The sequence below is a fragment of the Sesamum indicum genome, linkage group LG4 (assembly GCF_000512975.1).
Source record: "Sesamum indicum cultivar Zhongzhi No. 13 linkage group LG4, S_indicum_v1.0, whole genome shotgun sequence".
In the NCBI taxonomy this organism is placed as follows: Eukaryota; Viridiplantae; Streptophyta; class Magnoliopsida; order Lamiales; family Pedaliaceae; genus Sesamum; species Sesamum indicum.
Window position 1 is genome coordinate 507567 of NC_026148.1, and position 130616 is coordinate 638182.

General features: G+C 34.5%; 19 protein-coding genes across 32 annotated transcripts in view; 8 read left to right on the plus strand and 11 right to left on the minus strand.

Moving 5' to 3' along the window:
• LOC105159692 (protein PHOTOPERIOD-INDEPENDENT EARLY FLOWERING 1) overlaps window positions 1–13864 on the minus strand; it is a 15842-nt gene extending 1978 nt beyond the window's left edge. The window contains exons 1-21 of one of the 6 annotated variants that reach the window (XM_011076856.2): window positions 13329–13864; window positions 12492–12633; window positions 12182–12341; window positions 10673–10765; window positions 10137–10217; window positions 9933–10040; window positions 9692–9772; window positions 9519–9607; window positions 9185–9327; window positions 9041–9102; window positions 8344–8479; window positions 7747–7815; window positions 7625–7662; window positions 7371–7505; window positions 6968–7018; window positions 6576–6644; window positions 6315–6377; window positions 3182–6242; window positions 2645–2709; window positions 2421–2491; window positions 1089–1863 (exon numbers count right to left, since the gene is read on the minus strand). In XM_011076856.2, the coding sequence (XP_011075158.1) occupies window positions 1089–1863; window positions 2421–2491; window positions 2645–2709; window positions 3182–6242; window positions 6315–6377; window positions 6576–6644; window positions 6968–7018; window positions 7371–7505; window positions 7625–7662; window positions 7747–7815; window positions 8344–8479; window positions 9041–9102; window positions 9185–9327; window positions 9519–9607; window positions 9692–9772; window positions 9933–10040; window positions 10137–10217; window positions 10673–10732 (5157 nt within the window). In that variant the 5' untranslated portion in view covers window positions 10733–10765; window positions 12182–12341; window positions 12492–12633; window positions 13329–13864. Of the gene's footprint in view, window positions 1–1088; window positions 1864–2420; window positions 2492–2644; window positions 2710–3181; window positions 6243–6314; window positions 6378–6575; window positions 6645–6967; window positions 7019–7370; window positions 7506–7584; window positions 7663–7746; window positions 7816–8343; window positions 8480–9040; window positions 9103–9184; window positions 9328–9518; window positions 9608–9691; window positions 9773–9932; window positions 10041–10136; window positions 10218–10672; window positions 10766–12181; window positions 12346–12491; window positions 12634–13328 lie in introns of those variants that run through there. The other 5 variants (XM_011076851.2, XM_011076852.2, XM_011076854.2 and 2 more) reach the window with 5 other exon arrangements.
• On the minus strand, window positions 28535–29470 carry LOC105159778. The gene has a single exon (XM_011076964.2). It carries the CDS (start codon window positions 29401–29403, stop codon window positions 28753–28755), a length of 651 nt encoding a protein of 216 aa, XP_011075266.2. The 5' UTR covers window positions 29404–29470; the 3' UTR covers window positions 28535–28752.
• On the plus strand, window positions 41791–44325 carry LOC105159693 (myb family transcription factor PHL5). Of its 2 annotated transcripts, none has more exons than XM_020693185.1 (7): window positions 41791–42744; window positions 42823–42940; window positions 43096–43172; window positions 43272–43311; window positions 43402–43456; window positions 43540–43609; window positions 43724–44325. In XM_020693185.1, the coding sequence occupies exons 1-7, from the start codon at window positions 42163–42165 to the stop codon at window positions 43937–43939; spliced, it is 1158 nt and encodes a 385-aa protein (XP_020548844.1). In that variant the 5' UTR covers window positions 41791–42162; the 3' UTR covers window positions 43940–44325. The 2 variants fall into 2 exon arrangements, with proteins under 2 accessions (XP_020548844.1, XP_011075159.1); XM_011076857.2 differs by having other exon boundaries at window positions 41792–42744; window positions 42823–43018.
• On the plus strand, window positions 45558–48887 carry LOC105159694 (transcription termination factor MTEF18, mitochondrial; the record flags this gene model as incomplete). The annotated part of the gene is made up of 3 exons (XM_020693283.1): window positions 45558–45691; window positions 45791–47703; window positions 48538–48887. Coding segments are annotated over 2 exons (1869 nt in total), but the record flags the coding sequence as incomplete, so codon positions are not given.
• On the plus strand, window positions 51758–53467 carry LOC105159695. 2 transcript variants are annotated; one of them, XM_011076859.2, is made up of 2 exons: window positions 51758–52134; window positions 52683–53467. In XM_011076859.2, exons 1-2 carry the CDS (start codon window positions 52108–52110, stop codon window positions 53139–53141), a joined length of 486 nt encoding a protein of 161 aa, XP_011075161.1. In that variant the 5' UTR covers window positions 51758–52107; the 3' UTR covers window positions 53142–53467. The 2 variants fall into 2 exon arrangements, with proteins under 2 accessions (XP_011075161.1, XP_011075162.1); XM_011076860.2 differs by having other exon boundaries at window positions 51759–52148.
• Window positions 60818–64931, plus strand: LOC105159697 (squamosa promoter-binding-like protein 9). Its single transcript, XM_011076864.2, has 3 exons — window positions 60818–61343; window positions 63850–63989; window positions 64132–64931. Exons 1-3 carry the CDS (start codon window positions 60988–60990, stop codon window positions 64743–64745), a joined length of 1110 nt encoding a protein of 369 aa, XP_011075166.1. The 5' UTR covers window positions 60818–60987; the 3' UTR covers window positions 64746–64931.
• On the minus strand, window positions 65036–67638 carry LOC105159696 (G patch domain-containing protein 11). 3 transcript variants are annotated; one of them, XM_020693537.1, is made up of 4 exons: window positions 67373–67638; window positions 66367–66875; window positions 65618–65683; window positions 65036–65476 (listed from the first exon to the last, which is right to left on the minus strand). In XM_020693537.1, the coding sequence occupies exons 1-4, from the start codon at window positions 67509–67511 to the stop codon at window positions 65417–65419; spliced, it is 774 nt and encodes a 257-aa protein (XP_020549196.1). In that variant the 5' UTR covers window positions 67512–67638; the 3' UTR covers window positions 65036–65416. The 3 variants fall into 3 exon arrangements, with proteins under 3 accessions (XP_020549196.1, XP_011075163.1, XP_011075165.1); XM_011076861.2 differs by having other exon boundaries at window positions 66367–66897; window positions 67368–67626; XM_011076863.2 differs by having other exon boundaries at window positions 66367–66897; window positions 67373–67570.
• On the minus strand, window positions 68066–72196 carry LOC105159698 (pentatricopeptide repeat-containing protein At3g53360, mitochondrial). Of its 2 annotated transcripts, XM_020693144.1 has the most exons (6): window positions 71955–72196; window positions 71648–71743; window positions 71405–71548; window positions 68797–71233; window positions 68544–68613; window positions 68066–68450 (listed from the first exon to the last, which is right to left on the minus strand). In XM_020693144.1, the coding sequence occupies exon 4, from the start codon at window positions 71142–71144 to the stop codon at window positions 68865–68867; it is 2280 nt and encodes a 759-aa protein (XP_020548803.1). In that variant the 5' UTR covers window positions 71145–71233; window positions 71405–71548; window positions 71648–71743; window positions 71955–72196; the 3' UTR covers window positions 68066–68450; window positions 68544–68613; window positions 68797–68864. The 2 variants fall into 2 exon arrangements, with proteins under 2 accessions (XP_020548803.1, XP_011075167.1); XM_011076865.2 differs by lacking the exon at window positions 71405–71548.
• Window positions 72289–77340, plus strand: LOC105159779 (protein STRUBBELIG-RECEPTOR FAMILY 2). The gene is made up of 17 exons (XM_011076965.2): window positions 72289–72414; window positions 73127–73275; window positions 73666–73798; window positions 73890–73961; window positions 74047–74112; window positions 74207–74278; window positions 74371–74442; window positions 74533–74604; window positions 74679–74744; window positions 74824–74889; window positions 74984–75312; window positions 75410–75675; window positions 75763–76028; window positions 76144–76291; window positions 76448–76587; window positions 76668–76824; window positions 76944–77340. Exons 2-17 carry the CDS (start codon window positions 73188–73190, stop codon window positions 77160–77162), a joined length of 2232 nt encoding a protein of 743 aa, XP_011075267.2. The 5' UTR covers window positions 72289–72414; window positions 73127–73187; the 3' UTR covers window positions 77163–77340.
• LOC105159699 (CDK5RAP3-like protein) lies at window positions 77405–81316 on the minus strand. Of its 2 annotated transcripts, none has more exons than XM_011076867.2 (10): window positions 81144–81314; window positions 80903–81037; window positions 80313–80407; window positions 80096–80190; window positions 79857–79992; window positions 79610–79762; window positions 78949–79509; window positions 78543–78751; window positions 78076–78208; window positions 77405–77771 (listed from the first exon to the last, which is right to left on the minus strand). In XM_011076867.2, exons 1-10 carry the CDS (start codon window positions 81202–81204, stop codon window positions 77640–77642), a joined length of 1710 nt encoding a protein of 569 aa, XP_011075169.1. In that variant the 5' UTR covers window positions 81205–81314; the 3' UTR covers window positions 77405–77639. The 2 variants fall into 2 exon arrangements, 1 of the variants encoding a protein (XP_011075169.1); XR_002286990.1 differs by having other exon boundaries at window positions 77630–77771; window positions 78076–78326; window positions 81144–81316.
• On the plus strand, window positions 81914–84744 carry LOC105159700 (outer envelope pore protein 16-3, chloroplastic/mitochondrial-like). 2 transcript variants are annotated; one of them, XM_011076869.2, is made up of 3 exons: window positions 81914–82008; window positions 83128–83490; window positions 84341–84526. In XM_011076869.2, exons 2-3 carry the CDS (start codon window positions 83160–83162, stop codon window positions 84484–84486), a joined length of 477 nt encoding a protein of 158 aa, XP_011075171.1. In that variant the 5' UTR covers window positions 81914–82008; window positions 83128–83159; the 3' UTR covers window positions 84487–84526. The 2 variants fall into 2 exon arrangements, with proteins under 2 accessions (XP_011075171.1, XP_011075170.1); XM_011076868.2 differs by having other exon boundaries at window positions 81969–82008; window positions 83070–83490; window positions 84341–84744.
• LOC105159701 (rhodanese-like domain-containing protein 9, chloroplastic) lies at window positions 85231–86853 on the plus strand. Of its 2 annotated transcripts, none has more exons than XM_011076870.2 (6): window positions 85231–85389; window positions 85480–85721; window positions 85816–85966; window positions 86229–86314; window positions 86390–86494; window positions 86599–86853. In XM_011076870.2, the coding sequence occupies exons 1-6, from the start codon at window positions 85343–85345 to the stop codon at window positions 86667–86669; spliced, it is 702 nt and encodes a 233-aa protein (XP_011075172.1). In that variant the 5' UTR covers window positions 85231–85342; the 3' UTR covers window positions 86670–86853. The 2 variants fall into 2 exon arrangements, with proteins under 2 accessions (XP_011075172.1, XP_011075174.1); XM_011076872.2 differs by having other exon boundaries at window positions 86390–86479.
• On the minus strand, window positions 86958–92092 carry LOC105159702 (TBCC domain-containing protein 1). Its single transcript, XM_011076873.2, has 9 exons — window positions 91483–92092; window positions 90859–90999; window positions 90364–90744; window positions 89509–89613; window positions 89070–89210; window positions 88652–88855; window positions 88309–88401; window positions 88104–88215; window positions 86958–87302 (listed from the first exon to the last, which is right to left on the minus strand). The coding sequence occupies exons 1-9, from the start codon at window positions 91972–91974 to the stop codon at window positions 87259–87261; spliced, it is 1713 nt and encodes a 570-aa protein (XP_011075175.1). The 5' UTR covers window positions 91975–92092; the 3' UTR covers window positions 86958–87258.
• Window positions 98560–104543, plus strand: LOC105159703 (bZIP transcription factor TGA10). Its single transcript, XM_011076874.2, has 11 exons — window positions 98560–99075; window positions 99154–99254; window positions 99704–99795; window positions 100020–100148; window positions 100405–100473; window positions 100659–100718; window positions 100834–100911; window positions 101028–101103; window positions 101254–101525; window positions 103262–103501; window positions 104360–104543. The coding sequence occupies exons 1-11, from the start codon at window positions 98822–98824 to the stop codon at window positions 104507–104509; spliced, it is 1521 nt and encodes a 506-aa protein (XP_011075176.1). The 5' UTR covers window positions 98560–98821; the 3' UTR covers window positions 104510–104543.
• Window positions 107051–109056, minus strand: LOC105159780 (cytochrome P450 93A3-like). The gene is made up of 2 exons (XM_011076966.2): window positions 108075–109056; window positions 107051–107832 (listed from the first exon to the last, which is right to left on the minus strand). Exons 1-2 carry the CDS (start codon window positions 108981–108983, stop codon window positions 107200–107202), a joined length of 1542 nt encoding a protein of 513 aa, XP_011075268.1. The 5' UTR covers window positions 108984–109056; the 3' UTR covers window positions 107051–107199.
• Window positions 109851–111693, minus strand: LOC105159781 (3,9-dihydroxypterocarpan 6A-monooxygenase-like). The gene is made up of 2 exons (XM_011076967.2): window positions 110675–111693; window positions 109851–110591 (listed from the first exon to the last, which is right to left on the minus strand). The coding sequence occupies exons 1-2, from the start codon at window positions 111569–111571 to the stop codon at window positions 109938–109940; spliced, it is 1551 nt and encodes a 516-aa protein (XP_011075269.1). The 5' UTR covers window positions 111572–111693; the 3' UTR covers window positions 109851–109937.
• On the minus strand, window positions 113535–115411 carry LOC105159704 (cytochrome P450 93A2-like). Its single transcript, XM_011076875.2, has 2 exons — window positions 114459–115411; window positions 113535–114386 (listed from the first exon to the last, which is right to left on the minus strand). Exons 1-2 carry the CDS (start codon window positions 115365–115367, stop codon window positions 113751–113753), a joined length of 1545 nt encoding a protein of 514 aa, XP_011075177.1. The 5' UTR covers window positions 115368–115411; the 3' UTR covers window positions 113535–113750.
• Window positions 117498–119373, minus strand: LOC105159705 (cytochrome P450 93A3-like). The gene is made up of 2 exons (XM_011076876.2): window positions 118428–119373; window positions 117498–118340 (listed from the first exon to the last, which is right to left on the minus strand). The coding sequence occupies exons 1-2, from the start codon at window positions 119334–119336 to the stop codon at window positions 117714–117716; spliced, it is 1536 nt and encodes a 511-aa protein (XP_011075178.1). The 5' UTR covers window positions 119337–119373; the 3' UTR covers window positions 117498–117713.
• On the minus strand, window positions 125204–127089 carry LOC105159706 (cytochrome P450 93A3-like). Its single transcript, XM_011076877.2, has 2 exons — window positions 126164–127089; window positions 125204–126076 (listed from the first exon to the last, which is right to left on the minus strand). The coding sequence occupies exons 1-2, from the start codon at window positions 127070–127072 to the stop codon at window positions 125450–125452; spliced, it is 1536 nt and encodes a 511-aa protein (XP_011075179.1). The 5' UTR covers window positions 127073–127089; the 3' UTR covers window positions 125204–125449.

Here is a 130616-nt window from a genome sequence, read left to right on the forward strand (position 1 = left end):
GATTCTGAGAACTGCTCAAGACAGGTTAAGTCTGACACTTATAATGGCACATCAGTATGACAAGGCTATGTAATCTAGAGTATGTTCCCACAGAATGAAATCCAAATATGCAACAATTTATACACAGTCCGCTTCACAGAGCACCTGAAATAATAGTCTTTTGAAATTATTTGCAAAAATACAAACACCGACATAAAAACCATGTGCATATAACACAAAAATCATCCTCGAAGGAAATTATTTTCAGACAATATACCAGATCAAAGAATATCAAATTTCTCTATTGATTAGATCAGAGGAATCCCAATTTGCTGATAAACAAGATCCAAATCTCATTGGCGTTTTCCCATGAGAAAAATAAGGTTTTGCATTCCAGTTCTTCGCCCCTTCCTCTTAATTTCGCAGTCCACTTAAACTCCAGCTCTTATGTCTAAAAGACACATATCAGCAGTTGAGTTAAGGCAATCAAAAATCAACAGAGAAACCCTTGGGGAAAAGTCAGCACCATACTCTCTCTGTAAAATAAAGGCATTCTGCATGTTTGGAGAGCTGTAATTGTTTTTGCTTAAAACGCAAAACTAAATCTCTTTGGTCAAAAAACAAAGTCCCCTGGACCAGTAATGTGAATTTAGCACCACACTTTGCGTAACTTGCAGGAAAGTAGCTCCATCCTCTTTTGCAAAATGAATAAAGGAAATTGCAAGCACATGGCAAATTCTGAAACAGGACAGGCTGCATAATTTTAAATAAAGGAATGTACCTTGAAAGAAAAAGCAACTCGTGAAGTTTGTTCTTCTAATGGAAAAGCAAAATAAATAAATATGAGGCACAAAGAACTCCAAAGAATCAGCCACTTTGTGATCTAATACTACCAGAGTGTTAACTAGTGTTTGCTTAAACAAAAGCTTGAAACAAGCCCACCATGCTAAGTGCCTCAATCAGATTTGATTCAAGAGGTTCAGTAATCCAAATCAGTTCAGCCTAACCCAGAAGGGCACCACACTGTAATTCTTTTCTTTTTTTATTTTTTTTTTTTTTTGGACTCAGCAACTACAAAGAAAAAATAATCATTCCAAGCAAAAAAATACCTCAGTTACTCTAAGCAGAGACTTCCCAAAACCAATACCAACAGCCTTATCATTATTTGTAGCATCACTGGCAGAGAAAACATATCTTTGGATGAGTTCCCGAAATCTCTCAGAGCAATGAATAGGGTGACGAAATCTGCCCCGGTAAGATCCACCAGCAGTCATTCCATACAAGATTTCACTTGCCAAGTTCCAATTTGGGCCATACTCATGAACAACAGAACATAATACTGCATCTTCTTTTGGTGACCAAAGATCAGGAGATGGGAAAAAGTCCTTGGACCAAACATTTGCTTTCTTTTTTAGCTTTTCTGGTTTTATTGTGAAAACTCGTTTCAGAGGCATGATGGGAATAGAAAGTTTTCCTCGTGCCCTGCTCCTGTTTGTTTGCTTACATTCAAGATCAAGAACTCCATTATCACATATTTTCAAGTCCTTAAGTTCATTTTGGTGCTTGCTGGAATATTTGGGATACAGAAGCATGTCTCCTAGTTCAGAAGCCTTCAACTTCCTGGACTTCTTTCTGCTCTTCTGCTCTTCATCATCTGAAGCAGGTTTACGTTTCTTTTCCTGAGTTGAGCAAGGGGATAAAGGTTCTGGGGATGTGATCATTTCATCATCGATTAAGTCATCATCTATGGACATTGGTTCTATTGATGACTCTTCTTTCACAGAGATGGATTTAGAAACCAAAGCTCCTTTCTTCAAAGATTTGAACTTGGCCTTTTTGGTTTTCTTCTTCGACTTGGGTTTGGCAGCCACAGAAATATTGTTCCTGCTTAGAGAAAACAAACTGCGCTCAAATGAAAATGCAGCATGAGATGACTAGTGCAATAGCACATACCAGTTGCCATCATAAAAGCTCATTTTCATGCTAGCAAAACTATGCTATTTCAGTTGATAAAAATTAGGTTCAGGAGGGGAAAAGAATGTTGTCAGATCATCGTTTGATCCTCCAGAAGGCTGTCCACATTATGATCAAATAAAAAATCTATCGTGATTGTAAAGTCTTCTCAAAGTAACAACCAACCATTCTATCACTTAAACAGAATTAGTAGCCGAAGTGACAAGTATCAGTATTTTGGAGGGAGGTACTCATATATCACACAGTCGGATTTTATATAGCATGATTTAGCCAACCAGATAATCCAATATAAATGTAGCATTACCTAACAAACTAATACAACTGCACAAACCATGATACAGTTAAGAGTCGCTGAAAACCCACTCAGACCAGCCACAGATCACTCTTTTCAATTCCAAAAAAAAAATCAGATTATTTCAATGAAGAAGATAACTTTATTGGAGACGTGGATTTTATGACATTCTCACCTCGGAGAATCAGAATTTCCATTTTCCAAAGCTTCCTTTTCCTGGGCTTCACGTTCCAGGTCTTCCATCAACTACAAAAAGATAACATAAATTCAGCCAAAAATACTGATGTGCACATTTTGGGGGTGAAGAAAGCGAATACAACCAGATATACAATCCAACAATATGGTTGAATACTTGTTCCTTTCCAATCTAAAATAAACTTGACAATCATCACTTCATACCTGATGCTGAGCTAGTGCTTCAACTTGCTGTTTGTATACTTCAGTTGCAAAATCAGCATCCCAGCCTGTAATGTTAACAAAATAAAGAAATTATGAACTTTTTCTTATTTCCATGCCCGATCTTTTCAGAAATTTGACAAAACATTATAGTCCCACTTTATGACGCAGTTCAGACACCCCAAGAATAGAAAGAGAAAAAGGAGAAGGAGAAGAAGAAGAAGAAAGAAAGAAAGAAATGGAGAGAGTAAAGAACAAATAGAAATTTATTCAAAGAACACAAAACAGCTCATCTACAGTCCAGGAAACAGAGTCAAAATCCAGACTAGATTGGAAGGAGCTTATATAAAAGGCACAAAAACAAGATAATAAAGAGTGTAATACCCGAAGGAAATAAGTTTAGCTCATATTTTCATGCAAATGACAGTGTGTAACTGACCAGAAGTGTTCACTAGTATCAGCACATTCAGCTTAAAAGCCGTGACATTTGCAAGAGAAAATTAGAGAGGCCAAAGGAGTGAAGATGGAGGAAGTACATACTCTCATACACCAAAGGTACTTCATCATCATCAATTTCTGCTTCCATATCATCCTTTAACTTCTCAATGCGTTCCAGTTCCCATTCAGTTTCCTCAATCTCAGTATGGGATTCAATTGCAGCTTTGTCAATAATTGGATCCCATAACTCAAGAAAACGTATTGCATATCGATCAATTGGACGTAGTTGATTCTCAAAAGACAAGATTGCTTGTCCTGCTGCAGCTGCAGCAGCAGCCATTTGTTTGACATCAGCTAGCATGTCAACATCATCTTCTTTATAAGGGAAAGCAAGGGCCCCTTCCTCAACTGGATGACTTCCTCTCACCACATTGCCTTCATCTGATTTTGCATTCAGGGCAGTATGCTCAGCAGGACAATCGGGCTTCAGCTCCTCTTCATTGACAAACTCATCATCCTCCAACTTCCCAACACCTTCCTCTGTGAATTCTTGATTATCCACAGCCTCTTCTTCCTCAACTTTCTTCAACGCCATGTAGTCTGCCTCATCTTCAGCATTTTTTAAAGCAGCCTCCAAATCCACACTAGACAAGGCAGTGTCACCAGTATTGTTAGAAGTTTTCTCTGTCTGCACATCTTTTTGGGGAACTGTGCCCGAAAACAGTTCCATTGGATCCAGTTTCTTAAAGAATTCAGTGTTGTAACTTCCGCTCTGAATGACCAAATCATCAAGAGCACGCTTCTGATTAGCCTTTTTCAAAATATTTTCTTCAATGGTGCTCTCACTGATCAACCTATAGATGTGAACTTCACGTGTCTGGCCTATCCTGTGACACCTATCTTGCGCCTGTTGATCCATGGCTGGATTCCAGTCACTATCATAAAAGATTACAGTATCCGCCCCAACTAGGTTGATGCCAACACCTCCACTGCGTGTCGACAAAATAAAAAGAAAAATTTTTGGGTTTGTATTAAACCGCTGCATAAGTGTTTGCCTCTCCTCAGGCTGAGTAGAACCATCTAGCCGCATGTAAGTGTAACCATACAAATTGATGAATGCTTCCAAAATATCAAGCATCTTTGTCATTTGGGTGAATATCAGTGCTCTGTGACCCTCTGATTTCAGCCGCCTCAGCAAAACTGCTAGCTCTTGCAGCTTACCACAGTCAAACTGAATAAGTCTCCTATCTGGAAAGTACACTTGCCTTCGGACAATAGCAGGCCGGAATGGAGTAAGTAGAGGGAAAAAAGCTTGAGACCATCTGTCTTTACATGTGTCTTGAACAAATACAGGTGATCTGCCCTTACTACACCAGCACACTGGAGGAGGGACACGTGCAGCAGGTATTGCAAACATGAAACTTTCAACCTGATCAACCATCTTTCTGAATCTTTCAACAGGTGACAGAACTATGTCAGCAAGCTTGGATGAGTACAGATAACACAAAGGATTCTGTTTCTGACAATGAATATCGTGGACAGGATGTTTGACACAGACAAGCTCACGTAGACCAGTGGCATACATGGGTTTTCTCTTGCACCTCAAAGAATTCCACCATGCAACAGCTGCTGCTCGCTCCTTAGCTTCTCTTAATCTATCCTCCAATAGTGCCTTTTGGATATCTTCAAAGATATTCGTTGAATGCATCTTTTTCTTATGTTTGATCCCAAGCCAATTCTCCTCCAAATTAGCCAGGGTTACACGCTGCACAATTGAGCTTGAAGGGGTAGCAATAGCTTGAATTTCTTCACTCTCCCAAGATGTCATGGAGAAATCTAGATGTGTGAACACAAACCCCAAGCCACAAAGGTCAACAGTTGAAAATGGTCCAGATGCAAGCATTGAACATACAGAAGAACTCAATTGCATGTCAATACCGCTCATATCAAACGAACTAACAATTGGACGACCTTCAAATAAATCAGGATGATTGCAGACTTTACGAAGTTGCATAATAACACTAATCATTCCAAAAAAATTAGCACTAGCTAGAGTAGCTTGCGTCTCAGAGCTAGCAATGAAGTCCTCATATAAGTTACGCTGCCTCCTAGATAGCCTACAATAGATAACATGTTCATGTTTCATTGGAAGCTGCTTCTCAACATCCCTTTTCAGTCGACGAAGTATGAAAGGACGGAGAACATTATGCAGCCGATCAACTACTTCTTTGTTTACTTTCTCTTGTCCCTCAACCATCCCAGATATAGGATTACTGAACCAATCCTTAAATTCTTGGTGAGATTGAAATATATGCGGCATCAAGAAATGCATTAAAGACCAGAGTTCCATAAGGTCATTCTGCAGTGGTGTACCAGTTAGAAGAATACGCCTTTTGGAGTTAAAATTAAGTAGTGTTTGCCATCTTTGTGACTTCCAGTTCTTTATCAGGTGGGCTTCATCCAGAATCAGGTACTTCCACTTCTTCCGCTTGAAAACTTTCGAGTCCTGGATGACAAGCCTATAAGTCGTTATGCAAACATGAAATGAATTAGGTTTCAACCATCCTTGCCTCTTAATTCTCCGCTCTTTTGCACTTCCAAAGTAGGTCAATATTTTGAAAGCAGGACACCATTTAAGAAACTCAGTCTCCCAATTGAGCATGACACTAGTTGGAACAACAATAAGATGTGGACCCCATATTCCCTTTTCACAAGCTAGATGAGCAAGCAGAGAAATTGTCATGATTGTCTTTCCCAACCCCATTTCATCAGCAAGGATTCCATTAAGTCTCTTCTCATACATGGTCACAAGCCAATCCAAGCCAATATGTTGATACTCACGCAGAGGATACTTGAGAAGAAAAGGAAACTTCGTTCGAACTTTCGTTGTTGAGAATGTGTTACCAGTAGGTTGCGCTGACCTGGCTGCAGCCGCTGCATCAGCAATTATATCATCATTCTGGGTATCTTCTCCAGATTTTCCCGAACATTCAGCTTCATCTTCTTCTGGATAGGGGCGTATATCCATCTGGAATCCATTAGATTCACCATCAGGCCGCTTAAGTTCAGAGTTTCCCTGTTCTGAAGAACCCAAGAAGGCCTCAGAACCAGAAGCAGACAAGGACTCGGAGCCATCTTCCACTCCTTCATCATCATCACAGTTCTGATTGGTAGCAGGAGCATCAGTATCTAATTTGCAGTCGATAAAAACAAAAGGAAGTACTCTTTAACATACCTCTTTATACCTTGCAATCAGTTCCTCTATGGGAACTTCACTTTCCTTCTGCAGAAGTGCAATCTGGAAAAGCTTATGATTATCATCTAAATCAAAATCAATATCATGTTGCACATGCATGTGCAAATTTACTTGCTTAAACCAAAGGAGGAAATTGAAATTAAAGCTAGTAACCAGTGTTTAAAAATGAAATTGAAATTAAAGATAGTATCGAGCATTCAAAAACTCAGGAGAACAATAGTTACTAACACGTGATCTTACCTCATCCACGGTATTGTTTGACTCTGCATTAGCTAATTCTTCCTCCTCTAAAAGGGTTGTCTCATCATCCTGGACACCAACCACAGGTGTCAATAAAGCCATATCCATTTTCAAAGATACAATCAACAAGTTGGATCAATGAATCCATGATGCATCCTACTCTTTTAAGCAATAGGACCAAGTACTCATTGGGAAGTGAATGCAAATATTGTACTTGCAGCTATTGGAGGGAGAGGTAACAAATTACTAAATCCGTTTCCACTTTATCTGAAGGTGAAGAATAGAGTTATTGAAATCAAAAGTTGTTTACAGGAGTGCAATGCCACAGAAAAGAAATTCCGCATACCTTCATTAAAGAAAAGAAAGTGCTTGACCATACAAAAAGAACTCACCATGTCATATTCCTTTTCTTCTCCAGCTGAAAGTACAAAATCATCATCTTCCTGTAAAAAGCGAAGCAATATCTCATGAATATGCATCATAATCCAAGTATCACTAATTCATATAATAGAGAGAACAGCGAAAAAAGGTTAAAAACTTAAAAGTAATCTTAATATGACAATTTTGACCAGAAAAACAACTCTAAAGTTTTAGGATTAAGTAAAACTGTTGATCAAGATAAATAGAATTTAACTGGATAGCAAACGAGCATAAAAGGACAACACCTACCATCAGAAACCAAAAGGTCAAACCATTTGCTGTGAACTTGATAAGTAGGTCGATGTATGAACAACATTAATAAAAGAGATACAAAAATGTGGCTTCTTATTTTTGTATTTCAGACAGATTTCTTACTTGATCATCATTTGACTCATGCAACATCGGTGTCTTCTCTGATTCTAGAAGTCTGTTCAGAGAATCTCTCCGTTTGTATTTTTCAACCACAGGACCATGGTTTTCTGACACAGATAAAATGCCATTACTTTCAGCCTGCATAAACCAAACAGAGAATATTAAGTTGAGTATTAGACATTCTTTACAACCGGCGACAGTGTACATAAACACATACAACTTACACAACGACGACCAGGTTTTGCAGGCAAACTCACTTGTATCTCAGTGGCATATCCAACATCATCTTCTTTCCCTGAATACAGTTGAACAAAAAAGTCAGAAGGAATTAACGAGTAAGGAATATATATATTGCAAACTGCTATGCTAATACAATTACCATTATATTCGTTCAGCTTAGTTGCTTCCGAGATGTTATCATCCTTGTTTGGACTATTTTCTCCCTCAACTGAGAAACAATAACATTAGTTAATAGTATTCTGATAAATAACCACTGTACGTAGACAAGAAATCAATAATATTACAGAACTAAACTTCAGCCGACTTGCCAAATTACTGCTACTCTTTTTGGTTTAACTTTACTACTGATGCAAAGACTACATACTTTGTGCATGGACAATGACTTATTGGAGTGTCCTGACAGGAAATAGATAACAGCTACATTGACAACTATGTTTGCATTGCAATGTTTGAAATGTTCATGGCATCCTCTTCACCAGCAAATGTAAAGATGCTGCTCTAACAGTTAGCTTCTGCTAGCACTAGTAGGCCTCTCAAGTAATTAATGATACTCATGCAGTAGTTCAATTAATCTCAAAAAAGTACTATGCACTTAGATGTGCATCAAGAGGGTGCTACCGTTTCAAAGCCAAAAGAGTTCAATTCAATTGGCATTGTAGAAGGATTTAGGATAACTTCACCGAATGACAATTTGTGTGAAATATTGATATAAAATGGGGTGTAACCAATGAGGTACCTTCCTGTGCAGCATAGCGTTTGAGTATCTCCTCAAGAGGTAAATCAATTTCACTTTGTAATGCTGCCAGTTCTTCTTCCCTCTCTTCTTTAGTGATGAGGGCCTCATCTTCCTCAATAGTACGCTCATCATCTTCCTAAAGTCAACGGAGGGAGATGCTGTATAAGTACAGATAAATTTCTAAAGAAGCATACAATTTCCTCAGTATCATAACTTTGTTGTAAGAAAACAGAATATAGCATGCTATTGGGGATGAACTCAGACACAAACTCTACGCTCAATGAGCATACAACATAAATAGCACATTTTACAAGCAACACAGTAGCTTAGCGGTGGCACAAATTCAGGTTACCATTATTGACCCTGCAAGAAAAATCCTTGACAGGTGGAGACACACAATTATCAGTGAAAACTGGCCCAACTTTATCTAAGTCTGAAAGCCTAGGCATCTTGCCAGTAACAGTTTCCATGACAAGAAGGGATTGGAAGGGAGAAGTGCTACTACCCAGTCAAAAGTACAATTAGCCAACAGAGCGGCTATAGAAATCAATTGGTAGTTTAATTCTGGAAAAATAAGTGCATGTAGAGACTGCCACAATTTTTCATGGACCTATACCTTCCACAGTACTACAGAATCTAGTACTGGAAGCATGCGCATATTAAGAAAGCTAATTACAGCTAGGAACTTAAAACTTACCGATTCATCTCCAGGCTGCAAATCATAGTCTTCATCTTGCACACAGACCTTTGACTGGGACCCTAGCATTATCAGTTTAATTAAGAACCAGTCAAATGTACAAGAATAGCACAATAAACCAAATATGCAAAATTAACCACTTACCAGTATCTGATTCGGATGCCTTTTTATCGCTTTCGTCACCTCCTTTCTGATGAATAATGGGCTGCTCTTGGATAGTGCACAAGTTTGATGATTTGCAAAGAGTGGGTGAATTCACAAGGTTCTCGGCCAGCATTGACGAGTACCTGAAAGAAGAGATTTGGCGGTATCAATGTTTCACATATATATGGAGGCGAATACAAACTTCTTTCCAAAAGAGAAACAAAAAATAACATGAATCTGCTCGTTTCAGCTTATGCAGTTAGCAGAACCTCATCCAGTTTCATTATAACTTCACCCGGCAGATAGCCAAGCTGTTATCACGAGAATATGCTACCTTTCAGTTTGCCCAAGAAGGAACTCAAGCTGCTTATCAAGTGCTTTCTTCTTCTTCTCATCAAGTTCTAACTGATGCTTGTACAAAACCTGCATCAACCATGATCATGGGTACCTTAGTCACAAGAAGTGGTGATGATAGTAACATTATAAAGCCATTTCAAAATGACTTGCCAGCTTCTCTATTTTTGTCCAGAATTTCTTCACATCCTTGGAAATATTGAGTGCCAGTTTTCTTAATTTCTGCTCCTCTTCCTGATCAAATTTGTAAATAAGCATAAACAAACTAGCAGAATGTTCCAATAAAAATATATTAATAACATAGGCCCAAAATGAAAAACTGATCTGATGGTTTTTTTAAAGCACTCAGTAACTATGCATATATAGAATAAATAAGGAAAAAAAAATACTGCACCTTTACTCTCTTCTCCCCTCTTGTGGCCTGATCCAGCATGCCCTTGCTGGCTCTTATTGCAACTTTCTTTGCCTGAGCCAGTTTCCATTTCCTCTCTGACTCAAAGTCCTAAAGTACATAAAACCATTTAACAGTGCAAAGCTCAGAAAGTTCAAAACCATGAAATAAATGAAGCATGGTGTTGAAAGAAATATGCTTTCTTACCTTTGACAACCAAACCATCTCTTCCAAAACATGGTCCCAATGTGTTTTAGGACGCCGAGGTTCTTTCGGAGCTTCGAGTGCCTATAATTCAAAGAACAAATGGCAGCAAAAGTAATGAAATAACATTGCAGAAAATCATAATCACATTCTAAACTCAAATTGTGGTATGAGGACATTCAGTTGCTATACACTTCAACTTTTCCTCTCAACCAACTGCTAGTTGATCCAAGAAAGTGAATTCATATCTCCTTGCATCTATCAGAGAATCCCAACTAATAGTGCTCAGATGCGTGAAAATTGGCACCAGATACGAGTTTAAAACAATCATGTTTATAGCTGTATTTGATGTTAGAGTCTTTGTAGGTCTCGTTAGGAAGAAAAATCCTATACATGGGTAATATAGGGTTTCCAATCAATTGAACTTCTGCAATTCACATCTCTCTTCATTTGAAAGCTATTATCCAGAAATGCTTGGACTCTGAAACTACAGAAAGTTAACAATAATTCAGAAGAACACATGACACAAACATCCTGACCTTCTGTCTTCTAGCCCGCGATTCATGGTCAAGTTTAGACCTTGGACCCTTGGAGGCCATGACTGTTCCAAGATGCCTATCTCATAGTTAAAGCTACAAAAAAAACAAAAAAAAGGCAACAAGAAGTTGCAAATGTGAATAAGCCAACTGCATATTGACATCCAAAAACAGTCAGCCATAGTCCAAATCAATCCGAACTGATCTTGAATAAGACAGTTGCAACAGATAAAATATAAAAGGAAACCAAAAAAAATTGTCATAGGTTTAGCGTGTACAATGATAAGTCTAAATAGGAAATGCAGAAGGAAAACTTAAAACAAATTACAGGTAAAATTTACTCAAATCCCTATCTTGTCTAACATGCAAAGATTCAACAACGTCAATGATCAGTTTGCCTTTGAGGCAATCAATGATTGAGTGCATAGCTTAGCAAACTGGTGATCAAGCACAAGAGCAACAATCTATAATAAATCTACATGGGCAAGAAGCAAAGCTCAAAGAACAAATTAGGACGTTAAGAACAACAAGGAAGGGAATAATAAATCATAAAGGATTATATAGGTAGATCAAGCAACTCACAGAGTTACTAGTAACTACTAGGATTCCACAAAAGGAGGTATAAGGTCATCGTTCAACCACAAACATGAATTATGCGGCCTCACTCCATACAAATAAATAGAAGCTAAGTTTTCAACCCTTCCTAGACCAATATGCAGAAGTGTGAACGATTTGCTAAAACAATCCATCATTAAGAAACAAAAGTACTATTAGCATCTCTAATGGTCAAACTTTAGAAACTCCCATGGATAAACACACATATATAGATAACAGGGCACCCTAGGCACGAGAAGAACAAAGAGAATTTCGCAGCATTTTTTCCTGTATAGTGGCCATAATTTGATCGAAGAATGAACAGAATTTGAATATGAGAATGCAACTGCAGTCCAAACTAACATGATCACACACGTTAACAGTAACTTTGAGCTATAAGTAGCATTCAAACAAAAATGTAAATTATGAAAGCGAAGCAAACTCTAACATCATCCTAAAGCCTTCATTCCATTGACCCAGCACAAAAGCCTCTATTTTCAGCTTTGAACAGAAACTGTTCCATTTCTTGTATGAGGTCAATCACTGAAAGACCGTCAATCACCTCAAGAAGGATCTAATGGTAGCATTCACATAAATTCAATGAACCACTGTGCCATTCTCAAACCATTCCGTTAATTATTTATATCAACCCTATATGAGATAAATTCCACTTGCAGAAGACCGAAGTACCTAACTCACTAGTTCAGTCAGCCACAAGCAGGAATATAAATTTGAAAATTGCCCTTCACTGTTTTCTGAATTGTCATACTCAAAACTCTTATGTAGATCTAATACTTCTACAAGAAAATGCAATCAAGCCTAACAAATATAAGTACTTATGCATTCCATAGCCACAATGTCAACAGTAGCTTCTAACATGTAAGTTTAGTCCTTTTAGCAATCTCAATGAGCACTCACCATCCAAAGGCTATATGCACAGCCAATTATCAGATAACAAGTCCCCGGATAAAGAACAACTTTCACAAATATGTTGTGCTAAGCTCCATGGAATACTCTCTGAGCCGCAATTCTTTTTTTACAACCAATAATGGCTTTTGTTCTCTCAGGAAGAGCATTACTACCTTGCAAGAAACATAAAGCAACTAATCAACTGCTCCATACAATTCAGTTTCCACTTCATTCACACCAAAGTTATCTGAAATTAGTTGCAAGGCACACATTATTTGAATCAGATATTCCTCCAGACTAAATGATTGCTTATCTATACCTCTCTCTTCTGCCCTGCAATAATCCCTTCTTGTCTAATATCTGTCCTTCATTGTTTAGTTGTAAAAGTGCAGCCAGGTACAGAGACTCGACTTAAGCTTTCTCCCATTTGATCCCCATACAACTGTTGGTTTCCATTTAGCCTGGCATTTCTCCACCAGAGGAAAATGTACAAATCCCAGAATTAGTGTATGATGAGTACTCTAATCTTGTCATGACTCATGCAAGCCTATACGTTACAATTATTCCTCTAGTGCATGCCTTTGGCATCCAATCCTTGAACAAAAATGAAGATAAGTGCATCACATAATTTCTTGGCAGAAACTCAGTATTTTCACAACCTTTTGTAACAGGAATGAACTAAATGAACAATGTACAAGTAAACATTGGACTTATCATCAAAATGAGGTCCATAAATTACAGAATTCCACCCCATTGGAAAATGAAATAACCAATCACAACTCACAAGGCACTTCAATTTAATAGCAAGAACCGTCAAATATCTTTATGTTCTCATTCCAGCTTAATAGAACTCAAAACAACCCATAAGCCAAAAAAAAACAAAGTTACAACATGCATGCAGACATTTTCTTCACAAAATATAAACTTCTTAACTGTAAATCAAGAAACATTACACTCAATAAACTTGCAAATACACCAAAATAATTAAAAAAAAAGGTAAAAAGCGCAATAACTATGACCAAACTCTATGAGCTCACATGTGTCATCGAAACTGGAGCAGACTTTCCACCTCTAATCAAAAAGCAAAACCAAAAAATACACCTATATCCACAGATACAAGTCCACAACCAAAAAAAGAAAGAAAACAGAAACTCACCAACATAAACCTCCTTTACACTCAAGGCAACAAAAAAGTACCACAACAGACGACTCCGGCGTCTACTGCAGAAACAAAAAACAACTCCGGCGTACAGACAGGGTGAAAGATCCAGACAGCGAAGAAACAGAGAGAAAAAGACTCGCCGGGGGTGTTTTAGGGTTTTCTTCGACAAAACGTGAAAGTGTTCGGGTTTAAGCACCGGTGGGTTCCGACGAGCCTCAGATCCGGAAAAAATACGTATACGACGCTGTATATATCGATTTCTCTGTGTGTAAATATATATATCCGGTGAAAATTATTATATTAAAATAGAAGAAAATGGATTTTGAGGGGTTTTTTTAAATTAAAATTGAGAATTTTTTAGGAAAAAATAAAAGAAAAAAATAAGGAAAACGAGGCAATGACTTGAAGGGGGTGTATGGAGACTTCAGTATTACTGCGGTGATGATATGGAGGGTGGAGGGCGGTAGGTTTAATAGTGCGTGGGTGATGGATGGTGTGGATGGCTCAGATTAGTTTGTTCCGTGGGCGTGATTGAGGGGGAATGGTTGCGTGTTGGCTTCGGGCAAGGGCGTGAGCGTATGCAACAATATTTCCAATGACCATATAATAAAAAATAAATAAAAAGACGGGCAGAAAAATGTATTATTTACTATATATATGTATCCTTTTTAAAAATTAAATCGTAATGTGATCTTGCTTTATTAATAATATTCATGATTAAAACTCTTTATTTTTGAAAAAAAAAATAAAAATGAATTCAAAACACATGTAAATATGAATATATGTGTGTTTTTATAATAATTTTTGTTCATTATTTAATTGTTACAATTAATTTATACATTTGATTGAAACTTATTGGTATACTGACTTAGATTTTTTATGTTTTGTGTACTGGATAATATACTCTACCACTTATATGAAAAAGTTACAGAATAGTTGTCAGGTAATTTATTAGACTGAAGTACTTAAATTTGTTTTATAAGATCCTATTAGTACATATGTTCTATAAAAAAATATATAATTAATCTTATAAGATGCTAATTTTTATTTGAAAAAAAAATTATTGAAATATTCAGATAACCTAAGATTATTAGACGTATAATATTTTATTTTTAATCAATTAAAAAGGAGGAATATGGTAAATTATAACGAACTTTTATGAGATTTATCATAATTATAATTACTCCTTCATTGTTCAAAAATTATAAATGCTCCCCCCTCTCTCTAAAAAATAACAATAGTTAAATAAATAATCCCTTGTAATAGCCTATACTAGGGAGTATTCGTTAAATGTTCATTAATTTCATGGGATATTTATAAATTTTTAAATAATAATAAGGCATTTATAATTATGACAATTTCAGGAGTCATGTGGTATTTTACCTAAAAAAAAAAAACTAATTCGAGTTACTTACTCTTTTTAAAAGGATTTACTTAACGTCATTTTCTTTAATGGATAAATTGCATAAACTCCCCCTGTATTTTATAAATTTAGTTAAAAAAAACCCTATTTATTAAAAATATAAGCCAAAAACTCTATGTGTTTTAGAAAATGATGCACACTCTTCCCTTCTGTTATTTACCTTCGACAACGTTAAATTTTTACATGGTTTGCCCATTATACTGTTTTTTTATCAGCCACTGATCTTCAAAAATTACAAGTGGACAGTCTAGATTTTAAATCATCTTTAAAATATATGTTATATATATACATATATCATATATATAATATATATGTATATACTATACATAAAACTAATAGTCGGTGTTGGCGCCAATAAGGGTGGGCGTCAGGTCAGGTTCGTCGAGTTCGGGTTTTTCAGGTCGGGTACCTAACATGTTGGATAGTGATAAAAAGAACCCGAACTCTACTAAATCGGATACTCGACTAATGGGGCACCCGTCGGGTTCGAATAGTACCTACCAATATTGCAATTTACTGTGTGAAAGAGGTGGATAGAAGTAAACATCCATGAAAGTTCAATACCCAAATGAAAGTCATTTACTAAAGTAAATCCATGTAACTAAATGTAATTTATGGATACAAATACTGAATGCTTTACATAAATACCCAAAAAATGGAGTTCAATCACATCCATAAATTATCAGAGGGGTCCTGTAAATCATTTCAATAAGAATAATAAAGCGAATGGCCTCCTAAATTCTAATGCCTATATGCTGAAAGCAACTAGCTCATATCACATTTTCATCCTCAACCTGTCAAGCATTAAACATACAAAGTGGAAGAACCATTAGAGAAAATCAAACAAATTAAAAATGTAACATTATACAATGAGGTTCTAGTATTTTGTTAAAAATTTACAAGTAGCACTTAGCACCATTAAATATCAATAATTATTGAATCAACCCCATCTTAATCAACTCTACAATAAAATGGAAAATAGTTAGACAAGTAAGAATATATAAGTAGAGTACATGGAATTGAACAATAACCAAAATACGAGAAAAAAATAAATAAGTACATTTATCAACTACTTCAATTTCACTCAAATCCTCCTTAATACTAATTGGTTTGAAGTCTTTTCGAAGCCAATCTTGAGTACAACTATTTTAGGAGACGAAGAGCTCCTAAAAGCGTCAAGAATACGACCACCAGTACTAAATGCGGATTCTGAAGAACAGTTGAAAGCGAAACTGCCAATACGTTTCGAGCCATTTTGGAAAGAATGAGAAACATTTGAGTGTTTACTTTCCACCAATTTAGTATGTCAAATTTATTTCTATGCATTTCAACATCCTAACCAAAATATATATCCAATTTTGATTTCATGCAATCCCCTTTCCCACCCGATTTGTACATATTGAACTCTTATCCTATAGTAAACATACGAGTCACCTCGTAATCAGTATATTGTGTAGATGTCCCTACTGAAGAGGAAGATGATGAAGAAAAATACGACTAAATGATGATCCCGGGCTTCCTAGCATTCCTTGAAGAGTATGACCATATTTCAACTTATAATATTAAACAACTTACAAAGTCCATCTCTCACTTGTTCTTTCATCATAGCATTTTTTTTCGGTACCACCATACAATTTATCAAAGGTAAATTCAATGAACTCCAATTTATGAAGTGGATCAAGGATCACGTATAATATAAAATCATATTCATCTTTTCAATTGATCCCTAATATTTGTCATATTTTTCTTTCATCTTTCTTGCCATCTCATTTAATACAACATCATTACTACTTAACTAATGTTTGAGAAAGCAAGTCAACTTCACATATTTCACGAAATACAATATTAGATGTGACATACAAGACACCAAAATTGCGCAAAGTGAGACTATAAAAATGCCTTAAAAATTTCACCAATACTTTTGTCCTCTCCCAATCATAATCAGTCGGTATCCCATCAAATGGTTGTCTCGAAAGATCAGTCTTATAGGCAAGACCTACATCTTCATAAGAATCAAATGCAATTTTAAGGCTTATAGTCGTCTCCAACATCAAGTAGGTGGAGTTCCATCTAGTATGTACATCAAAAGATAATAATTTTTTCGTTTTCAATTTTTCAAATTCAACACACTATAGAAATTTCTTGTACCTAGCTGGAGAATTCCTAATATACCTGATGGCACCTCTAATACGAGAGAGTTTCATGCTCACCCTTTAAACCATCCTGCACAACAATGTTAACTATATGTGCCATACACGTCATGTATACATATCTCCCACCTAAAATATTTTGACCCCAATTTTCAATTTTTTTTCAAGTAAATGATAGCCCCATCATTGGAAGACGCATTATCAACAGTGATAGTAAAAACCATGTCAATACCCTAATCAAACAAGCATTTTTTCATACTTTTACCTATTTCTTCACTTTTATGTCCGATAATTAGACAAAAATTTAACATAATTTTTGTGCAAGTTGCAATCATCATCAATAAAGTGAGCAGTGAGACACATATAATTGACTTTTTGATAGATGTCCATGTATCTGTAATGATGCAAACCCATTGAGCATGATCTTTAATAAACGACTTCAATCTTGCTCTTTCACTCACATGTATATTGAAAACATTTTTTGTTATTGTATTCTTGATGAAATAACAAACATCGGGCATGCAATAGACAAGAAATGCCTAAATCCAGGAGGTTCAATTAACTTAAATGGAAGTTCATCCACAACCAACATGTGACACAAAGCTTCTCTAGTTTTGTCTTGCTCAAATCTCCAATTAATAAGAGGGGAATCTCTATCACCCATGCGAGTTGGTTGAGAAGAAATCGATTTTGATTTCTGGATTCCTTGGAGTTTTTTTATGCAAGATTCATAATAATTCTTCACAGGTCTAGTTTTATGTGCTTCTGGATCAGCTTTGATCTCTCTACTACAATGTTTGTACTTAACCTTTTGGATATTATCATTTTCACAATGAAATTTAATGGAATGATCCCATCACGTTGATCTAGAAGTCACTATCATCTTTTTTCTTTTTTTAGAATTACCTAAAATATCTTCCTCCTCATACCCCAACTCCTTATCAATATTATCTTTAAAATAATGCTCAACATTCTCAAGACGATCACCACTAACCTGATTTTCCAATCCATCCATATTTATGGTTTGGGCATCCGGTGACAAGTTAGACTGAGATTCAAAGTGACTTCCAATTCCATCGTATTTTGACATTTGAAACTAAAATGAAAGATAAATATATTATAATTAGAGAACAAGAAAAACCCACAATATTAAAGCATAATTAAATGGATGTAGTTATTTAAACAAAATTATAAAAGTCCATATCATTGACAATTATTTTATGTGTATTTGCATATCTCAAATTTAATAATGGTAATTACAAATTTGATTATTAAATATAATCACCAGATTCCCAATTAGCATTATTAAATCAAATCTAATTAGAGATTAAAAAAACCCACAATATTAAGGTACCTTATATCCAAGTGCATAAAATCACATAAACCCACAATATTGAGTTTACAATTAGTGCATTCTTTTAAATAGCAATGAAGTGATTTAATTCAAGAAAAAGAACGACCAACACTTCTCGAATCTCTAGTTAGGTTGCCCAAAAAAGTATTTCTCATTATTTTTTAAAGTTGATATGAGAGAGAAGAAATCAAGAATAATTACACATAGTTGAACAACAAAAGGGTCTAATTTTCTTCCCTTTTTCTGTTTCACCAAATTGTTTGCTCTTATCAGCCCATTAAAAATCTGGTCATTTTCTTCAAAAATATGTGCTATCAGCAGATTAGTCTTAAGTATCATTCAAAAACACACACATATATATAGAGAGAGAGAGTTTAGATAGAGAAATAGAAAAAGAGCGACAAAGAGAGACGACTTTACGAGTCTTCAAGAAAATGACAGCAGCGTAGTCTCAAGAGAATCCGACCGCCAGAGATGATGGAGAATGAAGATGATGGTAAAAGAAAATATTCTCTCATACGGTAAAAATGAGGGAAAGTAAAAGATGAAAAAGCTAGGCGGGAGAGTTGAGGCCTTGAGGGAGACGAAGGAATCAAGCGTGACTGAAGCAGAAAGAATCCGTTTATTTGTTTTTTTATTTTAATCGGGTACCTGATCGGGTGTGCGGGTAGAATAAAAAACCTGACACTCGATCCAATATATTTTAATCGGATTCGGATAAACCCGATTCTAATTATTTACCAAAATAACGTGATCCGTATAATTTGAATTTGATCGGATTGGATCGAAACCCGAAAATCTGGTCCGAATGCCCACCCCTAGGCACCGACATCTCCGCATCTGGGGAGACAGCCGCGTTGCACTGCGTGACACCAGCCACCCCAATGGGCAATGGTGGTCGCCCATTTTTGCCTGGGCGATGGTGGTCGCTCAAGCAAGAAATGGGCAAACTCAATGTCGCCCTTGACCTGGACGACAAAGCTCACTAATTTCTGCCTGGGCAACTATCGTCACCCAGATTCATGGGCGACGACCATCTTCCAGGCGCTGATGACTCCAATAGTGGTCGTCGGTGGCAAGAGGAAGGAAAGAAAAAAAAAGGGTTACGCATTTAAAAAATATTGAAAATCAAGCAAAATAATTAATTTTTTAAATTTAAAAATAATAAAAAAAATGTATTAAATTTTTATTTTAAATATCCACAATGATAATTTTAATGTAAATATTAGTTATAGTAGGTAATATGATTTAAAATTTGTTATATATATTTTGGTATTTTTATATTTAATTAATATATTATATAATTAAAATAATCTATTAACACATATGTAAATTAAATAATAATTTAATTTAGTTAATCATATTTAATTATTCTAATTTATTTTTATTTATATGAATATTTTAATTTGAAAAGTAAATTTCTAATTTAATTTTTCCATTTTTAAAATTTTATATAATTTTTTTGTACTTTGATATTGGATAAGTATTTTTCATAAATAAATATAATTTATGAAATATACATTAAACTACATAATAATAATAATTTATTATTTATTAAAATATATTTGTATTAAAAATTATTTTCTCTTGTATGTCAATTAAAAAGGGTAAAATGGACATTGCAAATTTAAAAGAAGTAAAAAAATGAAGCATACTCGCATATAAGCGCATTTGAAGCACTCTCGGTTAATATTTTTTTGCTGTATTTTAGATAACATGGGTTTTTTTTTTTATAAAATTAATAGGGGGATTTTGTGCTATTTCACTAAAATACAGGGGTATTATTCAATTTACCCTTTTCTAATCTTATGCTTTTACTATATACATACATATATATATATATATTATCTTGTAAACTAACTTTCTTAAAAAAATAAAAATAAACACTTTGCAATATTTTATAAATTTATAAAAAATAGTATATGTATATATATATATATATATTGTGTTTGGACAATTTTATATTTCAAATAATTTGAAATCATTCCATTTTCAATTTGAGTAATTTCTAGTAATATTATGCTATATTTCTAGTAATATTACTTTTTGAAGGAGTGATTCCAAGGAGCATTCTCATTATGGTACAACAAATGTTCATGTCAATCAAAATCATGCAATTGGTCCGATAACTATTTAGCTAAAATGATAAATTCAATACCCTTCAACCTTAACCTTTAACAGATATTAGGTTCAAAATGAACAATCATGTCCATTTCTTACACAATTTTTATTTGTATTGAGCTACTCATTCGTATTTTGGTTCACCAAAGGTTGTACCCAACTATTCCAATTTAATATATTTCACAAATGTTATATTATTATATATGCTGTTAAATTTTACTATTAAGAAAATAATAAAATATATGTTATGAAATAAATAGTCATATACATAAACCATGAGATATTCATGAAGTTATATAAGTTACACAAAGATAGTTTATTCTTGTTTCATTCAATATTAAATTTCAATACACACAAAACATTTTATAAACTTTAGATAATGTAACTTTTGCACAACAAGTTATATGGGTATCCACCCTACGAATATCACAAGATGAGGCAGGGGGAATGTGCTGGTCTTGCAATGACAAAGCTGCTTGAGCTAAACAGTGAGCCGCTCTATTTGCAGAGCGCTTGACATGAGAGTAAAAATACGAATATCAGAAATAATAGATCTGAATAGATGATGAACCCTTTTTGATAGCGCACATTTTCTGGATCACTTGTAGACAACTACATTCGACAACACAACTACGCCAGCCCATTTGGTTTGCAAATTGGACAGCCGTTCGAACTGCAATTGTCTCGTCGTGCTCAGGATCTGTGACGCCAAGTACAGTAGCAGTGCGCCAATCAAATATCCATCCTACATGATCCCTCGCCATAACTTCAATGCCTACACCCCCTAGATTCTTGAAGTGGTGTTTGTTTAGAATACATACAAAGCAAACAAAAGCACGAAAAAATATTTTATACTTTAAAATAGGGTTAAATATAATTTACCCCCCATGTTAATGAAAAAGTGTAAAAATGGGTAAATTGCACTTTGTTTTTTCACAGATTTGCACTTTGTTTTTTTCACATATTTTTTTGGCACTTTTTCATTAACATGAGGTAAATTGTATTTAATTCCTTTAAAATATAGTGTAAATTATAAATTATATTAATTAGACCCTATCTAAAAATATAAAATTATAATTTTCCTTCTTTTTTTTTGGAATTACACTTACTCCCCTTCCGAAAATTTGTTGTTTACACCTGACTTCATTTTATTAGAATTTGAACGAATAATATTGATGTTAGCGAATAAAAAAATTGTCTAAATTTTCAATTTTATCCTTTATTAAATATTTTCATGTAATAATTTGTACTTATGAAGAAAAAGATGTAATGATGTCAACTTTACTTTATATATAAATATATATTACACTTATATCTACTTAAGTATAAAAATATATTAAAGATTGACAAAATTGAAAAAAATTATGTATTATTTGTTTACTTACGCCAACATTTTCAGCCTAAATCCTAATATAAAGGAATCAGGAATAAAGTGATAATTTTTGGAGGGGGTGTAAGTGTAATTTCAAATAATTTTTAAGAGAAATGTAATATTACATTTTTAAATGGGATATAGGTGTATTAAACCCTTATAAATAAGAATAAAATATATAAATAAATACATCATATTAAAAAATAAATAAATAAAAAACAAGAACTTAAGGGTATCATCGACATGACAATTTTTTTTGATATAGTGGCGTCACATACCATCGTCTGTGAATGAAAATTGTATATCTCTTTTTATATTAATATAGATAATAGTGTTTTATTTTTTTATTTTTCAATTTTGAGTTTCACATATATTTTTGTAATCCTTTATTTTATTAAATTTATTATTTGATTTGAAATTAACTTATTATTGTAATCAATTTTAATTTTAAATATATTGAATTATATAATGAACTGTATCACGAGAGAAAAAGAAAACGAAGTTAACTATATTTCATAATCATGGGCCTGAGTTTCATCGCACAACGGGCCATCTTTTCATCTTTTGTCAGATCTTGTACAACAGTGGTCTGATTTTCCAAACCCATTGTCCCGCTGGGCCTAACTCCTAAAACTCAGTTTTCAAATCATTGATTGAAACAGAAACCTAATTTACCAACAAAGTCTGGTTTAGTGCAAAAACTTTTTGAATTGCCGCCAACATTTTTGGAGCTAAGTAGGAAAAGTTCAACAAATTTGAATTTCGAAGAAATTTAATACTGTGCTCTTTGATTAGCTCTCCGCAGGCCCGTTCTTCGGCGGAATTCCGCTCCTATCGTCGTTCGCTGTATATCTCTCATCCATACTATGAGCCAAATCAATTTTACGGATGGGCGGAAGCCATTGATGGGAGCTTAAATCTCATTGAACCAATCTGAACTTCCCCTTTCAATCAGGGATTTCAACTTCGCAGAATTCGAAGAATTATCTCTAAATCTCAGCACTTCTTTTGATTTTGGGCCTTCACTCAATTTCTCCTACCATCCAAATGATTAGCGGAACCCTTTCAGCATCAGTTTCAAGACTAGGATTGGGCATTCACTCCGTAGCCGATCAAGAGCCCCTTAATCATTAGCGGAACATCGGCAGTCAGTCCTTGACGACGTTGTTACTCTTTGCAGATGGCACTTCGAAAATCTCTCCGCCCATCGCATTCTTCTCTCGTCGGATCGTCAGCAGGTATATTTCCAACTTTCATTTAAAGAACATATAAAATTGGTCATTTTGATTTCAGTTTTGGTTTGAACTCGTAAGGCTGAATTACTGTTTTTCTAGATTATTCATCTGCTTATTGATAAGCGAACAAATCAAGCTAATATAAACATTTTAGGGATTGAGAAGCCTTTTTCTTTTTAAGTTGAAATGTTAATATGCATAAATGGAACAAATAGGATTACAGTGTAGGCGGATCATCCTCTCAAAGAAAGCATTTGGACCAACCAATTAGAAATCGCAGCCCATTTTGCAAGATTGTGGGCCAAGTTTTTGGACTAAAGTTCATTTTCAAGCAACGTGATTGCCACAAGGATGGCTGAAACTGGGTGCATACCAATTTATCCCTATAATATTGATATAATATTCTCCATAAAAAAAAAATATAATAATTTATTCTTTTATATTTTTGAAAATGAAGCATTTTAACTTCTTATATAGTGAGTTAAATTGACTCATTTTAAAAAATATAGGAAGATAAATTGCTGTATTTTAAAAAATATAGGGAGGTAAATTGCTATTTGTTTTTTTATAAAGAGATAATTTGCTCATTTATGATATCACAAGGGAGTTATTTGCATTTTTCTCGGCTGAAACTGAAAGAAACGACAACATCTAGGTAAATAAAGATCGATCATGAATAGAATTGCTTGCAAAATGGATTAACAAATCTCTAAACAGTTCAAATGCAGTAATGTGATTAATCCACTTTCGTGGGGAAAGCCACATGCAGCAACTAAAGTACTTTTCGTCGTTTCTCAGTGACTCGGATCTATTAATATACAAAGCTTCACAAGTTGCTACTGAATTCCATGTTCAAATCTACTCAATCTTTTAGAATAAAAATTCTTAACTAAGAAATTGCTGCTTTAATTGAGCATTCCTTGCAAAAAATTCAATTTGAAAGAACCCTCATCGCCAATCTAGTCAGAAAATATTCATACATTTATTTATAGGGAAATGCAAGCAATTCCCTTGTGATATCACAAATAAGCAAATTACCCCTTTATGAAAAAACAAATAGCGATTTACCTCCCTATATTTTTTAAAATATAATAATTTACCTCTTTATATTTTTTGACCTTCTTGTATAAGGAGGTAAATTACTTTATTTTTAAAAAGTATAGGGGGTAAAATTACTATATTTTTTTCATTGGGGATAATATGCTCATTTTCAGTATCACATGGGTAAATTGCTATTCACCCTTTATTTATATATCTTCAAATGGGAATTTCATCACTTGCTTCTGAGTTTACAAAAAAGAGCATAATTGGAGAAAGTTTAGGTCTAATTTCTAAAGTTAGAAGGAGAATGTATAAGTACGCTATTTCAAGGAGGTTTGTGTGTAATTAAACCCTTATGCAAGAGATATCGCCAAATTGTTCTTGGAACTGTGCATTATGTTCAGCGAAGCATTAATTAAGTAACAAATTTTAGAGCAGTCAAATATTTCACACTTATGCTCTTGACTTAAGTTCAATTTATGAGACCAAAGAAAAAGGTCACTGGGAGTAGTTTGCTCTTCTATGCAATAGTTAAGGATCAGAAAAAATAAATAGATTTTTGGATTGGATCAACATGCTCATATTCCAATCTCAACTTGTGCATATAAAAATTAATCTCAGCTTTGGTTAGAATTTCGAAGACTCAGGGAGCTGTAATAGTCAAATCCCATCACATGACCCTGTGGTTTCTGAATTCCAACCTATTTCAACGATGGAATGAATTAAATTAATATGTATCTATTTTTCCATAGTTAAGAAGCTCTCTGATCAACTAATTGTCCTTTTATGGTTCATTGTTGTCATGTGCCAAGAATAGTGTATTACTGTAGCTCGCCTAATAATAAAGATCTTGAAACATATAAGTAAAAGGACCTATTAATCTTGAATATTTTTTGCTTCTATGCAGGACCTTATAAGCTAGTAGTGGAAAGGATGTGCAAAGGAAAAAAAAAGTGTCCAAATTTTATTTTACAAAAATACTGGTGGATTGATGTTGCCTACATTCTTACAATTATTTTTCTGTCGCATATGTTGTTAAAAATATATTTTCCAATATACTTGTCTAAAATCTATTAAGTAGAAAATATACACATGGCTACATATGATTAGTCTTTGAAATGAATAAAAAAAGGCTGTTTTTTTTATCTCATGAAAATCAAGTATTGGACTCAACGCACACACACATGCACATATATATATCTGTATGTATATACACGTATATATACTTTTGCATATTATGTATCATGCCCAAGCACGTGTAGCAGACAAAAATGGATGCATCAATACTGCCCATATAACTGCCCCAACTCTTTCAGTCATTTCTAAATCTGCACCAGCTTCTAAATCTCACTACACCATCTCTTGAACCATCTCACTCAATATTGTTGAAAGTATATACGGATGAAGATCAAGCACAAAACCCTACCTCCAGTATTCTTGATGACTTTGCTTGTATTTTCCCTTCTTTTCTCTTCTTCATGCTATCTCCGGCCTGGTGACGATGAAATAATTTCTATTGACAAATTATGGCCAAGAAAACTGTTGTTGTCCTTATCATCATCAGCTGCTGCACTGGTGCACCAGAACTCACAGAAGTTGATGAGCAAGGGAGCCAAGAACCAGCCCAAGAAAGCTGTGGAGCAAAGCCTGAGGAGGCGGCCACCCAGTGTTCCCAATCCTACTCACAACTGATCAGAATGATTCATTTCCTACAGAGTAAAGAATCTATTTACTCCTGGGATGTTGGATTTTTTGTTTCTTGAAATATATTTTAATTTGTTTTTCTCCCTTTTGTGATATGTATGATATGGTTCGTTAATTATACTTCATTTTCCTGTGTTTATGTTTTTGTTTGAATTTTTATGTAGTTTGTATGATTGATGGGAGTGCCGATGAGGTGAATTAATTAATTACCAAAATAGTGTAGTATATGTAATTGATTAAGCAGGCATGCAGAATTTTAATATATTTTGGTTGATATTGCACCTTTATTTATTTATGGCTAGATGCAGATTAAAAAAGCACATATGTATATATAGAATTGATTAATTTCATTTTTATAAGCATTTTGTCCAAGTGATGTTTTCTACTAACTTTCAGGGAGTATTAATTTGGCTCTTTTCCAGTTTTGATTTAATTGCTTTAGTTTAAAGTGACAATAAATTGCTGAACCTCTCACAATCATTTAAGCTTTTACCTATTCTTTAGTACATAACGACGCAAGCTAGCTTGGGTTAGTTCTTAATTAATCTAATCACATAGTTATTTTTTAAGTAGATGTAGTATGAGAAACACAAGATTTACTCAAGAACAGGGCACAGTAAAAATAAGTGAGGAAATTAAGGAAAAACTAGACATATAATTGCTACTTACATTTGCCAAGAGACCTCCACTACTGAGATCTACTTGCAATTTAATTATTGAGTTTGGTGCAATGGATGGCTTTCACCCCTTTGTCTTATTCCAAAGAGTAGCTATTGATTATTGGATTTATGGATCTCATAGCTAACTGCTACATGTGAGGGAAAAGGAGAAAAGCTAGCTAGCATATGATTTGTTCATGGACAATGGAAATCATAAAGATATTTTATTAAGTATCTTGGTTGGATTGTATTCCTTATCTTCTAGGTATACAAGACAGCCTTTATGGGCAAAAGGGTTGAGCATATATCTTCAAAACTATGGGATAGCTGCAAAAAGAAATTTGGAAATTTGTCGCAGAATCGGATGCTTTTTTTTTCTTAAATAGACAACTATTTATTTTCCCATTCAATTAATCACGTTGCTCATTTTGTGTGCTCTTCATAAAATTTATCACTTTCTTATGCTCATACTGCATGCCACTAGACATTATTAGTAATAAAAATATTTAACTTAAAATTAGAGAGCTGGGGAATCATAATTAAACATTTTTTGGACCTCAGATGACACCAAATGATCAAAATGCATAGACTTGATGTCTCTTGGCATGAGCCCAATTTAAAGGGTGATATGTTATTGAATGGCTAAGCAGAGTGGTACTACCAGCCCGGCCTTAGGCCCAATTCTGTTATCAACATGAATTGTCTTGTACGTGTGTTTGAACTTGCAAATGTAGATGTCAATTGTTTTCCTAGGTAAACATCTCACTTTTTTTGATAAATATATTTATTTTCTCAACATACTATCATTTACTATTTTTAAAAGAAAAAAAATGTAAAAACACATTTTTTTAAATAAAAATTCCAACTTTTATTGGACCTTTAGATATAGAGTGGAGGGAGGGAGTATTGAACAAGTAAGAAAAATTCTAATTTAAATTGGGTTTGACCATATCTGAATCAATTATATGACAAATGCAATACAATTGCAATGTAAAATTGGTATATAGTTCAGAAAAAATAAACTAATTATTATGATCAAACTGAATTGGAAGAAAAAATTTTCCAACAAGTAATTATTACATCTTATCTTGAAGAGTTATATATATATATTATATATATATTTTTTTCCTAGACCCCTCGTGCATGCATCAATTTACTTGGCATTCAACAATGTAGTAGACACAGCATTTAACTCAGAGAGACAAATTTCCAATCCACACGCACAGTAGAAGCCGGGTTGGGGGGGGGGGGGGACCGGCAGACTGAGTCCCCACTGCATGAACTGTAAGATCACCAAATCTTCCAATGAAGTGTGTCTGAGAATACACAAGTGACTGAGTCCACCCATACTATACCTACCTACCTATACACATACAACAACTCTTATTTAAATCCATCAATTTTACTAATTCTTAAACTAAGATATATACATATTTGAAAAGTTATAATTATATGAATTAGTTGACTAAAGTAATGAGTAATTAAGGATAAGAATTATTCACACATCGTAACTCCATTGTTTGTCAATTTAGAGCTTCTAAGAGGTTGATTTTTGAAAATGTAATTTCTTTTATAAAGGTTGGGGTTTTAACAAAATCATCGAGGGACGGATTGAAGGGTAATCTTGTAATTTGACACACACTTTAATCAACAATTAGAAGGGGTTAATTACTGAAATTGATAACCCTATAAATTGTGGATATATCTTTATCATGGAAAAGGTAGCTCCCAACTCTTATGATAAGGGCGTATAGAAGTTAGCAACATGGGCTACAGAACTGCACCTTCTTTATCAAAGTTGAGTCATTGGAATGGAATAAAGAAACTCTGTCCAATGTCTCAGTTTTTGGTACAAAAGATATGTACCAAACTAACCGCTTTTTCTTGTATATAATAAATTTCAAATACTATATATAAATACGTACATGATCATTAAATGGTCTAAAATTATTAATATTTTCGCATTCGATTCATATATGCATGCAAATAATCTGTATTTTTATAACACCTAAATTATATTATCTATGTTGTCCAACAAAGAATTAAATTGGAAGAAATCTATCTATCTATCTAATCTATATATATTTAGAGCTAGCTATAGGGCCTCAAAATCCGGATTCTTCATTACCAACACCAAGATGAACTGCAAGTTAACATGTGTACTTTTAAACATTATCATTAAAAGCAGAATTTGCACAAATCCCATCATCTCTCTCTACCCCAAAACCCCCCAATAAATTAAGAAGAAACCTAAACAAAAATATTCAAAAAAAGAGCCCTACTCCAGTCAATATATATGACACACCCAAAAAAAAAAAAAAGAAAAATAATAAAAGTGGAGCACCCTGAATCTCAAGTGTCATACACTTCTAGCCATCATTTCTTGAAACATTCTATAAGACTCCTGCTTCTCCAACCTGAACTTCTCATGGCAATTTGCAATGAACAAATCAGCAAGCCTGTCGATCTCATTGCTCCAATCTTCATCACCACCCTTTTCCTCAAGCCACTGCAGGTACCTGGAGAGCTCATGAGTTGTAGAACAGTACTCCTTCATTCCATCGCAGACGACGTCCAAGGATGTTGGATTAATGACAGAGGAATTGTAGTAAAGATGGGATGAGGAGCTGGAATGATGGGATGATGAGCACCAGTTGTAGTGGAGCCTGAAGGAGCCGAAGAAGAGCTTCTTCTTATCAATATGGTGCTGCTTGTTTCTTGTGAGTAACGGGAATGGGAATTGGAGCAAGTGAATGATGAGGGTGTGTATATGTTTGAGGAGGTGGATTAGAACTGATTTTGCTCTGGTGAGGGCGCGGGCAATGCGGTACATGTGTGAGAACATGAAGGTTTGGAGTAGGGTTTTGAGTTTGATGTTGGAGGTGGAGGTGGAGGTGGAGGTGGAGGTGGAGGTGGAGGTGGTGGTGGTGGTTAAAGAAGATGAAGAGGATTTGAAGGAGAAGAGATGAATGGCTGAGTTGAGAGGTTTGAGGGATGAGGGGCCAGCCATGTTCTTCTTCTTCTTCTTGTGGGGGTGGGGTAGAATGTGTTTTAATTTGTTGGGATGGGGTTTTTTATAGAGGATCTTGCTTTCCAAATTGTTACTACTTAGTAGGTGATTTAAATAAAAGTGCCAACAACTTTGCAAATTCTTCAACCTTTGCTCCCCCCCCCCTCTCTCTCTCTCTTTAATTATAAAAAAAAGGGCCTTAAATATATTTTTGGTCCCATAAATAAAATTATTTGGTATTTTCATTCTCTAACTTTTTAAAATAGTATTTTGGTCCTACTATCTTTTTAAATTTTGCGATTTCAATTAATTTCTTTTGCAAGAGTTCATCTCCACCGACGAAAATGCTAGACTATGTGGAAAAAGAAAAAAAGATTGAAATCGCAAAAATTTAAGTTATGTAGACTATCATAGAAAGTTAAAGAACAAAAGTGCTAGCAAAAATGAACGAATAGAAACAATAATTCCAATTTTGAAAGATCGCATGAGTTGCACATGCATTTTTATCTTGAGAAGGGTAAACTCAAATTAAAAAAAAACTAAAGTTCAAAAAAAAAATTAAAAATATAGAACCAAAATACTGTCAAAGAACGAAACTGCCAAATGAATTAGGAGACCCAAAAATGCATGTAAACCTAAAAAAGAGACTAGTAATTAATTTTGAAATCAAACCGTGATAATGTATATATATAATTTAGTATTACTCCATAGTGAAAGTTGTTTCTACTAAAGTTAATTTGCTCCATCCATATAAAACAACTTTACTTGAAGGGAATATAACTGTAGCATTTTCTTTTTCCTATTTGGAAGAATAATTTAACTATTTCAATTTCCAAACTTTACAAAATATATGCTGAAAAATGAAACCATGATTTGGTTCAAATTGCGTTACAAATTAAACTAGCTACTTGAATCAAATTTCAATAGAAAACATTTATTACAATACGATCACAATTCTTAAAATTTATAGCGTTTATATTTGACTCGGGACTTATATGAGTAATTTTAGATGGACAAATATCCCCTACATTTGTACGATGAACTAAGAATTAAATGACATTCATCGACTGCAAAATTAAGCGAAATTTATTGCTCCAACATTCAAGTGTGATTGATGGTGAAGAATATTAGTTTGTATATGATTGAATATTGGTGAGTAATAGACCACGAGTGACGAGTGAAACAGATCAAGTGATCCTTAAATCTCCCATATATTAGGGAAAATTCTATTCAAATTGAATACGATCAGACCTAAGCCAATTATATAAAAGGTAAAATATATATACAGTTCAAGAAAATGAGAAATCAAATAATAATTATATTATACTTGCTGCATGATTGATTTAATTCTACCAGACTTAATTTGTAATATAGGAGCGGTATAATGTAACTTTCAACTTTGTGGGAATTGTGAGTAATTGAGACGAAAGGCGAAAACACAAAGGTTGGTAAAGGCCAAAAAAGAAAGGAGAAAAAAAAAAAAGGTGGTCCATGCCAGATTTTTTATTTTTAAATGTAATAAAAAATAATGGTAAGAAAATGAATAACAATAATAATAATAATAAAAATAAAAATAAAAATTAGTCCCCCAACTCCACGTCTTGCGGCTGGGGTTTAGGGAAGAAGGGCAATGTGTGGGAAACTCGATGAGATAAACAAGCCCGATTCTTCGCTGCTATTTCTTACAAAACCAATGTACAATTTTGTTTTGTTTTTCTATTACATTTAATATAATTTAGTTGCAGTGTCTTTGAGTGTGTGTGTGGATTGTTTTAAGGGTAAATTACATTTTCGATCTCATAAGTGGATCTATTTCTAATTTTAGTTCTACACTCAAGCTAATTCGTACATTTAGTCCCATATGTGGATTTTTTTTCGATTTTAGGACCAAAGGAGAGATTCCGTTAAAAAATTGAGGCTGGCGTTAAGTTTTTAACGGAATCCCCCCTTTGGTCCTAATAGAAAAAAAAAATCCACATATGGGACTAAATGTGCGAATTGACTTGAGTGTGGGACTAAAATTGGAAACAGATCCACTCACTGTTGTAACCAGACAACAGTTAAAGATTATGACCGGGAAAAATCCTTCCTCTTGACCCAACACAGCTTCAATCCAAATTCGAGTATATGTTGATTATTTATGGATCTGATTAAATTTTACATAAGCTATATTGAACCTTTAATGTTTATGGATCTGATTCAAACAGATTTAATGATAAATTAAAGAGATGATGGACAATCAATAACAAAGTTTCAGAGACATCAGTCCAACTTATAATTAAATGAGTGATGCCGATGCCCCTATAATCATATTATTCATTTATTATACGCTTTCTGCATATTCACATATTCATTTAATATACCTTACCTAACTTGTAATTTTTCTATCTCCATGTTTTCCGCAATTAATTGACTGTGCTCCCACATCATATATACATACCCCCCCCCCTTGTAATTTTCTACCTTATTTTCTTTTCTTTCTAAAATTAATATTTATGTAATCTTATTTTTTCTTAACATAAGTTTCATTTGATACGACAGTTCAAATATTATGTTTTGACTGTAATTTCTCTCTTTTTTTTTTATATATGATTTAGGTTGAGATCCTCAACATTTACATAAAGCTGATTCGGAGCGTGATCTGAACGAGCATCTCAAACTGGACTGGTGATAGTTGGCCTGCACAGAGAAATCGTTAAGTTATTTGAGGTGACCCTCAACTAAAACCCTCCGAAACTTAAGTCAATTAGAGTTTGAGGTTGTAAGGATCTCACAACGTGATTTATTAGTAATAAATGCATATATGTCAAATGGACACTCCAAGTATTTATATGCCTCTCTCTATATGTTAGAATTTGTACGGGCCACGTGACAGTAGGACATTCGTCGAATGAGTGCTAGATCAATGACTATCCAAGTAAATCATCGGGTCAGACGGGTCGGGTGAGATCTGAACTGATAAAAAAACATACAATTCTTGAATGCATTAAGATATTATCTCATTTCTTTGAGGGGATTTAAATCATTTCCCTATTTTAGTGTAATTTTCCCCTATCAGTATTGTATTTTTATCTAGATTTCATTTCCTTCTTAGTCAAATGCATATGAATATATAACTGTTAACGATGCTGTAATTAAATGTGATTTTGATTTAGTGGATCTTTTGTTTTAAATGATAAGCAAATTTCTCTAAAGAAAAAAAATGTAAGGAGTTGTGATTATGTTTAAAAAGGAGGGCTCTAATACCAATAAGAAATGTAGCTCTTTCTTGGCTTAAGTTTGATGTAGAAGCAAAGATGAGTAAGATTTGTTGGAAACTTCGATTAAAAGATTATTAAGTGTGCAGGATTATTAATAATAAAGTAATTAAGGAGGTGGGGTTTTTGTTTAATTAATACAAATAGATTAAACGCCGTAGAACACAATCCAAGCTGACACACCTTTGGATTCATCCTTCCAACAACTATCAACCAGATTCTCCCTCCTGATCCAATATATATATATATATATGTAGCCCCTTCAATTTATTGCACTTAATTTCACAAACTCTCTAATTAATTAATTATTTTTTTATGGTAGTTAAAGTTAATTAACTTGGATTTAGGTATTCTTTAGTTGTTTTAATAGTAGTTATTTATTTATTTTGATAGGATTTTTAGTTAATAATAAATTATTATATGTATTTATAATTGATATTGATAGAGAAAATACAATGAAATGACCCTAAAAGATATATTTGCCCATAAAAAGTGAGAAAAATCATAAACACTCTAAGGTTCTGCGTTTTTTTTAGTGGGTCGGATCACACCCAACCCAGATAGTCAATCGTTAAACACAACACGTGGCTCCGCACAATTTTAGCAATTCGCCTTCTATAGATACCACTTAATACACTTAACGAGGTATCTATTTATTGTTATTAGATTGCACTCTGCGACTCCTATAATCTTGACCTCAATACTAACTACTTAAGTAACAGAAAGTTTTAGTTGAGGGACACCCCAACAACCAAACGTTAAGTGTGTGGACCAACCATTAATACTGATCTAACTCGAGATTCTCATCCGAACCCATACTCCAGATTCTCACCAGGCCATAGTCAAGTCATTGTCAGAGTAGCTCTAGGTTGCCAAGGACCTCAACCCGAATCAGATATATTGAATAAAATTCATCATGTATTCGCCAATTGTTTGACATACTTTATAAGTTGACGAAATTAAGACCTCATGACTATAGTCATAGGTTCAAATGCTACCAACAAGTGAGTTATTATTTTACTTTAATAGTAATTGTTAATTAAATATAAATATTTAAAATTAATAATTAATATACTAATTAAATATAATTATGAGAGGATATTATAATTCGATACATTTATTCGAAAAAGAAATGTGTCATGCATGTACCCTCGATTTCTTTTCTCATTGAATATAATTAATACAAGAATGCACTTAATTAGTTAACTGATATTCAACCAAAGAAAAAATTATCATAATATCGAGAATTAAGAGTCGAATTAAATTAAATTTAATCAATTAAATATAAGTGTGTGAAAGGAATAATGATCTATAGAAAAAAACAAGGGGGATCTTAATTTAAATAAAAAATTAAAAATATTAGTATAATAAAACTGAAAAAATTCAAATGAAAGTTAGTAGAGGAAGAGAATCTAGACGAGAAAATAAAGGGAGGAAAGGTGAAGTAGTAAACAGTAAATGGAAGTCTTTATTTGTGTACTAAAAGTTGAACTCAATCTCAATGGAAGATTTGGAATATATATACACACACACACACATCAACTTTCCCTTTTGATCTATATATTATATATTCCCTGCAATCCTTTTTGATCTTCATTTGGGTGTACAGAAATTGCATAAACTAGTGAAATTTAATATGAAATTTATTAATTCCTATGTACAGAAAATTATAACAAATGAGATTAAATTAAAACATTCATAATTAATATATGGGACTGAAAATACAATTTTCCCTCAAAATCTCCAATTATAAACAGATCATTTGAATTTGTTTGGATAATTTTACGTTTTATAGTATATTGATAGATTTTGAATTCTTTTAATATAGGTGATATTGACATTAAATTCCTGTATTATGTATGTTTATATGTATATATAGATACATGCATACATACATAAATTCCCCTTTTGATGCGTTTAATGGTACCATAGAGGGAAATCAAGACAATGATTGGAAACCTAAATGACTTGATATCGTCAATGATTGGCACATGGAATGGGTAATCTCAAGCATATCTTGCTTGAGATAATGATGATTGAAAATTTGAAATGATGATGTATGTGCATGCATGCATCTTCACCTTATGGGTAACATTGTAATGCACTTTTCAGGTATATATGTAGCTGTATTAAGTGTTCATGCAAGAAAGATATAGAGAATAAAATGGTGATGTAACATCAACTTCATGCCCAAACTAATTTATAGCATGTTATGGTGTGTTTTGTGATACACTTTGAGCATCAAGAGTTGGTCATTTTCTTAACATCTTTATGTAGCAACTAATTTTACGAAACTATCTTTATAAAAGTGAAAATGTATCTTTTTATATGCATTAGTATTAGAAGATATATAAGAACGTTTTGGTTTAAAAAAAATTTATTTGACCTGTAATAAATATGTAATAAATTAATGCGAATTTTCATTTGATTTTGTTGCTGATGTCCACAAATGCCATGAATTTTATTAAAAAATGGATCTATTTATTGGATGACAAAAATAAAGGGTACTAAATATAATTTTTAAATTTAAAATCTTACATGTAATCACACTAAATTTCAAGAAGCCAACATGTAATTATTCCTTATTATTATTAAACTTAATTGTATTTATTGTACTGTATATTAGGGGGGTGACAACACAAGGACTTTAAATATAGAGGTAGCAAAAAGTACTCCCAAATTATTATTATTATTTTTTTTGTGGAAATTATAGGACCCTGGCGATAGATTTTTTAAAAGTGGTCGGAATTTGCTTACATGTATAAAAGTTAAGAATTTTATTTTAGGACATTTATTGATTGAATTTTTTTTTTTTAAAAAATCAACTATTAACTAACCGTTTAAGTGGAAAAAACCTACCATATAAGCAATGATGTAGAGAAAAATATTTTTTATTGATTGGATATTTTTTTATTTCTCAACTGCCGCATAACTGATCATATGGAGAAAATATCAAATTGCAAAAATAAAATTTTATTCATATTATATGCTAACTGTCGTGGCACGACGTCCTAAATATATATGAATAATTTTACGCATTTTAAAATATATCGATGGTGTCAATGGTGCCCCTGCCCCTACCCCCACCACCATGCCCTGCCTCCTAGTGTCGATGGTGCCGTCACCCCCTCGTTGAGACCAGCGATACCAACGCCCTCCTCTGTGAGGGGACCACCACGATGGTATCAAGGGCGGAACAGGGGAAGGGATTGGGTAGGTGGTGGCCGGGGGTGTTAGGGAGGGGGGTTGGTTTTTAATTTTTTATTTTAATTTATAATAATTTTATTTGTATAATTATACACATAATATAAACTTTCAAATTAATTTTATATATTTTATTTTTTTCCATGTAAGGGCATACTTGGCCATAATAAATAAAAAAAATGCTAAGTCACCAAAAAATTTGAAAAAATGCTCTACTTTTAAAATTTTGATGACCGAAATCCTACAATTACAAAAAAAATTAATTTCATGGTAATTTTTGCTATCCATATATTTAAAATCCTTGTTTTGCTAATCCCTAATATAGGCTCGTAAATGTAATTGAGTCTTATTATTATTATTATCTCTAAGTAATTAAAAGATCAATTTACGTTGTTTCTAAAACACAATAAGGCCCGATTGCCCAAAGCCCATAGTTCAAGCCTATTATATCGTTGAAGCCCATGAAAAGGAACCCATGAGGCCTGGAGTTGAATGGTCAAAGTCTAGGCCCAAGTAAATTAAAGCCCAAATCTCCAGTACAAATACTAACGATGAATAATGACCTTATGAGATTTGACATAATTACGAATATTCCTTTATTGTTTTTGAAAAATCATAAATATATTTGATGAAATTATATAATTCTTGGATGGAGATATGAAATTGTCAATTTTTCCCGTACTGTATTTTTTTAAAATTAAAAGCTTATAAAAGATCGAACTTGATGGATGAAAAAATTTTAAAAATTATAAAAAAATTATCCACTTAGTCCATAAAAAAATTATTTACTTTTAAAAATAAATAAAATTATAATTTTTAATCCAAAGGGCATTTTGGTTAATTCACCATAAAAATGAATGAAAATCTAACGGATTGGGTTAATTATTAGACGGCGTTAAAAAAAGGAGATATTGATAATTTTTCAAATAAAAAAGGAATATTTTTAATTATGCTAAATCTCAAAAGAGATCGTTGTAAGGTACCTTTCTTTATTTTAATATTATAAAATTAGGTACTCATACGGAGAGTATCTTTATTTATTTATATTTAAATATAATAATGGTATGGGATCAGGTGGTCCAAACTCCAAAGTCCTCAAAAACAAAGAATAACTTTTGAAGGTGTTAATTACTTGCAAATTGAGTACATAAGCATAATTAAATTAAGGAATAGTTACATTTACACACCTGACCAATAAAATAAAAACTATCCGTATTTTGCCGCACAATTATAGAAACCAATCTTGACAGCTAAAAAACAGAATAGTTGGTGTAATGATGTTTATGTTGTATATGTAATTTTTTTAAAAAATATGAATAATTAATGTAAATAATGTTAATATTTATGATGGTATATATATAATTATTTAAAAAAATAAAAATAATTTATATAAACAAACTATAAATTAGAAGTGTAAATAGGATTATGTCTTAAATTAAAATGAAGGTGTTCGTACTTGATTCCCTGTACTAGTATATATCACTCTCTTCACTGTGCCTAATTATTCTAGTCTGGGCCCAGATTCTTTACTAGTGGGTTGAGACATAATACTTTCATAACTCACTATATATACAAATTCAAACCATATATTAAATAAATATAATAATAAATTTATTTTATGTTATTATATATATTATATTCTTATTCGATGATATATGACACGACGAGAGAACACCTTCTTTTTTTTTTTATTTGTTTGTTTATAGATCATTGATTCGGGTCGAAATATGCGATCTCGTGATTCGATCTCCACTCGAAGCGCCAATTCGTCCAAGACCAGATTTTGGGTTCCCTGAGAATGAAAACACGAACTGTGAGCTCGTCGGGCACGTCCCCGACAATGACCCTCCGACGCTCAAGTTAGGTTGGTCGAATGAAATAGGTTCGATCTAGGAGTTCGGTCTCAATTAATACGTATCAGTTACCTCATTTATGGCGTGTCGGGGTCTATTTATAATACACAGTTGTACGGTAAGTACTGGGCCACGTGGCCTTATCTCGTCGGTGCGCGTTCTGATCGAACGGTGGTGCTTATCCGGGTTTTCGGTCGGTGTACGCGATCCGGGTCGGGTCCCATGCGACCCGCCTGTTACAATATACGCGGATCCTGACCGCGGAATAACGGTAATGCCCTTAATGAGGGGTATTTCGGTCCTTTTTGCAGATGTGATATTTGAGTACTCATCAATCATATTTAGTCTTGATCACATGAGAATGATGTAGTATTGATCATCGATGAATCAATTTTACGTATGTTGGTTAAAATTTGATAAGTTGTATCTCTAAGATTATCATTTTTAAGGGTACTTCTATTATTTGTTTTATACCGTAGCTCTAACTTTGCATACGCACATTCAATTGTTATATATAAAGTGTTCTATAAAAAATATATATATATATATATAATTTATTGTACGTATGACGGCAATGCAAATGAAGATATTACATTTAAAATTGTACATATATATTAAAAAAAAAGGGTATGAATTATTAAATCAATTTTAGCAAGAATATTTCTTAAAACGCGTTCCAACAACCGAGAAATATATACAAAGTTAATGTTCCTAATTGCTGAAGATCCTTTGAGTGGAATTATTCTTCCATGAAGCCTGGAAATGGCACTGAAACCCTAGAAAAAGAATATTTATTTTCCAACTCTTTTAGACATCATAATCAAGATTCATCCACATATAGTGGGCACAATTTCGAGGTTCTATTGTTAGGGAGACATTCTAATTCGAATTAAATTTGATTGGAGCTGAATTAATATATGATATTAAGTGCAATACATTTGTCGTGTGATAATTGATGTATTATTTAAAAAAGTGATAAATTACATGATAAGTATATCACACTTACTCTATGATTGATGTTATTTGGCTAAATCTAATTTGAATACAAATTTTCCATTAATAATGAATGAATGATCCATCGACAACGTGGCATGCATTATTTAGCTTCCGGGTCTAGTTTTACTTGCATAATTTTATTCTTTTTCTCCAAAATGCACAAGAATCTACCTCAACATATATATATATATACATATATATATATAATGCCAACATATATATATATGTATATATATATGATGAGATTTCAAAATGAGGCATCTAATTCTGTTGTGTGAATTCCCCCTTACAGACAAATCAACAAAGAAATGGAACTTTTGAATCTTATATATATATATATATATATATATATATGTAGTGCATCATTCCAACCTTATTCATCTCACATCTTTATTTCTCCTCTCCTTTTTAATTTCCACTATATCTTTTATTATAATTCTTTTGAATGTTTTTTTAATTATATCAGTCTCGACCACATAATAAGATTGCAATATATATAAATAAATGTTAGAAAAACAAGAATGCATAGACCATATGTTAAACTTTCAACACTCAATCACTCTAATTTTTTTGTCCCAAAACTCTAAAGCAATGGCACTTACTTCAATAAGCACAACAAATTTATTGATCGAAGCGATATTCACAGGATTTTTTTGTCGTAATTTTGCTTTTTTATATAGACATATGCCTCATATGACCATTTGATTTTACCCTTTTATTATATTGTATAAAATTACGAGCTCTATCTGAATCCAAATAAAAAAGTATATAATTATTATTTTTCTAAAAAAAAACATTATGAAATTAATTACCTAGGTTGTATCCATCCATGCATCGATGGTCGGCTAATTATTATTAATTAGTAGTAAAAAATAAATAAAAAGAAGCGTGTGAAGAATCCATCACGATTCTTTTTCCATTTTGGGATATAAGCACTTTTTCTGTTTGTTTCATTCATCTGAGGCTGAGGGCTGTATAAAATATTTGTCCTTTGAGAAATCTAAGAGCCAAACTGTATATCTAAATCAATTGGCAATTCACAATACGTCTTTTCTTATTCATGAATCACCATTTCTTTGCCCAGTCTCATAAAACTTCATCATATTATATATATTCTTGGCATTAGTTAATTTATAATTAATTAATTAAGGATATTTTTGTCTTTTTCTTTTTTCCACATTTGATGTTTCCATACCATCCCATTACACGTAGGTATGTACCAACTGGGAACTGTACATTTTTAAAAGGAGTTTCGATCGATGTGATTTTGAATCTTTATTATAATATGAGCTTGAATATTTCATGTACAAGCATGATTAATTAATTTGTCTATGTTTATTGATTTAATTTTATTATAAAGACAGAATCGAGCCGTAGCGTTTTGAAACTAATTAATTAATCATTCTTTTAATTTCTTTTCATTTCATATTTGCCTTCTGATTATGTCATTTTTTCTTTTTTCTGTTTTCAACTTGTTGATGATCATCTCCATTTATAATATATTAATGAGAAATTATTATGAAAAAATAGCAAATTCTTGACTGGTTATCAAAATATATTATTACCCTTTTAATGAATTTTAAGTGCATCAGACATGAAATCCAAACATCCATTCTTGCAAAGTGGATTATGACAACTGAAGTAGTTTGTGAAATTTGTGTAGAAAGAAATATTTCAAAGGGCCATGACAGGGTTGTTTTCGAGGGCCCTTGAGTTGTTCTTGGATACCTTTGCCTGTCATCCCTAATTGATTAAGACATGTTATGTTAATCCAGCTTCTGTTTCTGATACAGCTGCTAAAACCTGTCTCTCTGTCTTTATGCGTAAACAACGAAGATTTCAAGTCTCTGATATCTCCAAATACGAACATCAACATGCCGCCTTGCCGTATTCTTGATAAATTATAACTAGTAGAATACAAGGTCTTGAAACCTTTTTGACCAGCCAAAGAGGCCGAAAGCACTTACATGATTCCTTTGTCGCCATCGGATGCTTTGGTTCGTACAAAGTGTTAGAGCTTTTAGGTCTTAGTTCTCTCATCCTACTGCAACATGATTGGTCGATGTATGTGTGCTCATGCAACGAACTTAAGTTATCTTATTACCAAGAATATTATCTATTGCTAAGTTTGCTCACATGTTGCAAAATGATAGGCATCGGACATTTCTATACAAAAGTTGTTATTAGTCTTAGGTAATTTTAACCTATCCGCGTGCAACGTATAAACTGTAGGGCTGTCTCTGTTTGTTCGTTTTCATTTCCGTTGGATGTTACAAAGAATCAGCTTGGATTCAGTTCTTGTCATTTCTTACCGGATTTTACAGATAATTATGAGGATGTCAAAAGATAGAAAAAGTTGAAGGGATTGTTTTAATTTATAGCAGCAGCTGATAGCTTTCAGTGTTTGGCAGCATAGTAATTATTACATCGAATGACAACGACGAGGGATTAAGGTTGAAGTATAAGCCTGATTAGAGATTTCTGACCACACAGGAAAGACAAGAACATGGCAAGTGAGAGTGAAAGAATGTAATAGACCTGGAGAAGTTAACTGTCTAAGGCATTGAAAAATGAATGCTTTTAGTGTTTGAAAAAAGAAATTAATTTCTTGCGAATAAACGTGACCCTTTAAAGCTTTTCGTTCTTTTTATCAGAATCTTTGCTTTGAGATCTCTAAGGCAGCAGCACAATTTCGCAACTGACGTTTCCGTTATCTCTCTTTGCTAAACCCACAAATCAGTTATTGATGTAAGAATACGTTTCGAGATTTCTGTAATGGAATTTTTTCTAGTATTGTTAGAAGCAACTGGTTGAAGGATGTTAGTATTTTAGAGGTGAAGAGCTTTTGATGTGTCTCTTTATGTTGAATATATGCTTTGTATTCCACGTGAAATAATTAGTTAGAGATGCCAAGAAACAATATTCTCAATTATCTGATATATTTTTTTCTTTTTAAACAAAAAGATTGAGAATATATAATACGAAAGAGGGACAGGGGAATCATGGGGGTTCACACAGGAGTTTTTTATATATTTATTGCTGGTTTGGACAAAGTTGTATTGTTTACTGGTACAACATTTGTTTTCTTGTACTTTCTTTGGTTTTGGTTTTGGTTTTGTCAACAAGAGCTCATTGTTCAATCCTATCCGGTTAAGGAATAATGTAAAGTTCTTGCATTGAAATGTTGACATATTCATACTTATATCTGAAGACTTGCAGCATATAGAAAGAAAAGAATTTCATGACAGATACTTTGAATTTCACCTTTCCACTGTTCATCCATCCGATCTTCTCCTCTCTGTCCTGATCGACACGTGTTCGTTACAATTTTTCAAGAAAACCAACCAATAACTAGCAAAGATTTGAACATCGGATTCATTCGTTAAGTTAAATAGAGCAGAACTTGTTTTCTGCTCAATTTTTTTGTCAGTTGTTCAACATATTGCAAAATGAAGGGAATGCATCAGAATTTTGGATTTGCCGGTGATTTCACTTCAGAGTTTTCTGACTATTTACCCCAAAGTTATGGTATTCAGCAGCAGTCTGCACCAATGGGATTCCATAGTCAACCAGTAGCCGCAGGAAATGCCTTGCAGCAGCCGAATTCTTGGCCTGGTCATTCATCCAGCAGTATTATCAGCAGGATTGGATCACCGGCTTCTGCATTTTATGCAACTGAACTCTATATGGGCTTGTCTCAGTGTGATTTCCAAGAAAATAGCTCCACCTGTTGCTCCCAACAATTCAAGAATTCATATCAAAGAATACCGTCTTTCCAGCAACCTGGAAGTGGCTTCTGTGGAGACTCACTGCCAAGAACTCAACCGGATTTCCAGACCAAGAACGGCCTCTCACCAGCTGTGAGAACCCAAACGCCAAATAGCCAATATATCAGGCCTGAAAAAAGTCCATTCAGCAATCTTTCCGAGAGTGAGCAGCTACTGTACCTGAAAAACAAGCTTTTAGGTGATCTTGATGATTCAAATTCGAGAAGCCCTTCCATTCCGTTTGACGCACATCCTGATGTTGAAGTAAGTATATCAAAAGTCCATCTCACTTTCTTCTTTATTTGTTCAATCCATTAATAACAATTTTCTGCATTCACACAGGTCTCACAGAATATATATGCAGCCGATTTTGGACAAACAAAGGCGTCTGGGAGACAACCTGTATGCCTGTCGACTACGCCAGGCAATAACTCTGCATCCCCTGCAGCAGTTCCATCAAGTAAGACCCGAATTAGGTGGACTCAGGATCTCCACGATCGGTTTGTTGAGTGTGTGAACCGACTCGGTGGGCCTGACAGTAAGTGATTTTCGGATACTTATCGTTCAACTATTCAGTTCAATAATGTTTAGATTAATTCTCCATTCATAACATAGAGTCAACACCAAAGGCAATACTCAAGTTGATGGACACTGAGGGACTTACCATCTTTCATGTCAAAAGCCATTTGCAGGTAAACAACAAATTCCCTTCATTTCTTCAGTTCTCACTGTTCATTATTTCAGAATTCTGAATTCAGCCTTCTCATTCTGTTATTTTGTTTTCTTTGTAGAAATATCGAAATGCAAAGTACATACCGGAATCTGTGGAAGGTATACTTTTGAGCACATAGAAATGCTCTCGCTCTCAAAACTTTTAGCCTTCTGTGGAGATGCATCTGATTTATTACCCTCCTTTTTCAGGAAAATCTGACAAGAAGAATAGTACAAACAATGCAGCACAGATTGACATCAAAACGTAAAATTGCTTGGATTCATGAATTTGATTCCATCCCACTTACCTTTATGTTTTTCATAACGTTTTCAAACATCATTTTGCAGCGGTCTACAACTCAAGGAGGCACTGCAACTTCAATTAGACGTTCAAATGCGTCTTCATGAGCAATTAGAGGTAGCTCAAATGGTTTTCTAGCACGCATATCTCAACTTGAAATGCTTGGAAGTTCCTGATTTGATCAACTAGTTAACTAGAAACTGAGAGTTTTAATCATTTTCTCTGCTCTAGATTCAAAAGAAATTACAAATAAGGATTGAGGAACAAGGGAAACAGCTACAAATGATGTTTGATCAGCAACAAAAGACAACACAAATTCTCGTGGAATCAAGAAATACAGACAACAAATGTACTCCCAATAACTTATCCACTACACTTGAAGATCCTGAGGTTCTCATCTTAGATGGTTCTGATGATGATATGGTCTTCCCCTCCAAGATAAGCTAGGCCATACCAGACAAGAACTCTCGATTTTCTCCAAACACTGTTACCACTTATGCCATCCATCAAGTTTTAAGGTAAAAAAGGCAGAGTCCTGCAACACAAATCAGCACGAGTCAAGAACCTTATGCAATCAAGAAAGGCTTCACCAAAGCAGCTTATTGTGTCTGAGGGAATCACACACGACGTAGTCATATAGTATACATGCTTGTACCCCCCATCATGTTTCTTGTGATCATACAGACAGTATACATGAGTGCATAATTTGACAGACAACAGTTTTTTTTTTTTGTGATTGGACTCGAGTATACATCTCGTGTACTTGGGTTGTCTTTTGCCATTGGTGTCTCCATTTCCGTGATTCATCAGTTGTTTTCAACAAGATTTGAATATTTCTCGAGTGTCAGTCTTGAACAAGAATTTTATGGTTGTTTAGTTTCATGCATGACATCTTGATTACCTTGTTCAGTATAGAGATTTGGACAGAGTAACTGGGGAATGCAGCAGTAAACACATGTTATTGAAAAAATTCTAATCCTTAAAAATGTGAATGAATGTCCTAACTCTCAAGGACAACAACCATATCTGCCACCGATGAGGTGCTAGTTTAATCGATAAAGTTCAGGCCCGATAACTTTAAGGTCATGGGTTCAAAGCCCGCAAACATGAGTTGTTGATTAAATATAGATATATAATGATTAGTATATGATTATTTTAGTTGTTGATTGTTATTAGACTCAAATATTTGATATTAGTGATTATAATAAACTTATTTAATGAATAATAAATCAGATTTCATTTAAAAAAAACAAAGACAAAAACAAAAAACACCAAGATTATTGTCTAGTAGTTAGATATGTAGCTGATTAACTGGACTGTGGCCCATTATGGTAGGCCCAGATTTTGTAACTTGGACTTGCTCTTCAGCCCAAACTTTGATGAATATTGTTGCTAGGGTTTAAACAAAGTAGATCCAGTCCAACGTATTATTGTTTGAATTTATTTAAATAATTATCAAATTTAAAAATTAATATTTTCGAATTCCATTTTGTTAATACTAAATCCAATTCAAACAAATTCTAGTCTAATCGAATATGAGTAGAACTCCTGCAGTTTAAAATTTTGTTTGATGTGCATTTTGTTATTTTTTTTAAATAATTGAATTGAGTCCAGTCCAATTTTAGAATTTATTAAATAAAATTTTAAATTTTAAATTTAATTTCTTAAGTTAATGAGCCAAATTTAAACAAATTTTTAATAGTGTATCTGAAATTTAATTAATTTTTCAGGGCCCAGTTGCCCCTCCCAATTGCCTGTCATTTTATGATTAATCGCTTAAATAAATTATTTTATTTCAATTCCTACTTTATAATTAACAGTTATCTATAAATTATAATAATTTATATAAAACAATATATATATATATATTATAAAACTCAAACTTATAAATTCATGATTTTAAATTTAATTTTAGACACTGAACTAAAACATCATGGTCCCAATGTAATTGTTCGTCGTACTAACGTATCTTTGGGGGTTTTCTTTGATTTTGGTCAGTGTAATTTTCATTTTAAAGCATCTACTGCCACTTTGCCTTTTTCTTTTCTTTTTGTGGGTTTTGTAAAACCCTCAGGCGAATGTAAGGAAGGCGCAGAAGCAAAGGGTACAGGTAAAACCCCAAAGAGAAAGAGGCGCAGTTGCAAAGAGACGAAGTCTGAAGCTCTCACAACGAAAGGCCTCCAAGAAATTCAAAACGAGGTTAGCAACTCAGTTCTCAGGGTTCACATAGACAAGATTCTGTTTACCTGTAATCTTTGCTTTAATCCAAGTATTGAGAAAAGGATATCCCATGAGCAGTTTGCAGAAACTTAGAACATCCCATGTTCTCAAATGGGTTTCTTTATTGTGCACTGAGAATTGCTGTAGCCCATCAAAATCCAGTCTTTATGTGAGCGGATCATATCAGCTTTTGCGACATCTTAGATTTTGTACAACAGGAAGTGATGTTGGTTTGAGGAACAATCTTGGTGAACTAGCAAAGAAATCACGTGTTGTAAGAAGTGAAGCTCAGGCTGCTTTATCCGAGTACTTCCATTCCACTAGGGGTTTTCAGATCACGGATGCTGAGAATATGAGTAAAAATGCCCCCGAGTTCTTTGATAGCTTGGTGAAGAGAGTGGATGTTCGTGATGCCAAAGTTGGGCGCTCCTTGGCTCGGTTCTTGAGGTACCATCCTGTCAATGAGTTTGAGCCGTTCTTTGAGAGCATAGGTTTGAAGCCTTCTGAATACTTGTCCTTTCTTCCACGAGATTTGATGTTTCTAAATGATGATCAATTGTTGTTGGAGAACTATAATGTTTTGTGTAATTATGGCATTGCGAGGAATAGGATAGGAAAGATATATAAAGAAGAAAGAGAAGTTTTCCAGTATGAATGTGGAGTTTTGCAATCAAAGCTTCGATCTTTTCAGCATTTGGGGTTAAAACAGTCTACTGTTGCCAAGATTATTGCTTCAAGTCCCCGTCTTTTGAGGGGAGATGTTGATCAGGAATTTGTTGAGGTTCTAGCAAAATTAAAGAAAGTAGGGATTGAATATGAGTGGCTTGAGGAGCATATGTCTGAAGAGGATTCTTACAATTGGAAAAATATGCTTGAGCTCATTTTCTTATTAAGTGAGATGGACTTGAGTGACGAGCAATTCGGAGAACTGTTTAGACAGCATCCTGATCTATTGCTTGAGTGCTCTGGACGTATTACCTCTTGCTTATTTGGGTTGTTGCTGAAATTTGGATCCACAATGGGTGATGTTAGAACTGCGATTCTTCAGTTTCCCCAAATATCCGTCTCGAAATTTACCAATAACTTATGTAATTGCTACAAATTCCTCATCGAAATTAACATGGATGTCCAAGAAATTGGTAGGATTGTTCGTCTGTACCCAACAGTGTTAGGTTCATGTGAACTCAAAAAAGTTGACAGCTTAATGAGCACATTGAACTGCGGAAAGAACAGGCTCTGTCAAATGGTCAAGGATGACCCCTGCATATTAAAGAAATGGGTTCTTGGAGTAAGAGTCGACCGGCTAGAAGAGCCAAAAAGGGTTCTCAGAGTAAGGATGATGAAAACAAAGTTTTTGTTAAGCCTGGGCTTTGTAGAGAAGTCAAAGGAAATGGAAAAGGCTATTAAAGTGGTTCGAGGCAAAGGAGTGGAACTTGAAGAGAGGTTCGAGTCTCTACTGAATTTTGGTTTTAGTCGGGAGCAAGTCATACAGATGGTCAAAGTATCACCCCAAATTCTCAATCAGTCCAAGGATGTTATTGAGACAAAGATTGGGTTTTTTATAAAAGAGTTAGGCTTGCCGGTCTCTGATTTGCTCACTCATCCAAAACTTGTTTCTTATAATATTAAGAGGGTGAAACTTAGACTTTCAATGTACAAATGGCTTAAAGATAAAGGAATAGTTCATCCTAAGTTGGCCTTAAGCACTCTCTTGGCAAGCTCCGAAAAAAGATTTGTGGGGACTTATGTAAATGCTCATCCTGGAGGGCCTGAATATTGGAAGAGACTGAAGAAAGAAATATATTCTGACTGAAAAACAGTTTCTTTTTGCTGGCCTCGACATTCTTGTTAACAGATTGATATTGAAAGGCATACTTCACCTAAGCTTCATTTTAGAAGTCTCCTGCGCAAGATGTGCTTTGTGTGAGCTCCTTTTTTCATATAAGTTCATCCACCATAACCTGGATAAGGCAAACTAAACATAAGAACAGGTAACTGCATTTTGATTACTGGTATATATTTTGCAAGTCTGGTATTGGTAAGACTGTACTGTGTTGATGTGGGCTATAGCAAAATAGTTAGAGTCTGTCCATTTCTGCAATTTATTTGCTCACACATTGGTTTCTACTCTTGTTGTCCACTTGTTCCGTTACTGTTGGACAATGGGACTGAACGTTTCCTACTGGCCATTTCCGTCTCTTAGAAGTTGTTATTCACTTATAACTTATAACTGCATGTCTAATTCGTTACTACACTCTTCAACTGTTTATCTCATATTCCCTCCATACCAATAAGAATTGGCCCCATCGACTTGGGAAGATACTTTAAAGTTTAGCGTCATTATTACCCTAAAAAATAGTGGTCGAAAGTTAGTGGTGTCACATTACTACTTAATTGAACCGTGTGAACTTTTGGAGAAAGAACTTCCATTTTAGTAAATGGAACTGAATCTTGCTATGTAGTTCAGGAAAAAAACCACGTGATCAAGCCACAAGAAGTGCTGCCTGTATTATCAAATGTGTGTGACATATTTGATGAAAAGTTTATCATGTTTTAATTATTCATTGAGCACGTAACTGGGAAGCATCACATAGGTTTCTCCGGTGCCACCTAAAGCTTATAAGTACATTTAGTTTGCTAAAAACAACAGGCAAAACCTCAGTCCTAATTAATACATATGTTCTATTTGATTGCAAAAAGTCATCTCCAACAACCATGCATCCTGGATTGTTCTTGTAAGCAAAATTCAACTGGTTTGCATTTCTAACAACTATATGCAAACAGTTTGTGTTATGACATTCTCTTTTGTTAACATCTTGTTGCAGGGAGACGCGACCAAACGTAAGGTTGCAGAGCAGATGAAGCTCGTATTTTGTCGAGCAGAAGAGCTCATAGGGTTAGGAAAACATATCAGTAGAATGAATTATGCGAAATTCTTGGATGGACCCGAGGAAACATCGATAATTCTTATCTTGATTTCCATATGACAGTTTTGTAAACTAGTTAGGCAGATAATAGTGATCTGAATAGCAAAGGCAGCCATCCACATCATCCAAGCAGAAATGCACATTGTGGATACAAATCTTACTTGGTGATTGCTAAACTTAACAGATGCATTTATTTCATCTCTTGCTGATGTCTGCAAGTTATGTGGTTCCAAGTAATGAGTTATGAACTTTTGTGGTGGTAGTAGTTTGTTATTGCATTAAAATCTCTGCGATGATGAATGGTGTGTTTTATTATAGGGAAAATAGAAGGCTCTGCCTTAATGTTTGTCATAATTATAAATATATTTTCATTCTAAAATTACAAATATATTAACAAATATCTTCTTGTGACAGCTCACTGTAGGAAAATATTTATTAGGGTATTTATAATTTTTCAAATAACGAGAGGTATTTATAATTAAGGAAACTTCATGGAAGCCCCTTGTAATTTATTTTTTATTATATATAAAAAACATTTGTCTTTGTTCAATCCGGATGTTTCAAGATACTATTCTCATTTTATATTTTATTCGATACACACACCATGCGTATAGAATTTATATTGCATGCATATCTTTTTAATATGCATAATTCGTAATATAGAATTAAGGGATAATTATATTTATATTTTTTTAATCTATGGTTTATTTATACAAATAATTTTTGCATTTCGAAAAATTCATACACCTTTGGAAATATCGATATTATTACACAAATTATTAGTCTTTTTATTGTTATGAGTAATTTTTATAATTATTCAAAAGATAATAATGATTTGTCTAAATAGATCATAAGATAGGTGTGTAATTGTAATTATTCCTAAAATTAAATGAAAGATTTAAGGAAAAAACATAATTTGCAGTAAAGAATCCAAATAGCTATTTTCAAGAATCAAGATTAGGAGAAGATAAATTGGGCCGGACTATCTGTTCTAGGCAGTACAGAATATCAGCCCACGAGCCCAAATTAGAAGGAACCACGACAAAAAGGGCCGTCAGCCCAACCAACGCTGCGGCAAGCGCCTCTGACAGTCATGAGTACTCATGGCACCCAGCTGGTCGGCGTGTAGTCCCCAGGCCAGCCCAACAAAGATCTGAGGTCATTTTTGTCATTCCACACACGACAAATTTTGATCCTCCCCTCTTTTGCCCTTTGGGTTTCTGTAATATATATATATATATATATATATATATTCAAGCACCAAGCAAAGAATATTAGTGTCAGGTGCGACCCTCCCTCCCTCACTCATTGTGACCCCTCATTACTCATTTCATAAATCACGGACATTTTTATTGCAATTCACAAAATCTACTATAAATTAATTACATAATTCCATACATTATATATTTTAGGATAAATTACAACGATCTTTTTTTAGATTTAGCATAATTATAAATATACTTTGTTGTTTGAAAAACTATCAATACCTTCTTAATTTTACAACCGTCTAACAATTAGTTTAATTTGTTCATTTTTTATAGCAAACTGACCAAAATGCCCTTATGGATTAAAAATTATAATTTTATTTATTTTTTTATGGACTGAGTGGATGACTTTTTATAATTTTTAAAAAAATTTCATCCATCCCGTTCGATTTTTTTTATAAATTTTTAATTTTCTTCAAAAATAAAAAAATACAATAAGGACAAAGTTGATAATTTCATACCTCCATACAAAGATTATATAATTTCATCAAATATTATGAGGTATTTGTAATTTTTTAAACAATAAGGAGTGTTCATAATGATGTCAAACTTCAGGAGAAGTCGTTGTAATTTACCCTATATTTAATCATGTAATTATTGTATGACTTAAAAAGAAATAACCATCACAAGACAAGTATTATTCTTACGATATGATTGGTTTCACATATTACATTTAATTTGAAAATGTTTCTTCAAAAAGTTACTTTTTTTATACTAAAAAAATATACCCTGTAATCCTCTTTGCATGCTGTTTAATTTATTTATTTTACGAAATTGATTATAAAAAAAATACAAAATTTTTATTCTAAGAAACTAGCTTAATAAGTATTTGAATTTAGGACGCGATAAATTTAAATAATGTGAAATAAAATAATCAATGTTTTAAAGAAAATTAACCAAAAACAAATTTTCAAAAGGTAAAAATATTTGATTGGAAGATAATATTAGATATAAATGCATGTATAGGAAATCATGAGATTCACCAACAATTGGACAAATTAAAGCTTCACCAAGTGATGAAATGATAGTGTAGCTTTAAATAAGGTAGGTGTCTTTTAATTTTTTTAATTTTTTTTATGGTAGTTGTCATTTGACTTAATAATAATAAGACCATTGTTATTATTGAATTTTGACAACTAATAAAGAAAAGATATTATTGTTACTTATGGTGGCTCAGAAGAAATTCTTGAAAAAACAGACAAAAACCAAAAATAACAAAGGACCCATTCTATAATTTTATGATTAGTTATTAGATTTTTTGGCCCACACTTTTGATGGTATTTAGAAATTTTTATATATTGGACAATGATTCCACAATTTTCATGTTTAATATCTTTGTTGCAATGATCAATCATCTATTCTCATTAATTTAATATTACCTATTTTTGTTTATTTTATATATATAGTTTTAAAGATCTTTCGAGTATCGGTATATTTAATTGTACGGACATTTTTGTATATTATAAAATGTATAAATATTTTTTTATTTAATCCTAACATTACTTTTGAATTTATTACATGTAGACCTTAATATTAATATTAGTTCCAAAAGAGAGAAAAAAAAAACAAAGAATAATATGAAAAAATATTTTATCTTTCTTGATAAAAGAAGTGAGAGAGTCTTACCTAAGTTGTGGTACTGAACTGGCATGCAGAAGATTATCTCACCATATTTTATTAATTTTTAATTGGCAGATTTTTTTGACCTTTTCTTTTAAATTTTATTTTCTACAATAAATAATAAAATTTTCTTCCTTCATTTATACTTTACCCTAATTTCCCAAACACCCCTTAAAAAATAAATAAAATGAATATCCTTTTCACCACTTCTAACTTTTAACTGCACATTTTTTTCCCCTTCATTTGTCTCTCCTCTTCTAGTCTTTGCCTCCCTCAGCTCATTGGTTTAGTTTCATTTCAACCTTGGATGGGAAAAAGACTCAATCTTTTCAAATCCCTGTTCAGTTGCTGAAACTTTTTCTCATTCCCTCTTGTTTCTTGATCTGGGCTTCCGTTCTTTCCTGACTCAGATCAATTTTGTTCTAAGTTTCTCACTCATAGCTCTATCAAGACTTCATCTTTTTTACTCCCACTATTGTTGAAGCTATTCATGCAAGCAGAAAAACCACATCTGATTAGTGGGGTGTTATCAGTTTCTTGATTGGTACGATAATATTCATAAAGATGGTTGCTTTGATTAAGGATGCGAGTGGGAGCTGTTCCTTCTGAGGTCAGCTTCATTCGGTATGGTGTTCTTGGCACTTTTTTGTATTATGTTAAGCATCATATAAATAGTTTGATCATAGTTTGTTGTGGGCTTCCGATAATCATATGTGTTCAATTTATTTGGATTTGTTTGTTTGATTTCTCAGTTAGTTTTTCAGAAAATAAATCAATTCTGAGGTGTTGTTTGTGTTGTTCGTGAACTGGTTCTTGATTTTCTTTCGCTAACTAAGTGTTGTGTGTGGATGAGCTTGCTAGATTTAATATATTATTTCTGAGCTTTATTGATTGAGTAATTTTTATTAGTTCTGGGTTTAATTTAGTCATTGGTTCTATCAAATTCATTAGTGGATGAGGATAGATAAGCTTTAGATTTATCTACTTTTGTAGATATGCAGGCTTAGATGGCTTACTCATCTGTGTTTAAATCTACTTGTTTGGACCTTTTTTCTACCTTTTCAAGTTTTGCTTGTTGAAGTTTTGAAATCTATCATGTTAGCTTGATACAGATATTCTTCTTTTCAATTTTTGTAACAGTTGTGTTTGTCATTGCAGATTTATTGTTGTTTGTTCAATTTGCTGAGTTGCGAAATGGGCAGAGGGAGAGGAAAAGGCAAGAAACAACCTGCACTTGCTGCTCGTGATGATACTGGAAGTGGTGAGGATGAGAAGTTGCCGGTGAGGAGGAGAGGGAGACCGCAAAAACCGTTGAAAGATGACATTGAGGAGGAGGATGAAGTTGTGAATATAATAGAAGAAGATGACGCCATAGAGGAAACAAAAGGCTCGGTATTGAGTAAAAGTACCAAGAACCAAGCTGCCACAGAGAATGGTAGGAAGAGGAAGAGACCATCACAAGTAAAGGAAAGTGTCGATTCATTAAAAGAGGAAAACGGCGTGGGAACCAAAACTAGTGCTACTGACCTGATCAAGTCAGTCGGGTATAGACAAAATGGCAGCAGAAGGAAAAATAAGCCTAGGCGGGCTGCTGAAGTTGGCGTTGAGTGCAAATGAAGACTGTATTGCTGCTCATTGAGGGTTGAAGCTTTGATGACTTGTATCGGCTTTTAAGTATTTATTTCTTTTTCTTCTTTTGGTTTCCGACTTCATCATGTTTTTGGTAATGCTAGTTGAGAAAAAAAATTCTTAAATTCATGGTTTCTGATTAGTGCAGAAGATTGCAGCAATTTTCTTGGGTGTTTGCTGTAGATAGCAGATCTAGATTCTTTATACAGGTACTTGGTGTCAAGTAACCAGGAATTTTGCTCAGCTCCCTCAAACACTATCCTATATTGACATTATACGTTTTCTGTTGTAATCATATGTATTGCTCCTATGCCTTTCTTTTCCTTCTGCTCCGGGCAAGATTATTTTTATCATGAATGCATTAAACTGTATAGCACGAATAAGTAATTCCTCAGGACATAACATGATGAAGGTGATAGAGTTCTCCTATGTTGACTACAGAAGCTGGAGAGGAGGTAGATGCATGAACTAGTCTGCGGTATATAACATCCCTGAGATCCAGGTAAAAATACGAGGATCGATTGTTAATTTTAACTATGTATGTCCTTTCCATTTTGAGAATCTTGGATATTCTTGGCCTTTCTATTTATCAGTGAAGGACTATCATGAATTTTATATATGCATTGGATGTGTTCTTGATACGAAGTTCTGTTTGGTAATATCCGGAGATATCATGCACTTGCATGTAAGTGATCAAAGATGTGTTATAGAGTGGACCAAGATTTATCGACTTGCATCTTGTCATAATGTCTTCTTTTCGGTTCATGCAACAATTTTCCTGAAGTTGCATAAATTTTTATTTCTGTGCCTTCTATGGCCAAATGATGACATTTTTGGACAATTTGCATTTCTTCTGTTTCGTCATGAAAGGAAGGAAAAGAAGAAGGTTGTCATATAACAACCTACCACAGCATTTGCCGACGGATACTCTTTTCTTTTCTAGTGGGATCGAGTTCAAACTATTTTACACTTTCTCTTGACTGCACTCTGATGCTTCTGTTTCTCAGCTCATGTTCCAGGAAAGTCTTGAATGTGATATTATTATTGAGCCCATATGTGCTGATATTCGGTCGATTTCTGTCTTGAATCCGTTTATCATAAGCCATTTTTATGCTCATTCGCGTCAAATTCTACTCGTTTCGCTCTTCCTTTCTGGTTAATGTCCAAAACTTGATTTTGTATGGCATCAAACTTCCAGATTGGATTTTCTATTGTAATTTCTGTTGCATCTTTTGTTTTGTTTCACATGTATACATCACGTATATAAAATCTTTCTTTGGACAAGATCAATGATGTGATGTTTATATTATATATAAAATGAAATAGAAGATCAACATGGATTGAAACAGGAAATCCAATCCGTCCAACTTCATACACAGCTCTTGTTTGATGTACACTATTGTGCTGCTTTTTCAGGTGGGAAAGGAAAAGAGAAAGGAAGACATTTGAATGAAGTTGGGCTTTCAACAAGTAAGGCCCAATCATTTACTGAAAATGGGCTTCGGACAAACATTAATTTTAAGGATTTGGCCCATATACAAAATGCTAGTTTGCCCCAAGCCCAATTGAATTTCAATACCAATATATTCATTTGATTACTACAACTTGGGTCTTATGCATCATAGTAGCAAAAATAAGTCACTTGTCCCCATTGCTTTCGGATGTGTAGCAGGAACCAGGAAGTCCCGTGTTCGAAATTTTCTTAGACCAATAAACTGTGAGTTGGAATTAGTCTCGAGCTAAATGAACTTGGTGGGTCATAGGTTGTGAAAGTAAGTTCTCCAAATGTTTTTTCAAAAAAAAAAATCATAAAATTTAATGGAAACAAAATAATATTTGGTGTAGAGGTATTAAATTGAAATACATGTTACAACAAATGGATAATAGAATTGGAAAAATTGAAATATGAATGAGATATAAGGTTGGTGGGTGTTACCCACACTCGTTATGGTAAGTAGTGATGTTTCTACTAAAAGAAAGATTCCACAGTATCTTTTTGTATTCAATTTTGTTCTTTTTAAATCAAATTTAATATATATATATAATTATTTCATTATTTAAAGAGGGTGAGGTGAGGCCTCCAACTTTGGCATTAAATGAGGTGTGTCAGTCTCATTTTGCAGGGCCACCCACATAACATTGAATGAGGCATGGGACCAAAATCAAACTCATGATATTGCCCTGCGCCCTCCCCTCCCAACCCCAAATCAAATATCCCCCAAAATTCCTGCATATATATTCACATATCGAAAATCATATCTCGATTAAGAAAAATTTACACAAAAAAAAAAGATTTATATTTTACATTAAAATGATAAATTTAATATAATTTATCCCTTATAATATTATAAATGAATAAATTATTATTATATTTTATTCTTATTATTTGAAAACGTAAAACATTATTTATTACATGCACACATGAACCAAGTCTGGCAAATTGGAAACCATTATTGTTTTTTAGTTTGTGAATTAGAAGTAAATGTTCCAACGTTGATGGAGTGGGTACAATCATATATAGCATTATAGATGGTTGCATTGATTTGATCTGTTGCAGATGAATGAATGGTTTGGTAAGAAATTATTGCAGAAGTTGCAGTTCCTCTACAGTACAATTTGTGATCCATCTTTGTCCAACACCTTTAATTATTTTGTGAAAGCACTATTACATCAATTTCCCTCATTTGTAAAAACAAAGGATAATTATACCAAACTTCAAGAATGTAAGATGTAATTTTTTAAATCATAGAAAATCTACGTGTAATTACACAAAAACTCTGAAGAAGAGAGTATAATTATTTTTAAAAACAAATATTCTAAACGCTCTCTCCGGAAATAAGAAATAAGATCTTAAAGAAGGATTGTACTCAAAATTTGTACGACATCATAGGCCTTTAAAATTACTGCATCATAACATTGGTAGGAATTAAGACTACACGTTTGGTCGTATAAGTTTATTATATTCGACAACCAAACAAGTAATTAAAATACGGCTGCATGCATCCCTTTACAACGACAACACCCCCAAATGCTTGCTACCCTGCGACACACCACTTAAATACTTTCACGACATATTACTTTCTTATATAATTATTAATTTCAATGCAACAACAGTTGGAAACGAAAAAAAGGTTAAACTTACCCTTTGCTATATAAAAAATGAGCAAAAACACCTTTATAAAATAAATAAATAAATTATTCTCTGTATTTTCTCAACAATGCTTTAAATAAAAGTAATTTGCTTTATTTTTTTAAATACAAAAGATAATTAGCTATTTTTATTTTTGAAAAAAAGGCAAAATCCAACAATGAGATATTGCAAAATTTCATCAATATCAGGAGCATTAATATTTTTTAAGTAACGAGAGAGTGTATAATTAAATTAAATCTCAAAAAGAACTGATTATAATTACTGAATTAGATAATGTTACACAATTAAGACATGAATTAGTCTTAATACGAATGGAAGAGGTATTAAACGTACGGGGTAGTCCCCATAATAAATTATGGGTACCAAGTTTCGACATAGCCTAGCTTATGTGTCATTGTTTGATACCCTCTTAGATTAATTGTCTAATTTAAATGATATGTTTTTTTTCTTTTTCAAAATTAGTCATCTTTTTTTGTCTTTCCAAAATTGGCACACAATAAATAAGCAATGAAGTCAACAGTACATTATGAAGTCCTTTATTTACTCTATATCGTAGATGGTGATAGTCGTCTACGCTCTAATATACATTAACCCAATCTATACATAGAGTGAGGTTAATATCATTAATTTTTCTCCTTTTAAATACAAATTATTACATAGAAATTTTAAACGAGGGTAAAATTAGAAAATTATGTAATTTTTTTGCAAACGTCAATATTTTTTGTCCAAATTCTAACGAAAATGGATCATGCATGCGTAAATAGTAAATTTTGAAGGAGGTGTAAGTATAATTTTAAAATTTATTTGAGAGAAAATGTAATTTTATATTTTTATTAAAGTATAAATATAACTATTCCTAAGTCAAATGCAAAAGTTGCAAACGAAAAAACAATACTTTTTTCTAATATATATTTAATAATAAATTGATAAGTGGTTAGATGTTTACAAACATTTGATAAGCAGTCAAAATGAATGAGCCCGCTGCTTTCTCATCATTCAATGACTTATACCCAAAATGTTGAAAGCCAAAGATTATTTACCACTGTTATTATCCAACAGTTTACTCGATCTAGCATCCTAATCCTTATCCTAAAATAACTCAATTTTTTTACCAAGATGGGTAAAAAGTTGTCTCCAAACAAGCAGTTGTACCTTGAGACTTGACCATATCAAGACAAGGGAGATTGATAATGATTGGTTCATGACCGGATAAAGTACAACTCCGTTTAACCTGCCTTTCACTTTGCCATGTTTAGAAGAGGAATTATCTATTCAAATCAAGTACTGTGTATCAGTAAATATCTCTTACGGCGATTAAAAAATATATTGTTTGTATAATTATATATATATATATATATATGAAAAATTACAATCACCTTTCTTAAAATTTGATATAATTATAAATAATTCAAAGTTGTTTAAGTAATTATAAATGCCCCTAATTTTGACGTTCGTCTAACAACTAACTCATTCTGTCAGCCTCTATTAGGTTTCCATCTAATTTTTTTGGTGAACTGATCAAAATAAACTTTTATATTATGAATTATAATTGTATATAAAATTTTACAATATTTTTATGGACTAATATTTCCTATAAACTATTTATTTTACCTACACTCAATCTTTTTTGACATTTTTTCAATTTTTTTTTTTAATTTTTGAAAAAATTTCAACAAGGACAAAGTGGTAATATCCACAGGCTACCTAATTATATTCCATTTGATGGGGGTATTTCTAATTTTTCAAACAATAATAAGATATTTATAATTATGACAAACATTAAGCGAGGTAGCTGCAGTTTATTCTTCATATATATTGCTTGAAAAGGAACTGGATCATTATGTCGAGGAACAAGAAAAATTGGGGGTGATTTTCATATTTTGTAGTATTTGTGGGCTAAATTAGAAAGCGAGAATTAAAGAAGGATATTTTTTGTGAGAGCATTTGCATTCTTTGTTTATTTTACATACGCCCATGAAGATTTAAAAATTAAAATGAAAATAACAAAAAGCATCCGAACAATGAAAAATAGATGGTTACGTATTGTTATGGTGATTCAATTTTGAGTTGAGTGAAGTGGAGTGAGAAAGACAAGTGTTAGAAAGCTGCAAAGGAGGTACTAAAAGTGAGTCACACAACACAACACACCCTTTGTGTTTTTTAGGAGAAGGGGGAACCAACAACACATTACACACTCTTCCCTCTCTCTCTCTCTCTCCATTATTTTTGGACATATATACCTCACTTGAAACCACTGCTTCAGAAAATACACAAACATTTTGCCCCTTTCTCATCACATCTTCTACTACTTTTTATATGCTTTACATTTTACACTCAATCCTTCTCCTCTAATAATTCAAATCATGCCTAAATTGCAGTTACTTTTTATAAATATATTTATTATTTAAAAAATTACAACTACTCTGACTCTCTTTAAATGAAAATTAATTTTATAACTCATAAATGGGGAAGTGGACATTATTACTTTACTTTTGTTGAATTTTTTTAAAAAGATTTGAAAAAATGTATAGAAATTTAAGGGTATAGGAAAAATAAATAATCTATAAAGAATATTAGGTCATAAGAATATTTTAAAAATATTATAAAACTATAATTCATAATTTAAAAGAGCATGTTGATCAGTTCACCACAAAAGTTAGATAGAAATTTAATAGAGGCTAACAGAATGAGCTCGTTGTTAGATGGACGTTAAAAATTAGAGAAGTATTTGCAATTTCTCAAACAATAAAAATGTATTTGTAATTGTACTAAATCTCATGGGAGGTGGCTATAAATATTGTCATACATGATGTAATGTTATAGAGACTCTAACCGATACACATAACTTAGGTTATAGGTACAATATTTCATGAGGGGTTTGTGAGGCCCACATTTGCTTTCCTATTACACAAATCATAGGCTAGAATTGTAAATATAATATTTGGAAAAGAAATAAGGGAGAGTATTGTAATTTATCCAAAATTTGATTTGTAAGAAATGAGTGAAGTTGCAAAAATATATTTGTGCTAAATTTGAGAAAGAAATCATATTTTAGTTAATGTGTTTTGGGTATTAATATTATATTTGAGTTACAGAAAAAATATGCATATATGTAAGATAAAGGAGATGCGATTTTATATTTAATTTATAAAAACTAGAACTTAAAGGAAAAACTGGTAAAATTACAATTTTTTTATATTTTTTTTTGGCTTAATACATTTATTTTCTTAAATTATAATATTTTAGAATTTAAATCCAAAAAAATTACTTTTTGCCTAAAATGTCTTTAACTTTTATTTTTAAAACATCACTTCCAACCCAATCTATTAAATATTAATTTTAATTATTGAAGAAATTTGTTTATATACTAAACTAATTTAGTATTAATTTATTGTTATCATTTAAATTATTATAATAGTATATTTTATTTAATCATAGGACTATGTTGTGCTATAAATAAATGGATATATATAAAAAAATAATTTAGATTAAAAGGGTAATTTTGTCACTATAAAAAAATGTCCTAAATAGAGATAAATTTATTTGACTTTTTATGTAAAAATTCAAGTATCAATTGCGGCATTTGTAAAAACTTATGTATCAATTTAATATTTATGGACAAACTCGGTTATCAATTATATCATTTGCAAAAACTCATGTATCAATTTAACAATAACACTAAAACTTGGGTACTAAAATAATTTATACTCTATTTAAAAGGATAAAATACGTTTATCATTCCTAAAATATTCATCCTACATTAATTATCTTCCAAAGTATTAAAATTTTTAATAATCCCCTTGACCTTTAATTTTTAAATTTGAAAAATCCATCTTACCCTTACAAAAATTACTTTCTGTATTTAACCATATTTAATATAAAAATATTATTTTAGATAATAGAGTCATATTATGGTATTTTTTTTAAAATGAGCACTTTTATGTTGAGATGGATTTTTTTTTTATATGATGCAACTATCTATATCATTTAATATATTAAAATTTAAAAATTAATTGAATACATCAATAATTTAAATTAATAAATATATTCCAATGAGATAAAGAAATAATAAACTACTAGTGATATATACATATATTTGTATGGTTTTGAGCTTATAATATTTTAATTATGAAACCTCAATCTTACCAATTAAGAAAGACTTGATTGACGGACAGAAAAAAATCTATATGTTTTTTTAAAGTAAGATTCGTTCAAATACTAAATCATCTATTACGTTAAAATTCAAATATTAATTTAATATATTAATATTTTTAAATAATAAAAAAAATAAAATATTACTACAAAAAATAAAGTACAACTCATATTTGTGAGAGTCGAACACACAGTATTTAAATTGTGCTGCCTTTATATGTTGGAAATTGACATGGAAGGATGAAGATAAGAGCTTTTGATATTGACACTCCAAATTTGATTATAACACACCAATAAAAGTGCAAGTATTTGAGCTTTTCAAGTATCAGTACACAGTGAAGAGAATACCAAAAAGAACCCGTCTTTGATTCTCTCTATTGAGATATGACCCCATATTTCTTGTATAATATATATAACCCTCTTTTCTTTCTCTTCCTGTGTCTCTGGCTCTCTGCCTAGAATCATAATAATGCATGTGGCTTCCATCTGATTCACAAAAAAACAGCAATGAATGGGTTCTAGATATCAAGCATGGAAAAGGGTTCATCCTCTTCTTCTTCCTCTGCTGCTGGTGGTGGCCCGGACTCACTCAATGGCTTGAAGTTTGGCAAGAAAATCTACTTTGAGGGTGTGGGTTCCGTGTTGCAGCCCAAAGCTGGCGGCGCTCCGTCGCCCTCGGCGGCGCCTCCACCTTCTCCGGCGAAGAAAGGGAGGACTGGGTTGGTGCAGAGTGGCCAGCCGCCTAGGTGTCAGGTGGAGGGTTGTAAGGTAGATCTGAGTGATGCTAAGGCTTACTATTCTAGGCACAAAGTTTGTGGTATGCATTCCAAGTCTCCGAGGGTAATTGTTGCTGGCCTTGAGCAAAGGTTTTGCCAGCAGTGCAGCAGGTCAGTTTTTTCTTTCTGGGTTCTTTTTTCTTTTTCACTAATTTTAAAAAAAAACCAATCTTTGGTTTTTCATCTTGATATAGTATTAGTATGTGGCATGCTCTTCAGCTGCAAAAATGGGAAAAACCGTATGTAACATTGAATGTTTCTGGCCTTACTTTTTGTTTGTTCATTGTAATTTGTGTTTTCTTTTTGTTGGTTTTTCTGACGCTGAGGCTTTGTATTTATTGTGTAAATAACTTGCTTTGTGATTGAGTGTTGCGGTTCCGTGGTGCTTCCTTTTCATTTATTTGTCTGGAGGCTCTTGTTAATGAGTTCTTGTTCTTGAGTTTTATGTTTTTGGACATCGATTTTTTGAACTTTTGTGAATTTTTACTTTAATTTGTCTAGTTTTAGGTAAGAAGAGATGATAAGTTTATCTTGGTCGAGAAGATGAATTTTTGGTTATGTTGCCTTTCGGGGTCTTAGTGGCCTAAGCACAGTCTGTAAGACTGTAGACTGTCTCCTTCTTCTTGCCCCATGTCTGATTGATGGTGGTCTTTTGAACATAATTGGATGAAATTCAATAAAGAATTTGGACATACATTGACATGAACTGTTAAAGAAGTTAGTTTACGCAACTGGGGCTTGTTGTTACCAAAACTTACTGTAATCATTAACTTCTGTAGTGCTCCACTTTTAACAGTCTTGTGCAAAGTTGGCATTCAGGGTTCTGTCTATATGTTTTGTGTTCATCGATTTTAAGATGAATGAGTATCCGTAAGGACATAATTTTGGAACTTGGTTCTCTGTTGTGTAGATCTTTGACGTGTCCAGTTTTTCCAGAGTGTTTTAAGATATGCTTATCATATCGTAAACTGATAGAGAAACTTGGTTTTCTGTTGTGGTTGAGCTTTGATGTGTGCTTCTTTTTCCAGTGTGTTTTAAGATGTGCATGTCATAAACCAACAGAGACATTGAAAATTAATATAGTAGGAGATAAGACAATGAGTCACACTAGGCTCGTTTCAGATAGTTAGGCACATCTAGTGGAGACAGTATTGCGATAGGTAAAAAGTTGGCAGAATATTAATTACCTACAAGAAGAATAGAACTGTGCAAGATCACATGCAATGCCAATACTGGAAATGGATTCAACAAGTTCATAGTAAAATTGTTATAGCGGCCCTTCTTTGAGAGAAAAAAGATCTGTTCAACCATGCAAACCCAGTGTGAGATAAAGCATATCTCAACTGTGTTATGAGCCCTTAGAGCTCTGCATATTATTTGAAACTTTACCATTATGTTGGACTCATCAGAATTTCTTAATAGTCTACTGTTATCGGAAGTTCTGATTTCTGGTTCACCATCAGATATATATGATACTTTTGCAGTTGTAACTTTTTCATGGTTCATGTATAACGTCTGTGTGAGAGTTAGATTTAGTCAACTGGATATCAGTACATATTAAATGTCTTAATGGCTCCGTCACCAAGTACTCTGTTAGGTTTTGAAACTTTTTGCAAAATGACTTTCTCGTTGTGCTGGAAATTATCAATTTGCATTTATTTCAATCCTAGTGTTATTTCTTCTTTAATAATGTGAAACATTGTGTGAAAACATAGTATAATTTTGTGTTGCATCTTCGAGATTACTGAAAAGGTAATTGAGATTACAGTTGTAAATATATCCTATGGTTGAACTGGAGTAGCTTTTCCTTTTGATGGGTGAAGTAGATTTGTGAACTATGAGAAAATACATATTCCTGTCAGCTTTTGCTTAAAATTGGCAAGTAGTGTTCTTGAAATTTAAGGGCAGTTCCACTAGCTTAAGATCATTTATCCTACCATGACCCTTCTCCTTCCCTATGCTGTAATGGCAACTAGTTTCCTAAACCCCATGGAAGAGAAAGACGTGCAAAGAAGAACCATTAGTCCATGCTGAACTTTCAGCAAATCATTCCAGCTGAAAGATCACATTAGGGATTAATATTTGGGAAAATCTTGATGTTGTTGCATGGAGCAATCACAGTGCTTAGTCCTGATTGGGTCAAACAATGTCTACAACTTCCAAAAATGGTAGAAATAAATTATTTGTCAAAGGAACAGCATTATACTCATTTGGATTGGAAAATGATACTTAATAACCTTAATTCCTGTGGGTACATGGGTTTTTGGATGCAGATAGACGAGCGAATGCAACAGAGGTAAAGTTTGAGTATATATAGTTAAAACTAGTGTGACTTGATTATGTTTTGAACACACACTTATTTTCCATGAATATTTCTCTGTGACATAGGGTATGAATGAAGAAGGTATTAGTTCTTCACTGATGGGGCTCCCACAGGGGTCAGCTCTGAGTTTCTGTCGATTTCTAAACTAGGTGACAGTGGTTCCAAGTTATGGATAGAAGTTGCTAGAGAAGTGGCAAATTCTGATACATCTTCAATATTGAATTCTTCTTCGTATATTGCCAAGGCATTAATATCTCAGTTGTATGGCCTTTCTTATTGTTAGCCTTCCTCCAGGTTTCATCAATTGCCTGAATTTGACCAAGGAAAGCGAAGCTGCCGCAGACGCCTTGCTGGCCACAACGAGCGTCGCAGGAAGCCACCACCAGGATCTTTATTGTCTCCTCGCTACGGAAGTCTTTCTTCATCCATGTTTGGTTAGACTTTATTGACTTGAAATCTTTTCATAGATTACTCTTTTCGCATTGTCAATATTTGCAGGAATGTTTAAACCTCAAATTTGGATTCATGTCCTTCTCTGCTGAAACTGAGGTCAGAATTTGATATTTGTCATTGCAGATAACCATAGCAAAACTGGAGGCTTTGTGATGGATTTCGGCGCTTACCCAACTCTCTCTGGAAAAGATTCATGGCCAAATACAGCATCAGAACGAGGAATGGGAAATGTAGCTGCCATCACAGGTAAGTACCAATTTCCGTGGCAGAGCAACTCACAAAATCATCTGTCTGATCTTCTGCAAGGTACAACAAGTGGCCCGAGTTATTCTGGTCCTGGAGTATCTTCAGAAGAATGTTACAGCGGAGTCTCAGACTCCAGCAGTGCTCTCTCTCTTCTGTCAAATCAGCCTTGGGGCTCAAGAACCCGATCGTTGAGTCTTGGGGCCAACAATTTTCTTGGTTCCAGTGGCTCAACGGTGGTTCAGCCATCTGTCAACCCTGGTGCAGCCATTGATCAGTTCACCTGCCCCTCTTGGGATTTTAAGGGCAACCAAGCTAATAACGCTTTGCATGAGATGCCTCCTGATCTGGGTTTAGGACAGACTTCTCATCCTGCCAACAGTCAGTATACTGGAGAACTTGGTTTGGCTCAACCAAGTGAGGGGCAATTCCATGAGCTCGATCATTCAAGGGGCTACGACTCTCCTGTCCAGCATATGCACTGGTCACTTTGAATAATTCCTATCTGAATTCTCGGGTTTCACCCAACATTTGCCATTTGTGTAATGTTTGTCTTTTGGGTCTCTTTCGACAGACAGACTTGCGTTTCTTTGCTTCCAACTGCTGTTTGTCTTGAAACTGTTTGTCCTAAGAAGTACATGCTATGATGAGCATGCAATTGCGGTTTGTGTTGAAATCACGTCAGAATAGACTCTTTTGCTCAGGTGACAGATTCAATTGATATAAGAAGTTGGTATTCATTGGATACCCAACAAAATTAATCTTTAACTGAAGGCTAAAAGAATGCCAAACACTGTAAAGTCGATGGTATACAACACGCATTTTTTAGTAGTCAGTGCTCCTTAACCAGACATAATCAGACGACATGACTTTAAATCGTAAGAGTATTTTCATAGGATGGATCTCCGATTGAAATATGAAATAAAATCAAAAGAAGCCATGCACTCTTAGTAGCAGCGGGTTTCTTCGAAACATTATCCTCTCTAGCTTCTACTTCAAAGCCATCATGGAGCACCAGCCACGATGCCAGAATAATCCAGCAACATTGAATGGAAGTTATCCAATCCACTCCAGAAGCTGGGAATTTGATAAAGACCAAGTTTAAACATCTTGGACGCTAAAGACCAAGTTTAAACACCTCGGATGCCATCCATGGGTGTAAAATCTAGTGGTCATCTTCATTTATCCCTGGGCAGTTGGACACTAGTGCCTCCATTGTCTCGTACTGAAAAAGTACAAGGTGAACAAATAAGATGCAACTCTAAAAGATCAGCATTTTGATATCAAACTCAAACATTTGTTTTTCCAATTAAAAACACAGATCACAAGCATGACTACGGTAAATACTCTTAAATGCATGTCTTACCTGACATCCACAGAAGAGGCAGTAATAGAACTCATTTCTTAGCTTCAGCAATATATTGAGCAAGTCCTGCATCAGAGGAAAGATGTGATGATAAGTTCAAAGCTACAAGCAAGTATATCACAAGATTAACTACCCAACTTAGGCCACAACTGCCAGGAAGTACTACTAGGTCCCATTAAGATGATAGATTCTATTAGACATCGAGATCTCAAGAGGCAATGATATCTCATTCACAGTGTTAACCAATATTTGAATATAATATGGGCGACAAAGGTGATAACTTTTGGGTGATTCCTTGGAAGCGCTTCTATGTTTCAGTTTGATGTCTAATTCTTCATTTCAATTGCCTAATAGATTCTTAGAAGATACAAGAGTGATCATTCCAAATCAAAGTTACAAATAGATCATTTCAACTATATCACCCTCTGTTCTCATTCTGTCTTTTTCATTCTGCAACTTCAGAGCATTTCTGACAAATTTAATGATGGAATTCAAGACTTATCAAGAAATAATGCCATCATGCTTCATAGTTATTTATATATTGTCATAGTTTAACCACAGTACATCCAGTTGAATGCACAACCATACGGAACCTACTAGGTTCAAAGCATCATAAATGAAGTTTGAAACTCTAATAACAATTTGATAGATAACATCAAAATCGTAACTGATTAATCCTTGCACAGCCATCAACATTCAGAATTACAATAAGTATTTAATGCGACGCACAGAAGATCCAACAAATGTACCTCTTCCGTAATTTCTTCTTCTTCCTCTTCCTTTTTCTCATCCTCCTCTTCCTTCTTCTCCACGTCAACAATGTCCCTCTTTTCCAACTGTGCTAATGAAGCCTCTGCCTTCCGAAAATTCACTACAATCCTCCTTTCTCTCCACCGCTCCTTCTGGCGACTCCCAAACTCTTCCCTCAATTCCTCCTCTTTTCTCTTCATACTCTCTTCATTTTCTTTCTCTCTCCTCATCTTCTCTACCTTGGGATCCTCTTTACCTATTCCCCCCCTGCCCCTCCTTATCTCCAGCACCACTGGCTCAGCCCTTCCAGAGCCTTCCTTGCCCAATGCAGAGCCAGGAGCATAACCCATTTGTTTTAACAATTTGAACCCAATATTAGATTCCGGAATTGCTGAACCTAAGTTTTCCAATGTTTGCATATCCTCTTCTATTTGCCTCCGCTGCCGCTTGAGCTTTCTCTGCTCCTGCCAATTTTGTGTTTTGGATTTCTTGCTTGAAGAATTCGACACTACAAGTTTACCACCAGAACCCTGATAAGAGATTCATCTAAACATTTACTTGAATACACAGATTAAAAAAACATCACAAACAAATATATTGCATAGAAAATGCTAAAATTAACTACATTCAAATATATCCTCCAAATTAAAGAAACTGGTCAAAATTTTTACTCCATATTCCTATGCACCACTCCAATTTCGAACTTCACAGTAACTGTAGTGAGTGTAATCTCAATTAAATCATCCAGATGGAAACGGAACAAGGAAAAAGAAAAAGACATCTTTAAGGCACGCACGAACAACAAGAATACAGCCTCCAGAGTTTCCCACGGTGGAGTAAAACATTATCAAAACAAGATTGACTAGTTAAACGGGTTCCCGGTTTTGGAAATTTCTGGAACTAGGGATTAGTGAAACAAACCACAGCACAGAGGTGCAAAAAATGCACAAAAATAATGGGATTTTATCATATCGAATGAATGCCTACACAGAAAACTGACCTTACTTGAGGAAGATTGAGAAACTTCCGGCGGTAGAAACTGAGAAAGGTCTCCCATGTAATCATCTTCTTCTTCTGCTCCCGCCATTAAATTTCTCAGCTCCAAAGACTTCCTATTTCCATCACCATTCACCGGGATGCTCATATTCACATTTATATGCTGTTCTTAACTGCAAAGAAGCAGTCACGTGTATCTCACGTCCCGAATTAGGATATGTGCTATGAATAATAAAAGGGAAAAGGGGTGTATATATAAATCTAATTCCCAAGATCTCATTTTTTTTGCCCTAAGTTTAATTATAAACCCAAATAACGCATATATATGTATATCAAAGATTTTTATATGTCTAAAATTTCCATATTTAAGAAATTTTTTGCTTTGATATTAGCTCTGAAATCGTTTCGTTTGTTTATACAAACTTTTAATTTGTGTATTTCGACAATTCAAGAATTTAAAGTATAAATTTATATGATGCCCCATCGTCTAAAAATAAAAGCTCCCATTTAACTATTATTATTATTATTATTTTCTAAGTTCTACACTGTACTATTTAAAAATAATAGATAAGAGTTGATGATATCAAAATTATGTAAATTTTTAAGAATTAAGTTTTAGTTTAAGAAATGAAAACTATTTCATAAAGTCCCTAAAAGAAAGCAAGACCTTTTCTGATAATAGAAATTTTTTTTCGAGTGTACAAGTAGAGTTGGCATTGAGCACACACGGTATGTATTGCAGAGAGTGGAATACATGAATAATAAGTATAATTCCATTCGCCAAATGATACATCAGTTAAGACTAATGAGTAATACATCATTCAGTTGCTGATAGGTACAGCAAAATCCCAGTTCAACATCTCTAACGTTTTTAAACTTTTGAACGATCAATTACAGCGCCTCGTCTGTGATGAAGGCATCCGTCCTTACAAAACTCTTGTGTAACACGTTGTGGCTGTCCGGGTGAAAAATCTTTGAGCAATGCTGGGCCTGATCACCTAATCTATCCTCTATGTTGCTTCGCAATTCTAATAACAATGTCCATAACAGATTCGTAAATCATCAGATGATTCAATTATAAAGGACCCTGTAATGAGAGAGAAAGAGTTGTATCATGTTTTTTTCAAGAACTTGTCAGCCATGAACTTCAGATGAATCTGTTATGCTGGAAAGACCTTACCTCCGTGAGAGTCTGACCCTGAAGTGTTAATGCTTGCACTTGCAATCTCGTACGTCAGTTGGATAAAGGCCTGCATTTTGGTCAAGCATTAGAAGACATGTTAATTGAAGTTGCAAAGCATGTTGGATTAACAATCATGTGTTTTGGAATCTCAGTTTTTTTGCCTGTATGAGTTGCTACTGCCACTTAATTTATATGAAATGCAAACTGAAAACTTTTAAGGAAAAGAAGAATGAAAATATATAAACGGTACCCTAAAGCTGATTGGTTTGTATTAGTGCTGCATCTCCCAGGGGCCAATGTATTGGTTCACTAGCAACTCTATTCCAGGGATGAAATACAATCAGCATCAAGAATCTGCAACCACAACTCTTCCAGCATTGAGACAATTCTGTCCCTTTCTGGATGCAGGCCATCTTCTGCTGAGAAAACATGGACCCTATCCTTCACTTCGATCCAGCTTTGACCAGGGACTTTCTTTACACCTTTTTCTCTCATCAAAGTTCTCATTGTGGCTGCATCTTTCCAGCCACCGGCAGAAGCATACATGCCGCAGAGTAGCACATGAGCAGCAGAATTAGAAGGATCCATCTTCAATATATTCTCAGCAACACGTTTCCCAACTTCAATGTTGCAACGGTTTTTGCAGGCAGCTAGTAGAGTTTTCCACATCACAATATCAGGTTCAACTACCATCTGACTGATAAAAGCTTCTGCATCATGGATGCGACCAGCTCGAGCAAGCAAGTCAACAACACATGAAAAGTGCTCTCTTGTAGGTACTACACCATGCTCCTGTTCCATAGAGTTGAACAACTGCATCCCTTCTTCTACCAGTCCAACATGACTACAAGCAGTCAAAACCCCGACCAATGTCACTTGATTTGGCTTTATGCCTTGGTTCTTCATTCTACTGAAGAGATTCAGAGCTTCTTCTCCATAGCCAAACTGTGCGCACCCCACAATTAAACTAGTCCAGGAGACGACATCTGGGTTTTGCATGCAGTCGAAGAGTTTTCGAGCTCTTTCAAGGGATCCACACTTCACATACATATCAATCAATCCATTCATGACTATGATGTCAAAGTCGAGCCCATTCTTCACAGCAAAGCAATAAACTTGATGCCCCATCTCTAAAGAGGCAAATTTTCCACAAGCCCCCAGTACATTAGCTAAAGTAATATGATCAGGCCTCCCCTGAAATAGCAGCATTGTTCTAAATAACAAGAAAACTTCTGCAACCTGGTGCTGGTGCATGCACATAGTGATTATAGCATTCCATGAGACTAGATCTGCATTGCCTTGAATGTCATTGAACATTTTATATGCATCCATAAAATCTGAGCAATTAGCATACATTGTAAGTAACGTATTACACACTGGAATGTCCATATCTAGTCCGATCTTTATAATATAGGAATGCAACTGTTTCCCTTGAGACAGGCCAAATGGATCCGCGAATCCACAAAGCAAGGAACGCACAGTGATATCATCTGGTGCCAACCCCAAATGCCTCATCTGAGAAAAAATTAGCATGGCTTCGTTTGCATCACCACCATATGCAAAGCCCGCTATCACAGCATTCCAGGATGCTATATCAGGACTTTCTATCAGGTCAAAGGCTGTTTTAGCTGAGCACAAGAAACCACATTTTGCATACATATCAGTCAGGGAGCAACCTGCAAAAGCATCTCCTTTGAAACCATATTTTATACTAATCCCATGTATCTGCCTCCCATATTCTGGTTGCCCAAGACAGCCACATGCACTGAAAACACTGCCAAAAATAAACTCATTTGGATAGTAGGTACCCTGAAAGAGCATTTCCTTAAAACAGCATAGAGCTTCCAATTCGTAACCAAGTTTTGAAAATCCAGCAATCATTGAGCTCCATGAAATTAAATCCTTTGACTTGATGCGGGAGAAAACACTGCATGCCTCATTAATACGACCAAACTTGGTGTACATTGCAATAAGAGCATTTTGAGCTATTAGGTGAGAACCAAATTCAGATTTTATTACCTGGGCATGCAACTGATCCCCCAAATCTACCTCAGTCAAACCTGAACACGCTTTAATCACACTTCCAAATGTAAAGTGATCTGGCATAAAACCTGACTGCTGCATTTGGATATACAATTTTATGGCTTCAATGTCTGGACCGTTCTGTGAGTATCCAGCAATTAACGCAGTCCAGCTCACCACATTTCTCTCCCACATATTATCAAAGACTTTCCTAGCATCCTTTGTGAATCCACATTTTCCATACATATTGACAATATGATTCTCCAGGATCATATTGGGCAGCAAGTTGGACTCCAAAATGTGGTTATGAATTTTTCTTGCATACTCTATGGATCTCAATGATGAGCATGCAGAGATCAAAAGAGCATAGGTGCTTGGATCTACCAAGCAATTTGCGTTCTTTTCTAAAACATCAAAGGTCTGAAGCGCATCTTTGAAAAGCTTTTGCTTGCACAAGGAGCTTATGTAAATGTTAAATGACTGTTCAATCTTGGAACTAGGGTGTACAACATTTTGAACACCATGATTGACATGGCTATGGTAATGGTTTAGAGCAAACTGCAACCTTTTAATCATTTTCTTGTGGGCAAAAGGACAGAGATTTTAACCTGTCCATACCTCTCATGCTAAAATTCACAAGATTGTCTGCAACTTCCAACCATGTCCTACATTGTATTAAGAATGTAAATTAATGATACACAAAGGTTAATGAATCAAGCAAAAATGAGAAATGCAAATGATAATTGTTCGTAAATAGTTTCAGACACAATTGACAAAATATCCAATAGTTTAAACAAAATAAAAAGTCTAGGTAGCAATAATGGAGATAACCTTACCATATTATACAACTTATTTAAATAAAACTTTATTGCATAAAGTTTCATCTTGAAGTTCATCGCCAACAGTTACACCAATGTGAAAACCAAAGCTGACAAGGAGAAAAAAGGAAAGGCCATTTGGAGACTTCCCATAAATGTTGGCTGATGGCATTTGTTTCACAATATATCAGAATCCCATACACTAGGTAAATACCATGCTTAAAGTTTTTAATCACCAATCATAACACTGGAGGCACTTACATTGTTTCGATCAGTTTCTCAATCATTTCATCCAAGCGAATTGTCTAACTCTTCACAGGCTTTTGTGTAGTCAATACTGACACTTATCATTTGCCTCTGCTCCAAGAAAATATTACAGAATCAGAATTAATTAAAAAAAAGTCATAGATTGTTACTTCTTACTTCTTTCATTTCTACTTTTTACTATTTCTCCCACCCTTCAAAAGCTCAAATTATCACCTAACTGGGTTTCAGATACTTCACAACAGAGAACCAAAACAAGAATGGAACTTTCAAAGACATGAGGAACCGCTGATTAGCATTTTACCTTTTCATAGCCGTTCTTTTCGATCTCTCAACGCCATTACGAGTTTGGTTTCCTAAGAGAAAAACTCTGCTGGTCAATTCGTCGAGCAGGAAGCATGCAAATGGTATTAGAGCTCAAGCTTTTCCTCCGACTACAAGAGGGAGTCAGTTTAGACTCTCACTGAGTCCAGAAGGACACAACAGATGCTTGATTTTATTGATGTAAATGTTGATGATGCTTTAATTTTATCAAGTTTTGTAACTGTTGATGGTTTAATTTGAAAAAAAAACAAATGGTTTATTATAACACTTATATTGATCATTATTTTGGGTTTTATTTTGGGCCTGCATCGTTAAGCCCACATAGAGTAAGCCCGTGGAATGCACGCGCCTGTAACTACATAACCGTTCTATTCTATAGCTCATTCAACTCAGCTGCTTCTTCTTCTTCAACTCAATCAACTCCTCAAACTCTCTCTAAGGTACGTAAAACCCTGAATTCTCTCCTGTTACCCAGCATACTGTAATTATAGGTATGTATATACATGCACATTTACACATGCATGCGTAATTGTGTGTGTGTGTGTGTGTGCACATGCAAGAAATATCTTGCGCCTTTGGAATTTCAGGTTCTTGAATGAGATTTTATTTGGTTTCAGGTTATTCAAAGATAGCCCATTACTTTATACTGCTCTAAACTCGAGTATAATCGGTTTGTGTATGCATACGTGTATGAATATGCATGCATTTGTATATTGTGCTTCATCTACGCGTGTGCCTGTGTGTGTTTTTGCACACGAAATGTTCAGTTTCTTTTGAGTTTCATGCTCCTGTTGAATTGTTTTTCTTTAATTTTCATCTCATCGTTGGGGCATCTGGAAATAGCCATCATTTTTACATTACTCTGTTTCACTTGTATGATATGTACCTCTGTGTGTATGGATATTTTATACATGCATCGTATGTATACGTATAGAGGGAAAGAAAGGAACTCTGATAATTTGTGATGATTTCTGCACGTAATTGTATTTGACTTGTGATTGAAGTTTGGCGCAGAATAGTGATGGCGAAATACTTTTCTTGATTTTCACATCTTCCATTATGCGAAGCTTCAGCCAGTGTTTTAAGTTTCACACTTTGGAACTAAATTTTGGGTGGTTTAATTCTGATGCTAATCATTTTCTGTGCTTTTAGGGGACTTTGAAATTTTGAAGGCATATGTTTGTGCTCTGTTGCTTGAGGAATCGAAGGGAATATGGCTATGCGGTGGTTCTGTCTAATTGCAATTGCCCACTGGGCAATTATGGGACTTCAGTCTTGGGCAAGCACTGATGAATGGGATGGTAATTAGCCTTTATTTCTTATTCAGTTATTGGTGATTTGTGTACAATTTGGAATTACTGTGGACTGTGAATGACTGTTCATTTCAATTGCTTGAACTTCCAGTATGAAATGGAGGTTTGTTGATGAAATTGAGAATGAAATCTGTCAGTGACTGTAATTGGCACCTTTTTTCTTAAAGATTCTTGTGATATCCATTGTGTGAATGGGCAGTTCGATTCCAGAACTTTGGCATGAAAACTCCTATCAATTCACCTTATGTGGCTGCATTACTGAGTAACAGATGAATAATTGTACATTTTGTGTCCCTTTCATTCCTTAACACCACAAACTCTGCAACCTAATTTGTTTAGTTTCAAAAGGAACTAATCTCCAAGTCACCTTATGTGCAGTTGAAGCTCTTCAAAATCTTTACATATCCCTAAACAGGCCACTGCAGCTAGAACATTGGAAACTAGTGGGAGGAGATCCTTGTGAAGAAGCCTGGATAGGAGTTGAATGCTTCCAATCATCCATAATCAACCTGTAATTCTGCGTTACTCAAATGATAACAGTAAATTTGTCACCTGAACTGACCAGGATTCAGAATAACTACTTGTATCTGTTCTTTCTTCAGTAAACTTCATGGGCTAGGACTCACTGGAAGTCTTGGGTTTGAGCTCTCCATTCTAAGAAATCTGAAGCATCTGTGAGAAATTTCAGTGAATTTTGTGTTCTGGATTCAGTTCTTTAACTTTCACCAACTTTTAATTGTGAAAGCTTCATTGTACTAGGGACCTTAGCTCAAATAACATTGAAGGCACAATCCCATATAGTTTACCTCCTAACATCACACATCTGTAAGATATTCCACTTAGCTTGCTGTCTTAAGTACAAATGCCAACTACCTGTTTTCACAAATATAATTCTTCCCATTTTCTTCAATGAATTCAGAAACTTGGCTGAGAATAAATTTAGCCAAAGCATTCCATACTCCTTAGAGAACATGAAGCACCTCCGGCATCTGTAAGTAGCTGTCTACTTCAATGCATATCAATATGTTTCTTGAATTACAACTTATCTGTTTCAATCACTGAGTCACATTATACTCCTTGCAGGAATCTGAGCCACAACTTGTTATCTGCACCCTTGGGTGATGTATTTAATGGCCTCGAAAGTCTAAGAGAAATGTACATAGTTTTCTCATTTTACTTGCGTTGAACTTGTAGGGAGTAAATCATTTCGTCATATTGCTGAGAAATAATGTTTTGTTTCACCAGGGATTTGTCCTTCAATAGCTTCACTGGAGATCTGCCCCCCTCATTCAGAAGTTTGACAAACCTCAATGGCCTGTGAGTTTCATCTTCTGATTCCTTGTTACATGGACTGACACAAAGGCAAGTACCTGAACAAGAGTTTATTGCAGGTTCTTGCAGAACAATCAATTTACTGGATCAGTAATTTTCTTGGCCAATCTTTCGCTTTCCGACTTGTATGTCTACTCCAATAAAAGTTTTGAATTTGTTCCATTCTACTTTTGTTGTTTATGAACTCACATCGCCAACCTCCAGGAATATTGAAGACAATCACTTCAGTGGTGTCATTCCAGAAAAGTTTCAAACTATACCCAACTTGAGGTAAACTATCAAGTTTAGTGTTGGCATTCCCTAATAATTTTGAACATGCACATACTAATTTCTATACTTGTTTGCCACAATCATCTATTTTCAGGATTGCCGGTAATAAGTTTGACAAGGAGACAAACTATCCACCCTGGAATTTTCCTTCTGAAACTATGCCGAGAGAGCAGAATATCAGCAGTCCACCAGCATCAAATTTAAGTGCCATCGAGAGCCATCCTTCTCGAGTAATAGGAGTTCTCAAGAAGAAGAATCCGCATGAAGCAGGAATAGTCCTTGTGATTGCTGGAGTCACTCTGATTGCAGCATTAGCAGTTCTTGCCATTGTGGTTTACAGGCACCGGTCACGTGGGAAAACACGTGGAAGCTTAGGGAGCAGTGAAGAGTCAATGAGATCTACAACTATAGGCATAGTCCAAGGTTGAGAACTATTTAATTGTTATTTTGTGAGAAAGTTGTTGCATGAATTAAAGATAATCTTACATTTCCTTTAATCATCTTTGGTTCCTTGGTGTAGATTATGCATCAACGAACACACAGAGCAGCCCACCTTTATCCGCATTTAGCAATTCCCGGTTGATTACTCCCTCTCCCCTGCCTCCCATTCGGACTAAAACTATGAAAGTATCTCAGAGAAGTTCCTCTAGGAGTAAAATGTCGGTTGGCACAAAGGTATACACAATTGCAGAGCTTCAAATAGCAACAAACAGCTTTAGTGAAGAAAACCTTATTGGTGAGGGATCTCTTGGTTCCGTTTATAAAGCAGAGTTTCCAGATGGCAAGGTAGTGAAACTTAACTATATGATTCAAGTTGAAACTTTTGAGCCTAAAGTAATATAATTTCTTGACTGTGGTTTCTATTTTGAATAGATTTTGGCTGTGAAGAACATTAAGACAGTACCTCTATCCATCATTGAAGAACAACAGTTCTTGGATGTGATTAGGAATGCATCCTGTCTGAGGCACCCTAACATCGTGACGCTTGTTGGATACTGTATGGAGCATGGTCAGCATCTCGTGGTGTTTGAATTTATCAGGAAATTTTCTCTCAATGAAGCTTTACATTCTGTTGTCTGCAAGCCACTATCTTGGAGCCAACGCCTTAAAATTGCTCTTGGCATTGGACGAGCTTTGACGTAAGCATGATTATGTGTTTCCAGCCAATCCATCACTCAATCTGGTAATGTTTAAACACTGTTTCCAAGAAATTCATGCCCTCAACTTATCTGTCCTATTTTGTGAATTTCTCAGTTACATACACTCGTCCTCTGTGCCACCAATTGCCCATAGCAACTTAAAGGCTGCCAATATCTTACTTGATGAAGAGCTTATGCCCCGCGTTTCTGACTGTGGCCTGGCTGTGTTGAGACCCCTTGCCAGCAATACAGTGAAGCTCAAGGTACTGTTATACGTTAGCATCTCAAATACTGTAGATATGTTGAGTTCTTGAGTTATAAATTGGAAATTTCAGCTATCAGAACAATCAACCTTTGATTACTGATCTTGAGTTATGCTCATTTAAACTGAGATGGGAATTGCTCATATACATGAACAGGCTTCTGAAATGGCAATTGCAGATAGTGGCTACATTGCACCAGAACATGTTCAGCCTGGCACTGGTAACACAAAGGCTGATGTTTATGCTTTCGGGGTGTTGCTTTTAGAACTTTTGACAGGAAGGAAGCCTTTTGACAAGTACAAAGTTCATTACAAACACTTCTGAACTTTCAATGCAACAGTATTCGAATAATGTCTTATTTTTCTCAATTATGCAGTTCAAGACCAAAAACAGAGCAATCTCTAGTGAGGTGGGCTTCATCCAGGCTCCATGACAGCACATCTTTAAGACAGATGGTCGATCCAGTCATTACAAGAATGATCTCTTCTAAGTCTCTTTCACGTTTGGCTGACATAGTGTCCCTGTGTATTCAGGTACTGAGGAGATCTCAGCATCATTACATATATACAACACATGAACTATATAGTTTAACTCAGGGATTGGAAAGAAAAGCACACTTTTATGCATCTTTCTGTGTTTTGAAATGCATCAGCCCGAGCAGGAATTCAGGCCCCCAATGTCTGAAATCGTGGAGTCACTGATGTATCTTCTGCAGAGGCCAAATGCCAGAGAAGGCACTGAAGCAGATGAGCGTCTGCTGCAGAGGCCGAATGCCAGAGAACGCACTGAAGCGGCTGATTTAGATCGATCCTTCAGGTCAACCAACACCAGGTTCTTTGGCTCCCCAACAATAAGCTACTATTCTGTTTAATTTTGCAGAGGCTAGATTTTCAGCAGTAAGTGTTCCACTGCTCAATAATTCATCACTGATCTCACAGTTGTATCTTTGAGATTTTGAGTGCACAGGAGATCACAATGAATATAATGAGTAATGTTTTTGGCAATTTATAACATCTTTTTGGCTGTCGACTGGACTTTGATCTCCTGAACATTGATGTCAAAACATATCAGAGCAATGACAACAGGAAATTTAAACATATTCTATTCCCCTTCTAATATCAAAGTGGTTCAAATATATAAACAATGTTGGCTAATGATGTTCGGGCAAGAATGAAATTATGCAACCTAAACCGTATAGTCTCGTCATTGTCGACCTACAACAAACAACTCATAGCAGAAAATTTGCGCCTTTTGTTGGCTAACAATGTTTGGCAAGAACAAAATTTGTGCACCTAAACCATTTTGTTTGACATTGCCTACTACAATGAACAACTACTAGCAGGATAAGTTATACATTTAAGCCACTATTCAACAATGCATTAATCTCTCCAATAACATTGACAGGTCTCCCATCAAATTGCTTTGAAAGAGTACTCTCACAAAGTTTCTTCAACTCTCTGGTTTTCACAAGAGCAGCTTCCTGCAAGATGAAAAAATAAACATTACATATGGAACCAAATACCCATATTAAAAACCTGGATGGGGATGGCGGGGATGTGTTTGTTTTCGAGTATTTCAGTTAATCAAAATTTCACTTAATCACTAGAGTTGAGATCAAAGTTCTTTAAATGTAAGAAAAAGCCAAACAAGCTAATGTTCTCGTGCGTATTCTACATTGAACTTTAACATTAGAGAGTAGACTCTTCCTGCCTCCACCCGAGCCATGATAAACTGAATTACATGTAAGTACTTGCATTTCAGAAGGTTTTGCAAGATGAACTCACTTGTTTCGGCCACGAGGAAGACAACGAATTTTGCAGCTCTAGGCGTTTAGTATAAAGGTCTTTCAATCCTTCATTTAGCTTAATCTCATGGTGCTTCTTTTCGTCCAATGTACTTACCAAGCGATCCAAAAATCTGAAAGAGACATTTAACAGGACCAATGACCTCGACATAGGATGTCAATAGCAGCAAAGTACAAGACTTGCTAGTTGTAAGAGCAAAGAAAGCAGGTGGCAAGATATGAGAAGCCAACCTAATTGGAAATATGATTTCAGTTGAGGTCAATATGATTTCAGCAAAATAAATTTGGTTGAAGGGAACTCTGAAATAAGCTATGGCGTCTATCCAGACACCGATATAGGAACTTACAGGAACAGAAAGATGGCATGCAGTTTAAAAACAATCATAGAACTTCAGAAACAGCAAAAAGAGAAAGCAAAACAGTAGTTCAGTGCAAGATTGATAATACCTTCTGGAGTTGAGTATCATGATCAGGTCCCTTGTTTTCCTATTTGTTAATAATGAGATGGCTAATGAGATATCAGACAGCATTGCCTGAATTGAGTCAGAAGCGTATTGCTGGAGCACAAAGGGAGCTACTGCTTGGACTTGATGTTGTAAAGATAAGGTTTCTCCATTTGTCAATTCAAGCAACCGCTGGTTCAGAAATGCTTTAACCTGATTGCAGTATTTTAGGTCAAAGAGAAGCATAAGATAAATAGAAAATCAGAAGACTAATGAAAAACAAAAACGTGGAAGCTAGGTTAAATTTTTTCTCCTGTCAGCAAACAACTTAAAGATAAGATGGAAAATTTCAACAGGAAACAAGAATTTTATAATACTACTATAGTTTGATGTCTTAAGACAATGCAGACCTCAAATAAGTCATCAAGAATCTTGTTCCTGTACTCTGTCTCCATAAGTTGACTCCTGTCTTGGTTACTTCCTGTTACTTCATCTCTAGTATAATGATAGGTCGAACCAAATTCTGTGCCAGTGCCCAGTAAACTGGCATCCTCAGCACCACCAACCTGTGGATTTTCAACACTTATATCCCAAGAGATCCCTGACATGGAGACATCTGGAGCTATAGGGCCTTCAATATTTTCTGAGATCTGATGAGTCTCAGCACCATCCTTATGAGGCGAATTTGGTAAAACATCACTAGCATTAACTATTTCATATGGACCCAATCCATTACCATTATCTTCTGTTTCCACAGTACCAATATCCCAATCAATCTGAGAGCTCTCTAAAGTAATATCCCAGTCAATGCCATCAGCTGCAATGTTGGCTGCCCCAGCATCAAGTGCGTGTTCATCTGGGCACACTTGAGCACCAACAGCATCATAAATTTCAGGACTTGCAGAAACATTAAGAGAAGGGGGCTTTTCGCGAACAAAAATCAAGTTTGGCAACACAGGATCTGGAGTTTTCTGCAAATAAAAAATTGGTATGTAAAGGGATTTAAAGAACAGGGATAATGCATCAAGATGCTTCCAGAACCCAATGTGATCAATTTGAAAATTGCCTTACATTCTTCTCTGTGTGAGCATCTTCAACGAATGTTGAATAGAACTCAATGGCCCTCGAAACAGAATCACTACTCAATGCTTCTAAAACACGGCCAAAAGTGCTTGGAAGAGATGTTATAGCTGTTTCTAACAACTCTGACCTGACATTAATACCCTGCAGAGTCCAGACAATTGTGGTATAATCACTTGCAGAAAGAGCAAGCTACAAGGGAAAGGAAAAAGAAAACAGTGTACACCAAAGGTCAAACCTGCAATCCTAGCTCCTGACAAGCCTCTGCATATTTTGCTGCTGAAAGAGCTGCATTTCTTTTTATATCAGCTTCCTTCCGTTCTAATTCCGCAAGCTGCTGTTGACTCTTTTGCACTTGCTTCTTTAGATATGGGCTTTAAATGAGAGAAAACAGATCAGTAAGAAGAAACAGATATAGTTAAGTGCGTGTCACACTAATGCTATGTTTCCACAAGAAATAACTATAAACTTTCTTACATTTCATAGTTCACATTTTGGACCATTAACTGAGCAGCTTCACCGAGAAATATATGATCTTTCTCATAAGCACGCACTATAGCCTCCCAATCACCCTGTCAAAATTGGGACTAATGTTACAACCTGTTGAAGAAGATGTTGTGATGGCGAGAGAGAGAGAGAGAGAAGAGAGAAATCATGCTCGGAGATTCAAACAGGCTGTCTCTAGATATCTTACAGCAGCACCTGAGAGCCGGCCAAAAATATTACGGCTTTCTGGGGTTGATCTTAAAAGAATTTCATATACTTGTTTAGCTTCCAAGTAGCCAATCCCTGAAAAATTGACAGTAGCAACAAGAAAGGTCACCTACAAAAGTGTTCCTCATAGTATAACCACATCAAAATTTTAAAACCTACTACAATTCGTATGAGCCCCACATCTGCACACGCACAGTTTTACCCTTAAGCTTACAAACTGTAATTCGTATCCAATACTTCAAAATATTTTTTGAGTAGATTTCAAATAAAAAATCACATGCAAAAGTGTTATTGCCTGAAAGAAAGTTCCACGGCGATGTATAAATTTTCAACTCTGTATTTCTCAGTAAATTCTGGAAAAAGTTAAGCCCGTCTTCATTTTTCATAACACAATTTACTTTTTCTGAAAAGCAACAAATAGTCAAATAGCAGTCTGACAAAGATTAATTATCAAAACTTAACAAAGAACTAAGTGAAGTTAATCAATTAGTAAAACAAAAAAAAAAAGTTAATCAATTAGTTCGGACGAAAGTATATAGAGATGCAATAAAAGCTAAATGCATACAAAACCTTCGAGGTCGAGGGTTTGGAAGAAAGGATCGATGTCTTTCGGCAGTGAAGCAAACGACGTCGCAATCTTCGACCTCACAGCCGTCATTCGCTTCCTCCAGTCCCCAGGAATTCTCTTTCGATCCACCAGCCATTCTTCAATTCAATCATACCATCAATTATCGAAATTTAAACAAATCACGGGAAAACAAAAAAAAGAAAAGCTTGAAGTGAAATTGTTGAATATAACTAATGATTCTACCTCCGAGGCGAGAGAATGCGATGTCAATAGGGAGGTTCCGAATTTCATCTTGACTTTGCATCTTTGTTTTTAGGTAAATTTTGTTCACCAAAATAGGCTAAATGTATCGGCTTTTTTAGTCTTTACTTCTGGAGACTGCAGTTGCTTCAGGTTTCAGTATATACGCTCAGCATACGAATATATGCCAAGCATACGAATACCATTTGGGACCTTTAAATTTGTATATATACAATTTGGGCTTTTATTCAGTATAAATATAGCCCAGGTAAGAACAAATAGGGCTTTTACTCTGTATAAAGGCCCAGATAAGGGAATTACTTGGGCTTAACCTAGTGTATATGCCCGAATAAGCATATACTTGGGCTTCACACAAAATGGGCTTACACTGGAGATAAAGCCCACCATGAGCACAAGAATTGGGCTTTTACTCTGTAAACAAACCCAGCTCATACACAATGGGGTTTTACTCTGTATATAGGGCCGGCATACTCGTGTAATTGGACTTCACTGAAATTGGGCTACACTGGGGATGAAGCCCATCATGAGCATACGAATTGGGCTTTTACTGGGTAAACAAGCCGAGCTCAAACATATTGGGCTTTTACTCTGTGTATAAGGCCAGCCTACACTTTTGTTCTGCAAATATCCCAGTATACTCATACAAATTGGGCTTTTAGAAAAAAAGCCCAATAGAAGAGGTGATGGTTAAAATATATAAAATCATAAGCCCAGATCTATTTGCTACTGAAGCCCAATAAGGCCCACGCAATTGTTCTCAGTTCTCTCATCAATTCCATTTTGATCTGTTTAGCTCAGCTACTCTCTCTTTCTAAATCCTGCAGAAGGCAGATCACTTCCAGTTCAGGTGAGCTCCTTCTCTCTATCTCTATTTTTCACACACGCACACGCAGTGATGGAATGAAATAGTCATACAGGCGTATGCACGTATAGATTTGTATTTGTCTTGCTTGTTTCTTTTAAGAAAAGCTGTATGAGAATTTGATCCTAGGGCTAGAAGTTTTGGGAGATTGGAATTAATCGGTCAAGACTTGAAATTCTTGGTGTTCCTCAGTTTGAGCCACTGCCATTACTGTGTAATGGTTGTTAATATATTTTTTATTGGTTTTGCACATTTGACTTTTTGAACCCTTTGATCCTATTTTAGAAATTATGAGGTGGTGGAGTTGTTCATAATTATAAGTACAGAGGAAAGTTTTTTAATTTTTTTATCGTGGGGAAGTGTTCTGGTTTTAGTTAACTTTTGTGCAGGTGGCTCCACAGTGGCTGAATCTCCTGAGTGAAATTTGCTTGAGATGTTTGTTCTTTAAATCTTTTTTTGTTTTTTGCGGAAAATTCAGTCTTCCGTTGTTGCAATGCTAGATGCTAAGGATTCGTTTGTAAAATGTCATCAAGGCAGAAATTCTCTGATTTCTGGTGCCTGTTGTCCTCTATAAGACTATAACTCTTCTCTTTGGCCCAGCAAAACTGATGGAGAGTATCAAATAGTTAAATTTACTGCTATCTCCTTTTAATTTTTTACAAGATTTTGTTTCTCTTGCTCTTTAAAGCCACACAAAGTTTGGTGAGTTTCTTTGTGTCTCATTCTTCTAAACCCTAGGTTCAATCGCCGAGAACCTGCATCTGAAGTATCTCAAATTTTTCATTTTCATCTACATGGTGGTGCTGTGTGGATATTTTGGGGTGTTTGTCTTATTTTCTCTGTGATTTTTCATTCTCATGAAATGCTCATTTTTTCAAGTTTCCATTTCCTACATCTGTCTTTATCACTTTTGCTGCTGTCCCGTCTTGCTGCACTGTCTAATAAATGGTTTTCCCGTTCATTTTTTTTGGCTGATAGATGCAGAATATTTTGTAACATTCTCACCGTTCTCTTCTCTTTGTTGTAATGATTTTCTTGTGAAACAGCATAATATGTCATAAGGAATGAATAATATTTTCTTCTGGACATCCTTTTGTCCTGCAGCCTTTCATTGTATTAATTCAAAGAAAGCCAAAATGGATCATGAGGAGCTTAGGAAAATGGAAGATGAAGAGACTCCTGTAATGAAAACAATAAAAGGGGCAACCACAGGACTAGCTGCTGGCACCATTTGGGGTACAATTGTTGCTACTTGGCATGATGTACCTCGTGTTGAGAGGAGAGTTGCACTTCCAGGTTTGGTCCGGACACTGAAGATGATGGGTAATTATGGAGCGACATTTGCTGCAATAGGTGGAGTCTACATTGGGGTAGAGCAGTTAGTGCAGAACTACAGGATGAAAAGAGACTTTGTTAATGGAGCTGTTGGAGGATTTGTTGCTGGAGCTTCTATTTTGGGATACAAAGGTGAACCTTTCTCCTTCTTGTTTAAACTTTATTGCTATTATATATCAATTAGCAGGTTGAGCATGCCTTGGCATGCCATCTGAGTGTGAATTAGGTACTTTATTGTCTTGTATATGTGTGTGGACTCTGGTTGTCTATGCAAGTGGTGTTTGATGCTTTATATCTCTGTTTGTTCATCTAGTAATGATCTGAAGGAGGAAAGTTTGAATAATTTAATGTCCAGACTAAATTTCCTCTTGTTCTTATTATGTTGTTCAAGTTTGTTGGTCACTTCTTATTGTTAGCATCCCATACTTGGAGTTGATGTTTAAATGATATGCTTCTCACTATAAACACTCAGTGTGTTTGATCGCTGAGGACTCTTGAAGACCATAGCAAATTATTTCTTGCGTTGGCATATCCCATGAGGCATCTGTTTCTTTGACTATTTTCCGGAGCCCAAAATTATGAGAGAGATGCATGCTCCTGACATATTTTAAGCCAACTGTGGTGTATTGACTAACAGTCCATAGCCTCTACATTTAATACCTCTGGTTCCAGATCTGATGGCAATTGTAATGCACGTGTGTCTATGTTCACCTTTCATGTTGTTTGTGTTGTATTTTATATCCATAGGTTTCTCAAGCAATTGTTAAGTTAACAAGTAAAAGTGTCTAAATGTTGTTGATAAATTCCAGGCATTGAAGATCTGAACTGTAAAAGCACATCCTAAAATATTGATGACTACCCATGTTCTCTCATTTGCTTAAATTTCAAAGGCCTGTGCTTTATGTTGATTGTTGGTATTATTCTGTCCTGTGCTGACTCAAAACTGATCTAAATTGTCGCTGGTATTCTCATCCGTGTGTAGGGAGGAGCATTTCGACAGCCATCTCTGCAGGAGCTGCACTTGCATTCACATCTTCCGTCATTGATATCGGAGGTCAAACAACAAGAGTGGACACTGGCAAGGAATATTACCCTTACACCACCAAGAAAAGGCCCAATGTTAATTAGTTCAAAGTATAAGATCTGTTTTGCTTTATGCACTTTCAGGAAGTGTAATGTACTTCTGGGCTCTGTTTCAGGTTGCTCACTTTTTCTTACCAGTACAGATGCTTAATGGATTGCTCAATAAAAATTATGGAGTTCCTTTAGGTTTCCTGAGAAGAAAATCTCTTTTCCCAAGCACATAATACGGTCATAACCAATGACATGTAAAATTGACGGATACTTGTTTTCAGGATTTATTGCTGTCAGATCCCAATTTCTTCATTGCTGAAAGCAGAATTATTACAAATTGTTGATCTACCTGCTTATTATTGAATGATGATTTGAGCACAAAATTTCATTATTAGTTCCTTTGAATTCTGCTTATTTTGTGTTTAAGAACATTATCAAACGACTCCCTGAAGATTAGGTACTGTTACATGGTTATAACTCAAGCATTCCCTTGATTATATATAACTTGTGTTACCACGCTATTCTACAGTCCTGTGCTTTACCGGAAGTGCCATGTCTGAATCTTGAATTGTTGTTTTAAAAGAAAATAACATTATAAAGCATATTACACAATATAATCACTTCAAACAAGGATAATGATTTTCGCAATAATTTGCGCACTAGTTTAACAATCCCATCTCCAAGATAATCGTCAGGTCCTTTCTGGAAGAAAACAGAAGCAGCCTGCCAGCAAAACTAGTAATCAAAGGAAAGCCTAAGTAAAGATATCCAATCCCTATTATATTCTCCACGCCACGTGGCAGAAACCGATTCACAGTCTTAAATTTCACTGGACCCTCCTCGAGCAACTAGCCAAGAACCAAATCATAATCTGCTAAGAGAGAGAGAGAGAGAGAGAGAGAGAGTAGACATGGCAGGGATTGCTTGCTGTTGCCCTTCAGCACTCTCATCTCGAAGGTATTATCAAATGCTGATCGTATTCCGTTCTTAAGTTTAGCAAATTGTACTCTTTCATACAATCAAGGAACTCATGCTCTGTGTTTTCAGTACATCTTGGCTGGTAGTGGGAACTTATCAAGGAAGAACCCTGACAGGGAAACGGTTCCAGAAAAGAAGTTTGGTAATAAAAGCAGAGGTAAATTTTGTGAACTACGAAGAGGCAAAGAAGCTGATTGCAGTTGAGGGATATGCAGTTGTTGATGTTCGTGATAGGACTCAGTTTGAAAGAGCCCATATAAAGGGCTGCTATCATGTCCCGTTGTTTATTGAAAACACAGACAACGATTTGGGTACTTTTTTGCTGCGTTGTGTAGCACAAGCTTTGAACAATAATATGTTTGACTATGCATTATAAGTTTAAATGCTTGTATATCTGCTGAACAGGGACAATAATAAAGAGGACTGTGCACAACAATTTTTCTGGATTATTCTTTGGCTTGCCTTTCACTAAACCTAACCCGGAGTTTGTGCAATCTATTAAGAGCCAGTTTTCATCTGGAAGCAAGCTGTTACTTGTTTGTCAGGAGGGACTCAGGTAAACTTCTATTTTGTTGTTCTAGTTTCAAATTTCAAGAATGTGTTCTTCAAAAGTGTGAATTTAAACCTAACGACAAAATCGGGTTTGAACCCAGTAGCTTATATCAAACAAATTCTTTTCCTTTACATTGTGACATGTTCATTCAACTATCAACAAGTCAGGCATTTCTTGTCGGTTTCTCTTGCTTTTATTTAACTGAGTCTTCCTACATTGTTCGATCTTTACAAGTGATTGGATTCTTTTTTATGATCAATTGAAGGTCTGCTGCTGCTTCCAACAAGTTAGAGGAAGCTGGTTATCAAAATATAGCCTGCATAACATCAGGGCTCCAATCCGTAACATCTGGTGAATATTTGTACCTTCAAATCCATTGGTATGGAAGTTCAAATACTTAAGGCATAAACAATATTCTGAATGCAGGCACATTCGACACTGTTGGTTCAACCGAGCTGCAAAATGCAGGCAAAGCTGGTTTGGTTACGATACAAGGCAAAATTTCAGCCGTACTCGGTACTGTTCTTATCTGTAAGTTCTAAAACCCACAAATGCAACTCTCTTAAATGGTTTCCAGAGAGTGAGAGAGAGAGAGAGAGTATCTGCGTTGATTGATTGCTCGATTTTTTCTCCAGGTGCGTATCTGTTCATTACTTTCTTCCCAGATCAAGCAGAAAAGCTGCTAGAGCTAGTTCCTTCAGGCTAGCACTCTACATCCTATGCAATTTGTTCGTCGCTAGTTCATGTAAATTGAGAGAAAAAGTTGAGATATTTTGCTGCCTTGGAGCATACATTTCAACACCAGGAAGGAGCAGAATAGGAGATGTGTAAATGACTGCAATTTTGAACCATCTTCCAGAAGAATTTCAAGTGTGCATTTGATGATTATCTGTCGCTGAATAGAAGATTAAAATTGAAAGAAAAGCCTGCCTGTAATAACAGTTCATTCTCTCCAAAAGATGACTTTAATGAAACTTAATTTAAAATATTATGATTCTTGGAAACACCGGGCTAGAATCTCCAACAGCATCATTTTGGAAATACAGTATAGCTCATTAACAAACTGGAAGTACAACATGTTAGCATTTTTGTTCGATTCATAATCTACATGCTCAGTTCAGATCTTTGAACCAAATTTTACGTAGCTAACTCGGCAGGCATCAGAGTCCCAGAAGCCTTCAACATCAATAAAAATTGCACAAGAGGTACTTCAACTGGTCGATTCCTAAATTCAGGGGTAAATCTGGAGAGATAGCTCTATTCTCTATTGTTCTGCTCCAGTATGGCCTGAGCACTTATTCACCCTGTAAGCAGTAAAGCTGCCGGATGTTCCCTGATGCTGTTGATTCATACAAACAAGGGAGTGAAAATGCATCACATTTACTAGCTGATGTACAGAAACAAAATAATGGGCATTTCTCCATTTTAGGAATAAAACAATTTCCTAAGAGGATGCATTGACAAATTTAGGCACAAATAAAAGTTCTTCTACACCATTGACCTGGACTGCAAACAACATGCATAAAGCAACATTCAAAATTTCTTCTGGAAATGAATTTGAGGTAGTTCGACAAAACAACTTAAATCATTTCATAAACAGATGATGGGTGCAGTTAACAATTGTCCATAGGTTTAAGGAATGCCAACTGCTGCTCATTGTGACATATCCAGGAAATGATAGGAGCACAAATTACATCCAAAACAATGAGATCTTTTGGTACTCGTACATTAGTCCAAATTGCCATAACAGTTGATAGGAAAGTAAAAATAGAACAACTCGTAAAACACCATGGTAAATTGACAACTAAATAGCTTTATGTATCTGGGTCTGAGATCAAGAAAGCCGGATATATAAAATGTTAACAAAGAGAAGGAAATTCGACAAAAAAGCTGAACTGACAACATAACTTTTCATCTTATACAAAGGGAAAGTAAGAGGCTAACAATTCATTACCAACAGAAAAGAGAAGCAGATTCCAAGCTTTATAACAAGTATTAAACATCATTATTGCAAACATTGCATGCATAAAGGAAAAATGTTATTGTTCATAACATACAAATTTCAGTGTGTGCTGTGCACATAGCGTATATTGTGTATCAGTACATGTAAAACACCCAATTCTAAAGTGGCAAGTATTACCATATAACCAGTCTTTAAAACACGCATGAAGAGCAGTAGACAACTCTCGTTTCCGGCTCTCTTCAAGTTGAGTTTCCCTCAAGATATGCTTGACTTCCACCAAATTTTTGTGCTAAGAAATGAAAAACAAAAGAATCAACCCATTATTTTGATCATGAGTAAAAGAAAAAAAGTGAAGCCCAAAACAGAAATTATTTTAACATACATTTTTCTGTTGTGACGCTAGGTAAGCATCAGGTAGAGGAAAGGGGTTATCTTTTGTAGAACCAGCTTGATCACTTCCCAACCAGTTTGGAATCTGATGATTAAAATGTCTATTAGTATACGCTAGAAATCTACAATGCTTCAAATGAGCCAAGATAAATACACGTGAAATAACAATATGGTCCATCATGAACAAATAATCAGACTTCATACTCATAAGATACCACGTTCTAGTGCCCAGTTGTGTACCAAAGAAATTATAGCAAAATCAGTATTATTTAAGCAATGCACAATCCACTTATGATATCTCGTCACCAAAACAGTCCACCAAATAGAGCACTTACCACAAAATGGGTATACTGATCGGGATCTAGGCGTGTGGCAGATTCAGTTTGAACATCTGAGACACCAGCAGGATGGGATAATGAATCATGTGGATCAACCAAACCAAGTGCCACAGGTTCATCCCACCTGTTGATGTTAGGGTCAACTCCAACTTGATTCATGTGCTCCTCCAGTTGAGAGTAAAATGTATTAAATGGGGCCACCTGTTGAATAACAAATTCAACAGTGAAAAAGGAATTTCTGAGTCCCAGTGATCATTGCAATATGTTGGGAAACACCACTACAACTTTTTTGAAGGTTGAGAAGATGTAGATAGCTTTTGCAAAATTATGCATTTGAAAGTGTAATAATTTATCAAAAACTTAATTAACTCCTTAAAGCACAAGTGACGCAAGCTTGACACATAGATTTACTGACCTGCAATTTATGGTTATCACCAACCATCAAAGGTTGCTGGTTAACCCCCAAGAAGAATAGACATTCTCGGCAATTCACGATGCAGATGCGTCTGGATGCAGTGATCAGATGAACACGTTCGCAATGTTCAACTCTAACAGCCTGTATAAGACAATTATTTAAGCATATATGAGTTCTGCTTTAGCAACAAGAACATCTGAACTGCACCATACTGAAGACATCTGTGGACTGATTGAAAACTTTTAATTACATTACAAATGAATAGATACATCCTTCATAGTACATGTCTATCTTGTATAGAAAACACAACAAATGTAGCAGCCAGTGTGGTCATCAGCAGCGGCATGCATAATCAGTTATATGATTATATCAAGATATAAACTATACCATCCAAATATTAGAAATGGAATCACATTGCCGAGTGTAACCACATCACTACCTTGCCAACAGCTCCAAGCACAATAGTTGCATCAGAGCACCCATAGACTGTTGCATATCTCAGTGGTGCCAAAATGTAAATTACCGATTCGTGGCAATTTACAACCTGAACAAACAAATTAAACACGCAAAAGATAAGCTCTTGTGCCAATTTTACTCTGACGTAGTATGTGGAGAACTTGTGATATTGCAATTAACTTGTGGAAAAAAGCACCAAAAAGTATACTACACTAGTGAAAGTAACTACCTAGGGTAGACAGTTGAATTGCAATGTCAACAAGAAATCATGACTCAGACTATTTCAATAATCTTCCTCCTTAGGACCTTATCCATCTTCCATAGTGAGATTGTGCAGGAGAGAAGGGATAGACATACAGAAAAATATGTTATTGACACCCAATTGACCTACAATCATGGTTATAGTTACATGGTTGCCTACGGCTGTGGGTTAAAATGCAGCAAGTCTGTCAATTGTGAAACATTATTTCAGACAAACTCAATACCCTCTCTTCAATGGGATGGGCATACAAAGAAATAAATTGTCAATTCTCCACTTAACTTCTACAAAGGTTGCTATTCACTTCCATTTCAAGGTATAACCAAAGAAGAAATCATGCTTACAGGCAGCTCAGCTAATTAGGTCTGGCCTACGGTCACACCATAAGATTTGTGCCATTTACTATTTTATAGTGTTTACAGTTCAATTAATTTTAACTAGTTATTGATGTGCCCCTAAGGAGAACTCAAGTGAAAACCTTGTTCATGCAAATAAATTTGGGGAAATATCTGCTAAAGTTCCCAGACTGACCAAAGCACGAAATGGACAAATAGGTCAAAAACACAGAAAGTTTCTCACCTTTACAGATGTCCCCTTAAGATCAGATGCTTGCTTTATATATGATGATTTAGAGATCCCCTCAATGAAACTTGGACCTCTAGTACTGCTTGATGGCTTCACGGAGCTTGTTCCAACATCAGCCATTGTAACATCCTGATCAGAAGAACTACTAGGCCCATTTTCTTTTGGAGAAACTCTATCAGCAAGATGTTCTAAGGTAGAGGATATGTGTTGGAGAAGCCAATCAAGAACATGTGATGCAGGAACTGGAACAGCAGGCATGTCAGGATCTGAATTTGCGAAAAATGGAGTATTCTGGCTCAATGGAATTCTCTCAGATCCTCTTTCCCCAAAATAAATCAGAAATCCAAGATGTTCAAATTTATCCATGGATAAAACCTGGAAAAGTGATATTTAGCTTCATCAAGAAGATCAATCATGGACTCACACCTCCTATGTAATTAAAGAAACCAATTCCACAGGAATGCAGATAAGCTAACAAAATTTACATACCAGGGATTCATCACCTTCTGCTTCTGCAGAGTCCGCCAAGAGGGAAAGAATATTTCCGAGGTGTTTCTGCAAATAGGATAGCTGATGTGCCTCTTCATCAGCTTGTGATGGCATGGACCTACGACTATTGCTGCGCACCAACTGCAATAGGTAGAACAATGCTTATTTGTTTTAACTGCCTATTGACAACACTGTAGGACAGATAAATTTACTTCTACCACATCTAATATGTGAAAATTAATGTGCTTAATACTACATCCTAGAAATTAGCAGTAAAATCTAATTCATGTACAAACTTTTCTGGTAATTAGAATAATAAGTCATCAGTACTGAATTACAATCAAGAATCTTCTTACAGTCAATCATATGAATATATGCAGACACATAACTCATACGGATAGGGCAAGAGATAACTACAAAGGATGGTATTCAATGGCTTAAAATAAACTCAATTTCCTGCACATCCCATTCCAAATGGTTGCGAATTCTCACCTACAGCGCATAGCATACAGATAAACACTTGGAAGAGAAAATAAATTAAGCAAAACTCCTCAATTCGCCAAGCATGTTTAATCAAAACCCAAAAAAGCTCCAAAACCTGCAAATATCAGCAAAATTCATCACCTGTAATGGCGAGAGGGCGGATAGAAACCCATCAAAAGCCGACGTCGACGGCCAAACATCAGCGACAGCAGCAGAATCCTTATGCCCTTTAGGCAGCAATCTCTTATAACTCTGTATATACAGGAACACAAGCAAATCGAACACATTAGCTCCAATTTCTTCGATCTCTTTCGAAGTCCTAGCCTTCACTAAAGGATCAGAATCGTCATGCAAAACGGAGGATAGGGTTTCGATTAGGATACGCGAATGTTCAATGGGGATTTGAAGGACTCGGGATAGAGTTTCGGAGCTGACTCGATAATTGGAACTGGAGGAGAGTAGAGTAGATTTGAGAAGGGATAGGGTCTGTGTGCCGTCAGTGAAGATGAGTTTGGGGATGGGGAGAAGGCCGTGCTCGAAGGGTTCGCGGCGGGGGTGGAGATGGTAGGCAGCGGTGGGGGTGGATGGAGGTGGTGGCTCCGGTTGTTGCTCGGCGGTCGGGGAATCCGTCATTGCGACGGCGCGTGGATCTGGCGGTCGGAAAAGGTATTTTTCGAGAGAGAGAGAGAGTGTGTGTGTGTCTGTGGGAGTGGGAGGAGAATTGAATTAAGTGTAAAGAAAGTGGCGTTGTTGTTAAGATGGAAAATCCACCACCGTAATAGTAAATGTGGGTTAGGGTCGACCCGATATACTCACTTATTTAGAAACGGGTCGACCCGATGGAGCACAGGTGCACGTGATTTTTGAACTATAATTATCACTAGTATTAATAAGAGAATGATTGCCTCCCAATAATTATGATATTGATTGCTAAATTTTTCCCTTTAAATATCGACATAATAATTATATCGTTTTTCCATAAAATTTAATATAAAAAAATATCTGAAATTCATTTAGATGTAATAATAAATTCAAAATTTATTTATTATTTAATAATTTGAATATTTAGTTTGAATTGGGGTGAAGGAGCATTGACCACACAAATATAACTCTTGAAAGTGTAATGACAATTTAGAAGAAGAGGGTGAAAACTTCTTGTAATAATTTCAACATATTCTATATATAGAAACCAGAAAAAGACTCCACTCCGCTGCCCATCCCATTTTCTATTCAAATCAATCCAAGTTTAGAGGCAAAATTTAGCTTCCAAACCTTATCAATAATTGCATTTCTCTGTTTTTGTACAAATCCTTTCCGCTTTTATTACCTTCATTGCTTTTCAAAATTAGTTGCTCTCATCCTTTTCTATGACACCAAATTTTTGTAAATTTTCTCACCCTTTTTTAACATATTGTAAAATATTTATGTATAAATGTAGGGTTTCAAAATTGATGTACGGGGACTGCAAATCCTTTTTCCCCAGTTCAAATCTGGGTGTCGCCTGATCAATAAAAAATTAGAAATCTCTTCTTCTCTTCTGTTATGCTGATATAAAAATAGCTAAAATACATACAAAATTACAAATTTAAGGTGAATAAAACCATTTTGGATTAATACATACAAATAATTAAGAAATTAAACAGATACATACATATATATATATGGTAGATTAATTAATATTGTTGTTAATTAAAATTCGGGCTCTGTATTCGTGGGTTCTTTAATTTCTTATTATGTTGAGCAAAAACAGAAAAAGACTCCCTAATTATTTTCTTACATAAGTTTGTGTTAATGGTTGACAAAATGGCAATTGTAGATTGTCAACATTAATAAAAAGATAAATAAATTAAATATTGGTGGCTGCTTTTATAATTAATTAATAGGATTATGAAAACTAATAGAGGGCACATATCCTTTTAGACTAAGAGGGTGGATTCGATTCGATAAATACATAGCTGATCCCAGTCATTACTAAATTAATCTAAATTTGGAGAATCTTAGTCAACTTCATATAATTTCTAAATTGGAAAATATTCATTGGATGTATTTTTTTTTCAATATTATGTAAATTTCAGGATTACTGTGAGGAATTTATTCGAATAATTTTGAGGGGGGAAAATGCAATTTTAGTCGTATAACTTATGGGGTAGTATTTTTTATCATTCACGAATTAATTTTCGCTATTTAGTCCTGTAATTTTAAAATTTTGATGATTTTCATCTTCTTGGCAGAAAATTACATGTGACTTGCACTTGACCCAATTAAATTATAATTTTAGTCTTGTAACATAATGGGTGTTGGCATTTTTAGTCCTATAACTTAAGGAAGTTGACATTTTTGGTCTTATATAAATTTATTTGTAGGACTAAAATTACAACAATTTTTGGCTAGATTGATCGAAAAAAGACTAAAATTATCAAAATTTTAAAGTTACAGGATTAAATTACAAAAATCAATTCATACAGGACTAAAAAAGCCATCCCTAAATTATAGGACTAAAATTATAATTTTTCATAATTTTGACAATAATCCTATATATGTTTCAGAATACAGATGATTAGTTGATTTTGAAATATAAAGGCAATATTCTCTTTTAAAAGCGGTAATTACATTATTGTATTAAAATTTCAAAAATAATAAAATAATTTTTGATAAGTTTACATTAAGTGAGATAAGTATCTATATATTTGATGGAACTCTTGAATTCATAATTTCAAACTGGTTCATTATTTTGAACAACACCTGATGTGATTTACGATACAATCAATATTCCGTTGCTCCATGTATTGTCCTAAAAGACGTTTCGTTAGGAAGATGAGGCCTTGAGACTTATAAGTTATTCCAGTTTCTCATTTGCAACCAATGGGGATGTTTGCTTACACCATCAGTCCCCCGTACGAGGATTTGAGACAAACACATGACCTCATCCCCATAGGCAAAACCAATTAAATGATGTGGCTTGGGATTTGATTGGTGTCCCATTACGCAAGATATTGTCCGCTCCGACCTCGTATGAGACTCACGGTTTTGTTCTAAAAAGCACCTCACTAGAAAGAGGAAGCCTTGAGTTTATAAGCTACTCAAACTTTTCGTCTCCAATCAATTAATGTAGATCATTTGTTTCTCCACCTCTCACCAATCCAAAAAAAAAAAAAAAAGGAAAAGAAAAGAAAGAAAGAAAAAAAATTAGAAGGCGTGCCTAGTTTATATTGTTTAAAACTAAAATTGTTGAATATACCTATATATTAATCCTCTAATACAAATGATTGATTGGGTGGACTATTGCATTAGAAATAAAAAGAAATCCATTGACTTTGGAATATTTGAAGTTTTTTTTTAAAAAGATTAACGAGATTCGGTGACCTAATTAAATAGAAATTATGTTCCAACTGAAAGCTACGTACATTGTACTGGAGGAGTATAATACATAGTATTTTAATGCAAAATACCATTAGCATAAGATAGTCAAAACACACACACACACACACATATATATATATATAGCTACATAATAACATTAATTTTTAGTGTCTATATATTTTCTAATATATATGCGTACTATATACTTATATTTTATATTTTCATGATACCTATTTATATTATAATTATACTAAAATAAATAAAGACAATAATATTGGAAAAAATGATGATGTAATAAAATATTATATATCATTTTTAATTACTCTAATTACTTTTTAGATTAAATATATTGTACGTATCTAATTTTTGGATAAAATACATTTTGATATTTGAATTATGCCCGTTTTCACATTTTGCCATCAATATAGTGTGAACAAGAAAATAATTATATATATGGTAAAGTGTGAATTTTGTAAAATTGAAATGATAAGTTGACAAAAAAAATTAAATTAAATAAAAAAAAACGAGTATAATTCATATGAAAAAATATAATTTCTTCTATTTTTTTTTCTTGACTTAAACATTTGAATATTCAGATTGGGGTAGTCCAAACACACCTGATAGAGGTTCTTCTTTAGATTGCACTTATAAAACTGCATTTAAAGTGTAAATAATTACCCTTGACGTCAAATTGTCCCTTAAATTGGAGACATATATTGTCAATTCAAAGACATTAATTACGGAAAAAAATCAAAAAATAAAAATTTCCCTATTGCATTGAATATTTATAAAAAAAAAAAAAAGAAAATTGTGAGATATACATAATAATTTTTTTATATATTTTAGTACTTTCGACCAGAATTATCGACAAATTAGCACATATATATATATACGAAGAGTAGGTAAAAACTATTAGCTGCTTTGACTTAACATAAGAAGACCTAAAACATCAAAATTACATAAAATAATAAGCAAGTACAATTGAATTAGATGCGTGTCCATTTACCTAATCCAAATTATTCCAACTTCATTTTAATGTTTATTCCAAAAAAAAAAAAAAAAAAGTCTACCCAATTAAATTAAAAACAAAGAGTGATGTATGTGGAAGGAGGGAGGTTGAAGTGGGGCAAGCAAGGTATAAATTAAATTGGATTGAGATGTTTTTTGCTCTTTTCTTTTTTCTTTTGTACCCTATCCACCTTAATATATATACATACATATATATTTTTGGTTATGACTTAAACTTGTTGATAATGACCCTTCAATTGATTAGCCACATTTAATTTCTGCTGTATATGTTTATATAAAGATCCACTTGGGTTCAATTAGTTTAACAGTTTTGTGATTAGTTGTAAATTAATTAGCTGTGTTTGCTGATGATTTAAGCATACTCGATATGTGTGGGTAAGATTATAAGAGGTGGTATTTTTTTGTCCTACACAAATTGAGTCCTATAATTTTAAAAATTTGACAATTTTCATCCTTTTAATATTGCATGTGACTTGCACATGATCCAATTAAAATTACAATTTTAGTCCTGCAACTTAGGGAGCGTTGGCATTTTTAGTCCTATAACTTGGGAGAGTTAGCAATTTTTATCTTGCATAAATTTATTTATAGGACCAAAAATACTACTCCTCGTAAATTACAAGACTAAAATTACAATTTTAATCGTGGAAATTAAAATTTTGTTGTAACATTGAGAAACAGTAGTGTGCATGCATGTGAAGTAGTGTGAAAGTTTTGAAGTATACGGCTCTAAATTTAAGTCTTCCATTTTTCTCCACAAACTGATCGGATAGGAAAGATTAATGCATCAATCACAATACAGACCTCTTCACATTTCACCACTTTTGCACAATATATATATATATATTATTACTTGAATGTGCAATAATAATAAAATATTATTTATTATTTTTTTATTGTAGAAAAAATAATAATATAAAAATAACTATGATAAGAAATAAATAATTTTGAAAGAGAATATTTAGAGCAAGAGAAACAGAAAAACTATTAAAAAGTATGTTTTACTACTCGTAGACAGTGAGGAAAAAGTGGAAGGAGATAGGTGGAAAAAAAAAGAATAAAGAAAATAGCATACCAGAAATAAGGGAGACACTAAAGAGTTGCTCTTCCTTAATATATATACATATATACATAGTATAGATATATATATATATATAGTTTTAATAATATACATATACAGTAGAAAAAATATAATTTTTCGCTACGATTAATTACTATAGCTAAAAGAAAAAAATGTGACAAATACAAATCAACTATGACTTTGCAACGACCATTGATTGTTGTTTCTGCAAGAAAAAATGTCTTAAAATGCTAATTGGTTTACATGAATAAATAAGCTAGACTCGACGTGTGCTAACGTATTAATTTTTGCTATATATATATATATATTTCATTCAATATTTAAAATTAATTGGCACCGGGAATATTGGTCCAAGCAGAAATTGCATTTATATAATTAATATATACTCTTTTCAAGAAGAATATTTGGAAAAATTTATGAGTCATACTTTGATCATAACTACTATAAAAAAAATTATTTTCTACACTATAAACTACCACCATTTAAAAAAAATAATAAATTAATACTCTGATAAAATAAAAACAATGAAAACAATTAGTTTCCAGCACGGTATTCTTAACATTCGTCATAATTTTATATATGATCAAAATATATATATATATATATATGTATATATATTTTTTGTTATACTTTCTAGCTGTAGTTAATATTTTGGCATTTGCTTACATAAGTATTAAAGACTAATAATCATTACGTAGCTACAATTAATTAGTATTCGGTATTTCTTTTTTATTAACTTTTAGTTTTAGTAGTTAACGATAACAAAAGAGCTATATGTCTACCTATCAAAGTATGGAATGAGATTTCATTAATAAGTTCGAGATCATGGATGCGAATTTCATTATATATGTGGGTATATAATTTGTCTCACTTTAAATAAGTTATTGAGTTATCCTAATCTGTTACTTTTCTTAGTCATATTGATATATTGATGGAATCAATATAATTTATTAATATTTTTAGACATATTTATGTATTGATTGAATCGATTTATTGTTAAAAAAATAAAAAAGAAAAAGCATATACATGTACTAAAAAAACCTCAAGGAAAGCAACAATTGATGGATCCATATATCGTAAAGAAGTGGTGTAATTTTGGCATTTCCATTGATATATGTGCATGAAAGTGTGGAAAGTGGGAAGGAGGGCATATTAGTCAATTGAGGAAGGAGAAGCCATGGATAAGAGGGTCGGACAAGGAACCCAAAACCGCGGTGTTTCTTACCTTTAGACCCTCCATCCTTAAATTTTCTTTGTTTTTTCTCCAAAAACTCTCACTTTCTTCAATGGTTTGCAGTCCACCGAGTGGATTAGCTGTTTTAGAGAGAGAAACAAACGTGTGTTTTAGAGAAAGAAAATCAAACAAAAGTGACGGACTTCTTGGATTTCATAACACCCCTAATTTGCCTGAATTTGTCTGCAATCTTGAATTCTAAATCAAATTAAGTTTGATCAAACTGATATAAGTTATACGATAAGTATAATATATTTATTATATAATTAGTGTACAGTTAAAAAAAAAATAATTTACAATATTTACACTGTAATTTATTTGATTCAGTTTAATATGGTTTGAATAAGAATTTTTTCTACTATCCAGCCACCAAAAAAAAAAACTAAAAGCAGGAAAAAAAAAGGGTTTTTTATTTATTAATTTATGTTTTCTTTTTCTTTACAGAAAGTCGTCTTGTTTTGCAGAGAAAGATGGGAACCTTAATATAGTCTTTGTCTTTTGCCTCTTTTGCATTCAATTCTCTCATTTCAATCCCTACCCCCCCATTTACACCATAACCGACTGAAACCCTTCTCTCTCTCTAAAACTTTCTCTCTCTCTCTCTCTCTCTATATATATATATATATATATACCAATTATTTCCATCTTCATGTTTGTATGTATGTGTAATTAATCGTTTATGGCGATCTGGGAATTTTGTATAAAGTGAGGAGGAGGAGAAAATATATATGCAGATGAGAAGGCAGTTCTCGGGGAAATTAAGATACTAGTAGTATATGGGTTTTGCAAGTGATGATCAGAACAGCTGGGAGCAAGAAAGAAAGCTCTTCACTCTTGCAACTCATCCTGATCTCATGGCGTCCACCAACAAGCCCACCACTAATAATATTGATGATGATCATAACCTGCATCATCACTCCCAAACTCAAATCCATCATCAGCAGAGTAATCAGATATCATTTGGGATGATGCAATCGTCGTCGTCTTCATCAGCAGCACCCATTCCTGGGCCTGCTGGAACCTTCACCATGTAACAATTTAATTTCTCCTATTTTTAGAAAATTATTTTCCACAAATTTCTTGAATATTGGTATTTATATGTATGCAGAAGCAAAGATGGAGGTGCATACGACTTGGGAGAACTGGATCAAGCTCTTTTTCTGTATCTTGATAGCCAAGATCATCAGTCAGCTCAAGATCAGCAGAGACGTAAAATCTTGATCATTTTCCCACACTGTCCAAATTAATGGTTTTTTTTTTTTTTTTTGTTGTCTGAAAGTCATGAGAATCTGCTGGGAAATTCTTGTGTCTGGGGTCATGAGGATAGTATGTTGGAGGGACAGATCAAAATCTCTGATTCATGTACTTGCTTTTGACCAGATTCTCTCACACCAAATGAGAAAAACACACACACACAGACACACAGAAAGAGAAATAGAAAATTAATTAACCCCAAAGAAACAGCAGCCTTCTATCTTTTCGATTCTAATGGTTAATTAATTTCTCCTAGTCCACGACATGAATCTCTGCAAAATTTGATGATTTTTATTGTACCATGTACATAAAACATAGTACCTGCAAGAGAGAGAGAATATTGTCTGAGTTTTCTTCTCCTTATGCTCCTTCTTCTTAATTCATCATTTGGTCATTGTGTGCAGAAAATAATAGTGGGATGATGAGGCCACACACTCTCAACATTTTTCCTTCACAGCCCATGCATGTACACCCATCTCCAACAACAACATCAAAGGTACACTTCGATTCCAAAACCGTTGATGAATTATTATTAATTTCTCAATTAAATCTTGATGATCTCAAATATATATATATCATCATCATCATCATCAACTTGTCGTCTGATTTCTCTCTTTCTTTTTCCTTAATTTTTATTTAATATTTTATCATAATTAAGTATATATTTGATCGACGACGATAGCCAGCTAATGGGGTTGTTAAAATTTTTGTGTTTGGTAGCCGAGTAGTACTGCTGGATTAGTCTCCCCAGCTACCAGTGCCTCCAAGAGATCATCTGAGCCGTCCATGGAGTTATCTAACCCTAGAAATGATGTTGCTTCTGCTCCCCAACCCGCCAAAGCAGTTAAGGTTAGGACATAATTAAAATACTCTCTATACTTTTCATTTGTTATTACAGACTTCTAATTATAATACACACACACACACACACATCTGTGTTTGTGTGTGTGTTTGAGCAATTAACACACAGAAAGATTCTTTCAAACTGAGATTTTGTACTTGGGTTTTTTTTTAAAAAAAATAATATATATATATATTAATTATTATTTTTTATAACATTTATATATATGTTTCACCGTTGTTGTTGCTTTCGTTGGTATGGCAGCGTGAAGGGAACCGCAAGGGGCCTACCTCCAGTTCAGAGCAAGAAGGCCCAAAAACACCAGACCCCAAGGTTTCATTTTTATTTATTTTTTTACCTTATTTAATTAAGGAATTAATTAAGATATAATTAATTATAATCCCCCTCATCATCACCTTCATATCTATGATCTTCTCCACACACACATGCGGGTGTGTGTGTGTGTGTTTACCCTCTATCTGTGTGCGTTAATTACTTGTACATATATATACATACAGACTCTGAGGAGGCTTGCTCAGAATAGAGAGGCAGCTAGGAAGAGCAGGCTGAGGAAGAAGGCAAGTCCAAGAACAATTAATTATTAATGAATTAATTAAGCAAGATTAGTAATTATTAAGATTTAATTTTCATTGGTTTATTTGAATTCATATATAATCTTTTAATTAATTACAGGCTTATGTTCAGCAATTGGAGTCAAGTAGGGTAAGGCTTACTCAGTTGGAGCAAGAAATACAAAGAGCCAGATCTCAAGTGAGAATTAATTAATCTTAATTTTTCTTGGAAATTTTAATTAAATATAATTAATAATGTATACATTAAAATGTAGTAATTAATTAATTATTTAATTAATCATTTTTTTGTGTTAGGGATTTTATGTAGGAGGAAATGCTGTTTTAGGAGGAGACCAAGGGATGTCTGTTGCCATGGGCAACATGAACTCAGGTAATTAAATTAAATAATCATAATTCAAAGTCAACTTCTAATTCTAATAATCAATAATTATTTTTAATTATTTACTTACAGATACAAATTAATTAATATTCCTCCAACTTTTCAATTAATATTTATTAGCTTAATCATTTTAATTTCCAGACACGGCGGTGTTTGATATGGAGTACGCCCGGTGGCTGGAGGAGCACCACCGCCTGATGGTGGAGCTCCGCAATGCAGTCCACGAACACCTGCCGGAAAATGAGCTCCGGATATTTGTGGACAACTGCTTGGCACACTACGATCAGATGATCAACCTGAAGAGCATGATTGCGAAATCTGATGTGTTCCACCTGATTTCCGGCACGTGGAAGACTCCGGCTGAGCGTTGCTTCATGTGGATGGGAGGTTTCCGACCATCTGAGCTCATCAAGGTCTCTCTCTCTCTCTCTATATATATATATATATATACATAATTCATCTCCAATTAATCCATAAAAATAATCTAATTAAACCCTAATTAATTAATACAAGAAAAGCTAATTAGAAGAACATTACTACTAATTAATACTAATTGTCAATCAAATTATTAATGCACGTAGTTTCAGAAGTTCTTTTATCTTCTATTTAAAAGTGCCCTTAATATATATATATATATCCTCCTAAAGAGTTGAAGGTCAACTTCATGCAAAACCCTAGTCAGATTCTTTTTTTTTTTTTTTCTTCAAGAAGTAGGTAAATGTATATTTTTATTAAATAACGTTACCTTAATTAATTAGGATATCAATATTTCCTAATGATATTTATCCTAATTAAATTGATTTATATGTGTGTATAAGTTCTTGAAAATTAATGAAATTATTTAATTAATATTAAAATATAAATAATTGTGTGGAATATATAAGAGAGAGCAGAACTATACTTTTAGTCACATAAGATAGAGATTCAATACATTTAGTCTTCTATTTTATAGAATTTTTAAAATGGTCTCCAAAATTGAAAAAACTCGACACATTTAATTCGTTGCTTTATAACATTTTCAAAATAATTCCAAAAATTGAGAAAACTCGTGTTGAACTTTCTCAATTTTGTGATAATTTTAAAATTTCCATAAAGCATATAGGACTGAATGTGTCGAACTCTTTTTAATTTTAGAATTATTTTAAAATTTACATAAAGCAGAAAGCTAAAAGTGTCGAATTGGGAACTAAAATTGTTGGGAGAGGAAAAAAAATTTCATGTAGAATGTGTGTGGTTTAGTGCAATGACGAAATGGTATGGTGTTGGTTTTCTTGTTATAGGATGTTGTTAGGTTTTATTCGGATCTGGAAATAAAGGCTATGTCTGTTACTACTGAATTTGGATATATAAACCTGCACGCCTTATTTCCCTATTATTATTCACCATGCTTTTTATTTCTATTTTTTCCTCATTTTAGGTACCTACAAATTTTGCTTTTGGATTCTAACCCCAAAAAGAAAAAAGAAACAAACCCTTTTCCAATGATATTTGTTTTCTACTCCCATCTTCCCCTATGCTCATCCTCTCCTTAATTTACTTAATTTTTAATTTATTCTCAAAATTTAGTATTTATATACAACTCATGAAATATATTGATTGAAAAACTCAAAAAAATTAACTATTATTTAATTCATTTTTTATCTTAATGGGAGCGTAATTCATTAAATTTGGCATATCGTGACAGAAATTAATTTTTTAGACGGAAATGTTTATATGTATATATAGATGTGTGTGTATATACGTTTTAATTTTTGATTGAATTGAAAATTATAAGGCTTAAATGCATCTTTTATTTCAAAACTTAAGTTAGTTGACGTTTTCATCCTTTAATTTTTAAGGATAGTATTTTAATCTTACATCTTTTTAATTTTCGTGATTTCAGTCTTTTTCCAACTAGAGTTCACTCTTTTCACGGGTAGATGTGAACTCCGATGCAAAAAGATACTGAAATCTTAAAAGATGTAGAACGAAAATATTGTCTTAGAAAGTTAAAGAATGAAAATACCAAATAACCTAAGATACGAAACAAAAAATGCATTTGATTCTATATATATATATGTGGATGATTTAATTAGTAATGAATATTGTTGATGTTAATAAATAAAGTAGGTAGTATGGAATTGCATGAAATAATAGATAACATGCGCAGATAATATTGAGCCAGATAGAGGCATTGACAGAGCAACAACTGGTGGGGATTTGTGGGGTGCAGCAGTCAACACAGGAAGCAGAAGAAGCGCTCTCACAAGGGCTTGAGGCTCTCAACACTTCACTCTCAGAAACCATAACCTCAGACTCACTCACCATCCCACCCAACATGAACACCTACATGGGCCAAATGGCTCTAGCCATTAACAAGCTCTCTACCCTCGAAGGCTTCGTTCGACAGGTACCACCTTTTTCCATTAATATATCGATGTTGCATGCGTGTGGAGAGAGGGGTTTACCAAAACCAAATATTACAGTGATGGAGGGGGTGGGACCCGACAAGGATATCCCCATCATCAACATATGACCCCCATCATCAACATATGACCCCCATCATGTGCATGATGTCATCTTCATAACCGTTTGACTTCTACCACCTATAACAAATTATACCCACAATAATACATATATATATATATTTACGCCCATCATTTCTGAGTTTAACTAATTACAATACATTGATTAATAATAAGGTAATAAGTATGTTTGAATCGAAGCATTCTCTACATAATTTACAATATGTCATTTGGTGGGTGAATTTAATTGTTTGTTCAATTGGTGCGTGCGTGCATGATGATGATTTGCATACCAGACGCGTGTTAAAAGATGAATATAATTGTAATATAAATTGTCAAAATTAAGTCAGAATGTCGAGTATTTTCTTAGATTTAACGTATACTAGACGAGTATTGATTTTTCTCTTTTTTTTTTTTTTCTGCCTCTCTCTCTATATATATGTATATGAGTCTAATTAAATTATCAACACATGCATGCTTATATTTCATATTTGTGTATTTTTAATTCACAACATATTATATTATTTATAATTAGAACAATAAAAAGTACACGTAAAATATTATTGTTCTAGCACAGCACAAATCATGTACAAATATTGTGCAGTATATATATATATATATATATATAATTGATTAATCAAAACCCTCCTTTCAATTAAGTCATCATATATACATGCATATATTCTTGAATTATATATATAATAATTATTAAATATGAAGAAAATTGATTGACTTATGTACAGGCTGACAACCTGAGGCAGCAAACCCTCCACCGGCTGCACCAAATCCTGACGACCCGTCAAGCTGCACGGTGCTTCCTGGCCATCGCGGAGTACTTCCCCCGCCTGCGAGCCCTCAGCTCCCTCTGGCTGGCTCGGCCCCGCCAAGAATAATTAGGGAAGGAAAAAAGACAAGTAAAGTAAAACCCTAGCCATGCAGCTTAATTAACTCAATCTAGATATTTTCATCAATTTCATTACCCATCTTCTAAGAAAATTATATTTGGTAGTTTTATTTTCTTTTCTATGCCCTTTTTTTCCCCACTTATATATGTTAATTAAAGAGATGTATAGGAAGACTTAATGGGTCTGAAAATTAAGGTTTTAGAAGTAGAAGTTATTTATTAAATTAAAACTTTTCGTCCCCTTCCTTCCTTTCTTATTCTTTTTTCATTTTTGGAATAGTTATTGACATATTTATGTTTGTGCTAAATGTCATAAGGGAAATGATTTTGCAGCCATTTAGATGTGACTCATAAATTTAGGTAAAAAGAAAATAATTAAACATATGATATATATATCTATATATATATATTCATGCAGGACAAAAAATATCAACTCTCCCAAGTTATAAGATAAAAATGCTAACGCCTCCTAAATTACAGGATTAAAATTACAATTTAATTGGGTCATGTAAAAGTTACATGCAATTTTTTCGACCAATTAATGAAAATTGTCAAAATATTAAAATTATAGAATTAAATTATGAAAATCAATTCGTGTAAGACCAAAAATGTCACTCCTGTAAATCACAGGGCTAATATTGTCTTTTTCCCATGAGTTGTTGATGAACATTCATATTTATATATGTAGAAATAAAAAAATGTATGAGGAAAAAGTTTGAGGTGTGGTTGGTATAGTAGGTATACTAAATTCAACGAATATCGATATATCGGTCTCATTTTATTTGTTGTTTTCTTGTTTTGTAACTACCCTCTCTTAAATTCAACCATAAAATCGATGGAGGACGATAAACATTAAATTTCTACTTAACTAATTACTTGCAAAGTATTTGGAATAATTAATGTACATGTCTTGTGCACGCCAATGAATATATAAGTACTTAATTATATCCATATAAAGAAAGAATCAAAGATGTGCTTACTATATATGATAATTATGTGAAAAAATTATAATTTAAGTCCCACAACTTACATTATTTGTGATCTTGGTTCCTTTGTTTGACCCTTCACCACAACTATTACAGTCAAGCATAGGTTAAGTTAACGGAGCACGTGCTTTGCACATGCTCCTTCCGTCCAGAATCTAACGAAAAATGTGAGTGATATGTAAATTGTAATTTATTTTATATTTATGGGACTAAATATGGTGAGGGATAAAATAATGGGACCAAAATCACAAACGATGTAAATTGTGGGACGTTAATTGCAATTTCCCACAATGATGTTAATTCCTGGTTTTTGACTTTGATAACAATTCACATTTTTATTCTTGAGAAAAATCACGATATTGACATTATAAATTTTCATTTCAAGATGGTGTGTGTTAATATATATATATATATAATTAATAGTGAATTATGAAATCCTCGTGAATTAGAATTTTAAATATTAATTAAATTTAAACAATGATATTTTATTAGGAGATATATAATGTCCTCACAAATTACTTAACGCATCCCATATAATTAATTAACATTGACTTCTTTTTTCCCAATCGATTTTTTTCTGATATTCTTATTGGATTTGTGGTTAAGTATTTTTCAAATAATTAATTGCACAACTTTTGCACGTTTCATTAATGTATGTGCGTAAGGAGAAAGAAAACATTTAAACTTAATTATAATTGCTTTATTTCTTTAAATTCTTATTTTGGAGTCATTTATATATCATACACATTTCTCATATTTGAAGTATATATTTTAATTTATTTTAAACATCTTATATTATTTTAATTTATACACATAATTAAGTAGCCGATATATGTGAATTAAGTGCATTAATTAATATAAAATGTTGTCATATCAATTTACAATAAATTAAAAGTCTATATTAGTAAATTAACATGCACGATATATATATATACACAGACGAAAGGGAAAGGAGGATACTATATATATATATGTGTGACCTCTCAAAACTTCCAGTGAAGAACATGCCTGCAGCAATTCAGCAAAGAGTAGTGCTGCAATAGTTAACATCAGATGGACCAGAATGAAATTCATCATCATCATCATCATCATCATCATTAATTAGCATCAGCAGAATAATCAGATATTTATATATTATTAATAAATTATATATTAATGCACCAGTTCTGCACGACTATATATACATATATATAATCTTTCATATATATATATATATTTGGGACTTTCATCGGAGTTAGAATGATATTATAGTTCAATAATTTTTAAATTTTGGTGGTCTTAGTCATTTTCCAATCAATTGGCCAAAAATTATATTTGATTTGCACATAGTCCAATTAATCACATGTGATGTTCTAGCAAAATTGACCGAAGTTGTTCTTGAATTGTCAGTTCTTTCAAAATACAAGACCAAGTTACGAAATTTAATTTCAACAGGACTAAAATTGTTACACTCTATATATTGTTACCAGACTAAAATTGCATTTTGTTGTAATTGGAATATTATACATAGTTTGAACATAACATTACCTTAAAAAGAGGGCGGATATTGTCAGGAAATTATCAGGAGTTTAATGCTGGAAGTGTTGTTTTATGATACTGTAATAGCCAGAATGCAATGATTTTACAACATTAATTTCTTCAAGTCTTGACAAGATTTCATATGAATTGTAACAAGTGAAACCTATTCTTTCTCTTACATTAATGGAAATGGATTGAGCTTCTGCCTGACCACTGGGAAACAAACGAGGGGATGAGCTCTAGGCAGTGTTATGCCAGGCCCTTCCTCCATATCCACACTGCCCTCGACCTTCCACTCAAAGCACTGAATCATGGCAGCTAAGGTTGTCTGAACAACAAGTAATGCCAGTGAAGTTCCAGGGCAGCCTCTTCTTCCACTCCCAAATGGCAGGAAATGATAATGCTGCCCCCTAACATCCAACTGCCCTTTTGCATTCCCATCCTCACCAAGAAACCTTTCTGGCCTAAACTCGAGCCCGTTTTCCCAGTGGTTAGGATCCCTCCCGACAGCCCAAACGTTGACAAACAGTCGAGTCTTGGCCGGAATATGGTACCCGGAGATGGTGCAGTCTTTACTTGACTCCCTCACAATTAGTGGCCCCGTGGGGTGAAGCCTTAATGTTTCTTTCACAATGGCCTGAAGGTATGGAAGGTTGGGGATGTCCGATTCTTCGACAAGTCTGTTGTTTCCCACGACAGAGTCAATTTCTTGAGCTGCTTTTGCCAAGATGTTTGGACGATTAATCAGCTCTGCTAATGCCCACTCTATTGTGATTGCTGATGTATCGGTTCCAGCCGCGAATAAGTCCTGCAATACAAACAACGTTTCGTCTTGTTTAGTCACTGAATTCCCCTCAAGTTATACATCATTCCAAAATCTTTGAAAGGAAAATGGACTAGTAGTTGTTTTCTAAATCAAAATTAGAAGCCTGCAGCACCGTATTCAGTTGTTATTTTGAATTCGTATAAGCTTTAATACAAATTTCTTCATAGATATATCATGAAACTGTTGAGGTAATAAAAGGAAAATAGACAAAAATGGCAGGTTACCAGGATAAAAGCCTTGATATTCTCTCTTGTTAATTTCATCTCTGAGCTTTCATCTTCAGCTATGTCAAGTAAAATGTCAAGCAGATCCTTTGAAACTTCTCCCTCCTCACTTCTCTGCTTCAATTTCATTCTTTCATTTTGATGTTCATCTATGATCTTTTCCATCATTTCATCGAACCTGTCTCGTACCTCTTTCAACCGTTTTCCAAATCCCTGTAAATCCAAGTTCTTGCAGAACCAAATGTAGTCTGACAGATTAAACTTCCCTGTAAGCTCAGCAGTTTCCTGAACCAGTTTCCTAACTCCCCCAGCTTCAGTTTCATCTTCGGAACACCTTCGACTCATCACCATCCTTGATATCACGTTGTTCGTCATTCTAATAAGCTCACTTCCAATTTCAACCGATTTGCCACCATTTGCCTTTACTGATAAAAACTCAATGAGGTGTTTTATTTCATGGCGCCTAACCGGCTGCAGCAGGTCCAGAGTCTGTCCTCCAAGAAGCTGAGACATGCACAGTTTCTTCATGAATTTCCAGTAAGGCCCGTAGGGAGCAAATGAGAAGTCTTGAGAGCCATAAGTTAGGTAGTCGGTGGCTGCTGTTTGGGGTCGGTCTGAGAAGGAATTTTCATGTGTTTTGAGCAACTCTCTGCAGATCTCAGGCGATGAAGCAACTATGCAAGGAACCGAACCAAGGTATATGTGGATCAAGGGTCCATATCGCGATGAGAGCTTGGCTAGAGCTTGGTGAGGTATTGGGGCGAGAAGATGGAGATGGCCGATAATTGGCAAAGCTAGAGGGCTTGGAGGAAGGTGTGGAGAAGATCGGTTTCTGAAAAGTGCTCGGATTAGAATGGTGGAAACAAGCCAAATGAGGAAGAACATGAAATATTCTTGGACTTCAGCCATGGCTCAAACTCTTAATGATGAGGAAGCGAATGTAAGATTCCTATATAATCAAGACATCAAGAGTCTTTGAAGATTAATATGTATATATATTAGGAGTCTTGACTTGGTAAACTCTTTCATTGCTTTATAATAAACTAACTGATTTCTAGAATAGCTTCTGCTTTCAACTATTACAATTTATTCGTCGTTTTTCTTCAAATACGCAGCGAAAAATTAACATGGAGATCATTTAAAATTCTGAAAGTGCAAGGGTTCGGTTGCTAGAGTTCAATATGCAGAATGTGACCTCAAGCAAAAGAACCAGCCAACGATAGACATGATTGGTCGAATAGAAGTAATAATTTATATGCAGGCAATGTCAAATAAGTGAAAATGCCAAGACGCGTTTATTTTAAGATTCTTGCTTGCTCTGGGTGCTGGAATTTGAGCAGATTTTCTCCTATGTCCTACATTAAGCGAAGGCCGGCAATGTCTGAAAGCTGCTTTGACGGAAATCATTTGAAGAATTCTTTTGTCATGACATGTTTGTGAACTTTGTTTAACTCACCACTTGAACCTGTTGCTTTCGTCTTTTTTCCTTTTCGCCCTAGTTCTTCTTTGATTTATCCATTTGGTTTTAGACCTCAAGGCTCGGTCTGTGCACAAACGACTTGAAACGAAAGCCAATTGTTAATTTACGTTAACTCTGCCTGCATGATGTTTTTCTGACATCGTTTTCCTAGTTGAAAATTTCCAATGTTAAGCGAGAGAGATACCGTTTTCGCTGTTATTCGGTTTCTGTTTAATCTACTGTCCATATAAAGTCATAACTCTATGCTGCAAAGTATGAAGTACCAGTCCTGAGGATGACTATTTTTGTGTTCTTTAATACAGATTTTTTAACATCCAATCCTTCTCCTTATGAGTAAATGGAGAAACAAACAAACATAGCAAAGAAACCTCATTGCACAACACTCAACCGATGACACTGAGGACTTCTGAAGGATTAACGCGCAATACAGGATAACAAACCAAAGGGTGAGCCATTGCTGCTGAGAATCCTGCCCCTTCTTCCATATTAACCTTTTCAACTCCTTGAAGTTTCCAGTCAAAGCACTGGACTAATGCTGCTAGTGTCAAATGCAGCACCGTCGTGGCCAGTGCAGCCCCAGGGCAGCCCCTCCTTCCTCCTCCAAAAGGCACATAGCTAAAGTTCTGGCCTTTCATATCCTCTGGGTCGTCGTGTGCAATTGCATCGATAGTATTGACCAGAAACCTCTCCGGCATGAACTCTGCTGCGTTTTCCCATGCGTCTGGATCACGGTTGATGGCATACAAGTTTACCACAATCCTGGAGTTTTTAGCGATAGGGTAACCATTGATCTTGCAGGCTTCTCTACATTTTCTGAATACTAAAGGTAACGAAGGATGTAGTCTTAGCGTTTCTTTGACCACAGCTTGCAAGTATGGAAGATTTAGAATGTCGGGTTCATCGACTAGTCTGCTTAACCCGACCACTGTATCGATCTCGTTCTGCAGCTTCTTCAAGGCTGTTGGATGGTTGAGAAGCTCCGCCATTGCCCACTGGATAGCCACACTTGTTGTGTCAGTTCCTCCCAAGAAAAGATCCTGTCAAGTAAATGTTTTTACCCTGGATTACTTCAGCAACGAAACAGTAACTAAGAGAATGATAACAATCACATTGAACTTACAAGAAAAAGGCCCTTGATGCCCATTTTTGTGAGCTTCACTTCAGCAGTTGGATCTTCGGAAATTCGCAAGAGAATGTCCATCATATCTTTCCTTTCTCTTTGATTCTCCTCCTCATGTTTCAATATGATTCCATCCATTAATGCATCAAATCTCAACAGCAGGGCCTTCACTTTTCTTCCAGCCCCAAACAGATCATATTTCTTGAACAAACTGAATGCTTCCCCTAAACTAAGCAAGCCTGAAAGTAGAGTAATCCCCTTGGCAACTTCCCTTATCTGCGCCCCATCGCTGGCATCCCCCGAGCACCTCGTACTCATAGTCATCCTGGAAATCAAATTGTTCGTCATTGCCATTAGCTCAACACCTACATCACAAGCCTCCCCATCTTCAGATTTCTTTGAAAAAACCTGCAACAATCTCATCCTCTCTTCTTTCCTAACATCACTAAATCTACTAATCTGTTGAGCTGAGAGAATTTCCATCATACATATCTTTTTCAAGAAAATCCAGTACTTGCTGTAGTTCAGAGTGGAAAACAAGGTATCCTTGTATATCTGGGAATCAGCCGACCCGAACTCTGGCCTGGCTGCAAACTTGATATCATGAGTTTTGAAAACTTGTTTTGCTGTGGTACCATTAGACACGACATATTGAGTCACCCCACCAGCACGAATCAACATGAACGGACCATAACGAGAAGCTAAGTTCTTGAAAGATATGTGTAACGTAGAGCTAAGCAAGTGTAAATGGCCGATGACCGGCAATGCTGGTGGGCTTGGAGGAAGTTGGCTGTTTTGGCTAGATTTTCGGCTTTTCTGTACAGAAACTGCAACAAGAAAGGCAAGGCAGAAGAAAAAGAGCACATAGTGAGGCTGAACATCTGTGGGAATCTCCATGGCAGGGGTGAGCAGATTAGGTACTCTTGTTAATGCATAAATATAACCAGAGACGACTACATAACGACACAATCAACGTCGAATATAGTGTTGTTCCTGCTTTTTCTTCAGATTAATCAATTAGTTCATAACAATATGAGTAACATTTTACTTGATAGATGCTGGTGCAGTTAAAGACAAAGTGGTATATTTGCACGTAGGCTACTCTCCCCAAAGGAATCAACAAGTCTTTGTCATTATTCATGAGCTAAGTTTTGTTTTGTCTGTCAGATTGAATTGTTTGTACCTAATGCTATATTTTTTTCTTGTTTCTCAATCATTCTCTGCCTACAAATGGTGGATTGATCTAATATGAATACCTTAATCATGCTCTTGCATTGGAAAGTAACAAAATGTTTAAACTATTTTGATCCCCCTCGTCTTGTTGCTATTTTTAGATCCGCTCAGCAGCTAAGCATATTGAACGTCTTACCTGTACAAAACTGTTCTTTTCTTGAACGAACCGGGCTGCGACATATAGTCGATTAAATGCTGAACCAGATTCGGCCAAATCCGATCTAATTACATAATAAGTGATATATAATGAGTGTACAATTAAAAAAAAAGAAACTAATTACATCACATGTGAAATATAATTAGTGTACAATTCAAAGGAAGCATAATTCTGAAAAATGTTGTCTTTATAAGATAACAACAACATATATGTTCTTTTTCATTAGAGAAAATAGTTTAATTTAAAAATCAAAGAATATTTAGTTCTTGTTAGAAGATATATATTAATAGATATTTAGTAAAATAGTTATCATTGGTAGGGTATTTCTTTCCATCTTTATATATTGAGGGGGTTTCTTTCTATTTCATATATACACACCTCCTTTTCTTTTTCTACTTTTCATATGGTATCAGGCAGGAATATTAACAAATATATATTAATATATATTTGCTCCACAAGAGTGGGTAATTTGGAAAGAATTTTTAGAGCGAATTTTTTTTTCCAAGACGATAAGTTGGAAGGCAAGAGAGAAGACGTTTTTGGTGCTATAAAAGAGGTGTAAAGAGGGAATTCATATTTTATTACTCTTTTAGTTTAGATCATCTATCCGCTTTTCCTTTCTTTTCGGTTTATGTTTTTCTATAAGATTTATATTTTATGGAATAATCATTATATATTTTATGGACATATTCAAATAGAAGCCTATTCTCATGCTAACTATGCTGGTGTCAAGAATGATAGGAAGCCTACTTCTGGGTACTACACCTATGTTGGGGGGAATGCAGTGTCTTGATACAGTAAAAAAGCAAACTACACTAGCTCCATTTAGTGCAGAAGCTGAATACACATTGCTAATGAGATACTATAAATCTACTTGGAGAATTGGGTTTTTCACAAACTGATCCCGTGCCTATGTACTGTGATAATCAAGTTGTTTTTCACATAGCTAGTATATCCAGTATTTCATGAGCCAACGAGACATATCGAAGTTGATTGTCACTTTGTACGCGAAACGGTTATGAGTAAGAAAAACTACACTCCAACTTACACCTTCTTTAGAGCAGAGCGCAAATCTTTTCACTAAAACTTTCGGGACGAAAGAATTCAATAACTTGTGTAATAAGCTCTAGTTTGAGGGGAGAGTTAGAAGATATATATTAGTTAATATGGTATGATTTGTTATATCTAGTAGAATAGTTATCTTTGGTAGGGTTTGTTCCATCTCTATATTGAGGTGGTTTCTTTCTGTTTCATATATGCAAACCTTTTTTTTTTCCTTCTCTGCTTTTCACAGTTCTGATTGTGATTACTACAGTAAATATATTTTCTCAAAACTGTCTTACAACTTGGAGCAACCACAAAAATAGTATTGATAGCATCAAGTATATGGTCAGTAACTTAATATTACAACCACCATAAAATAACTTTTGATATTTGAAATTTGTTATCGGACATTTTTGTTTTTGATAGTTCTACAAAACAGGGGAAGTTTCATTATAATTCGTGAGGTTTACATTAGACATATAGTTTGATCATCATCTAGAGATGATTAAAATACAACTAAGAGTTTGATCACTGGAACAAGTTCAACCATACAAAGCAAGTTTATTCATAGGATTTCATGTTGTAAGAAGTACTAAGAAGCTTTTCGATTCTTTCTCTTAATGTCTAACTTTATAATGAAAATTACATTGGTGGAACCGGATTGAGTCTGACGACTGGGGAGCAAACCAGATGATGAGCCCTTGGTAGCGTTAAGCCAGGCCCTTCTTCCATATCCACAGTGCCATTCCCCCCCTCAACCTTCCACTCAAAGCACTGAATCAAAGCAGCTAAGGTTGTCTGAACAAGCAGCAGTGCCAATGAAGTTCCAGGGCAGCCTCTTCGACCACTCCCAAATGGCAAGAAATGAAAATTTTGTCCCCTGACATCCAACTGCCCTTTTGCACTCCCATCCTCGGGAAGAAACCGTTCTGGCTTAAACTCAAGCGGGTCTTCCCAGTAGTTAGGATCCCTCCCGACAGCCCAAATGCTGACAAACAGTCGAGTCTTGGCTGGGATATGGTAGCCGGAAATGGTGCAATCTTCAGTCGACTCCCTCGGAATAAGTGGCGCTGGGGGATGAAGCCTTAGTATCTCTTTGGCAATGGCTTGAAGGTATGGGAGGTGGGGGATGTCTGATTCTTGGACAATTCTGTTGTTTCCCACGACAGAATCAATCTCTTGAGCTGCTTTTCGCATGATGTTTGGATGGTTTATCAGCTCTGATAATCCCCACTCCATTGCCAGTGCTGATGTATCAGTTGCAGCTATAAACAGGTCCTGCAATATGTACAATGTTAGTCACAATAAGTAGTTATCTCAAACAAAAGGAAGCAAAGACACGTTAATTACCACGACAAAAGCCTTGATATTCTCTCTTGTTAGTTTCATCTCTGAGCTTTCATCCTCAGCTATATCAAGTAAAATGTGAACCAGATCTTTTGCAACTTCCCCCTCCTTACTTGTCTGCTTCAGTTTCCTTCTTTCTTCTTGATGTTCATCTATGATCTTCTCTATCATTCCATCAAGTCTGCCATGGAGCACGTTCAACCGCTTTTTAAATCCCTGCAAGTCCAAATTCTTGCAGAACCAAATGTAGTCTGATAAATTAAATTGCCCTGTAAGCTCAGTGATATCTTGGACCAGTTTCCTTACTTCCCCGGCTTCCTCTTCATCTTCGGAACACCTTCGACTCATCACCATTCTTGATATCAAATTGTTTGCCATTCTCATGAGCTCACTTCCCATATCAACCGACTTGCCAGCATTTGCCTTTACGAATAAGAAATCAATCAGGTACTTCATCTCATCGCGCCTGACGGGCAGTAGCAAGTCCAGCGTCTGTCCGCCAAGAAGCTGAGACATGCACAGTTTCTTCACGAATCTCCAGTAATCACCGTAAGGTGCAAACGTGAAGTCCTTAGAGCCATAAGTCGTGTAGTTGGTGACGACTGTTTGGGGTCGATCTAAGAAAGAACTTTCACATGTTTTGAGTAACTCTTTGCAGATCTCAGGCGATGAAGCAACCACGCAAGGAACCGAACCAAGGTATAAGTGAATCAAGGGTCCATAGCGTGATGAGAGCTTGGCAAAAGTTTGGTGAGCTATTGGGCCAAGAAGATGAAGATGGCCAATGATCGGCAAGGCTAGAGGGCCCGGAGGAAGGCGTGGAGAAGATCGTTTTTTAATAAATGCTCGGAGTAGAATGGTGGAAATAAGCCAAATGATCAAGAAAATCAAATATTCTCGGACTTCAGCCATCGCTCAAACTCTTAATCACATGAATCCATGATCAATCTGAGATTCTTATATGATCAAGATATCAAAAAGTCTTCATCTATACTAGCCTTCATCCAAATTGTTCAACGTGTCTACGTAATAAATAATTTTTATATTATAAATAAAGATAAAATACATAAAATATATTAATTGATTACAACCGTCCTAGTATAGATATTAAAACAGTATCAAAGACGGCATCACTTTACACTCAATTCTTTTTTGTATCGATAATATTCTTACATTAATTGTATTTTATATATTTATTTATTTATTTTAAATGTGGTGTGTTGTTTTATATATGAAAAGTCTTCCAAGATATCAATATCGTATTATGTAGCATCACTCTTGGTAAACTCTTTCTAAATAAGACTAGATTTTCATAAACAGTCTTTGTTGACTTAGTTGCATACATAGTCTTTGTTGATGAGTTAAGAAACACATTTTCACAAGTCAGATTCAATTACTTGCATTCACCGCTGTTATATATATATATGAAAAATTAAATTAATATGAAAAGAGGACGTCTTGTCTTTGATTATGCTAATCTCATTTAAATTAACAACAATTTACCTTGTAGACCCGCAACTTAGTCACTAATTAACTAGTATTAATAAATTTGCTGTTTCAAGAAATATTGCAATGATGCATGATAATAATCAAATTTAAAAATAAAAAATTCAGTCCGTGTGACTGATGAGTCACAAGCTATAGGATGAATTTATTATGTTTATACAGTTGAAAAGAGTGTTTTAAGACATTAATACTTGGAATATGTGTATTTTTTGTCCTATAATTTAAGTTATTTGATATTTTTGTTCTTTAACTTTTTAAGATAGCTTTTTGGTTATATGTATTTTTTTTTAATTTTGAAATTTTAATTCTTTTTTTTCACTGGAGTTCACCTCCATCGGCGAAAAAGGTGAACTCTGGTGGAAAAAAAATTAAAGGACTGCAATCGCAAAAATTAAAAATGATGTAGGACAAATTAATATGCTAGAAAGTTAAAGAATAAAAATACTGACAAAAATAAGACAACAAAAATAGCAGCTTCAGGTCTAAAAGGTCATGTAAGATGCGCATATATTTTTTTGACGATAAGAGCAAACTCTGGCCAAGAAAAAAGAATTAAAATCGCCAAAATTAAAAAGACGAAGGATCACATGCTATTCTAAAAAGTGAAATGCTAAAAACGCTAAATAACTTAAATTTTGAGGCAAAAAAATGTTTTAAAACCTTTTTAATTAATATGAACGTGCAAAATAGACAAACAGACATTAGTGTTTGGTTGTCTTTTTTCTTTTCATTAATTATGTTCATTTTATAATGTAGACACAATTAATTCAGATAATACTCATCCTAATCTCTGTTCAATTAATTAATTATCATCTGCACATTTAATTCTAATAATTGACTGATATATGTATAAAGTTAAGGTTGTTATTCTAAAAGGCTGGTGGTAATAATATTGTTGGCAGTTAAGGAGTGTTGAGATAGATGTCCAATATTAATATTATTAATATGATTAGGTTTATTGACAATAATTGATAAAGCAACTTAAAAATTACAACCTTTAATTTGGTATTTTGATTTAATTATTGTCATTGCATAAACCATCATAGTACATAGATTATCTTCCATTTATATTAAATATTTTCATTTAGTATTTTTCCATCATTCAACACTCGCGACAAAAATGTATTTGGACAAAATATTTTTATATCATAATAAATGTAAGATGAAAAATGATCATTAAAAATATAAAAAAAAACTATTTTTCCATCTCCAACTGCTATAATTCGCAGTAATATTCTGTTGTATTACCCAATAATTTTGCAGCATTTGAGGGAATAAGGTGTAATTATACTATTTTAAAGGAAGATTAGGTGTAATTGATGGACCTTTGGGAAATAAATTAAGCCATAACAAGACAAATGGCAATTTTAGTCTTGTAGACATTCTTTTCTTTTTTTACCATTTTTATTAATTTTTCGGCCGTTTTTGCTGCCAACGGGCGAAATGTATAAAATCACAAGACAAAATTAGCAAAAATAAATTCATAAGGTACTAAAATTGCAGTTTTGCCCGATAATTAACAATCCGAGGTAGGAATCTAGTTTCATAATTAAACTCGAAAAATCTAACTTTGATTATCAAGGGATGAATTAAAATACAAGTGAGAGTTTGATGATCAACAGACAGACGATCAACGATACGCAACAGATATAGAAGTTCAAGAATCGCGACAGAATGTTTATTCATGATATTACAAGAAGTAAAGGATTCATCTTTCTGTCTCTTAGACGTCCACCAGTTCTGTAATGAAGATCACAGAGATGGAATGGGATTGAGCCTGGGCACTGGGAAACATATGAGAGGATTAGCCCTCGGCAGCGTCATGCTCGGCGCCTCCTCCATGTCCACAATGCCCTCAACCTTCCAATCAAAGCACTGAATCATGGCAGCTAAGGCTGTCTGAACAACAAGCAATGCCAATGAAGTTCCGGGGCAGCTTCTCCGACCACTCCCGAATGGTAAGAGTTGATAATGTTGTCCCCTAACATCCAACTGCCCTTTCCCACTCCCATCCTCGGCAAGAAACCTTTCTGGCCTAAACTCCAGCGGGTTTTGCCAGTGGTTAGGATCCCTCCCGACAGCCCAAACGTTGACGAATAGTCGAGTTTTGGCCGGAATATGGTACCCGGAAATGGTGCAGTCTTCGGTTGACTCCCTCACAACTATTGGCCCTGACGGGTGAATCCTTAGTGATTCTTTGACAATGGCTTGAAGGTATGGGAGGTTGGGGATGTCTGATTCTTGGACAACTCGGTTCTTTCCAACGACAGAGTCGATTTCTTGAACTGCTTTTTGCAAGATTTTAGGATGATTTATCAGCTCTGCTAATGTCCACTCTATTGTGATTGCTGATGTATCTGTTCCAGCTAAAAACAGGTCCTGCGTGCAATATATATGAACAATGCATGTTACTCTTGTACATTGTAATAAAGACATATATACATAAATAAATAGCAGGTTTATTACCAGGATGAAACCCTTGATGTTCTCTCTTGTTAGTTTCATCTCTGAGCTTTCATCTTCAGCTATATCAAGTAAAATATGAAGCAGATCTTTTGCAACTTCACCCTCCTTACTTCTCTGATTGAATTTCCTTCTTTCACTTTGATGTTCCTCTATGATCTTCTCCATCATTTTATCAAACCTTCCCATAACCGATTTCAACCTCTTTCCGAATCCCTGCACATCCAAATTCTTGCAGAACCAAATGAAGTCCGACAAATTAAACTGACCTGTAAGAGCAGTGATTTCTCGGACCTGTTCCCTGATTTCCGTAGCCTCATTTTCATCTCCGGACAACCGTCGACTCAGCACCATTCTTGATATTACATTGTTGGACATTCTAATAAGCTCACTTCCAATAGCAACCGATTCACCAGCTTTCGCCTTCATTGACACAAGCTCAATCAGGTAGTTTATTTCTTGGCGCCTGATGGGCTGCAGCAAGTCCAGTGTCTGTCCGCCAAGAAGCCGAGAAATACACAGTTTCTTCACGAACTTCCAGTGATCTCCATAAGGTGCAAATGAGAAGTCCTGACTGCCATACGTTACATAGTCAGACACAACTGTTTTGGGTCGATTTGAGAAAGAAATTTCGTGTGTTTTTAGGAATTCTTTGCAGATCTCAGGCGATGAAGCAACTACGCAAGGAACAGAACCAAGGTATAAGTGAATCAAGGGTCCATAGCGCGATGAGATCTTGTAGAAAGCTTGGTGAGGTATTGAGCTAAGAAGATGAAGGTGGCCAATAATCGGCAAGGCTAGAGGGCTGGGAGGAAGGCGTGGAGAAGATTTTTTTTTCATAAATCCTCGGAGTAGAACGGTGGGAATAAGCCAAATGAGCAAGAAAATAATGTATTCTTGGATTTCAGCCATGGCTTAAACTCTTAATCATGAACAAAGGAATGCGAGATTCTTATATATATATATGATCATGAACTTCCCTAGTTTCATATAGGATAAAGTGTAATTGAGTTTTTGACTTAATGATTGGCTTAATATATTTTTAGTTTCATAATTTTGAAACTTTTGTATTTTTATCATTTATCTTTTTAAAATTATATAAAATTTTTTATAACTTTTTGACATTTTATAATTTTAGTCCTAACAATAGTAGATTATGTAGAAGTTGTCGGAATAAATTATGTGCGCTTCATGTGGTTCATTTAAATTGGGGCGTTTATTCTGATTAGTTCACTTTTTCCAACATAGATGAAAATTTTAAAAATGATTAACGTGACAAATGATTTATTTCGAAAATTTTTGAAAAATTAGACACTGGAATGACCAAATTTGCAAAATGTAAAAAAGTTACAGGATTGTTTTGCAACCCCTAGAAAGATAAAGGATAAAAATATCAAAAGCGCGAAGAGCAAATGATTCATTTCCTGCAACTTTTGCAAAAGAAGAACCAAAATCGCGAAATATCAAAAAATCAAAGGACTATTTTGCAACCATAGAAAGATAAAGAATAAAAGTATCAAAATGCGATAATTAATAGACCAAGAATATATTTATTTTTTTCTTCAAAGAAAAGTATCAACATGGAGAATTAATTATTTATGAAATGTAGGTAGGGTAATGTCTTCCCCTCAACCATTCAAAGGTCTGCAATCATAATTAAGTAAAGTTACTCGGAGTTGATTGACAAATTAATACTTAAAATAAGTGGCGTGATTAGTATGCCATTATAATAATAATAATTAAAATTGAGACTAAGCATGCAAGACAGCGACTTGATACATTTTCTGCAATCTCCTACCGTACCGCTCTGACTATCAAAATATATATACGTCTGCTGCTGTGTTTTCTTCTGCCTAACCAATTAGGGAACAGCGTAAATGACTATAATTTGTTTGATAGATACTGCTCATGTATTTGTTCATTAACGTCGTCTGATTTTTTAGTCAGATTCAATTACTTGGACCTACTGCTGCAATAGTCTTTCTTTGTTTAATTGTTATTCGCCGTCAGCTGAGAAATGGTGGAATATATATGTACCTGAATCAGGCTTGCATTGAATAAAATGAACAATTTCATCTCCCTTCTCATCACGTCTCTACATTTTGGATCCCTTAAAATTGAAATGTCACCTCTTTATCATACCTGTTCAAACTTGCTCTTTTGAATGGAACCAGCTACCTCACACACATATATATATGTATATATAGTTGACTATACTAAACGCTAGTATTTGATCCATATCTTAGTGTAAATTTGAAGATCGAGGTAGAAAAAAGAAGCCCGTCAAAATTTGTGCAATTTCACGAGATAGTAGGATGGGGTGAATTGCAATATCTACCTTATCGTGTTAGTAAAAAATGGTAAAATTCCCATTGTAATAAAAGAAAAAGAAAATTAATTTACCTCATGAGTTTTTAAAAATAAGCAAAATATCTACTTATGCCGTGTACTATGCATCATGCGTTCTGTATGTGAATTTGTTTAATTTTATTTATAAAGTGATTTTCATGCACCAAAATGTAAACCTTTAGATCTTGTTTTATTTATATATCAATAGTTGAGATTTAATAAACAAAACAACGGCCTAAATTTTATCTTATTTAGATCAATGGTCCATATTGATGTAGTAATTATTAGTTCATACCTATTTGAATTAGATCAATAACTCAAATTTATGCAATTTATAATATACAAAATAAAGGGTTAAATGTAAATTACCCAACTCTGCTATACGAAATGAGCAAATTACCCCCCATATAAAAAAAAAAATAGCAAATTATCTCTCTGTATTCTCAAAATAAAGCAAGTAAACCTTTCATGCAATTTTGTGTCATTCACCGCTATTTTCAGACATCTTAATTTTTTTTATTATTAGTTAGAAAATTACATTTACATTCTTATTTACTAGGACTAGCGCTGATGTGGTTCCAAGGTAGCTGCTCCTAAGCCAACTGGATGCACGATGGAGCATGGGCTGCCACGCAGGCCTTTTGGGCCGAATGTTTTGTTAGGCTTTGATCATGGTCTGAGTAGAGGAATGTCTTGGGATTCCTCCCTTTGCCAATTTGCGTTTCTTTCTTCTTTTTGAATGGGTTGGCCCTCTTTGGGCAACTAATTGTTATGCACATCACTATGTATGATGTTTTTTTTTTTTTTGGGGGGGGGGGGGGGGTTGGTTTTTTTTTTTATTTTTTTTATTATATTTTATTGTATTTTTTAAATAAAAATATATATTATTATAAATATTATATAATAATATTAGTAAATTTTTTATTAGAATATAAAATAATATTTTAATCTTAAAAATCAATTAAAAATCATAGTTAAGGTGCGTATAGTACATGACTATCACATTTGGAAGGAACATAGAGAGATAATTTGCTATTTTTTTTTATAGGACGTGTTTTATACATGTTGTATATCACAGGATGTTGGTATGTATTTTTGCACAAAAATAAATATATAAATTAAACATATATAATATTGATCCGAATTTGGAAGGGGAGGGGAGGAAGAGGAGGCAAAAATGGGGGAGAGGGAAGAGGAGGCGTAGGTTCAGGTGGGCGGAGGGGAAAGAAGAGGTGGAGGGGGGAGGCAAAGATAGAGGAGGTCGGACGAGCGAGGAAGGGGAAGGGGAAGGGGAGATTTGATAATCAAATCAATGGCCTACATCTTTTTTGATTTAAATCAACAGTCTATATTAATGCATAATTAAATGGCTCAAATCTATTTAAATTAGATGAATAATTCACATTTATATGAGATATAAAAATTAAATTTATACACTATAAAATAAAATTTTATAATAAATAAATTGTAAAGTGTATATAACATATAAGGTACAGCGAAGGAGGTGGTAACGAGGAGGGGGAGAAGCACAGCGACGGAGGAGAGAAGGGGAGGAGGAGAGGGAGAGAAGCGCAACAACACGTGGGGGAGGGGGAACAACAGTGACTGGGGAAGGGGAAGTTGCAGGCAGGCTGGGGGCAGCTGAACAGGACTTATGGTTGGCTTATATGGTGCTCCTCCATCTCCATCACTTGGTTCCTTCTCAACTGTGTTGTTTGAGGAGTTAAGCATAGCTGAATGGAGCAATGTTGATGGAGAATGCCTAATTCCAATTATATATACAATATGATGCTCAAGTAGTAGAGCAGCTAATGCTCTTCTTCTTTCTAGTGATGGAATGCTGATAATTGAAGTTGTAATTAAGGATTAAGTTGTAGTTAATTAGCTTAATCTTGTTGCTTATTGAATTCACCGCTTGTATATACTTTATCTTGGAGATTGTAGATGTCTTTGCAATTCTATTTTCATGGTAGCAGAGTGAGCAATTCATCCTCTATGTTGCTTCTTTTCTTCTTCCCATTATTAAATCCTTCCTTACAGAAAATTGATGTGAAATCCATTGGACAGCTACAAAATGAAGAAGAAGACTCCAGCAACTTATATACAAACCATTCTTTCTAACTAAAACTAGGTAATGAGCTGCCCCAATAAAACTGGGAATCAATGACTCAGCCTACACATCAGCCATAAGTAACAAAGGAAAGAAAATGCGACTTCTTCAAACTCATCCTCAAGGTGCTGCTGCTGTTGTTTCTGCCGCTGTGAATGATGTAGTCCAACACCTTTTCCGTTTTATTTCCCTCTATTATGGACCTTATATAATTAATTAATGCCAATTTTAGAAAAATAACAAAATTTAATGAAATTTTTATAAATATTTTAAAGAAAAACTTAGGACCTTAATACAATTTTTAGGATAAATTCGCACTTTAATGCAAATAATATGAATTTCTATATAATTTTATCAATAATAAAATACAATTATGTGTTTTTAATCTTAATAATTTTTTTAATGGTAGATAATGACGATTGGTGCTCCGCCACCCCCAGAATGAGGTATGGCTGTGGTTTTGCCTACGTTCATGGCCTTCCCAGCCTTCCCCAAAATGAGCCAGTGGATGCACCTCTGGCCGCCCTATCCTCGAAGGAGTCTCCCAGTCCCTGCCGCCGATACCTGTAGACTCCCCTGCAATGGGGTCAGTTGCGGAGACAGGCACAAGGAGTACACAATCCCCGGTGTGGCCGTGGGATGCACCACCACCACCAACGCCACTACTTCCCCCAATGGCCCATATAGGTGTTTCATCAGCTTCCAGGATGCGAGGTACATAGAATAATTTAGTTACTTGATTTAATATTTTTTTAATTTTGAATTGATTTTAATATATTATCCACACCCCTAGACCAACATACCGCATATCCCACAGGAGCACCAGCTATTTTGGTTCCAAAAATTGAAGGTAATAGTAATGTTATTTAATTTTTTAAGTAATATTTATATTTTTAAATTTAAATGTTTATATATATTTTTTATCAAAATTTTAGATGTTGTACTGGTGGGACTACAATGACGAGTCGATGTTAAAACTCGTCATGTCGCAGGCGGGGAAGTTTCTGTGGAAGCGGTTCGCTGACGCGTGAAACTAGTAGGCCCGACCACTGTAGCTGACCGAGGAGATTTGATGCCAGCTTTTGGAATTCTAGTCAAGCCTAAAATTCCAGGCATAGTTGGCCAAGAAAAAGGTCAATTGGGGCCGCCAACCCTGAAGCAGCTGCGATCGTTTACCGCGGGAGTCGTCATCCATTGGGGCATACAAGTGGGAGATGGTAAGTAGTTTTTAACGCATATTAGTAATTTCATTTAATTTTTTTTATTTGTAATCATTTTTTAAATTAATTTTTGAACATGAGACACAACTAGGCCCGAGGGCGGAGGAGGTTGCGGTAAGTGATTAAATTTTTTTACGTAATTTGTTCTTTTAATTCTTTATTATTTTTTTAATATAATTATTTAACATGTTCGCAGGTGATGTTCTTGATGAAGGAGGAACGCCAGAGACAACAAAACAACAATAAAGAGTCTCCATGGTCCCAGACGAGCAACAGGTCTGGATGTTAGCAGCGGGCGGTCGAAAGAGGGAGCGAGCATTTGGTCTTGGCTCCGAGGCCTACCACTCAATTGATGGACCATCACAGGTAACTCATTCGACTGCTCCCTCGCTCTTGCCACCACAACTGCATCGCCCTGACATAAATGATCAGGTGTTGACACTCGAGCACTACATCAGAAGCGTCGATTCCAACGGGCTCGATTATCTAGTGCCCTAGCCTCCAGCTGACGCGACACCCAATGACGACGACGGCGAAGACGAACATGCGACTGTTAGGGATAATACAAATTAGGATTTCTTTTTTGTATTTTGTAAATATACGATTTTGTATAATATTTTTATTTTTGTAATTAAGTTATTATTATTTCTGTTATATTATGTATTTTTTTATATAAATTCATTTAGTTAATTTTATAAAAAATAAATATTAAAATATATTAAATAAAATAATAATTTTTGTAAGGCCTTGTAATATTTGATTTTTGGATATTATTTACATTCTTCATTAACTTCTAAATTTGAAATAATACATTGTAATTTTTAACTTCATCATAGTTTAGTGTGATTTGTTGATCTATTAAGTCATTTAAATATAATTGATATATATTATCTATTTCTTATTTAAATAGTATCTTATGTTTTTAAAAACTTAGTCTTTCATGTATATATGGGATTATCTAATATCCAAAATCAAATAATATTATGTAAAAGCTTAATTGATCAGTGAACTTTTTTTAACCATTTTTATTAATTTTTCGGCTGATTTTGCTGCCAACCCATGAAAATTACAAGATGAAATTAGTAAAAATAAATTCATAATGAACTAAAAATGCAATTTTGCCCAATAATTGACAACCCAAGGTGGGAGTCTAGTTTCAGAATTATATTTCGTAAAATATAGAAATACAAGTGACAGTTTGATGATCAACAGACAGACGATCAACCATACACAACAGATACAGACGTCGTTCAAGAATCGCGACAGAATGTTTATTCATCATCATTAAAACAAGTAGAGATGTTTTCTTCCTGTCTCTTAGACTTCCACCAGTTCTGTAATGTAGATTACAGTGATGGAATGGGATTGAGCCTGGGCACTGGGAAACATATGAGAGGATTAGCCCTCGGCAGGGTCATGCTCGGCGCCTCCTCCATGTCCACAATGCCCTCAACCTTCCAATCAAAGCACTGAATCATGGAAGCTAAGGCTGTCTGAACAACAAGCAATGCCAATGAATTTCCGGGGCAGCTTCTCCGACCACTCCCGAATGGTAAGAGTTGATAATGTTGTCCCCTAACATCCAACTGCCCTTTCGCACTCCCATCCTCGGCAAGAAACCTTTCTGGCCTAAACTCCAGCGGGTTTTCCCAGTGGTTAGGATCCCTCCCGACAGCCCAAACGTTGACGAATAGTCGAGTTTTGGCCGGAATATGGTACCCGGAAATGGTGCAGTCTTCAGTTGACTCCCTCACAATTATTGGCCCTGATGGGTGAATCCTTAGTGATTCTTTTACAATAGCTTGAAGGTAGGGGAGGTTGGGGATGTCTGATTCTTCGACAATTCTATTCTTCCCTACAACAGAATCGATTTCTTGAACTGCTTTTTGCAAGATTTTAGGATGATTTATCAGCTCTGCTAATGTCCACTCTATTGTGATTGCTGATGTATCAGTTCCACCTACAAACAGGTCCTGCATGCAATATATATGAACAATGCATGTTACTCTTGTACATTGTAATAAAGACATATATACATAAATAAATAGCAGGTTTATTACCAGGATAAAACCCTTGATGTTCTCTCTTGTTAGTTGCATCTCTGAGCTTTCATCTTCAGCTATATCAAGTAAAATGTGAAGCAGATCTTTTGCAATTTCGCCCTCCTTACTTCTCTGATTGAATTTCCTTCTTTCACTTTGATGTTCCTCTATGATCTTCTCCAACATTTTATCAAACCTTCCCATAACCGCTTTCAACCTCTTTCCAATTCCCTGCACATCCAAATTCTTGCAGAACCAAATGAAGTCCGACAAATTAAACTTCCCTGTAAGAGCAGTGATTTCTCGGACCAGTTCCTTCATTTCCGCAGCCTCATTTTCATCTCCGGACAACCGTCGACTCAGCACCATTCTTGATATTACATTGTTCGACAATCTAATAAGCTCACTTCCAATAGCAACCGATTCGCCAGCTTTCGCCTTCATTGACAAAAGCTCAATTAGGTAGTTTATTTCTTGGCGCCTGATAGGCTGCAGCAAGTCAAGTGTCTGTAAGCCAAGAAGCCGAGAAATACACAGTTTCTTCACGAACTTCCACTGATCTCCATAAGGTGCAAATGACAAGTCCTGACTGCCATACGTCACATAGTCGGACACAACTGTTTTGGGTCGATTTAAGAAAGAAATTTCGTGTGTTTTTAGGAATTCTTTGCACATCTCAGGCGATGAAGCAACTACGCAAGGAACAGAACCAAGGTATAAGTGAATCAAGGGTCCATAGCGCGATGAGATTTTGAAGAAAGCTTGGTGAGGTATTGAGCTAAGAAGATGAAGATGTCCAATAATCGGCAGAGCTAGAGGGCTGGGAGGAAGGCGTGGAGAAGACCGTTTTTGGACAAATGCTCGGAGCAGGATGGTGGGAATAAGCCAAATGAGCAAGAAAATAATGTATTCTTGGATTTCAGCCATGGCTCAAACTCTTAATCATGAACAAGTGAATGGTAGATTCTTATATATATACACATTATGATCAAGAACTTTCATAGTATATGATACAGTGTAATTGACTTTTTGGTTTAATTATTGGCTTAAATATATGTATATACATATATATTTAGTACTATAATTATGACACATTTGTATTTTTATTCTTTACTTTTACTTGTACAAAAGAAAGTTCTATAATTTTTTGACATTTTGCAATTTTGATCCTAACGACAATGGATTTTATAGAAGTTGTCTGAATAAATTATATATATGCACCTTACGTGGTTCATTATAAATTGGGCACTACAAGAAAACAGGGTATCAGAGACCAAAATTTAGAGACGGAGCAAAATCCGTCTTTATCAGAGACGGATTTAGAGACGGATGCTTCTATCTGAAGACTACTTCTTTACAGCTCTTGGGTTTAGTAAATACTCTGCTGGGGAATTCTAGAAAAACTGCTGAGAAAGATCTCTCTATCCAAAGATATTCTGCCATTCCACTGTCTCCGAACAGTGGCCTTATAGGATGGGTCCCAAACTGTGATACCTTGCACCATCTCATTCGAGAGTATAGGGATGCCAGAAAGGTTTGGTTCGATCACTTCATTTCTCTCCTGACCTCATCACCTTTTCATACACCAAAAAGTATGCATTTCGTGATTACCGTGCCTGTTTCTGGTTTTGTAGATCACCCTGAACCAAGAGCATAAGTTGATACTTAAAATTGCCCTATTGCTTAGTATTAGATAATTGTTTTGCTATTACAGAATCAGGTAGGAATTCACTTCAACATCTATACTGTTATTTGCAAGTATTGCTACAAACATATAAAAGCTTCTCCTTCCATACTTTCCTACCTCTCTCTGAGTCTGTATCTGTGTGTGGCTTTCTTGATTTTTGTGTCTTTATAGCATTTTGGGGAAAGTGGTTGGTTCCCTTTGAGTATGTTTATATCCTGGATACATATTTCTATCCAGTATGCTTATATCCTCATTGAAGTACTAATCTGGAATACTTGATACTGTAACGTGTCAATTGTGAAATATTCTTATTTGAACACTTGAACCTTGGTTGCAGTGTGAGACAGTTGTTTATTGTTTTCAATGTTCATAAAGTTATAGAGTGTAGTTACTGTGTTCTTTAAGTATGTCAAGTTAATTTGAAAACGATGTAGATCAAATCTGATATCAAATACACACACACACACACACAAACATATATATACATATATATAGATATATATATACTTTGTTATGTAACTAGGATGGGTTTTGAGTACTCATGTATAATATATACATGTTCTGTTACTAGGATGGGTTCTCAATACACTGAAGTTTGGTTGCATTAGACATAACTGGGTGTCAATATAAAAAAGAAGACCAAATTAACAGATGAAGTGAAACTGTTGTACTGTAGTCTAAGTTCATAACCATAAACATAATAGGAAGACCATGCAAATGAGGTTTTGTTTAATGCCAGACAAAGATAACCTGTAGCCTATACAAGATTACCTAGCTTTTGGTAAAACACACGACAGGACATACATGTAGCTAAGCAATGGTACTGATGCAAAAAAAGAAAAAAAAAAAAAAAGCAATGGTACTGATGCACTCATGTACTTGGGTTGCATAAGGCTTAATAGTGTAACTGTGAATAGTTCAACATCTAGGACCTTTTTTTGGTTTGTCATCCATAAATCTAAGAAATTTGACAAATTCAAAATCAGTTTTCCGCTAATGCATACTGTTCCTCTACTGGCATATGAGAACCAAGTGACCAACTATGTTCATGTCACCGCATGGTGGAAATAAATCATCACTATTATCTCATCCTTGATGAACCTCACAAACGAAGTAGCAAGATCACAACAATTTCTGGAACAAACTCGAGCGCTCGAGCTCAAGCTCGAGATAGCGAGCTCGAGTTCGTTGTCAGGCCTAAGTATGTTTGTGTTCCTGAGATGTTTACTTCCTGCAACTCTGCTTGCTTTTGTGCAATCAACAGATGAAGTGAAACTGTTGTCTTGTAGTCTAAGTTCATAACCATGATGCTTTTTATGAAGAACAGCTGGAGAATTCACATAACTTTATGCCCATTTATTTACATTTGCTAAACCATTAAATGTTTAAACGAGAAGAAGAAAATAGAAAATTGCTAGAAATTGCTCTTGAAGAAGTTCGAAAGAGGGAGGAAGAGGCTCGAAAGAGGGACGAAGAGGCTCAAAAGAGGGACGAAGAGGCTCGGAAGAGGGAGGCAGACCTATAAGAACTAGTTTGAAAATTACTTCAAGATGTGGGACACACAAACCATAAATTTGCTGGTGGGTCGGGACAACAGGAGCAACAACATTCCAGGAAAGATAATTAGTTTATTTTTTCTGTTGGTTGTTTATCACTTAGTGTATGTTGATTTGGGTTGTTTATGACTTAGTGTATGTTGATTTGAGTTGTACTTTGACTTATGTTTGTTGACTTGAGAGTAGACATTGATATTATTTGGTAGTATTTGGATGATGACATCAATTATATTAGTGTTGTTGTATTATGAGTATCTTTTTTATTAATATTTGTTGTTCTTGTTTGGAAAATTCAGATTTTGGTATCGATGGAATGTATATTTGATATTATAATGACCAGGATATTAATTTGGGTACAGAAAATAAAAATCTGCCCAAAAAAAACCAAAAAAAATTAGAGACAGAAAATTTTGAAAATTTAGACGCCGAATCAGAGACGGATTCGAGACGGAAATTTGCAAGGTTTTAGAGACGGATTAGAGACGGAATATTTTCTTCATTTCAGAGACGGAATTAGAGACGGAAAATATTTTAGCTTTATCGACGGAATCAGAGATGGATTACCTACGGAAATCAAAGACGGATTACAGTTAAATTTTCTTCTTTTTTGGCGACAGAATTAGCGATCGAATTTTCAGTCTCAGATTTAGCGACGGAATATTTCGTCGCTAAATTTTTAGCGACGCGGCCTTCTGCACGGACTTCCGCGATGGATTTTTCCGTCTCTAATTTATTTTAGAGACGGAAATCCTACTTTCAGAGACGAAATTTCCATCTCTGATACCCTGTTTTCTTGTAGTGGGGGCGTTTGTTCTGATTAGTTCACTTTTGCCAAAATAGATGAAAATTTTAAAAAAGAATAATGTAACACATGATTTATTTCGATAAATTTTGGAAAATTCGGCAGTTGAACAATCAAAATTGCGAAATGTCAAAAAATTATAAAATTTTTTACAACCCCTAGAAAGATAAAGGATAAAATATCAAAATCACGAGAAGCACATGATTCATTCCTGTAATTTTTGCAAAAATTAACAGACTATTCTGCAATCCTAAAAAAATAAATATATCAAACTGCCATAATCGTAATTGTAGGACCAAAAAGATATTTATTTTATTTATTCATTTTCTCTTCAAACATATATGAAAGAAAAGTATGAACATGGAGAATTATTTATGAAACGTATGTAGGATAATGTCTTCCAATCAACCATTCAGAGGTTTATAA

Coding starts and splice junctions, on each gene's coding strand:
- LOC105159778 (XM_011076964.2), bottom strand. CDS start 29,403: ATGGCTGGCCCCTCATCCCTCAAACCTCTCAACTCAGCCATTCATCTC.
- LOC105159693 (XM_011076857.2), top strand. CDS start 42,163: ATGAAGGGAATGCATCAGAATTTTGGATTTGCCGGTGATTTCACTTCA. Junction 43,312..43,401: donor CATACCGGAATCTGTGGAAG/GTATACTTTTGA, acceptor CTCCTTTTTCAG/GAAAATCTGACAAGAAGAAT. Junction 43,610..43,723: donor GTCTTCATGAGCAATTAGAG/GTAGCTCAAATG, acceptor TCTCTGCTCTAG/ATTCAAAAGAAATTACAAAT.
- LOC105159695 (XM_011076859.2), top strand. CDS start 52,108: ATGCGAGTGGGAGCTGTTCCTTCTGAG. Junction 52,135..52,682: donor TGGGAGCTGTTCCTTCTGAG/GTCAGCTTCATT, acceptor TTGTCATTGCAG/ATTTATTGTTGTTTGTTCAA.
- LOC105159697 (XM_011076864.2), top strand. CDS start 60,988: ATGGAAAAGGGTTCATCCTCTTCTTCTTCCTCTGCTGCTGGTGGTGGC. Junction 61,344..63,849: donor TTTTGCCAGCAGTGCAGCAG/GTCAGTTTTTTC, acceptor GCCTTCCTCCAG/GTTTCATCAATTGCCTGAAT. Junction 63,990..64,131: donor TCTTTCTTCATCCATGTTTG/GTTAGACTTTAT, acceptor TTGTCATTGCAG/ATAACCATAGCAAAACTGGA.
- LOC105159696 (XM_011076861.2), bottom strand. CDS start 67,511: ATGAGCATCCCGGTGAATGGTGATGGAAATAGGAAGTCTTTGGAGCTG. Junction 65,684..66,366: donor AAGAAGAAATTACGGAAGAG/GTACATTTGTTG, acceptor CCTCTGATGCAG/GACTTGCTCAATATATTGCT. Junction 65,477..65,617: donor GCCTCTTCTGTGGATGTCAG/GTAAGACATGCA, acceptor GTACTTTTTCAG/TACGAGACAATGGAGGCACT.
- LOC105159698 (XM_011076865.2), bottom strand. CDS start 71,144: ATGATTAAAAGGTTGCAGTTTGCTCTAAACCATTACCATAGCCATGTC.
- LOC105159779 (XM_011076965.2), top strand. CDS start 73,188: ATGGCTATGCGGTGGTTCTGTCTAATTGCAATTGCCCACTGGGCAATT. Junction 76,029..76,143: donor GGCATTGGACGAGCTTTGAC/GTAAGCATGATT, acceptor TGAATTTCTCAG/TTACATACACTCGTCCTCTG. Junction 76,588..76,667: donor GGAAGGAAGCCTTTTGACAA/GTACAAAGTTCA, acceptor TCAATTATGCAG/TTCAAGACCAAAAACAGAGC.
- LOC105159699 (XM_011076867.2), bottom strand. CDS start 81,204: ATGCAAAGTCAAGATGAAATTCGGAACCTCCCTATTGACATCGCATTC. Junction 79,763..79,856: donor GTCAGGAGCTAGGATTGCAG/GTTTGACCTTTG, acceptor TGGACTCTGCAG/GGTATTAATGTCAGGTCAGA. Junction 77,772..78,075: donor CTTCCTCGTGGCCGAAACAA/GTGAGTTCATCT, acceptor TTCATCTTGCAG/GAAGCTGCTCTTGTGAAAAC.
- LOC105159700 (XM_011076868.2), top strand. CDS start 83,088: ATGAATAATATTTTCTTCTGGACATCCTTTTGTCCTGCAGCCTTTCAT. Junction 83,491..84,340: donor TTCTATTTTGGGATACAAAG/GTGAACCTTTCT, acceptor ATCCGTGTGTAG/GGAGGAGCATTTCGACAGCC.
- LOC105159701 (XM_011076870.2), top strand. CDS start 85,343: ATGGCAGGGATTGCTTGCTGTTGCCCTTCAGCACTCTCATCTCGAAG. Junction 85,967..86,228: donor GTTTGTCAGGAGGGACTCAG/GTAAACTTCTAT, acceptor GATCAATTGAAG/GTCTGCTGCTGCTTCCAACA. Junction 86,495..86,598: donor ACTCGGTACTGTTCTTATCT/GTAAGTTCTAAA, acceptor TTTTTTCTCCAG/GTGCGTATCTGTTCATTACT.
- LOC105159702 (XM_011076873.2), bottom strand. CDS start 91,974: ATGACGGATTCCCCGACCGCCGAGCAACAACCGGAGCCACCACCTCCA. Junction 91,000..91,482: donor CCGCCCTCTCGCCATTACAG/GTGATGAATTTT, acceptor TACCTATTGCAG/TTGGTGCGCAGCAATAGTCG. Junction 89,614..90,363: donor TTAAGGGGACATCTGTAAAG/GTGAGAAACTTT, acceptor TTGTTTGTTCAG/GTTGTAAATTGCCACGAATC.
- LOC105159703 (XM_011076874.2), top strand. CDS start 98,822: ATGGGTTTTGCAAGTGATGATCAGAACAGCTGGGAGCAAGAAAGAAAG. Junction 99,076..99,153: donor CCTGCTGGAACCTTCACCAT/GTAACAATTTAA, acceptor ATATGTATGCAG/AAGCAAAGATGGAGGTGCAT. Junction 100,474..100,658: donor CAAAAACACCAGACCCCAAG/GTTTCATTTTTA, acceptor ATATACATACAG/ACTCTGAGGAGGCTTGCTCA.
- LOC105159780 (XM_011076966.2), bottom strand. CDS start 108,983: ATGGCTGAAGTCCAAGAATATTTCATGTTCTTCCTCATTTGGCTTGTT. Junction 107,833..108,074: donor ATATCAAGGCTTTTATCCTG/GTAACCTGCCAT, acceptor TTTGTATTGCAG/GACTTATTCGCGGCTGGAAC.
- LOC105159781 (XM_011076967.2), bottom strand. CDS start 111,571: ATGGAGATTCCCACAGATGTTCAGCCTCACTATGTGCTCTTTTTCTTC. Junction 110,592..110,674: donor GCATCAAGGGCCTTTTTCTT/GTAAGTTCAATG, acceptor TTTACTTGACAG/GATCTTTTCTTGGGAGGAAC.
- LOC105159704 (XM_011076875.2), bottom strand. CDS start 115,367: ATGGCTGAAGTCCGAGAATATTTGATTTTCTTGATCATTTGGCTTATT. Junction 114,387..114,458: donor ATATCAAGGCTTTTGTCGTG/GTAATTAACGTG, acceptor TACATATTGCAG/GACCTGTTTATAGCTGCAAC.
- LOC105159705 (XM_011076876.2), bottom strand. CDS start 119,336: ATGGCTGAAATCCAAGAATACATTATTTTCTTGCTCATTTGGCTTATT. Junction 118,341..118,427: donor ACATCAAGGGTTTCATCCTG/GTAATAAACCTG, acceptor TATTGCACGCAG/GACCTGTTTTTAGCTGGAAC.
- LOC105159706 (XM_011076877.2), bottom strand. CDS start 127,072: ATGGCTGAAATCCAAGAATACATTATTTTCTTGCTCATTTGGCTTATT. Junction 126,077..126,163: donor ACATCAAGGGTTTTATCCTG/GTAATAAACCTG, acceptor TATTGCATGCAG/GACCTGTTTGTAGGTGGAAC.